This window comes from Tenrec ecaudatus, chromosome 10 (genome assembly GCF_050624435.1).
Source record: "Tenrec ecaudatus isolate mTenEca1 chromosome 10, mTenEca1.hap1, whole genome shotgun sequence".
NCBI classification, from domain to species: domain Eukaryota; kingdom Metazoa; phylum Chordata; class Mammalia; order Afrosoricida; family Tenrecidae; genus Tenrec; species Tenrec ecaudatus.
The window spans coordinates 3,396,695-3,528,161 of NC_134539.1; the positions used below are offsets into that span (position 1 = coordinate 3,396,695).

A 131,467-nucleotide genomic window follows, 5' to 3' on the forward strand; every position below is an offset into this window, starting at 1 on the left:
GGGTCCAGGTAGATCAGGATTGTGAAGCCCCTTGGTGGGGGGGGGGGGGTAGGAAAGTCGGAGAGGAAGGTTGACTGTAGAACAAGGCATTTTTGGTCCCTCAGAAAGTGCTGGGTGGAGGGTGGGGAGGCAGGGGTGGGATTCTCACCTTGCACACAGGGGTCCCGGCCCAGTTCCTGCTCAATGTGAATCATGTGCAGCACCCCCACCCCATCCCCTGTCCATGGAGTCAGACAGGTGGCTATGATGCTCAGCAGGCATTGGTGGTGCTGCCAGACAGAGGGGCCAGGAAGAAAGGCCTGGAGACCAACTTCTGATCACCAGCCTTGAAAGCCCTAGGGGGCTCAGGGGCCTACCCTGCTGTGCCCGGGGACCCTGGGAGCAGGGCCCGGAAGCGGTCCCCCACAGCTTGGGGAAGGGACAGCCCCTCGAGGCTGCGTTCGCTGTGATATGATGGGGACTCACACTTATCCTGGAAAATCCTCCATTGGGGCCCTTCGTGGGGCAAGCGGGTGTGTGGAAACAGGACAGTGAGGGGGCTGGCCGGGTGGGGGTGCATGAGCCAGAGCCAGTCTGTCCTTCCACAAATGCAGCTCAAAGACAGACGAACAAACTCACTGCCGACTCACAGGCGCCCCCCCCCCCAGGACAGGGTAGAACGGCCCCTGTGGGTTTCTGAGACTAACTATTCACGGGAGTAGAAAGCCTCGTCTCTCTCCCGCAGAGCGGCAGGTGCTTTCGAACCACTGACTCTTGGGATCGCAGCCCAGCATGTAACCCTACACCACTGGCTCTCCTGTACATGCAACTGCCACGTCCCAAACTGAGCCCGCTGCCTTTGGGTGGTTTTGACCTTAGGGTGGGCTCAGACGTGGGTTCCCAAGGCCGGTCATTTATACAGAAGCAGACAGCCACGTGTTTCTCCCGAGGAGCTGCCAGTGAGCTTGAACCAACAACCTTGTAGTTAGCAGGTGAGAGCCTGTCCACTGAGCCACCGGGCCCCCTAATAAAAGCATCACCAACAGTCTTCCCAGCTGACTAGCCCGGCGTTCATCCTGAACACCAAGATGGGTATTCCATCTTCTTCTCCTCGGCCAACTCAGGGGTCAGCGGCGACTGGAGGGTGGCATGGTGGTCAGAGGCCAGCTGGGGGCCTTCCAGACACAGGGGGGGGCACTTGGGTCTTCTCAGTGTGGCTGGGAGGCCCTGAGCACCTCTGCTTGGGCTCCAGCCTCTGCTTCAGCTTCACTTCGGGGAAGGCCTGGGCCCGCCTTCTTCCCTCTTGGTTCCAACATTGCGAGCAAAACAAACAAACTGACTAACCTTGTTTTTGTAAGTTCTTTAAAAAAAAAAACAATTACAGTTTAGCAGGCCCTTTTCCCTGCTGCGGCCTCACAACGCAGGCAGTTTGTCTGGTCAGCACTTTGTCCAGCACAGGCGGGCATCACGTCAGAGGGTCCCATGCTCCGAGGCAGGGGTCAACCACACTCTAATATTTAACTTTACGAGTTCAAAGCAACAGGAGAAACCCAGTTTTAATCTTCAACTTCAATGGGAGGCCAAGGCCAAGGGCGACGGTGGAGGCGCCCCGGTGACATGTTGAGGAATAGCGTGTGAAGTCAGGGGCCTGGAAATTAACGTTGTCCCTCCCCCCAGCCCCAGGTGAGCAGATTGAAACCACCAGCCAGCTCAAGGTGGGGGTGGGGGTGGGGGTGGGGGGAGAAAGGCAACCCACAGGGCCATCCTACCTTGTCTGACAGGCTCGCTGAGTCCGCAGAGACTCCATGGTAGTGTTTGGGTTTGTTTGTATTTTTCCCTGGGCCTTCTTGGTCGTCAGTAGAGGGGCAAAATCAGACACCTGGGAATCAGGTATCTTTCTGTCAGAGACTGGAGCGATGGCCGGGCCCACCATCCTCACTCCGCCTGTTACCCAGTCAGAATCCCAGAGCAGGGAAAGTGTGCCATCCTAGCTCAGGCAGTCGTAGGCTCTCTGTCTATTTACTGATTGATTTATCTTCTCTCTCTCTCTCTTTCTTTGACACAAGCAATACTTCCCCCACTGGGTGGGTAGTGGCCTGCCTCCCCCGTGCCATCACCGCCCCCCCTTTGTGTCGGATTAACACGCACCTCCTTGGGTTTGGTCCGAGTGCTGGACCTCAACCTGTTCAGCATGAGATAGGTGACTTTCCTCCCATCCCTGCCGTGCCCATGGGACCCACTCTTTCTGCGTCCTTTGGAAGGACTCTCATCCAGGTTTGGTGGAGGGGTGCACGATGGTCCTGGTTCCCCTCACACAGTCTCTTCAGGTGGTTGAGTGGTGTGGGTGAGGTCCGGGTGGGAGGTCCCTCCCTTCCTCCCCTCCCCACGCGGGGACATCCTCATGAACTCCAGTCTGCATGTCCTGTCTCTGGCCATCTAGCCGCCCACCCCTTGGCCTTCTGATCTGCATTGGGCAGTCCTCGTTGGGCCACCAGACGTCCTGTTAAGGACACAGACTCCCGGCGCTCCCCGCGGCTGATGAAAGAAGTAGTGGGAACACCATTACCTCTGTGTATTGACTCAAAAGCACAATGACTGTACCAGACCCCAGCTGGGGTGGGGGGGGGGGGGAGCTATGGTCTAGAAGCAAGGCGGCACGGTCTCTCCCTTCTAGTGGAGAACCCAGTCCCAGAACTCGTCATGAGAACTGTTGTAGGCCAACCCAGAAGAACCTGCCCCTCCTCAGGAGCCCAGGAAGACCTCTGAAGGAGGCAGCGGCCTTCTGAGACTCCAGGGGTGACTGAGAGGCGGCTAGCTCCCGGGAGGCAGGGGAAGAGGGTCGAGAGACAGCACAGAGTCGACAAAGACCCAGGTAGGAAGCTGGAAATCGGAACCCAGAGCACCAGCTCCGAGGGGAGGCTCTCCCTCTGTGTCTGCCATTTCCAGGAGGAAGGCTTCATCTCCTTTCAAATCCGTGTCCCTTCGAGGTCTCTGTGCGCCTGTCGTCATCCTTCTCCGGACTCTGGGAGGGTCTCAGCTCATGGACACCTGGTCCAGAGGGCACAGTCCTCGCCCAGCTCTTCTTGCTTGGTGGTAGGTGGTGGTAAGAAGTGATAGGTGGTAGTGGTGGTAGATGATAGGTGGCAGGAGGTGGTAGGGGGTGGTAGGAGGTGGTAGGTAGTGGTAGGTGGGAGGTGGTAGTCTCTGCTCACTGTTTAAATCCTTTCGGACATTAGAAGGGGTCGGCTCACAAGACCAGCTCCCTCTGTTGATCGCATCCTGCCTCCTTGACGTCATCGACACACTTGACCTCACAGCACACGGGAGAATGACATCAGAGCAAGAATGGAGGATAGTTACCGAAGCTGAGGACCTTAGAGGACATAACTGAGCCCACGACACCGCGTCAAGCAGAAGCCCGGCAGAGAGAACAGACCTGGCAAACGGGAGGGTCTGCCACCCATTGAGAGCAATAGAAAACTGACACAAACGCCCGCTCAAAGGCGGGAAACGTGTAAGTCGGAGAAAAGAAGGGTGTCCCATAGAGTTCCAACTCTCATGGGTTTCTCCGGAGCAGCAGCACCAGCCATACTTACGTGCGTATAAGAAAACAAAATCTCTCTCACAGGGCTGCAGAGCGGGCAAGCCCAGGCTGGCTCAAGTCCATGGGTCAGTGCTAAGCTGGAGCCCCTTCTGACTCATGTGACTGGGGGCCTGACACACCAGGAAGCAGGGGGACCACAGGCCGGCAGAGGCAGAGTCGCATGAATCCAAGGTCAACACAGCAACACAGCCAGCCACGGACAGCTCACAGGGCCAGCAGGCAGCATGGCAGGCTGGTGGCTCCAGTCCCAAGAAGCCAGATGCAGGATCCAGGCCAGCAGGAAGGAGGAGAGAGGGGTGTTCTCCATGGCCCACGCGTGTGCATGTACACGTGTGTACGAGTATATACAACAAAGACCGCTCCCCTGAGGGAGCATTGGAGGGCTGTGTCCTGAGTAATGAAGGCCTTGTACTCAGCCCTAATCCCAAACGGCTCAGCTCATCACAAGAGATCCCATGCTAGGCTGATTACATCATGTTTGCTCACGTCATGGGGGAAGTGCCAAGTGCCAAACTACCGAAATCCTTGGCTAAGCCAAGTTGACACAAAATCAATCGTAACACACACACACACACACACACACACACACACACACTCACACACACTCACATTACATAAATGGAATTTTCCCTCTAAAATCCAAGCTCACTGCCATCACATCAATTCTAATCCCTGGGTCCCAAGCACAGTAGACCTGCCCCTGTGGGTTTCCAAGACTGTGACTACAGGAGTAGAAAACCTTGTCTGTTTGCCCCTGAAGTGGCTGGTGGTTTTGAACCGCTGACCTTGTGCTCAGCAGCCCAACTTGTAACCACGATGGTACCGGGGATCCCCTCAATGTTCTCTTTAAAGGGAACATTGATCGGAGAAGAGAAACCCTCCACAGCACTAGAGCAGTGGTTCTCCGCCTTCCTGATGCCGTGGCCCTTTCGTACAGTTCCTCCTCATGTGGTGGGGACCCCCAGCCATAACATTATTTTTGTTGCAATTTCATCACTGTCATTTTGCTACTGTTACGAATCGGGCAGCCCCTGTGAAAGGGTTGTTAGACCCCCAAAGGGGTCGACACCCACAGGTTGAGAAGCACTGCCCTAGAAGGCTCTGAATGAGTGGACGTCGCCTCTCCATGCAGAGAGGGCCCTGGCTGTCCTGCGTGTGCCTGACGCTCTCCTCGGGGGCTGTGGAGTCGACTGTGACGCAACCATCCCTCCACACGACACAATGAAACACGCCTGGCCCGGCCCCACCCTCTCTGGCGCGTCCATGTTTGAGCCCTCGCTGCAGCCACTGTGCCCGTCCACCTGGGCGAGGGTCATCCTCTTTTCACCAACCCGCTCCTTGCCGTGCGTGGCGTCCTTCTCCGGGGACTGGCCCCTCCTGGCAACCTGTCCAAAATAAGCAAGGTGTGGCTGCCCGTGCCTCCTTGATTCCCAACGTCTCCACTCTGAGTTCACGGTTCTGGAAGAGAGGGGTCCTCTCAACACACGCCATGGTTGCCTTTCCTCCCTTGACAGTAGCCCCAGGTGCTCCTGGTCCACCCTCGAGCGGCATCCACCTTCCCAGCGAGTGTCTGCGTGTCCCTCTGTGCCTGTGATTAGGTTCAGGGCACCCGCTTCACCCGGGTGAGCAAACCGAGTCCCCTTCCCACGGTGTGGCACGGCATTGGGGAACGTGATTACATCGCATCACCTCCGCAGGCACTGGCCTCTACTCAGTCCCCGCACCCGGTTTCCTTGTGTGTCACAGAGCAGAGCCACCTCGCTGGGCTTTCAGAAGCAGGCCTCCCAGACTGTCTTTCCTCCTCTGGGTGGTTCAAACCGCCCCCCACCCCGAGCTTTCAGTTAGCAGGGAGCCCCTCCCAGGGACCCTTCCTTCGGGTCTAGGATGCAGCACCTGCCAGGGACTGCAGGAGCTCGCGGGGAAACGGGATGGAGAGTTCACCGGATTAAGTCAGCATGCTTTTTGATGCCCCTTGGAGTTTTAAGGAGGGGGCGGATCACGATTTAATTCATAATGAGTAAGATTTTAAAGCTGCTGGGGCTGAGCCAGCAGGGATTCCAGAGCAGAGACTGAGATGGGGCAGGAGGCGGCAGGAGAGAAGGAAGCGGCGGTGCTCAGTGAACCCTCACGTGTGAAAGGCTAAGCCTGAAATCCCTCGTGGTCACCACCATGACATCGCCCCGGAGCTGCCCCTGGGCACGCAGCGCTGGCCCTCCCCGCCCCCCACCGGCCCCACTTCCTCAGCCAAAGCGACCCTTGGAACCTGGCCACTTGGCCCGGCTCTTGGCCCCACGCCCTCCTACGCACCAGCAGCTCCTCGTTAGCCCCTTCCAAAGTCCCGTCCGGCTCATGGGGCCCCCTGCTCTTCCGGATGCTCTTCATCAACAACAGGGGTGTCCGCCGGGCTGGCAGCCGTTCTCGGGGCACGCGCCTGCTGACCGGGGCAGTTTGTGAGCGGCGTGAAGTTCCTTGGGCTCCGGTGTGACCGGAAGGCCCATCCGTGCCTGGAACGTCACTGGACTCGATGTTCAGAACAGCTTCGCCACGAGGTCTCGCTCCCGGGAGCAGAGGGTGGACAGAGTGATTGCGCAGGAAGACGGCTTGGCCGCCCACCAAACAACGTGTGAGACAGCCTGCTGCTTTTGCTGATGGGGGTGTTTTTAAGAATAAAGATTAAAAAGCGGCTTTGAAAGCCGAGTATTTACCAGAGCATTCCAGAAGGCATGGATGGTGCCCGGTCAGGATTATGGAATACTTTGATTAAGGACTCCTGAACTTGATGCTAAACAGAAGGAGGAAATGCCCGTGGAAACCAGACCCACTGGATTCAAGGAGGCAGGGAGGACTCCCCAGTCTAATGCCCAGAAACGACCTATCCCGTGAAGCCCCCACTAACCTAAATAACCATTTAGCTCAATTTTCAAATAGTATTTGCCCCCAGAAGTGCTCAACACTCCCTGCTGTCGAGTTGGATGCCACTTGCAGCCACCTGATAGGACCGGGTAGAATTGCCCATGCGGGTTCCTGAGACTGTGACTCTTTGCCAGAGTAGAAAGCCTCGTCTTTCTCCCGTGAAGCAGTTGGTGGTTTTGAACTGCGGACCTTGTGGTTAGCAGCCCAACTCTCAATCCGCTGTGCCGACAGGGCTCCAGCACTTACAACACAGAGATAGAAACCTAATAGAAACAAAAATTATTTCCACCAACACAAACCAGCCACAGTCAATTGAAAGCAGAGATGAAATGGGTGGGGGGGGCACAGGGCACTAACCCACCCAAGGGGAGGGTATCTCCACAGGGAAAGAGGGACCAGACTTCAACCCAGTGCTCCAAGATGTGAATGCAACATGCCGGTGTGGAGGAGGGAACCAGTAGAGAGATCTGGGGGGCTGGTCCCAATCCCAACTACTAAGTGGACAACTACCCCCTCCCCTCAGAATAATTTATTTCAACAGCACTGAATCTACAGCTCTGGGAGAGGGACATATCTGATCAGAGCACACAGGAGAAGATGAAGGGGGAGGAGGAGAGAATGGAGCGCAACCTGGCCCACCAGGCCGTGAGGACGATGTTCCTGCTCAGAAGAGCCAGTCCACAGAGAGGACCACATGGCCGGCCCCACTATGAGACATGACGTCCTTCACTGACCCATAGCCCTACAGGGGACAACACCAGAGACACAGTGTGGGAATTGCACCTGATCTGATCCACCACACTGAGGCAAAACACTAAGTACAAGTACTAAGTACTTGTACTAAGTACAAGAGAACAGCAAGGGAATGGAGCAGCGACGTCCCCAGGGAATGCTGAAGGGTGGACTTTGGGGCCAGGGCGTGGTGCCCCAACAGACTAAACTGGAAAACACTCCTAAAGGCCAACAAACAATCCTTGAACTGACTACAAGCTTTTCTTTCTTGCTGTGTTTTGTTTTTTGTTATTGATTTGTTGTTGTTTTGCTGTATATTGTTGCTTGGTTTTGCTCTGTCTTCTTTTTGTGCATGTTATTATCTCTGCAGGTCTGTCTAAATAAGACAGGCTGGATGAACAATCTTGAGGAGAAAACAATGGGAACGACAGTTCTGGGGGACATGGGAGAAGGGGAGGTGGGGGGAAAGGTAGTGGTGTTAACAAACCCAGGGACAAGGGAACAACAAGTGATCCAAATTGGTGATGAGGAGGGTGAGGGAGGCCTGGTAGGGCATGATCAAAGGTAATGTAATGATGAGGTATTGCTGAAACCCTGGTGGGGACTGAGCATGATAGTGGGACAGGAGGAAAGTAAAGGGAAATAGAGGAAAGAGCTGGGAGGCAAAGGGCATTTATAGAGATCTAGATAAAGACATGTATATATAAAATATATTTATACATGAGGATGGAGAAATAGATCTATGTACATATATTTATAGGTTTAGTATTAAGGTAGCAGAAGGACATTGGGCCTCCACTCAAGTACTCCCTCATTCCAAGAATACTTCCTTCTATTAAATTAGCATTCTATGATGCTCACCTTCCTGATATAATCGCTGAAGACAAAGCGGGTGCATAAGCAAATGTGGTAAAGAAAGCTGATGGTGCACCGCTATCAAAAGATATAGCGTCTGGAGTCTTAAAGGCTTGAAGGTAAACAAGTGGTCATTTAGCTCAGAAGCAACAAAGCCCACATGGAAGAAGCACATCAGCCGGTGTGATCACAAGGTGTCGAAGGGATCAGGTATCAGGCATCATCAGAACAAAAAATCTTACCATAGTGAATGAGGGGGTGAGTGCGGGTGGAGACCCAAAGCCCAATTGTAGGCCACTGGACACCCCCTTACAGAAGGGCCTCAGGGAGGAGATAAACCAGTCAGGGTTCGATGAAGCAACGATGAAATATAAAACTTTCCTCTAGTTCCTAAATGCCTCCTCCTGTCCCCCCGCCCCCTCCACACACACACTATCACGATCCCATTTCTACCTTGCAAGCCTGGCTAGACCAGAGGATGTACACTGGTACAGATAGGAACTGGAAACAGGAAATCCAGGGTGGATGATCCCTTCAGGACCAGTGGTGTGAGTGGCGATAATGGGAGGGTAGAGGGAGAGTGGGTTGGAAAGAGGGAACTGATTATAAGAATCTGCATGTGACCTCCTCCTTGGGAGACAGACAACAGAAAAGTGGGTGAAGGGAGACATCGGACAGGGCAAGATATGACAAAATAATAATTTATAAATTATCAAGGGTTCATGAGGGAGGAGAGAGTAGGGAGGGAGGGGAAAAATGAGGACGTGATGCCAGGGGCTTAGGTGGAGAGCAAATGTTTTGAGAATGATGAGGACAATGTACAAAGGTGCTTTAACAACTGATGTATGTATGGACTGTGATAAGAGTTGTATGAGCTCCTAATTAAATATATATATATGTGTGTGTATATTTTTAAAAAGCAGAGATGAGAACTTCTAGGGAGCTCACAGTGGACTGGTCAGTGTGGACAGTGTGAACACAGCAAGGAGGGTGAGGGGGGGACAGAGGGAAGAGTGACAGGGGCCCGATGGAACCGATGCCTTTGAACTGCTCCTGTAGAAACTGAAAACAGACGATGTCTGGTTGTATCTTTTGGCACCCCAATAGATCAGGTTCTAAAAGTAAGTTGTAAATAAAAGCCATTTCTTAGAGGACTCGCCCATGGTGGCTGGGAAGGAGGGCTTTGGCTTGGTGTTCACTGGCTCCCTGAGGGTTGGAGGGGGGCTCTGTGTCCTTCGTGGGCTCTAGGCTGCCTGTGGAAGTTCAGGTGGTCCTTGTGCTTCGAGGGGACCTTCAAGTGCAGTGGCAGATGTGAGCTAGACTTGGCACTCCCGGGAATCGCTCAGTAAGGTGGCCAAGAGAAGCAGCCCTGTCCTGGGAGGGCAGGCTGATGCAGAAGGCAAGACCAAGTCTAAGCAAGTCCAGCTACAGGCTCAGCCATGCCCTCACAGTGACTCTGGAAGCGTGCTTCTGGGTGTTTGGCTCTGTGGATGTAGCCTGCTTCCGGCGGGGTCAACAGCTTGCTTTGAATGTGGTCATCTCACGTCTCTGACTCTAGGTCCAGGTGGCTGCTGGTGTGATTCAGTCCCCTGAGGACTGACAGCTTGTCCCCCAGATCCTTGCCATACGGGCCTCTCTGACATGGTGGCTTCTTCTTCCAAGCGTGCAAGCCAGAAGGCAAGAGAGAGGGCCTACCAGCAAGACGGGTGACAACCTCGTCACAGAAGGGACATCCCATCATCTCTTCTGTGTCCCCTGGGTCGACCTCTGCCTCCCACCACACTGGGGAGGACGAGATTCCATCGGGCATCGCTGTCATGCCGGGGGTGAGATTAGGCTTGTTTTTGTGGGAGATGAATTTGATCGTCACTAAAGACTCCAAGCCCATTTCCACGTCACTTTCCTCCTCTTTATCTTCAGCCACCCCGACCACTAGTTAGGTTTGAGGCACACGCTCTCTTGCGGGTCACATTGCTCCCTTTGCTCTGCACTGCTGCGGGGCGCTCCATCGTGTGGATGGACCAGAGCTTGCTTATCCGTTCCCCCGTCATTGGGATGGGGAGCTGTTCCCATGCTTCTGCTAGTGTGCTAGTTGCTGTTGTGGAAGGTGTCATGTGTCTGTTCCTGTTGTAATCTTGATTTCTTCAGCTTATCTATCCATCCATCCATCCATCCATCCATCCATCCATCCATCCATCCATCCATCTATCCATCCATCTATCCATCCATCCATCCATCCAGTAGAGAGATGCCTGGATCCAATGGTACTTGTATTCTGTTTGTTTCAGGAAGTGCCACACTGATTTCCATGGACCAGACCATCTTGGGCGTCAGTTTAGAATCCACCTGTTGCAAGGCCCAGTGGAGAAACCCCAAACCCCAAGCCCATCCCCTTAAGTCAGTTCTGACTCGTGGTGAACTGGGTTTATGAGACTTTAGAGGCTTTTGGATGTCGACAGCCTCATCTTTCTCCCTTGGAGCTGCTGGTGGGTTTGAACCAGAGCCTTGGTGGCAGAGTAGGTCAGGCGGTGGGCTGCCCACCTTGGGGAAGGAGAGGGAACAGGCACTTTAATTCACAGCGACCCTGCAGGACAGAGCAGAACTGCTCCATAGGGTTTCTGAGCCTGTGATCTCAGGAAGCAGACAATCCAGCTTTCTCCCAAAGGGTAACTGGTGGATTAGAACCACCGACCTTTCTGTTAGCAGCCAGGTACCTAACCCTTGTGCCACCATAGCTCCTTCATTAATGGGGCGAGCGAGGTCCAAAAACTTCAGAGGGGATAATCCAAGACATGAGCATGGGACACTGCTTGTCCAATGTGACAGAAAGAACCACAGCTTGTCTCCAAGACAAATAATCCACACGAACCCCGGCCTTGTTGACCTTGAGACTAAAGAACTAGCTGGTGCCCGGCTGCCACTGGTGACCATTTCCATCAGGGCCAGACCAGGCAGCTCTGGGTAGGCAGGGAAGAAATATGTCGGACAGGAGTTGAATTCCTAAAAACAAAACAAACTCCAGACCCACCGGCGAGGGACGACTCCCCAAGATCACCGCCCGGATATAGTGACCGTCCAACTCACCCCAAGGTCACCTGGTAGCAACTGAACAAGAAAGGCAAGTAGCGACTGCCATACCTCCCCCTGTCCCCGCCCATCAGAGACCAGCAGGCCCAGCACTGTTACCCTGGACCACGGGTACGGAGGAGGGGGCAGGGCGTGAGCTGAATGGAAAGAAGCCATGAGCAGGTCCCTCCCGGCGAGGTATGTGACCAGTGTCCCCAACAGCTTGTGTGGAAACGCTGGGACTGGACCCTCAGCTGTTGAGACACCGTCGCCTGAAGCACAAAGAGATGAGGAAACAAGGAAGACTCGGGAAAGCGTCTCGGGAGGCCTGAGTGGTGGAGGGAGGAAGATGCGTCTGCCTCCTTCAGGCAGGTGCGTTGATTTCTCCTCGTCCCCACGGCACCGAGGCAGAGCTGAGGAGAAGCTGGGGGTGAGGCGCAGGGCGCACGCGTGTTTGTGTGCACGCACGTGTGTGTAACCAATGGTTTCTGGCTGGGAAGGCGGTGGGACAATGTGGCCTCAGGCAGTGCTTTCAGGGATAGAACCCAGGCACCGAAGACGAGCTCTCTGGGGAAGCGGAATCCAAGTGTGGCTGGGCAGGGCGGTCTGGGCAGGGACGTTTGGAAGGATCCCACCCACGCGGCAGGGAGTCCGGAACAAGCGCCAGCAGTGGAGGCTTTTCAAGATGGGGGAGGCCAAGAGGTGACCAGAAACAGAGGCTGGCTCAGGGGGCGGGGGGGAGGCTCTCTGGGAACGTGTTTCCTACAGGAACCCTTCCCGAGGCGTCTCTGTTAAAGTTCCTGGCTGCGGGCCACAGGGCTGGCGGTTCAACACCCCCAGTCACTCCGTGAGAGCAAGATGAGGCCGCCTGCTTCCGTCGGGATTGCAGCCTTGGAATCCCACAGGGGCGGGCGGCTTCATGCTGTCCTACTGTAGGAATGGAGCAGAGGGCAGGGGTCTGCTTGTTGAGTTCCTCGGTGCTGCGAGGGAGAAGTTGGGCAGTTACCCACAAGGCTGGCGGTTTAAACTCAGCAGCCCCTTGGAGGGAGAGAGGGGGCCCTCTGCTTCAGGACAGACAGACAGCCTAGCGAAGCAGACGGGCCAGCTCTGCTCACCCCACAGGGTCTCAGTCTGACGGGTCTGGCAGCAGTGGGTCTGGTGATGGTTAATCTTAACAGAAGGGGGTGGCCGAGTCTTTCCTTCTGCCTCGCTGCTTGAGGTAAGCAGTTGAGGAAGAGCCATTCACCCCACCCAAGAGCCTTTCCAAAACCAGAGTGGGGCAATTAAAACAGAGTGACTCGGGAAGCAAGCTGAAACCCCAAGACCTCTTAAGAGGTTCTCAGGGCAGAAAGAAGACCTGGTTTCCCTCCAGCTCAGAATTTGGGGCTCTTCAACCTGGGGATTAGGAGACATCTGTGTTCTCTCCACCAAAGGGCGAGGGGCCCACCCTCAAATCTCTGGGAGCAGCGGAGTCCCCCCCCCCCAGGAGGCGTCCTCAGAGCCACCCCTCCCTCGCCCAGCACTGGGCTGCGTTTCCAGCTCTCACCCTTCCTTCCGATGGTTAATCAACAGCTTCCGCTGCCCTGCTTCACTGGCGCGTCCAAAGGCCAGTGGGTGCGGGGGGGGGGGGCTGTATAAACCGACGGTCGGCGAGGGGAGATGGTTGTGGAGGGGCAGGGATGCAACCCAAGACCAGCTGCGTGCTCTGTGCCCTCACACTCCTCGCCGGCTTCCTGGCCGTCTGCCTGGGCGCCTTCTTCATCTCCTCTGGCCCCCGGGCGGGCTGCTGCTGGTGGAACCTGGTGGCGGCCTACCTGCTCCTGCCGCTGGGCTTCCTGGCCCTTCTGAGCGGGATCTGCTGGAGCACTTACAGCCAGCTGAGCAAGAGCAAGAGGATGGGTCGCCACCTGCTCCGCCAGGACCGGGCTCAGGGGGTCCTGGCCACGGTGGACAGGTACGTGCTGAGAAGCCATGGCAGGGTCAGCCGCTGGAAAGGCTGGGTGACTTCTGACCCCACCGTGGTGGGGCCCCTTGCACGTTGTTCAGTCCGTGCCGGCTCAGCCCGTCACAGCTCGGTGGGACATCATGGGGCTGCCCGCAATGGGGGAAGCAGGTTGCCTCATCCTGCTCCCAGAGAGCATCTGGTGGGCTTGAACCCCATCTTCCTGTTAGCATCCCGGGTGCTTAACCCAGTGTGCCACCGGATTGAACTGGCTGCCCCATGGCGCTTCCTTGGCTGTAATCTCTATGGGAGTGGATTGGCAGGTCTTTCTGCAGCTCGTCTGCCGGGTGCATTCATCTGCTGACCTGTCAGTTACCAACCCAGGGCGTCAACAGGGGCACCACCAGGGACCCCTCCCCTTGAGTCTAGAACTCAGGCTTCATCATCCAGCAGCTATTCAGGGGTGAGACGTTTGGGAGACGGGGCTCCCTCTCGGGAGAGCCAGGAACCAGGGGCGCCTGGGTGCTAATCCAAGGTCAGAGGTTCGTACCCTCCCAGAGGCCCTACTCAGGCACACAAGGACCCAGTACACCACCAGGGCTCCCTTACCCCACTCACAGTGACCCTACAGGGCAGGGTAGACCTGCCCCGTGGGTTCCCAGACTGTCACTCTTTACAGGAGCAGACAGCCTCAGCTTTCTCCCTCAGAGTGACTGGTGAGTTTGAACTGCACACCCTGTGGTTAGCAGCCAGGTGTCTGATCCACAATGCCACTGGGGATCCTATTCCAGTCCCTCAAAAATCAAGCTCACTGCCACCGGGTCCTGTAAGACAGGGGGAACTGTCCCTGTGGGTCTGAGACTGTCATTCTTGATGGGAGCAGGCGGCCTCACTCTTCTCCCTCAGAGGTACGGAGGGGCTCGAACCCCTGGCCTTATGGTTGGAAGCTCAGTGCAGAGCCCCCAGGGTGGAGTGAAAGATTGTGATGGGATATTAGGTTTTTCTACTCCTGTGAGAGTTCCAGTCTCCAAAACCCACAGGGGCAGGTCTCGCCTGGTCTATGGGGTCACTATGAGACATGGGGGCCAGTCTGTCTCGCACACTCCGGATGTGTTGTCAGGAGAGATCAACCCCTGGAGAAGGAAGGACATTGGGTTTGGTCAAGCAGAGGGGCAGCAAAGAAGAGGAAGGCCCGCGAGGAGCTGGATGGACACAGGGGCCTCCATAGTGTACTGAAACGTAAGGACAGTGCAGGACCGGGCGGCGCTCCCTTCCACAGTGCACTCGGGTCGCTGTGGACCAGATTCGGCTCTGCGGCTCCTGCCAACACCAGCAACCTGAGTCAGACCAGCTCGACGGCAGGGAGCGGGAGCGTTGTGCTCACCCAAAGTTAGCAGCTCACACCCACCCAGGGTGGTGAAGAAGAAAGGTCTGCCGGTCTGTGCCCATGAAAGAGGGGAGCCAAGACCATGCTGGGGCGCCCTGAGGCTGCTGCGAGGGGGCATTGATTGCCTCAATGGCCGCCAGCCTGGTTTGGTCTTATCCACATCAAAGTTGGTACCCCAGTGAAGCATCCAACAACCACATCTCTAGTGGTAGATTCAGGGCCCTGGAACGTGAACAGTGCTGGGAGGAGGAGGGACAGGGGGCACTGGGGGAGGGGAGACAGGCTCCGGGCGGACTACAGGCACCTGGGAGCCTCTGCCATCATACCCGTCTGCTCTCCCCTTTCTGGCGACCCACTGACCCGACGAGGCTGGGCTGTTCTCTGGGAGGCTGGCATTTTGGCCATACAATTGGTGGCCCCTCAGGCTGGCTGGCTTTGGGCCTGGTGACATTTGGAGCCGTGGCTACGGTGGCAGGCAGCCCCTGTTCTGTTGTGGTTACACGCCATAAACAGGCCCACCGTCACCAGCGAGTTCAACGCTCACGCCACAAGCCATTGGTCCCCAGCCCACCCTGCTCACCAGGGAGGGGCCAGGTACCCATGCTGAGGTGGCCTTGGGGACATGGCTCTGGCATATGAGTGGCTCTCCAACTGTTGGCCAGTTGCCAGAGAAGTCTCCCCAAAACCCCAGGTGACGTGGTTTGGGAGCAAGCTGCTGAGAGCCAACAGGCGGCGGAGAGGGCAAGGCAAGGCTAGCCTACAGCAGGCTCCAGCCCTGCTTGGGTTGGTAGGGGGCATAGGAGGGGGACACGTAGGGCTGAGCACATAAGTTAACAGGCTAGACAGAACCCTACGATCCAGGTCCTAATGACCCCTGGCCCGGAGAAGGTCCTTGCCCTGAATGCCCTGGTTCCGTGAGTGAGGAACCAGGAAGGTGTCATAGTCTCTGAATGCCGGGTCTGCGCTGATTCTGGGTGAGCCCACGCATCTCAGAACACAGACTGTCTCAAGGCTGGGCCATGCTGGGCCACCTGCACTTTCACGAACCTGCTCAAAGTCATGGGGGTGTCTCCAGCCTGGGGGCTCCCTCCCCGCACTCAGAGAACAACCCGTGGAGAGCCTCTGGCTGCCCTTGGCTGAGCTCCAGAAGTTCTCCTCCTTGACCTGGAAGCTCTGATGAAGCCGTGGGCGGCCCTGCTGGCATTTCAAAGCCTGGTGTGGCTGCGGCTCAGCTTCCAGGATCACAGGCCCAGGGGTGCCTGGCTGACAGCCAGGCAGCAGGTGACCAACCAGGGGTGCAACTGCTCTTGTCTTCTGGCACCGAGTCAGTCCCCAACCCCTGGCAGCTGTGGGCCCACAGCTTCTCACTGGCTGATCTTCCAATTGGCGACCACCAGGCCTTTCTTCCAGGAAACTAAACAAGGGCTAAAACACACAACGACAAAACCTAATCCACTGCTATTGACTCCTGGCCACCCTGTGGGACAGTGCAGAACTGCCCCTGCAAGTTTCTGAGACCGACACTCTTGATGGGAGCCGGAAGCCTCATCTTTCGCTCATGGAGTGGCTAGTAGTTTTAAACTGCTCACCTGGGGGCCAGCAGCCCAACACAGAACCACTACGGAGAGTTTTACAGTCTTGGAAGCCCACGGGGCAGTTCCACCCGGTCCTGTTGGGGCCTATGAGCTGGCATTGACTCGGTGGTCAGAAGGAAATTAGGGTGAGCCTGGAGGACATGACCGGACCCAGGTTTGCTGGGGAGGAAGGAGGAAGGGGACAGCGAGGCCAGGGGGAGGTGGGTCCTACCAGTTTCGCTGGGCACCCAGTGATGCTGTGCTTACCACCTGCTTCCTTTCCCAGGCCAGACGGCTGCCCTCCAGCCTACGAAGAGAGCCTGGCCATAGACCCACCGACCTGGTGGTCGGGCAGGGCAGCCCCTGAGGCACCCCCACCAGCGTACACAGAGACGGACCCGGGCCATGGCATTGACATTGAGGCCCCTCCCCCTACGAAGAGTCCCCAGCAGGTGCAGCAGCTGTCACTGCATCCGGAACACTGAAGGGCAGACTTGGGGGTGCTGAGGGCAGCAGGGTCCTGGCGCTGTGATCCACCCTGATTGAAGCAGCTGCTTGGCAGTGGACGCCGGGTCAGCGGTCTGGTCTGGTCTGGAGCAGCCATGGGGCCCCTGGGGCAGTGACTTTGCACCGACATGCTGGGACGTGGCTGGGCAGGCGGGACCCAGCGGGAGGGGGGCCATGTCCAGCACCAGAATGCCAAGATGGAGACTAAGCGCAACTCTGCCAGCCTTCAGGTCACAGAAGTGCTGGCTCTGCGTCCCCTCAAGTCCCCTCCGGTTGACTCTGCCCCACACCGGGAGGAGAGTGGCTGCTGGCCAAGAGGGACAGCCTGGAGCCCTCAGCTGCTGGCAACCATTACTGAAGAGGGGCATGGGCCCTGGAAATTCAGGGGCAGTGTTTTGTTGAATAGGTCTGGGGGTGTGTTTTTAACTGGTTTCACAGTCTGGCCTGTTGGCTGTTTTACCAGTGTCACCCAAGAGACCTGTCCAGGGTGGCCATGCACTCCCAATGGCAGGTTCTTCCCTTCTCGTGTGGCTCTCCTCCGTCCTTAAGAGACAGGAGCCGTGCAAGCTCCCAGTTTACAGCTGGCCACACTGAGGCTCCAAGCAGTGATGAGGCTTCTCCAGCACAACCCAGGGTTTCTCAGGAGGGAGAAGATGGGTGCAGGGTGCGATGTGTGGGGCCCACCCATCCAAACACCGTGCTGAGGCAGCCCCTTCAGTGGGGTGGAGGGTAGTCAGGGTGGACAGGACCCCTGGACCTCTGGGGCCTTCTCCAGGCCAGGCCAAGTGGCAGTACCGGCAGAGCACGTCCAGTCACACACAGGATGCTGCCAGACTGGAAGCTGTGGTCTGCTACTGTCCACCGTGGAACTGTCTCCAAGCGCCAGGTGGAGAGACCAGAGCGTCCACCAGCAGCTGCCTGGATAGCAAGGCTCAGAGGCCCACACAGGGAGTGGCTCACGGCCACAGAGTCCTGGCACAGTCACCGCTCCAATGAGCCCTGAAACGCCCTGAGCAGGGTCAGCCCCTGGACGAGGGACAGCTGCGGCTGAGCCCATTGCACACACGGTCAACCAGCTCTGCCGTGGCTCCGAGTCGGTTCCCGCTCATAGAGGCCTGCCATACAAGAAGGAACCATGGCCCTGTCCCGCGCCACCCTCACCACTGTCCTTCAGTTTGTGGCCATCGATGCAGCCACGGGGCTCCTCCATCTCGTCCAGGGCCATTCTCTTCTGCACTGCCCTTACCAAGCACGGTGTCTGCTAGTCTGGGTGCTTTAGAGAAACAAATCCATAGAAACGCATGTAGAACAGAGAGTTTTATATCAAGAGTGAGTGCACATCAAGAAAACATCCCAACCCAGTGCTGCCCAAGCCCACAAGTCCAACATTAACCCATATGTCTGACACCAATCCACAAAGTCCTTCTCCAGCTCACAAAGCACACGCAATGACGCCGACTGCAGGAGGAAAGCTGAGTCAGTGAATGTGTAAGCACATCTCAGTGCTGGCAGGGTCTCCACACGGCTGCTCCAGCACCCAGGGCTGCATCGGGGTAGGTCCATGTGGCTTCTCCTCATGGATGTCCTGCAGGAAGTGAGCCTTGCCAGCTGAAGCAGGGAACTGCTAAGGCAGCTGCACCCTGGTCCGACCACCAAAGAGCAAGAGACCCGAGAACTAGAAAGGCGAGGCTCACCAAACCATTTATCCCTCTGCCCTTCAATTAATCCCACCTGTGTTCACCGGCCAGGTTGGCACAATAAACTAACTACCTCAGCGTCCTTCTCCGGGTACCGGCTCCTCCTGACAACGTGTCCTAAGTGCATGAGACAAAGCCTCGCCTCTAAGGAGCCTTCTGGTGGTGCTTCTTCCAAGACAAAGTTGTCTTGCTCTCTGGGCAGTCGCTGGCACGTCCAGTGCTCTTCTCTAGAACCCTGGGTGACTCATGATGACCCGGTGGGCACCGAGGGGTGAGGGGAGTCTTGCTGTGGGAACCCTGAGTTTACACGACTAGCCCAGACTTAAACGCACTGCCATTCTAGTTCATGCCAGCTCACAGGAGGGACAGCCTGTTCCTGTGAGTCTCCGAGACTGTGACCCTTTCTCCACCCACGTCGTGGGCCTCGCCCTTCGCCACGGAGCAGACCCTGCAGCTGACCAGCAGCCCAGCAAGTAACCACTGGACCCCGGGGTGGTCTCAGAGGGGTCTCAGGACAAGGGGCCCGGAGGGCCGCACATCGTGACTTTTACGTTGTCACAGCCACTGCATGCACAGGGGGCTTGCTGAACTGCTGTGTGGTGCAGCATGCTGGTCTTCGACACAGTGTTTTAACAAGGGAGTAATCTCCACCCCCACCCCTCTAACAAAGGAACCCTGGTGCCTGCACCCCACCCCTCGGTAACTCAGGGCACCCTGGTGCCTGCACTCCCACCCCTCGGTAACTCAGGGCACCCTGGTGCCTGCACCCCCACCCCTCGGTAACTCAGGGCACCTTGGCCCCTGCACGAGCTAGAGTTCGTGGCTGCAGTGGCACAGGAGGATCGCCCCTGGCCTGCGGTGGGCAGTGTCATCGTCCCTTCCTGGAGATGGGCCTCCTGCCATGCTCCCTGGGGGTCAGCGCACGTGCCTCCACCAGGACAACCTCTATCACGGGTCTCGGATCCAGAGCTTGCGTTTGCAACAGGAGAGGGGGCGGGAAAGCCCACAATCTTTTCACTGGACCCTTGGAAGGCTCCTGGTAGCTCAAGATGGGCACCGACTGAGCGCCCACTAGGCTTCGCCTGCGCATTCATTCAGAGCCCTTCACAGCAACACGCTTGGCGCTGTGACTCGGTCGCCTTTAGCCTTTGGGCTGTTTTGTTTCATTTGTGATTGGGGGGGGGGGGGCGGATCGGGCTGGGGGTGGAGAACACCAGGAACGAGACATACGTCAGTGTTCTCCCGGAGGAAGGAACTCAGCGCCCCAATGGGTTATCTGACTGCAAATCCAGACGTCACTGAGGCCCAACGCAGAAAATCAGCTGGTGGTGGGTTTTTGTTTGTTTGCTTTTAGAAGAAATATTAATAGGCACGTGATGCTGTTTTTCCTTTTTTACACGTATTTTCTGAATTAAAACAAACAGCCTATGTGCTGCAGTGACCCAGCTCAGCCTGCAGGCACGGGGGCAGGGCGGCAGCCCTGTGGAGCAGGGTTCCACCCGGCAGGGTCCACGCGAGTCCACGCGGGGAGTTTGAGTCTTTCTGTGGGCAGCAGCGTGGGCTCCGTGCCGTCCAGGGGTGCCTTCCTCATAGTGCGTGGGTATTCTCCGCCCGCCCCTCCTGGTCGCCTGTTTCCCAGCGGGGCTCCCACAGCTGTTCTTCTGAACCTTGTCTCCAGGCCTGTCTTCCCAGTAGGCATCTCTGGGTGAACCTGAAGCTCCAACCTTGGTGTTGGCGTCCCCCGCCCCCCACTGAGCTGCTGGCAGGAAGCCTGCTGTTGTCTCTCCCCCACGGGCCCCACGCTGGCAGAGGAGAGCTGGGCTCCGCGGGGTGTCAAGGGTGTGCCTGTTCAGAAGTAGACGACAGTCCTTTCTGAAGAGTCGCCTCTGGGTGGGTGCAAGCACTCGGCATTAAGTCATGGAGCAATGAGCCAGTGCTTACCACCCATGCCCACCCCTCCAGCCCCCACCTCCCACCCTGGCTATGGAAGCTCCGTGGCGACCCGGCCCCAGCCGGCGGCCGGGCGCAGGAACGGCTGGTTCCCTGGGAGGACTCGGGTCCATTGGGCACGAGCAGGTGTCGGGCTGCTTTGCTAAGCTCTGCTGCCTCCGCTAATCGCGGGCTCTGCGTGGTTCTCAAAGGCTGAAACCCTGCGGTTACATCATCCCCGAAGGCACTGGGCCTGTTCTGGGGCACAGGGCGTAGCCCTGGGCAGGTGCGTGCGGGTTTCCGGGCAGCTGGGTGCAGAACGAGGCGTTGGAGACCGGGCATCCCGCCCCGCAGGCCGGAGGGGCTCTCCCTGCAGAGCAACAGGTGCCGCAGTCCCACCATGGTGGCCTGGCCACACAGCGCTGACGCACTTGACTGATTAACCAAAGGTCTGTGGCCCACACCGCCGGCAAAGCCCAAACCAAACCCCCTGCTATCGCGCCCATCCCGACGGACAGAAGTCCTGCAGGACAGGGGAGAACTGCCCCTTGGGGTTTCTGAGGCCAACTCTTTATAGGAGTGGAGTCTCGTCTTTCTCCCGAGGGGCAGTTAGCGGCTTCGAACAGCTGACACGGCTCTTGGCAGCGTCACCTTTACACCGCAGCACAGGGTGCAGAGGCTATGAGTTGGGCAGACCCCCGGCAGGGTGACGGTTGGTTTCCTTGTCTGTGGTGGGGGAGAGGGGCAGGCTGCTCCCGAAGACATCAGTAGAGGCAATGGCTGCCTGCAACAAGGTCAGCGGTTCAAACCCACCAGCTGCTCTGTAGGGGAAAGCTGAGGCATCTGCTTACATGGTGATGGACAGTCTCTGAGACCTCACAGAGCGGTTCAGCTCTGTCTGCAGGGTCGCCATGCGTCGGGATCAATGTGATGGCTGTGGGTTTGGTTTTGGGGTGGGGTGGGCACAGAGAATTAAGCTACTATCAGAAAGGTTGGCGGTTCGAACCGCCCACGAGTATCTTGGGGAAAGGCCGGGAGAGCTGCTTCCGTAAAGTCGCAGCCACGGACACTCAGTGTAGTCCAGTCCTGCATGCCGCACCAGGGCCACCTGGGGCCGGCGTCGACGTGACGGCAGCTGGCAGATAGGAATTCCAGAAGGTTCTAGGGGCTGGCCACGTCCTAGAGCCACTGCCAGATCTTCCCTGGACCAGCTGCTGGGAAGAGGGGTTGTGAACGCACAGTTGTGCAGCTGGTCCGTGCCTTCCCTCTCCTAACGTCTGGCCGCACCCCTGCCCGCTGCACTAACCTCTCACAGCAAACCCCTCGAGTGGACCCCACTGCCCCCTTACTGTCAGTGCCTGGGCCACGTCCCGCTGCATCCAGCCGGTGAAATATTGGGGAAGCCCCTCACCTGCCCAGGTGATCTTGGTCTCCTGCCATTTCTGGGTGTCTCTGTTCATTTCCAGGGCCCAATTCCTGTGCCTCACAGGAATCCCTCTGCCTTCCTGCTTATTTGTGTGGAGCCCTGGTGGCATAGTGGTTACATGCCTGGCTGCTACCATGAGACGAGCAGTTCAAAACCACCTGCAGCCCCACAGGGGAAAGACGAGGCTGTCTACGTCTGTATAGATCTACAGTCTGGGAACCCACAGAGGCAGCTCCATTCTGCCTTGTCGGGTTGCTGGGAGTCAGAATTGGCTCGTGGCAATGAGTTTGGTTGGTAGGGGGGGGGGGCTATGTGTGCCATAGTCTCCCCTCCCCAGATGATAAATGCAAGAATAAAGTCTTGTGCATTTATGTTTCCTCAAGAAATGCTGGATGGATGGATGGATGGATGGATGGATGGATGGATGGATGGATGGATGGATGGATGGATGGATGGATGGATGTGTAGATGGATGGGTGAATAGATGAGAGGATGGATGTGTGGATGGATGGATAGATGAATGGATGCATGATTGGATGGATGAACGGATGGATGAACGGATGGATGGATGGGTGATTGGATGAGAGAATGGATGTGTGTATGGATGGAGAGATGAATGGATGCATGATTGGATGGATGATTGGACGGATGAATGGATGGATGAATGAGTGGATGAACAGATGGATGGATGGATGGATGGATGGATGGATAGATGGATGAGTGGATGAATAGGTTGATGGAGGAGTGGATGGCTATATGAGGGTAGGTCAAAAGAATTGCTACAAAATCCTGGAAACCTTATTAAACAAATGTCTCACAATGAGAAGCGATTACTTCTCCACACCTCCTCCATCTCGGTCTCTGCACATCTGGAGAGGTGTCCACCTCTCTAGCCCTTCCCCAGAGAATTCTGTGCCCTTGGATTGACAGAAATAAAAACAGCAGGCTGGCATCCTTGGAGGACTCAGATCGTGTCCCGTTTAAATGTGCTCTGAATTTGGGGGACCAAAAGGAGTCTGAAGTTGCCAGACCAGGGGTGGAGGGGGTGAGCAGGTTTCCCAGTAACATTCGCCTAGGACAGCCCTTGCCACCCAGTCGGGATGGGAAACAACTTCCTCAGCTCCACGTTGCCGGCATTTTGCTCACCCATGTCATTGTCCATGTTCTTACAACTTCTTCCTCCCGGGCCCTGGCACTGTCCTGCATCCTTTGAGGAAATCTAGCAAGGTGGCCCCTTTGGAATCCCCCAGAGCAGCCTCCGTTCATCAGCTTCTGAGCCTAGCTCTCTGCCAGTTAAGGGGCCCTTGGCTGGCCTTTCTCTCTAAAGCACTCCAAGGAGACTCGATGGGTGAGTGACCGAGAGAACCAGCAGCCGTCCTCTGACGGCAGTCGCTGTGCAGTCTGCTTGCAGCGAGCCTGGGTGAGCACGGCCGGGCCCCGGCGCATCGCCTGCCTGAGCCTTGTGCACTGGGGCCGCCGGGTGAAGGGACCGTTTGTAAACAAGGAGAGGTTTGGATTTCAACTTCACAGGTGGTAACAAGCTCACTGATGTGAGAAGCACTGTTTTCTGACCTGGAGCAGATGGGTGGCCCCTGGTGGCCCCACAGGTTAGGTGCTGGGCTGTGAGCTGAAAGGTCAGCAGTTGGAAACGCCCAGCCGCTCCTGGGGGAAAGACGGGGCTTTCTGCTCCTACAAAGAGTGAGTCTCGCAAACCCACAGGGGCAGCTCTCCCCTGTCCTGCAGGGGCGCGGTGACTAGGAACTGACTGGAGGGCAGTGAGTTGGCCTTTTGCGTTTTGCTTTTTTGTATCACTGATGGACAGCTTCACAACCCTGGGCCTGCCCAGCCAGAGTGGAGGGGACTAGCGAATGGGTGTTGTTACGGGCCTTTCACAGCAGCGCCCCACCCCACAGGAAGCTCCTGGTATGTAGAAACAGGGGCAGCTGTGGTGAGAGGCACCGCCCACTCATGCTGCTGATACCACCCCTCCCCCCTGCCAGGGACTTCTGCATGAGCCCCCTCCCCTGTCCCATTTACTTACTTAAAAACGCCTCCGGTCATCATCGCAAGACCCAGCCCCTGCAGGGCCCTGGAAGGCAGGGGGGCTCAGAGGATGCCCACAGACCCACAGCCACCCCAGGAGAACGTGGAAACAAAGAGCTACATTTTTATTGGCTACGAAACGTCCTAGCAGGTTTCTGCGGGAGCCCAGAGCGCGCGCGGACAGTGAGATCTGGGATGGCGTCTTGGAGAGCTAACCTTGAGGCTAGCAATGGGCATCGCTAACAGAGTGCACCCAGCCCTCCCTGCACACCAGACGCACAGGAACCTGCTGCCCCCCAGACGCACATGGGTCCCCAAAGGTGGGTTGGCCCAGGGCAGATGGAGGTGCTGGGAATGCGGCAGGGCCCTGCTCCCCAGGCCCAGGCCCTCTGCCCATCCCTCCATCTCCTCCCACCCACAAGGCTGTTTCCCAGCGTCCACTCTCTCCAGACACCACCGTGACCAACATGACCAGGGCTGTGTCCAGGCACGTGCGTGGACAGCCCCTGCCGGCACATTGAGGCTGACGCGTCAGGGGTTATCAATGACTGACTCTGGTGGGAGTAGACGGCCCGGCAGCCCTGGGTGAGTCTGAACCGCCAATCTATCCATTGGGAGCCAGAGTTTCAGTACCCGCCCCCTGCCTGCTGCCCCCGGGGCCCCTCTAGTGCACTCAGTTCGTTCCTCTGCCTGGAAATTCAGAACACGTATGTGGTCTCTCTATCTTTCCCGGAGCAACACATTCAAACCCATGAGTGAGTCAGCCCAGGATGCCCCTGGGAGGTGTGTGCAGGCGCTGGGGGGCGGGAGAGGGGTTGTGGTGGTGGGAGCCAGGACAGAGACAGCTGGGAAGTCACTTGCTGGCCTGCAGGAGGCAAGACTGGATTTGAAGGGGGTCTGCCAGCTTCAGGGGGGATGAGCAGCACCCACAAACTCAGGACCCCATCTTGGATCAGCTTTGTGGCAAGTGCACCAGGAGTGATAGGAAGCACGTGAGGACAGGTGTCAGGGAGCGGAGGATGGGGGCTGGGGACCATCCAGAGGCAGGGGGCGGGGGGTGGGGGGAAAGGAGCAGACCACCAGGAGTTCTAGAACTTTCCCCACTTGTAGAATCTGACCCAGGATATAAAAATGAATCCCTTCTCTAAGCTGGGGAGTGTCATGGCGGGGGGTGGGGGGCTGCCCAGGGGCACCTGTAGCTTTGGGTGGGTTTAATTCAGGACTGTGCTTGGGTCTTTCCTCTCTGTTTCAGAACCTTCTCCCACAAGGGGCACTGAGGAGACAGCAGGAGGAAGAGTCCCCATCCACAGACCCCCTCAGCCAGGCAGATCCCCTCTGAGTGACCAAGCACAACCTCAGATCCCAGATGACCCAACTGCTTGTAGAAGAGCTGACTCGAGCCCAAACAAGGCAATTTCAGTGTCTGCCCCCCCACCCTTCCCACCCCCATGCCCCACCCCCCCAAGAGCAAAACCTCTGTTGAATTTCCCAAAGGCACAGACAGATAGGAGAAGGCACAGCGGGAGAGGCGCTCGGCCTGGCTGGCCCGGAGCAGCGGCCTCCCCACTCAGGTGATGACAGTGGGCCCCCGGCGGCCGGTCCTCTCGTGGATCTGGGAGATCTTCAGGGCAATCGCGATGAGGGGGCTCAGCACCACCTGCGGGGGAGGGAGGAGCCTGCTGAGCCAGCGGCACTAGGACCCGTCATGTAACATGCAAACCTCTCATGACACATGGGCACACTGGCTAGATTGAACCCGGATCTCCGGGTAGAAAGCGGGACTCTACTCCCGACTCTCCTTAGGGTCGAGCGAAGGCATCAGGGGCTCCCCGCCGCCATAGCTAGAGGCCGGCCAGCCCCCTTCTCCCTGGGGGTGAGGTGGGAGCCTGATCTGCACCCGAATGTCCTGGCAGAAGGCAGACTTACAGCCTCGTTGTCTCTCTTACAGCAGACGAGCGGACAGCGCCAGGACGTCTTGCCTGGATGCTCTGACTCACTGAGGTGGGTCTCTGTGCATGCTAGGGGCTCTCTGTGGGCACTGGGGTGGGTTTCTACAGGCTTGCCTCACCCAGGAACTCCAGGCAGTAACAACAGGCACCCTGCTCCCACTGGATCGGAATACCACCTTGCCTTTTCCACAGGGAGTAGGACAGGGTGTTAGAGTGGATCCTAAACCACCCACACCGCCCCAAATCCTCCTTGGCACAGCGTCCTTCAGAAGAAGACACACCCCCAGCCCCACAGGAGGGCATCTCGCGGTGGCAACACCCCTGGGGCTGGCTGTCCCGCTCACAGGGTCAGGAGGTTCTTGTCGGTGGACTCTGGAACTTGTCCTTCTGTGGTCTCTGCCATAAAGACTCAGCAGCCATGTCACCACCATGTGTTCTGAACCAATGACCTTTCCCAGGAGTGAGGTCATGCCAGACTGTCTACGGCACAAGTTTAGCAGAGGTTCCCGTGTCGGTGGGAGCAACGTTAGAACTTGTGTTTCAAACTTCACCCCTTGGGTGATTTCCCACTTCTCAGCTAGTGGAATGTGTGCAGCAGGTGCAGCCCAGGGCCAAGTGATGCTGGGGGTGCAGGGGTGCTGGTGGGGTTTCCATGGAGATGCCGAACAGCCTGGATCCTTTCCTCTGCCTCAAGTTTGCCCTTCCCAGTCCCAAGACATTTGCCTGGGTTATTTTCTGCACATTCCGGAATTTTCCCAGGAGGAGGAGAGACTAGCGAGGGACACGGGAATCTGACTCACAGCGACCCCATGGGGCCCAGTAGAACTGTCCTGTCGGGTTGTCATCTTGTAGTCAGAGCCCTGGCAGCCCGGTCTGATCAGTAATCTCAAGGCTGGTGGTTCAAACCCACCAGCTACTCCTTGGGAGAGAGATGAGGCTGCCTGCCCTGATGAAGATTCAGAGATCTTGAATATAGGGTGACAGCGGAATGCTCTCCGTATGTGTGGTCCTGCAGCCGGTGGGCTTGAACTGCCGCCCTGCAGGTTAGCACCTGAGTACAAACTGCTGTGACATTGGCCTCTGAAGCACAACGCCCACTGCCAGTGAGTCCACTCCGACTCCCAGCCCCCTGCAGCCCAGAGTGGAGCTGCCCCTGTGGGTTTCCAGGAGCAGGTCAGCGCTGAGGCCTCTGTTCCCCTGGACTCCTTTGTCACCCCTAGACGTGTGCGGGCTGATGGCTCGGCAGCAGACGCACTTATGTGACGGAGGGGACGCTAATCCTGTTAAGCCGGGAAGGAAAGCAGATCCCAGAGGTCATCCTGTGTGGCCGAGGGGAAAAGCAATCAGAAGACAGTCCTGTGACGTGACTAGTTGATGACATTCAACCTCGGTGTCCGTGTTGTTGTCAGGGGCTGTTCGGCTGTCCAGCACGGCAGCCTCCATGCCCCTCTTGAGCAGGGCTCCTCACCCACCGGGAAGGCTTTTCTGGGACACAGCTGCCTTCTTACTGCTGCCCCCCGGGGCTGCTTCCGGAGACGATGACAGCTGAGAAGCAGCAGCCCGGCCCGCCTGGCTCATGAAGCCAAAAGGATTTACTCTCTGGCTCTTCATCGGAAACGCTGACCGAGCCCTGGTCCCGGGGGCCTTGTGTGTTTAGTTCTTTGATGGTGGCAAGGCCCTGGGGGGGGGGAGCTGAGGAAATCAGCCCACACTTCATCTCCTCTTCACTCCAGTCTTGGAGGCGTTGATGGACAACAAAGGAGCGGGGAGTGAGCAACAAACCCCACCTGATCCTGGATAGAATGACACCCTGGAACACATCCCCTCGGGCTCCACGCCAGGAGGGCAGCGTGTCTACCCGTGGCCTCCGGGGGTGCAGGATGTGTCCCCCAAAGGCAGGAGGGACATGGAGAGGGAGGAGGGGGGCCTAGGGAGACAGGCAGAGTAGTTTTGCTTTGCTTTGTGCCCCAACACAGCGTGGCACATCTGAAGCGCCGGGTCGTGGCGGTCTGACTCTAGTTGGGTACAGCAAGTCCCTTCCAAAGCACAGCCACCGCAGCCTCCTCTGACGGCACCACGGAAGCACCCCAAGTGGGGGCTTGACAAACAGAAACGCAGTCACTTGATGGTAGTTCTGGGTTCTAGTCCTGGGGGAACACTTTCTCTGTCGCTCTGGAGGACGGCCTCTCTCTCTGTCACCGTCTGTGGGCCGCCCGGCATTCTTCGGAGAGATTGCCGTGTGTCTCAGCATCGATCCTCTCCTGGGTCTAGGAGGTTCTCAGCGCATGAGCCCTGAGTCCACGCCTCTTCTCTTTGAGCGGGTCTGAGGCTCCTCCTTCTCTGCTCACCTCTCTGTCCTACGATGCCTTGGGAGATAAAAGGTGGTGCAGGCCATGCCCCAGGGACACCGTCTTGTGACCCACCTGCTCAGTCCCCTGACAACTGATTGGCTGACCACTGGGATCACAGCCTGGGAGATGATCACACCACCACATAACTGCCAAACCACTGAGGCCCAAACAGCCAAGTGGACACCTCCTCTTGGGAGGGCGGAAGGACAACAACTGGTTCCATGACAGTAACTCTATGGGGCAGAGGAGGCCTGCCAGCGGGTTTCTAAGGCTGTAAACCGTTATGCATGCAGACTGCCACCTCCCTCCCAAAGAGCCCCTAGTGGGATCGCACCGTGGATCCCTTAACCCCGGCTCCACCAGGGCTCACAGGGCCATGGCAGTCCTATGTGAAGTCCTGGCACCGCCTGTCAAAGATGCCAATACTCTTGGGCAGCGCAGTGAGGCAGGGTCATTCCCGTGGAGAACAAGTTGCTAGTTCTCCTGAAAGCGTTTGGGCCTCCGGTGAGCAGGAAGCTGGCCAGCACTTACTAATAAAAATAACAGCAGGGCCGATCCCGTGAATCCAATGGCTGGCATTTCTCGAGTCCTTATGTTTGTGCCAGCGCTGCACAGGTCATTCCCCGTGGACGGTCTCCTTTCAGCACCGGAAAATATGACGTGTTTCCATCCACTCTGCATGCACCCCCACTGTCCTCAGGGCGGTAATGAAGGCGCTGCAGCACAGGAGCCCTGCTGGCACCGTGGGTTATGCTTCGGACTGCTAACCACAGGTCAGTAGTTCAAAACCACCAGGTGCTGCTCGGGAGGAAGCAGAGGCTTCCTTCTCCTGTAGGAAAGAGTCAGGGTCTCGGAAACCCACGGGGCAGTTCTACCCTGTCCTACGGGGTCGCTGGGAGGCAGCACGTACTGAACGGCCCGTGGGGTGGAGCTTCCAGAGCTGTGCGTTTCCATTCAAGTGGGTTCCCAATCCCGGCAGCCCCGTGTGCTCTCTGGGGGCGGGAGGTTCAGGGAGGTGACCTTCAGAAGGAGCATTACCAGGCCTTTCTTTTGAGGCTCCTGGCAAACCTTTTGGCGATGCTGCTGAAGACCAAAAAGCTAGTAACTGGCTGGCGCAGTGGTTACATGTTGGGCTGCTCACTGCAAGGTCGGGGGTTTGAAACCACCAGCCGCTCCTCCTGGAGGTGTTACAGCAGGATGGCAAGAGAGGCGATACAGGCGTTCAAACCGGTAAAGAAGAAGTGGAATGACCCCAGTGTTCAGAGTGGACCTCAGGGTCAGCAAGGAGACACTGGACTCAGCCAAGGCTCAGCCAGGTGTTGGGGACAAGATCAACATGCAAGAATCAATTGGATTCTTCCACACAATCAGATCCTATCTCACTGTGAAAAAGAAATCAGGAAAACAGGATCATTAATCATGGCTGCCCCAAAGATAGAAAATTATTTTTAAAACTACTTTAAGAAACCAAAGAGACCTGCATAAATGGACAAATATACCATGCTCATAGAGAGGAAGACATAACATTGTGGAAATAACAACACCTCCCCAAACCGTCTAAGATATCATACAATCCTAACCCAGATCCCATCAACATTCTTTAGATAGATGTAAAAAATAATAATAATCAGTAAGTTTACATGGGAAGGAAAAAGATCCCTCTCTTCCCAATAAGCCAAGCACAGCTACGGAAGAACAACAAAGTAGGGGCCTCAAAACCAAGTACAGAGGAGTCAAAACAATTCGGTACTGATACAGTGACAGATGTAGCACCCAAGGGAGCGGGTCTGAGCACCCAGAGGCAAGTCCACCCACCTACAGACAGCTGATCTTTGACCAGGAGTCGGACTCCGCCCACAGACAGCCACAGTCTCTTTAACAAATGGCACTGGCAAGACTGGGTATCCATTTGCAGGCAAGTGAAACAAGGTCCACACCTGACACAAAACCTATCCGAAAGTTAGACCAGGGACCTAAAAATGTAACGCAATAAAGACCATCAAAGGAAAATGGGGGGAAATGTGGGGGCTCTCCTGCATGGCCTCAGTGGTGTATCAGACACAGCTGGAAACGCACACGCCATAGACGATAAACTAAACTACTGGGATGACCTATGCGCTAAACCCTGAGGTCCATCTTTAGACTTCTCCTACCGACCCGGAAGACAGTGTTGGACAAAGGCATCTCTGCCCTAGCTCCTCGAAGTGAGCAGAAAAACAGGAGCTGTACACGTCTCTCCTTCCTGGTCCAGCTTTCATTCTGCTCCAAGGGACTCTGTCAAAAACCCCCAAACTAAGGCGACCAGATGTTCACATTGGGAAATCGGGACACCATTGATAAAACGCATATCCTGGCGAAATAGCCACATGGCAGCCGAAAACCGTGTACCCTAGCTTGTCGTGCATTCTTCCCAAACATCAGGACTTTTTTAAAATGCCACAGGACGTGGGAAAAATTGTTCAAAATCGGGACTGTCCCGCCAAAAGCAGGATGTCTGGTCACTAACTCGCTGTGATGGAGACAATTCGGACTCATCATGACCCTGTCAGACAGGGCAGAGCTGCCCCCGTGAGTTTCCCGGGCTGTCGCTTTCTACGGGAGCAGAAGGCCCCGTCTGTCTCCCTTGGAGCGGCAGATGGTTTCGAACTGCCCACTTTGCAGTTAGCAGTCCAGGGTCTAACACACCAAGCCACCGGGGACCTTCTGGCTACACTCAGCTGTGCCAAATCCTGCCTGCGCCACCAGGGGGCGGTCTAGCCCAGCAGACGGCAGAGAGGTGGCCTTGGCTCTCCAGTCTCTGACGCTTCCTTTCTTTCCCACCACCCTGCTCTCTCTCCTCCTTCTTCCCTCTTCAGTAGACCCACAGTCTTAAGACCAAACACTGCTTTGAGGTGTTACCTCGCCCCTCCCATTCTTCATTTGTTACAACAACAACAGCGAGAATGATTCTCACTCTGATCTCCTTGGGCACAGAGGCTCTGGAGGGAAAACCCAGCAATCCTAAGGGGCTGAGAAAAGGCCCAAGGGCCTGGCGGGATCAGCCCGAGTGCCCTTCCTCATACCCCATTCATTCCTTATGGGGGACGGCGGGCCACCTCGTTCTGCCTAGGAATAGACTTAATGGTCCTGAAGCCACCAGCTCAGGCCTCTCTGTCAACCGCCCCAGTCAGCCCCTGGAACTTGGAGCCCAACCCTGCAACCTGGAGTTTCCCTCGTCCCCTCGCTCCCCGCTTGTTCCAAACGGCAGCGTCTGTGGCCGGGAGGAAGCCCAAACTGGAGGAGAGAGGCCCCCTCGCAGCACTGCCTCCTTGGTGCTTTCCCTTGAGCTTCTGGCTGTTAACTTCCTGGATGCTGTTCCAAGCAGAGATGTCACTCCGAGGGCCAAGGGGCACCTCACTGCACCACAGTGCTTTCCATGGCCGCGTATGCCCGTGAGAGCTGGATGAAGAATCAGGGGATCCGAAGAAGCAGCGGTGCATTTAAATTATGGCAAAGCACACTGGAAGCACCAGGAACTGCCAGAAGGACAAACAGCCCTGTCGTGGCAGAGGTGCAGCCAGAGTGCTCCTTACAGACAAGCGAGGATGGACAGACTGTCTCAGCCACTCTGGATGTGTCGTCGGGAGCGACCAGTCCTGGGGGGCACTAGTGCAAGAGGGGCAGACAGCAGCTGGAGGGCTCAACTGTGGAGCCTTCGGTCAGCAGCTGAGTGCTTAACCACTGTGCCACCAGGGCCCCTTAACCCTTCCAAGACCACATTATTTACTGCTTTGGTTTTTTGTTGTTGTTCTTGAAAACATGTGCTTTCTGTAAAGGAAGCCACCTTGAGAGAAATGGGGGTGGGATCCCACATTAAAAAAAAAGGGATTCGGGATTTTTTTTTATCTAATTAGCAGTACTCCTGTGTCTGGCACTGGAGTGGTGGGACGAATGCAATTTCTCCAGGTTCATGCAGTTACCCAGGCCCCCACCAGATGGCAGTACACACTATAAGTGGGATACAGGTTTCCCACTAACACTCAGTGACGGACAATATAGGTGGGCCTTCTGCCAGGGGGCTTTGAAAGGCTTGTGGGAGAATTCCATTCTCTTCATCCTATCTCCCCAGGAATTTTGGAAGTCCCCTTACATGCTCCTCAGGTCAGGAAAGGGTACGGGCTCCAAGTTTAACTCGACGTCCTTTGTCCTGTCTGTGTCTCTGACACCGCCCAAACTAACACACTGCGGAGGGATGAGTGGGTGGACGGGGGGGCCGAACTGAGCTCATTGTCATTGTCTCAGAGGGGCTCGTTTAGGCTCCACACACCACAGCGTACTCACAGGTCTGCTTGGTGTCTCCCTAAGCTTGTCCTTCAGAAGGGGGGTAGCAAAATGCCTTTCCAGACTGCTTAGACATTCTGGTGCTGGGGAAGAATTCTGAAAGTACCATGGCCTGTCTGGAAGAAGTCCGGCCAGAGCGCTCCTTGGAGGCCATGATGGCGAGACGTGGTCCTACAGACTCCGGACCCGTGGTCAGGAGAGAGCAGTGCCTGGAGAAGGACAGCGTGCTTGGTCAAGTGGAGGGGTCGCTAGAGAGAGGAAGGCCCGCAAGGAGACGGATGGACGCACCGGCTGCGTCCACAGGCTCGGGTCTAGGGACAACTATGAGGCGGGCGCAGGACCAGGCAGCCTTTTGATCTGCTGTGCACTGGGTCGTTATGCGGTCAGAACCAACGCACTAGCGCCTAGCAACACCACCACCACAAAGCCTACAGCCAAACACCAGGCCAGGCCCACGGCACCAAACCAAGCCTGGTGACGCTGTAGGACCGAGTGGAACTGCCTGGGGGGGTCCCAGAAGCTGGAAATCATGGAAGCAGAGTTTTCTCCCAGGGAGCGGCTGACCGGGTGCAAACAACTGACCTTGCCGATAGCAGCCCCACGCATGACCCACCATGCTGCAGGGATGCATGTGAGGCTGAGAGGTGTCCCCTAAATGGCCCGAACCAGCGAGTACCTGTGGCTCCTTGTCATGGCCACTGGGGTCCCGTTCGTAGCTCTCTGCATACAGCCGGAGGGTGGCCCGCACGCCGCTGGACGAGCTGAGCCGGAAGATGAGGCGAGACGCGTCCGAGAAAATGATCCTCAGGCCCTGCGAACACCAAGGGCACACGGAGAGGATCGGTGAGCCCAGGGGCACATGCAGGTAACACCAGCCCCGGCGGGGACACCAAGGGCACACGGAGAGGATCGGTGAGCCCAGGGGCACACGCAGGTAACACCAGCCCCGGCGGGGACACCTGTTCGTGGTCACGCAGTGGCGCCCGCGTGTGGCTGAGATGCTGGAATCTACAAACCCACCCCTAACTGCAAACACCGTCACGGTCGCCCGTGGTGGGCGGGTCTTCCGTGGAGCATCCAGACTCAAAGACAGATGAGCAACAAAGGTGCAGAGGCTTCTAAGCACCAGAGATGAAGACCCGTGAGTCCCACCAGGCACTGGGGGAGGACACTGCGCTGGAAGGCACTAGACCACCCCCGAAACCCTGGGCTCAGTGAACACAGATGGGGAACAGGACATGCAGCCCTCGGGCCGCCACGCCCGCACCTGCCAGCAACAGCCACGCGGACATGGATACCTCTCTCCACACCCAATGGGTCAGGGCTGGCCTGAACCCTCGGCCTGCAGGGCGGCGTGGGGCAGAGAGGCGTTCCTTGGGGCCGCCCATCTGTCCCATCACTCTGTGGCGAAGGCTAGAGCAAGTGCGGTGAGACTGCACAAGAGTTGAGGGGCTCCCTTGGCCTGGTGTGGGGGGAGGAGGCCAGGAACGGGTGACTGATCTTTCATAAATGTCCGTAGGGCCGAGGCTCACCCTTCGGGTCTGCCGGACCCACGGGGCCAGGCAAGGCACTGAGCTCCAGGGAGGTTAGACGCTAGGGTCCTTTCTCTTCTCTGCTTCCCATAAGGAGCCCCAGAGGGTCACGCAGCAGGCTGCTCACCACAAGGCTGGCAGTTCAAATCCCTCAGCTGCTCCGCAGGAGAGAGACGAGGGTCCTGCCTTCAGAACTATTTCCAGCCTGGGAAACCAATGGGGGCAGTTCTACTCTGGGGACCCTGTGCGTCGGAGTGGACTCAATGGCCCGCAGTGTGGTTGGGTTTGTCTCTTACGCCATTCTCAGAGTCCACTGGTCAGAACCGGTCCTGCAAGGATGTGCTTGGAGCTGGGGCCTTGGTTGGTTTGGGGGATTCCTGAGTAAGTCTGCATTTTCTTGTCCTTCTTGTCCCTAGATCTGGCCACCAGGAGGGACGGGGACAGCACACGTGCCCAGCGTCAGTCATAAAGTCCTCTCCTCTGTTCTTGGGGCAGAATGTCCCCACTCTTCTCCTTCAGAGACAAACCAAAAAGCCGCAAACTCACGGTCATTGAGGCAATGCTGGCTCACGGCAACCCTCCAGGACAGGGCAGAACTGCCCCTGTGGGGTCTGAGACTGTCACTCTTTATGGGCATAGAAAGCCCAGTCTTTCTCCCAAGGAGCGGCTGGTGGTTTTGAACTGCTGGCCTGGCGGTGAGCGGTCCAGCGTGTGACCACTACGCCACCAGGGCATAGTGGTCCTTGTCCTGGTTAGAGACAAGGACGTTTCAAAAGTCCAGCCACAAACCCCTTTGAAGACAGTGTGCTCGCTCGCCTGAGAGCTGCTAAAGGAACTGTGTCTACCCGATGGGGTGGGGGGGGAAGGGGCACAGGGGGGCGTAACAAGAAGTTCATGGGAAATGAACGAAGAGACCATGGCGTTGTCCCATAAACGTTCCCACGAGCCTCCTCAAACCAGCATAAGGGCAGGGGACCCACCAAGGGAGGGGACCATACAGTCCTTCTGAGCCTTGGTTACCTCTGAAGAGATACAAGTCTCTGACAGCTCCGCTTCCCTGACCGTCGTCTGGGCTCAAGAAGAGAGCAGGGGGTGCCTGGTGTGTCCACCTGCTGGCTGTGTCGGGCCCGCCCCAGCGGGGGCTCTGCTCAGGGCTCTGTGGTTCGTTTCCAGGGCTTTCCTTCCATTTAAGTTTGTGGCAGATTTTGTTCCGAAAGCTCGAGTCCTTCTCAGAGGGGCAGGTCTGCCACCGCTACTCACAAAAGAGGCCACCTCCCTGAGGGACAGCCAGCCCGCTTTGTGTTGCAGGGAAACCCGTGTCGGCCGAATGCCACTGACTGCCCGGTGCCCGGTCTGCCCGGTCTCCGCCCTGGCAGGGGTGCTGGCGACTTTTCCTCCCTCTGAGTTCTCTCCCCTGGCAGGTTCCGCGGGCACAGGTTCGGGTCCCTCCGATTCTCCTGTGTCTTGTCTGCAGGTGCATACCTGGACATACGGTGGAGTGCCCGCCCACTGCCTGGAGCTGGCAGGATAGCCTTACAGGGGCACACGGCCTCACCTTTGTCCAACAGAGCAGCTGGGCAGTGGGACCACTGAGCTTGTGGCTATCAGCCAGATGCCTAAACCACAGGGCCCCGCGGGGTCCAGATACGTATATATGTATGCGTACATGCATACACATGTATACATATATACGTATTGGGATCTATTTTTATTCTATATACAATCCAGGCATATGCAGGGGTACATAAGGGGCTTTAAAAAGTTCATGGATAAAATGGGATTAAAAGATAAGGAAAACTTTCCATGAACTTTTTGAAGCCCCTCATAAATATAGGCATGATCGGTTATACATGCATGCATCTATATGATGTCTGTTCAGACTCCCGGCGACCAGACGCACAATAGGATGACACACTGCCCGGTCCTGCACCAGCCTCACAATTGTTCTGTCTGAGCCCAGCGATGAAGCCCCGGAGTCCAATCCCCTCCTGGGGGGCCTTCCTCCCTGTCACCGACCCTCCATCTACCAGCCACGGCGTCCTCAGCGAGGGACGGGTCTCTCCTGACAGCATGTCCAAGACATGGGAGATGGTGTTTTACACACACACTATACAAATGTACCAAGTGTATATTCATGTATGATAACATACACAACCAATGGTAAGTTTTTATACACAATAGCCGCAGGTAAAGTGGTATATAGTTATAAACGTAAATACATTTCCCTAACAATACGCATTTACTAGAAGCATATAAAATATCTAATAATATGTATCTGCTATGGGTCAGCAGATGGGGACCACCAGCTGCACCTCAGGAGTGAGACTGGGCTCTCTCCTCCCGTCAACAGTTACAGTCGCGGAACCTGCACGGGGTTCACTGCTGTGCGTACACAAACATGCCCACAGCTGTATAAGCAGGCTACGTATCACAATAGAGGATTATAGTCATTATAGGATCTAGTATTCCATTATCTTAAACACGTACTGCTGTAAAACCCAGACCAGACTCCCTGTCATCCCAGGGACGCCCCTGACTCCGGGCGCCCCTACAGGACAGAACGGAGCTGCTGACAGAGAGACTGGGTGGGGGGGGGCGCTGAGCATGTAGTGCCAGTCCCACCTGTGAGTGTCCCCCTATCTCTGTCTCGAGGGCTGTGCTCAGAAAGCCGGCATGCTGTGACATGCGTTCCAGGATCCGCTCCCAGCGGTCGAGGGGTCGCCGGGCAGGTACCGAGCTGTGGGCAGTGCAGACACAGCCATCGGCTCACCCACGGTACGCCTGCGAGGGGTGAGTGCTCGCACGACTTCAGACAGGACACACCTGCCCCCGCCACTGACCAGCTTTCTGGGAAGCGTGGAGTCACGCTCAGACGGACAGCGAAGGCCCAGGGACAGGACCTGCTGCCATCAGTTCTGGAATTCCCCGCGGCTGTTCTCAGTGTTTGAGTCTGCATCCCCCACCCCCTGCACAGAGTGAGGCATCAGGCCCGTGAGGCCCGGAGCCTGAGGTCAGGGCCTGGACCAGCTGTGGCAGATTACCAGGGACGTCCAGCCACCGCTTGGGACATCACCGCAGACCTCCCGGGCCATGGGCTCGGTCTTTTCAAGTGGCTGCCCTTCCACAGCTGGGACCTCAGACGAGCGGGACCTCGGACGAGCTCACGGTCTCGCTCACTGCCACGCGTGCATTTAGACTCCGACTAGTGACCGTCTGTTATGGGGGTGGAGCGGCCTCCGTGAGAAAGCCTTGCCTTTTTACTGGTGGTTGGGAGAAGCTGGTGGTTCTGAACTGCCAACCTTGCAGTTAGAAACCTGATACATACCACCATGCACGGTGCCTGTCTCCTTTCCCCAAACCCACAGCACGGCCACTGATCCCCCACCCTGCAGCAGGACACTGACTATCACCACCACCTGCCCAAGACTGCACGAGAAAGAGACTGGGCTCATGGCGGCCCCGGGAGGGTGCCCAGTCCCACCCCCAGGTTTCCCAGGCTCTAGATCCATCTGGACTCTCCTCGGGCCAGCTCTACCCACTTCCGTCCACTCACTCGGGCCAGGAATTAATTTTTCCCATTGCGTGTCAGTTTCCTGTCCCCTGGGAGGCTCCGTTTCATAAACCCCCCTGCTGCCGCCCCTCTGGGGGCATCGTGGGGGCTCCACGGAGACCGTTCCTCTGAGCTGTTCTTCCCTGGCCTTGTCTCTGGCCGAGGGGCCTGGGAGTGGGGGGAGCTGGAGGCCCCTCTTCCCCTTGGCTGTACAGCAGCCCTGTAGGTGCCTGGTGCCATGAGGCCGGGCTATGGGTGTCTCGGCTCCTGCCCTGGGCTCTCTAAGTCCTGCTCTCGCTGGCCTGGGCTTCTGTTTCTTATTGGTCACCTGACAACTCTGGCCGGCAGATGGATGGTCCCGCGGCTGCAACAATGGACTCAAGTATAAGAACAGAAGCATGCTTGTGAGGGCAGCGCAGGCCCGGGCAGGGGGTCTGTCTGTTGTCCGTGGGGTCCCTATGGGTCAGACGCGACTCGATGGCACACTGTTACTCCCACAGAGCCACTTGGAGAAGGAAGACCCCCGCCCAACGCCAGTTCACTGCACCCAGTCTCCCCTGATTCGCAGGGACCCTGCAGGGCAGGGCGGGGCCATCACCCCCCCTCCCTGTGGGTTTCCCACACTGCAGCTTCTATGGCAGCACCAAACCTCATCTTTCTCCCGCGCCCGCGGAGCGGCTGGTGGCTTTGAAGTGTGGACCTCGCGGTTAGCGGCCCAAAGTACAACCGTGCCCACCACCAGGCCTCCTAAACAAAACCCCGTGCACACGAACCCGGCAGGTCCCCTCCTCGGCCTTCACACTGCTGCCCCGTCCACCTCTGGGCCCTTTCTGAGCCTACGAGTCAGAATCGATTCGATGGCAGGGAGTTGCGGGTTTCATGTTTGTTGGAAACCAGGGCAGAGCGGCCAGACGCTGCACTGGAGCCCCTGGGGATGCCTTGCGGCCAGGAGGGGAGGGGTCTATCCATCTACCCACACCACCTGGGCTCCTCAAACACCGGCAGAGGCTGAAGTCTCGGGGGGGCATCTGGTGCCCGAATGTCCTGAAGTCAGTCCATCAGCCAGGCAGGCACTCAGCCCGGAGACGGGCCTGGCTCAGCAGAGAGAGACTGTGGAGTGGAATCCCATGTTCTCGCCCAGGGGGACCCCCAGGGGGCTGGCCTGGAAAGCCTCAGAGTGGAAACCTGACATGGGAGCAGGGGAACTGCGTTTTAAGGAGGAAAGCAGGGGCTACTGAGCCACAGGTCCCGAAACGCCAGACACCTGCTCTGGGGAAGCAAGGACCTAGAAGCGTACTGCTTTAGAGTGCTGGAAAGCAAGGAGGCCACCTGGGGACTGAGAGGGGTATCCTGGAAGATGCAGACTGCCAGGCCTGTCTTCCGAGGCACCTCTGGTGCCACCTGACTTCACCTGGACCCCGTGTGTAATGGGAGCACCCTCCCCTGCCCGCAGCGAAGGCTGAAGCTGAGGCTCGTCCAGGCTCCAGTGGTCTGGTTTGAGGCTCCCTGCACAGGAGGACCCCAGAGATGCTGCTGGCCCGATGCCAGCCACCCCAACCCCTCAACTACAGGGAGATCCCAGTCAGCTCGTCGGGTGGGGTTGTAGAGAAGAAGCAATGCCAATGCCACGCTGCAGCCTAGAACAGGGCTTCTCAGACTTCCCTCCCTCCCGCCCTGGTGGCACGGCAGTTACATGCTGGGCTGCTGACTGCCAGGTCAGCTGTTCAAGACCACCAGCCAGCCTGCAGGATAAAGACAGGGCTCTCTACCTCCGCAGAGAATGACAGTCTCAGAGACCCACAGGGCCAGTAGCCTCTCGTCCTAGCCGGTTGCTGGGAGGCAGCATCCTGGAAAGTTTGCGGGGCGGGCACGCCATGCCAGAAACACCTCGTTGTCACTGCGTGTGAAATCATGAGTGGTCGCTGGGCGGTCAGAAACCTTTCACTGCTGCCAACTTTCTCATGGCCCTCCCCTCTCAGCTCCATCTGGGGTCTGGACCCGCAGTTTCAGAGGCTTGGGGCTCCTGGTGTCCAGGCGCCCCAGGAAAAGGATGCAGGAGTGTGAGCGCAGCCCCCAAGGACACACGGGCACAGCGTGAGCATGCGCTGGTGGGTGGATTTGACGAGGAGGGCTGTCACAGCCTCCTGTGCGTGACCTGTGCAGCCACACGGAGCTCAGCAAGGCGGGGCTCAGTGACATGAGGACTGGACCTTGATTGACTGATTGATCACTGACTGGCTGATTGACAAATTGACTGACTGACTGATTGATTGACTGGCTGACTGACAGGCGGACTGACTGCTAAGAAACTGCAAGTGTCTGTTTGTACGGCCCAGCCCCAGCCCCAGCACACTGCACCCAGAAGGCTGTCCCCGGACACAGGGGTGGCCTCCTCCCTTGGTGCCTGAGAGCCATATCAGCGTTTCCTCTTAGGTCCGTGTGTCCCAGTGGCCCTCGGCCTCGTGACCACACAGCCACTTCGGCGCTGCAGCAGGAAGTGCGGTGGTGTCATTCCAGGCCAGAGAAGGCCCAGTCTCTCTACCTATGCTCCTCACCTGTGGGCTGTGAGCCCTATGAGGTCACATAATGGGACGTGGACGTGGACATCGCAAACAATTCAGCAACAGTAAAAGGGTTCTGGACAAGCAGGACCAAACACGAACTAAAGCCAACGCGCTATGAACCCAGGGGCTGCTGGCTGCACTCGCCCGCCTTGCAAATCCCTCAGGTGAAAGGGGTCGCAAGTGCAGCAGTTTAAGAAGGGCTTCATGCACCCCAAACTGACTTGGCCTAGCGCCCCTTTCAGAAGACATTGTGACTCGGCACCAGGCAATGAGAAGCTTTGGTGCTAGAATCCATCACCCAGGATGAAGGGCGGGTGTTTGCCCCGATGGGAAACAGCTGGGGAAGAAAGACCACAGTGAGCCCCCAGCAGAACACGGCGGGTGACCCGAGGCGACTCGGGCTCTAGAACACCCACACTGACACCTCTGGGCCGCTTGACTGAGAACAAGGAAGGAAGTGCCAGTCGAGGCAAGCTAGTCCTGCAGCCACGTGCCGGCCAGTGTAAACCAGTCCTGCCGCTATGTGCCGGCCAGTGTAAACTAGTCCTGCAGCCATGTGCCGGCCAGTGTAAACCAGTCCTGCCGCTATGTGCCGGCCAGTGTAAACTAGTCCTGCAGCCATGTGCCGGCCAGTGTAAACTAGTCCTGCAGCCACATGCCAGTGAGTGTAAACTAGTCCTGCCGCCACGTGCCAGCGAGTGTAAACCAGTCCTGCCATCACGTGCCGGCCAGTGTAAACTAGTCCTGCAGCCATGTGCCAGTTAGCGCGAACTCGTCCTGCCACCATGGTCTCCTGCATTCAGCCTGTGGACCATGGAGGCCAGAGCAGACTGTGCCCTGGTGGTGCCGTGGGAGAGGCGAAGTTGACAGTGACGGTCTCGGGCACCCACAGGGGCAGCGCTCCCCTGTCCTGGAGGGTCGCTGTGAGTGGGACTGGCTGGATGCCATGGGTTCCGGTTGGCCAGAAGAAAGGACATGAAGAAACACAAGCAGAACGCTGCTTAGACTCGAGGATGGTGACCCTGCAGCTGACTTCAGACACACGATCAGGAAGAGTCCCCCGTCCCCCACCCTCCTGCTCAAGAGGACATCGTGGTGGGAAAGCAGAGGGCCAGTGAGAACCAGGAGGATCTCCAGTGCTCCTTGACTTTGGCCTTGACCTTGGAGATGAGGATGGAGCAAGGGCAGCCCTGTGTCCTTAGGCATCTCTGAAGCTGCCATGAGCTGGCGCCAGCTCACCAACCACCACCAGCATCTGCACCAGAAGCCCAGGCTCCAAGGGCCTGCGATTCACAGCTGGCTTGATCACCTGTATCTGACCAAGCATTTAACTCAAGACAAGAATCTTGGCAGCGGGTGGGGGAGGGGTCTGGAACAGAACTTCTCTTGACATCACATGGGATGGCCTGATGGACAAATGTGCTTCGGTAGCCAAAGGCCATATCAGGGCTATCCAGTCAACCTCAGCCCATAGTGACCTTCTTCCAGAAGGGTCGGACTTGCTCAGTGCCTCCCACAGAACTAAGAACGAGAATGAGCTGACTGTCAACGTCTCGTACACGAACCACAAAGATGAGGCCATGGCGGACACTGTGGCTGATTTCGTCGTCACTTATCGATGACAATAGCTCTCAGCTGTACAGATGTGGGGGGTGATTTACAACTGTCTCGTCCCTACGAGAGTAACAAACCAAGACCCAGGTTCTTGGGGACCTTCAATGCGAACAGGTGAGGCACTTGCTCCTGGGGGTCCCTGAGGACAGCGGCTCTGCTCTGGTGACGGCTTCTGTGGCCACCTCCTCGCACAGCCTTCCGGGTGCAAACGCTTCAGACTGTAGGCGCCCAAGCTTAGCTGACCTCCTGCCCCCTTTCATGACGCTCACAAACAAAGAGTCCGCATCCCCGTGGGAACTAGAAACATTTGTACTCCAGCCCACGGTCCAGGATAAAGTGTAGGTGTCTGCTTTTGCACCCCACCCCGACCCCCAGGATCATTCCAGCACCCACCTTCAGGGAACCACAGCTTTAGAAGGAAGCATTGCGGCTGCCAGAGGTTGTGGCCTGCTGCTTTCCCACCAAATGGGAAGGATGCTGAAAGTGAGTCAGGCCCCATGTTCTAATCCCTGCTCTGCCACTGGACCGCATAATGGCCTTCCCCACGGCCTCCAACCTGTCTGTTTCACCTGTACAACCAGGGGCCCAACGAGACCACCTGTACAACCAAGCGGCCTTGCCCCACCTGGAAGTCCCACCCAGGAGGTACCTGCTTCTTGGTCACAGTGCCATCCACGGGGTCCATGTATTCAAAGCTGTCAGTCTTCGCCACACTGTAGACATGGGTCCCCACGGCAAACTGCTGGCCAATGAAGGACTTGTCCGTGACCAGGGCCTCCAGGTCCCTCATGATGTAATACGTGGTCTTAGGTTCCAGCCTTTCGTAGTCGAACCTAGGGCGGAAGGGAGAAGCAGGTGAACCAGGACCAACCCTAGAGCTGGGAACTGATTGCAGGGCTGGCCGATCCAGGTCATCTTACTTCTGCCATGTCTTCCTGGAAGGACCCCACAGAGCAAAGCTCCCTCAAGGAGCCTTCGACATCCAACCCAAAGCAAGGGACCTTGTGGGAATCACATCATGAACCACCTTTTGTGAAGTATCGTGTGATAGTTAGGTTCATCATCCCAACTAGGCCAATAGGAATGTGTGGGCGGGGTTTTATCAGGGTGCAGCCTGATTGGAGGGCAATAAGATAAATGGCTCTGTGAGGCCTGCCCCAGCTCTCTTACTCTCTGGTGATCAGACCAACATGTAGCTGCTTTAGCTAGTTTTATGCCTCGACCTGTGAGCTACACTACCTGTGGGACAACCAACCCATGGACTATGCTGCTAGAGCTTGAGGTCCTTCAAGACCTGCTTCACTGCGTTGCTGGTGTGCACGTTGCTTGAGCTTGAGGCCGGTGGATCCTGTTGCCTTGCCTTTCCTTGCTTGTGTTCAATAGCCCATCCAGGCCTGCTTCGTTAAGCTCCCAAGTTACTGACTGTTGATGACCGGCCCTGCTGTTTGCTGCCTGTGGGTGGACTCTGTCTGTGTTGCCTGAGGGAAGACTCTGCTGTCTGCTTCCTTGACCTTGGACCTGGCAGCCCACGTGAGTTGAAGGACCTTTCGTATGTTAACTGTTGCCTGAGAGTGAGTTGAACTGAGCCCTCGATACTGCTGTGTGGGTTAATTAGCTATTATATGCCTTCTTGCTGTATAAACTGCTATATATATATTAAATATTACATACGTCTATATAAAACTACAAGTGTCCTGGTTTTGTTTCTCTACAGAACTCTGACTAATCTGTGGCTGTCCATCACCTTGAGAACCAGACCTGACCACAGGCCACAGGCACAGCAGGGCCTGGCCTGGTACTTCTTTGACATGACCCAGCCCCAACCACCAGGCCACCCTCCTCAAAGACACTCAGCTCCCCCTGCCCCTCGGACCCCTCTGTTCCTGCTCTCGGCCTGCTTGGCTCCCCCTGAGCCTTTCTTCCAACGGGCTCCCTCCCTTTTTCAGAGAGGTGACCTTCTCTGACCCACGATGGAAGGGGCCACGACCCTGCCACCATCACTCTCCTGCTTCCTTGGGGCGGTGTGAGCATCTGCTTGCTTATTTACAGCCTCTCTGCCCTAGAGAGCGGGAGCAGAGCCTTCTCTGCTGGTTCCCTGTGAGTGTCATGTGAGTGTCATGTGAGTGGTGGGGAGAGAGGAGGGGGTGGGAGGAGGGAAAGGGAGGGAGGATGGACAGGAAGCACCCAGTGGAGGAAGAGAAGACTGAAGGACAGACGGCAGGGTGAGCAGGGGGAGAGAAAGGACGAGGGTGGAGAGGAGGAAGAGGGAGAGGACAAGAGGAGGTGGAGGAAGGGAGGAAGCAGGGGCATCACAGAGGGAAGGGGGAAGTTCAACACTCCCTTGAACTCTTTTAATCTTGGAAGAAATGTCACAGTTTTTTTCTTTCTATTTTTATTAAGTTTCCTGACCAAAAACATCCGCTGGATTAAGGGGACCGGAAGGATTATCAGGCAGGCAGGCAGGGTGGCGGGAGGACTGGGTCTTCCTGGGCTGAGCCTGAGTGATGAGGCTAGCTCCCGTTCTCCTTGCTGTGGCCAGTTGCTACAGAATCCTCCGGACCCCTGGGGCCACGAGCGTGACAGGCGTGGGGGAAACTGCTCCCCCCCACACACGGTTGCCCGAGGCTAGACCCTTCCAGAAGCAAAAGGCCAGGTCTAGCTTCAGAAGAGCCCTTGGGTGGATTTGAACCATCGATCTTTCGGTTAGGAGCAGGGTGAAGCACCACCTGGGATGTACCCAATGACTCCAGACTCTCATCAGAGGAAGGTGGGCTCCCGGACAAGCAGCAGCTCAAGGTCCAAGAAGGTTCACGATGGGTCAGCTTGGGCGCAGTACAGCACCGACGAAACATACAGTATCCCTCTGGTTCCTTGAGGTTTCTCCCCCGCCCCTCCCACCACCCCCAGCTGTATCTTACAAATCCTGCTGGACCAAACCATGTACACTGGTTCCGATAAGAGCTCCCAGCACGTGAATCCAGACAGATAAACCCCTCAGGAACAGAAATGGGAGTGACCATCCCAAGAGGGTAGGGGGAAGGTGGGGGGAGAAGGGGGAACCGATTGCAATGATAGATGTGTAGCACACACACACACACACACATACAGGGGACAAATAATAGAGATGTAGGTGAAGGGAGACAGCAGATGGTGTAAGATCTGAAAACAATAATCACTTATCAGGAGTCATGAGGGTGGGAGGGTAGGGGAAGAAGGGGAAATGAGGAGCTGATACCAAGGGCTCAAGTAGAAAGAAAATGTTTTGAGAATGATGATAGCAACCTATGTACAAGTGTGCTTGACACAATGGATGGATGGAATGTGGTAAGAGCTGTAAGAGCCCCCAGTAAAATGATTTCTAAAAAAAGAAAAGAGCATTCCGTGATGAGATGAGGTCATGGCCTGCCTGTAAGGAAGGTGGGACCTCCCTGTCCCAGTGGGCACCGTCATCCACACACTGTCCCAGCACCACCCTCCCACACATCCCCTCGAACCGCCACCCTCTCATGCTACCCAGGGAAGAGTCTTTCCAATGAAAACTCCCTCCTGGGGCCCAAGGCCAGTGTTTCCAAGCTCCCCCAAGGCTCAGAATCAGTAAGATGGGAACTCTGCTGACCCCCAGCCCCTCCCGTCAGCACTGTCAAAATTCACAGCACTTCCAGGCCCCGCCACCTCACCAGGGGCCCGGGGGGAGACCGAGCTTCGCTTCCACCGTGCTTTCACTTGGTGCCCTTTCTGGGTGGAAATTCCAGGGCTCACTGCATTGCCTGCGAGGACTTAATGCCCAACACACTGTATTCTCTAATACGGTCTGTGCTTTGGGACATCAGCCAAAAGGGCTTGTGGAAGCTCTTGGCCCAAGAGAGAGAAAGACAAAACAGAGTCTACCGTAAATGCAGTCATTGTGCCCCACGTCTCTACCACACTGGCAGAAAGCAGGTTACACGGAGCACGGGTGGCCCCCAAGCGAAGGGTCCCTGAGGAGCCAGACGCCGCACCCAGGACGGGTCTGGTCGGGTTGTAAGGCTTGTGGAAGAGCGGGCTGTGACAGGAGGACTCAGTGGACCCCACCCAGTACGATGAGGCCCCCACGTGCCCGTGAGCCTGTGCTTTGTGACACCATGGACAAAGGGAGGAGGTGGTAGGCTCAACCCATCCCCCCAGCGAGGTCTTCAAGGTTCCTGGATGTCCCTCTGAGCCGGCACCTATGAGCTGGAGCTCCTGCTGAGAAGGTGAATCTCCATGGGGCAGACTGAGCCAGAGTCAGCTCCACACTGCGGCAGCATCTCCAGGCGACTTTTACCCATACAAACCGTAGAAGCACCCAGAACGAACCTGCTCCAAGCTGCCCTCCCCTCCAGGCAAGAACCGCTCTGTGAAAGGGAAGGCTCCCTGCTTTGCTGCGCCTCCAGGGCTTGAAGCACTGTCCACGCCCCAGGAGGCCAGCCACCCATCAGCAAAGCAGACCGAGCCCTGCCATCAAACCACCCCCTCCCCAACCCCGTCCTACTGTCTATTCCCGCTCATGGCGACCCCACAGGGCCCAGCCTGGCCCCACAGGGTGTCCAAGGCTGTGACTCTTTACCGAAGTGGACGGCCTCGTCTTTCTCCCTGGCAGTGATTGGGGGGATCAGGGGTCAGCCTACTTCCTGGTTAGCAGCCGAGCACTTTAACCATTGTGCCACCAAAAGGACTCACTGCCGTCGAGTCAGTTAGGACTCACAGTGACCTTGTAGGACAGGTGGAATGGCCTCTGGGTTTCTGAGGCTGTAACTCTATGGGAGGAGAGAGCCCCGTCTTTCTCCTGCTGAGCAGCTGGTGGTTTCAAACTGTTGACCTTGCCGTTAGCAGCCCAACGCATAACCACTATACCATCATGGATCCCCCAATAAGCTCAAACCTCCCTTTGTAAAAAACTGATGAAGTGAGCCGGAGACCACCTAAGGATCACCCACATCATCATCATCACCATCATCACCACCTCCACCTCCACACTCTTCTGCTGGTGTAGTGGTTCTGAGTTGGACTGCAATCTGCATGGTTGGCACTTTGAAACCTCCAGCCGCTCTCAGGAGAAGGAGACTGGGCTTTGTGCTCCCGTAAACAGTGACAGTCTCAACAAGCCACAGGGGGGTCGCTATGAGTCGGCACTGACTCAATGGCAGTGAGTCTGGTTTGGTTTTAACATCTTTCCCGCCTTCTGTCTTCCGCCGTGCCAGGGCTGGGTGCTAGGTATCCACACCCAGCCCTCCCTGGCGCCCACACCTTCTCCAGAGACTGCACAGACAGAGGTGGCTGCGCATGAGGTGCCCTGGCTAGAAACCGAACCTGGGTCTCCCGCCTGGCAGGTGAGAGTTGCATCACCACGCCACCACTGCTCCCTCGTGTTCCTCGCCCGCCCCGAGTCTCACCCACCTGCCGCAGGACATAAGCACCTTCCCTGGGGCCACCGGCGAGCCTGACCCTCTCCTCACCTGCAGTAATAGTGGCGGCCGAACTTGGCCCAGTGGTCTCGGACGATCTGCTCCACACTCTGCTTGCGGGCGGCCATGATGGAAAGCCAGACCAGGACAGCCCAGAGGCCGTCCTTCTCGCGGAGGTGATCAGACCCTGGGGGGACAGAGAGACGAGCTGAAGGCTGGTTCCCGGGGGAAGCAAAAGGCACCCCGAGGAAGGAGACAGCTTGGCTATCAACCCGCTGGGGCACTGGGACCCCAGGGCTGTGCAAAGAGCACGCACCTCTAGCTCGTCTGCTGAGTCAGTCTGGGTAGACCAGAGAAACAAATGCACAGACACTCGGGGTACAAGAAAGAGCTCTATATACAAAGGCACTTGAACATTGAGAAAACATCCCAGCCCAGTCCCGATCACATCCATCAGTCCAATATTAGTCCATATGTCTGATGCCAGTCTATAGAGTCCTCTTCAGTCTCACAAAACACATGCAAGGACGCCGAATGCAGAATGATCACAGGTCAGTGGGTGCAGAGTCTTATGGATACAGTGGCGGTAGAAGCATCTCAGTGCTGGCAGGGGTCTCCACCTGGCTCCTCCAGCTCCCAAGGACACGGGGGTCTAGTAGTGTAGTGTCATGTGTCTTGTCAGAAACGGGTCTCCAGGGAGGGAGTCTTGAGTCGTGTCAGTAGAGAGTCTCCAAGGGAATGAGCAGAGAAAGAGTGTATCTCTCTCCTCCAAGGAGGAAAATACAGGAATTCCCAGAATTCTCAGGAGAAGGCCACGCCCACACAGAGGCCTCATTGGCTGTGACCCAAGTGACAGAGTAGACTCCACCCCTTCACTCTTAATCCCCTCAAGTCCCAAACTGGCCCCAGATGATGTCACCAGCACATCTGCCACCCCGCCCTCTCCCAAGGGGGCATTTGCATAAATGTGCCACCCTGAGTTTTCTGTACAGCAGCATGTACCTGGGAACAAAGGCCCAGCAGAGCTCATGGAAACACAAATGCACGTGGGAGGTGGGCGCTATCTGTTATCTGCAAAGGGAGGGCCTCCTGTGTCTTTCACCTGAAGCTCTGTACTGACGTGGTGGCAGACCCTCGCCCACTGTGTGAGACGGACGCCCTCGTGAAAGGTTTGCGTTCCCGGAGATGTAGAAAACTGGGAGCCAAAAAAGGAGCACAGAAAGATTTCCATCCTGAAACACGATGGGGTCAATGAGCCGAGTCGACATTGCGTTTGTCCAACGGTGTCATTCATTCCATCGTTCATCCCTTCCACCGATTATGCCATGGTTGTTCTTAGTGGCGCTGGCAGCCACCAAATTGGCCTGCAATTCATGCAGATCCCAAGTACGATGGAACAGAAGGCTGCCCGACTGCTCGCCGTCCCCGTGACCAGTGGCACACCAGCCTGTTGAGAGCCATAGGGTTTTCGCTGGCGATGCCAGGAAGACAGCCAGGCCTTTCTTCCCAGTCTGTCTCGGTCTGGAAGCTCCGCTGAAAACTGTGCAGGGGCATGGCCACGGGCCTCCACTGGCACTGGCTGCTCAAGAGGCGCCCGGCCAGGAGCGGAACCCATTCCGAGCCCTCGTGCCGTGCTGAGCACTCGCCTGGGTACCAGCGGCACACCAGTGCGCACATTCTTACTCAAACAGCTCGAATCTGAGCCGGGAGGGCTGGGAGCGGGCACACCCCCCGAGAAAGACATAAACATCCACCAGGATGTGCACTGGTGACGAAGACGAGATCGGGGAAGAGGTTCCCGAGCTGAGAACCAACAGATGCAAAGGCCCCGGGGCAGAAAGGAGCCCAAAAGTGGGATCTCAGAGCTGCTGACAGAGAAAGAGCCAACCCTTCAGTGTGACGTTTGCATAGCTCACGCCAGTCATCCGAGAGGGCAGCTTGGTGGGACAGAGGAAGGGAGGGGCTGGAAGCCATGATGAGTCTGTCCATTAGCTAATCAGGAGCCTTGGTGGCAAAGGGCAGCAGTTGTAATCCACCTTCAGATCGCAGGGAGAAAGACTTACCTATTTACTTACTCACACAAGGATGGCTGCTGTCGGTGCCAGGAGTCTGTTCCGACCCATCGCGAACCCCAAGCACTATGGAACAAACCCATAAGCACCCCAGAACTACCTTTAAAAGTGGTGAAACTATGGGAGTGAATGATATATGAGTTATAGATCGAGGGAACTAATTTTAAAAATGTAAAAGGATACCAAACGTGACCAATGGTTCCCATGGTGAAGGAGGAAGGGCTGCTGTTTGGGGGCACTGAGTTGATGTCCATGGTGGTGGAAGAGTGTGTTAAAGGCTGTCAGCAATGGCTGTACAACACACAGAGTCCAGCCAATGGCAATGAGTTACATACACGTCGGCCGTGTGGAGTTGGAGAAAGTTGTGTTGTGCATCTTTTGGCGACGAGTTCAATAATTACACAAATAACACCGAGTACAAGGGAAAGCTATGTTCTCACATTGGCTGTGGCGGGGATGGCACGGCGCTTCTCGATATGATTGGACCACGGGGTTCTAAGTTATGTGGATGAAGTGCCAATAAAACTGTTAAACAATAATTATTTTTTTTTAAAAGTCACAGTCCCAGAAGCCCACGGGCAGCTCTGCTCTGTCCTGCAGGGAGGGCCACTGTGAGTGAGAACCGGCTTGGCAGGGAGTTTGGGGTACCACTGAGGTCACTTCCACGTGTGGAGATGGACCCGTGCCTCCTCCGGAAAGTCTTGGCTCTAACAGGCAGCTTCACTGATCGGGACTCAACCCTGCATGATGCTGTTCTCCCGAGGTTGACCTCTGACTGATTCTTCAGTGCAGCGGTTCTCAACCTTCCTCATGCCGTGAGCCTTTAATACAATCCCTCATATTGTGGTGACCCCCAACCATCAAAGTATTTTCATTGCTATTCATAACTGTAATGTTGCTACTGTTATGAATCAGGCGACCCCCGTGAAAGGGTCGTTCGACCCCCAAAGGTTTTGGGACCTGCAGGTTGAGAACTGCTATTTCAGAGGGACGTGGGGCAGGAGGCCAGAGACATAGCAGAGGGTGCCCTTGAGTTGACAGTGACTCCCAGTGGGCCCCACGTGACACAGCAAAATCTCCCCAGGGGGGCATTTCCGGGCTGTCCTGTTCGGAAGCACATGGCCGACTCTTCCTCCCCAGAAGCCACGCTCCACCTTCTGATGGGCAGCTGAGTCTTGGCTGTAATCACTAAGCATTTGCAACCATGCAAGTAGCTGACTGTGTGAATGGAAGGCACCTTGGTCGAAGGGAGCCCGCTGTCACCCTTGCTCCATTCACGGTATCGAATGTCACCCGCTCTCCCCTTAATAGGCAAACCCGACCCCATGGGGCCCTGCAGGAACTTAAAGGGAACTGGGGTTCTGTTCTCAGCTCTCCCTCCATATAATGCTTGGATCTGGTGGGGCAGCCACCACTGGGTCCAGCCGCTCCCACCCCACCCCCCTGGGCTTCACACACAGTAGTGGCTGCAGGCTCGTCCAGCGAGCCCCAGCACTGCGCCGAAATGGGTGGACTCTGGAGAGGCCGTTGTCCCTCGTGGCCCAGAGCCAGCCCAAGTGGAGGAAACTCCACCCAGTGGGAGGGAGGGATTGGGGGTAGGGGGTCACTTTTATTTAATGGCTAGAACAAAAGATCCTCTTGCAGATTACGGACTTTCTGTGGGGTAGCGTCCTGCTGGGTGATGCGGCCAGGAGACAGAGCCCAGGCCCCTGACATCTGGGAGATAAGGACAGAGGACGACTCCAGACAGAAGGATGAAGTGTTCTTTCTGCTGGGTCCAAGGCAAGGACAGACACTGGCCAACTGCACGGTGAAGGGGGAGCTCCAAGAACCAAACGCACGCCGTCCAGTCAATGCCGACTCTCAGCGACCCTGTAGGACAGGGGAGAGCTGCCCCTGTGGCTTTCCCAGACTGGAACTCTTTATGGGAGGGAAAGCCCACCTTACAGGCCCACGTTTGCCAGGGCTCCTATTCCACCTACGAGCAGGTGAGGCTAGCGCTGCCTTTCACGGCTCCTTGAGACGGGGCCGAGCTGCAGTGACGAGGCGGGGCGCACGGGCTGAGCGCAGCGTAGAACTGCCCCTGCGGGCTTCCATGACGGCAGCTCTGACAGGAATAGGGAAGGAATCGTAGGCCGTTTTTCTCCCTCAGAGTGGCTGGTGGTTTCAAACCACTGACCTTGAGGTGAGCAGCCCAGCCCGTAACCACGACACCACCAGGCCCCCTTTCTTGCACTAAAGTCAGGCTGCGGAAGACTCCTTCCTTTGCCCTCATTCCATCTGAACTGTACATTCCTCAGGGCACACTTAGGAACATACGTGACCTACACGTAACAACCATAACTGACTTTAAAAGGAGCCCTGGTGGTGATTGTTGGGCTGCTAACGGAAAGGTCTGGAGTTCAAAACCACCAGTCGCTCCTCGGGAGAAAGACGAGGTTTTCTACACTGTAAGGAGTGACTGTCTTGGAAACCCCCAGGGGGAGCTCCACCCTGTCCTGCAGGGTTGCCACGAGTCAGAATCAACTCAATGGCAATGAATTTAGTTTTGTTTTTAAATCAACTTTATGAAGGAACACAGGTAGTGGGCTATGAGCTGGGCTGCTAACTGCAAGGTCAGCAGTTCGAATCCACTAAGTGTACCTTGGGAGAACAAGGAGGCTGTCTGCTACTTCATCACTGTAATTTTGCTACCATAATGAACCAGGAGACCCCTGTGAAAGGGTCGTTTGACCCCCACGACCCACAGATTGAGGGGCGGAAGAAAGGGCTGGGGATCCTTTGGAGGGATGGTCCTCTGACCCCTGGGGTCACCATGCATCAGAATGGATTCCTGAGCTGGGTTGGCCCAGGGCCTAGAAAGAACCTTCTAACTTTCAAGCATACCCCCCACCCCCTAGTGGGGACCTTTCCGGAGCCTGAGGGCACAGAGCCCTGCACCCACCAGGAATGCAGAGCTCAGTGCCAGGGCGGCAGGAAAACACAGCTCTCCGGCTCAAGAGTGCTGAGCCTCAGCCCAGGGCCAAGAGGAGGAGGAAGGGCCGCCCGGAAATTCCCCGTGGTGCTGCTGCCAGTGTCCTGAGCACCCGGCTGGGCAGGGGCTGGGGAGGGCTGCCATGTGTGCCCTCTCTCCTCCGCAGAGTCCAGTCAGACAGCAGAACTCAGCCTTGTAGACAGACGGCCGTCCAGAGGGAAGGAGAGCACACTGCGATGTCTGCCAGCATCTAAACAGCTGTCTGGAGACTTCTCTCCCGTCCCTCGCTTGAAGGAATCTGGGTTTGCTTCCGTGGGAAGAGGAGGAGCGATAAAACCTGGCTGTGGAGGTGCCCTCCTGGGCTGCGGGGGGCCCTCGGTATCCAGAGAAGGGCAGCCCTTGGGGAGGAGCATGTGCAGACCGCGGCCCAGAGATGGTCCCCACAGAGGTGGGACTGCGCTCCCTGCGGATCTGCTCTGACGCACAGTGGCCCCAGCTGAAGTGCAGCCCCAGAGGGAAGCGCAGGTCTCTGGGCGGTCTTCCCATGAGACGGATTGCTGGGGTGGGGGTGGGGCGGGGGGGTTCTCCTGTGTGGCCACTGGAATGTTCGCACTGCTGGCCACATGCTATACAGCTGAGCTCCTTACCAGCCCGGGCTGGCTGTGGGCAGAGGGGAGGAAGTATTTCCGGGTGCCCATTCCCAGCCCACGAGTGTGTGTCACTGTGAGTGGGTGTCCCTGGACCTGACGTCTCCACGCTGGGCCCTTCCCATGAGGAGCATGGCTTGTGGTGAAGGCCTCCTTCCTCCCTCCCTCCTCTCTGGCCAAAGGGACCCACTGAGAGCGGTGGGCAGGCAGAGACTGACCCAGGGGGGGCTCAGCCCCCGACTGGTATTGCCCCTGGGCGGGGCAGGGGTGGGGAAACTAAAGCCAAACCCTCTGCCCTGGGTGGAACGGGCGGGACAGTGACATTGACTGGACTTTAGATGGGAGCCTGCGGGTCCTGGTTACTGGTTGGGCTGCTAACTGCAGGGTCAACAGCTTGAATTCAACCAGCTGCTCCTTGGGAGACAGAAGAAGCTGCCTGCTCCTGTGAGGATCTGCAGCCTCAGAAGCCCACAGGGGCAGTTCCAGCCTGTCCTGTGGGGTCGCTGCGAGTCAGAGTGGGGGCTTAGCCACGCCTTGTCCTGCGTTGGACGGAAAACTAGGACACGAGCCACAAGCCAAGCCGAAGCCATCCATCGTTGAGGGGACGCGGTCGGTGGAGTCGGAGTTGATGGCTGACACGGGTTGATGGGCCCGTGCGGACTCAATACAATATTCTCTCTAGTGATGCCACGCTGAACCTTCCCAGAGGGAAGAAAAGAGCAGATAGAAGGGAGGGAAGAAGCGAAGGAAGGAAGGAAAGAAAGCATAAAAGACAAAGTAATGGGCAAAAGAGGTCCGCACATCACAGCGAATTTCCGGTAGGTTTCTCCGGCTTTGAGCCTCTGACTGTCCCCTTAGCCTATGATTCACAGAAGGTCCACAGATCTGCCACCTGTGCTGACAGGGCCCCAGTGGACTGGTCCCACCAGCCTTCCTTCCAATACCCCCTCCCAGGAAGCCTACCGGTGCCGAAGCTCTCTTCTCCACACAGAGAGCAGCGTCCAGAGTCCATCAGATTTGAGAAGAACCTCCACCCAGCCGGGGTCTCGTACACAGGGACCTTCAGTGACTTGGCCACCCTGCAAAAGAGAAGGCGAGGCAACGGTCAGCGCACCCCCTCCTCCTCTCTCCTTCCTCCTCGCAGATGGAGCTGTGGGGGCACTGTGCAGTCCGCCATCAGAGCTCAGGGCTTGCTGGGCAGTGCCCACAGTTCTCCGGACATCAAGAATCCTACACAGTGCACCCCACCGGCGTATGGTGTTCCCTTTGCCCACAGCGTAGACAACCTGAGGTTGACGCTCACAAATTCATCTGTCCATCCCCCACCCGGCATTCCGCTGTACGGTGTGGGATGAAGTCCCACTTGTAGAGGGTGAAGTCACGTCTGGCACACCCCCTCCGGCATGCTGTGTGGCAACAATCATTCAACGTGTCTTCGCAGGGCACCTCTGCCCAGGAGTCCCTACAGGTCCGACCTCCCTTCTCCCCTCCCACTGGCATTGATCTGGAAGGCTACTTTGGTCTGGGCAGCAGGAAGGGGTCCCCCTCTAAGCAGACTTCACTCGGAAGTACTTCCCGGAGGAGACAGCCTGCGATCCCACTCCAGTGTTCACGACAGCCAGGCCCACCCCAATGTCCACTGAAGCAGAACAGACGAAGAACATGCGACGGAGAGTCTGGAAACACAGCCAACCAAAAGCAAAGACGTGCTGCTATCAAGTCCATTCTGACTCACGGTGACCCGATAGGACAGGGGGGACTTAACTGGCCCTGGGGTTTGCAGGACTCAATCTTTACGGGAGTAGAAAGCCTCATCTCCCAGACAACAGCTTCCGATGTGCCAGTCACTGTCGAGAAACACCTGCCTGCATCTCCCAAGCACACGGCAGCCAGGAAAACGCCAGCACAGGAAGCACACAGGCTGCTGCCTTCTGTTGTTAGATGGCATTCAGGAAATGGCACCGACGAGCCCATGCCGTCAAGCATCAGACTCCCAGAGGTCAAGGACTCTGCTTTGGGGTCCTCGGGGGTCACTTCCCCTCTGCTCCTGCTCCCACCCAGGACGCCATGCTCTCTCCCTGCGCGCTGTGCTGCTTGGGGAGACGGGGAGGTAGCAAAGCGTGCTGGCGGACGGACAAGCTGGGCCCAGACACGGGCCTGAAGAGTTCCGTCTGCATTCTTTCATCCCTACATGTCACACCCCCACGAGGAAAACTGATGGTCCCAACCTCGGGGGGCTATGAGTACAGCAACGGACCTGGACCCGGTTCCATGAGGGCAGCCTGGTGACGGGAATGTGAGGGAAAGTCACGTGAGACAAGGACATTTCCTTTAGGTTTGCTCTGGTCCAGCCACCTCACGGAATGGATTCCGGCTGATAGCCAGGTGCACTGCCCATGGCTCCCGAGGCCTCACATCGTCACTGGAGTGGAAAACCTCCTCTTTCTCCTGAAGACTGGCTGGTGGGTTCAAACCGCTGGCCTTGCAGTTAACAGCCTGGTAAGCCACCCACTCCGCCACCAGGGCTCCTTGCTCATGCCCAGCGGAGGCGAGTCTCTCAAACTCTCCCCACAGGAAGAGCGAGCACCTGCCTTCCCTTGCAGCCCCCTGTCATCAAAGTGCTCGGAGTTTTCCAAGCGGTTTTCTAAGTCACTTTCCACCAGGGCCTCCAGCCAGTCCTCAACCTACAGTTGAGGAAGGTCCCCCAGGTGATCTCTGCAGATGCCTTCCAAACTCACAGACACAAGCACCCACTGGAGGCTCCTAACACACCCATTCTAAGTACCAGGCTCCCGCCGGAAAGGCAGATTCTCAGTAGGAGGTCTGGCTGGAAGGAACCAACAAACCTGGTTTCAGATTTCAGGATCTTACTTCAAAAGTCCCCTTCTCTCTCTCTCCATGGTCTAAGAAAGAGCCACCTCCCTAGAAACCATGAAGACAGCCCAACCCCAACATAGCAAACCAAACCCACAGCTATTGAGTCGATGCCGACTCACAGCGACCCTGGAGGACAGGGTAGAGCTGCCCCTGTTGGTTTCAGAGACGGTCACTCTCAGCTGGAGTAGAGAGTCCCGTTTGTCTCCTGTGGAGCAGGCGGTGCTTCCCAACCGCAGCCCAGCCCATCACCACGCGGCCACTGGGAGCCCAGGGCCATTCCCAGAGCCATTTGTTTCCAGTGAGAAGCTCTCGGCAGGAGGACCTGATCACCCACAAGCCTCCCCAGGGCTGCCCACCATAAATCCAGGGTCCACATCGATTTGGCACGTGTGGATGCGTCGAGGGACCAGACAACATGTACAGCGCGAGGAAGGGCGTCCAAGAGAGGGTGTGGGCATGTGTATGTTCTGGCCAGAATCGTCCTGCAGGCTCAGAGCCAACTTGGCAGGTTCTAAGGGAGGGGAGAGGATTCTCAGCTCCCCACCCTTCCTTCTTAATCTGTGCCAGGAGCCCAGCAAGCTGAGGGCCGGGGCTGGCCAAGAAGGGACCGGAGAGTTTTACAGCCATGAGCCGCAGCTGCAGCTCTGAGAGCTAAGATAACAGCGGGGGCTTGCTGAGTGTGTGTGTGTGTGGGGGGGGAAGGCCCAGGGTCACAAAGGAATTCTCTCCCTCCCGCTGCCCTCTCCAGGGCTTGGGATGCGGAGGCATCCAGCAGAGACCATACGGGCCCTTGGCAGGAGTCCCTGGTGTAAAAGCGCCAACTGAGGCTGTGTCTCTGAGGGCCTGCGCCCCCCCACCCCCCACTCCTGCTGCCTGGGAGCCAGCGTGGCCAGGAAAGGCCGGAGTTTGGAGAAAAGAAAGGACACCAGGCTTGGCTTCAAGTGTCCTGCAGCTGTGAGGGGGTGCCGGGCATGAGCTTCTCCAGAGAGAAGGCTTCAGGCTGGAAACAGCCTGCCTCAGCTCCCCCGAAGTTCTCCCCAGGTGCCTCTCTCAGCCCGCTGTACCCTGACAAACTGGAACGCAGTGCTCTCCTACTGCTTATCTGGTTTCTCAGCACCACCGCGGCCAAAATACCTTATGTAGGTGACTTTAAACAGCAAATTTTTTTTTTCCTCAAAGGACAAGGCCTAGAAGTCTCCATTCAGGGCAGCGGTTCCAGGGGCAGACGTGCTCTTTCTGGGCTCCGGGGGGAGGCCCTGCTTCAGATTGGCTCTGAACTTGAGGTTTGGGACATGCCCTAAGAGGAAGCACTTTAAAGAGTGGAAAAGCAAGGGCACTACTTTGTGGCCTGAGGTGGGAATGACACGCCGTGGCTTTGTCTGTCGCCTCCTGTGCCCCTGAGAGCTGGACACGGAATCAGGAAGACTGAGGAAGAATCGGTGGGACTGGAGGGGAATATTCAAAGTACCAAGAGCGGCCCAAAGAGCCAGCAAATAGGTTTGGGAGAAGCCCGTCCAGAATGCTCCTTGGAGGCAAGGATTGCGACACTCGGTCCCACCTGCTTTGACCATGCTGTCAGGAGAGACCTGTCCATGGAGAAGGACCGTGTGCCTGGTACTGTGGGGAGCAGGGAAGAAGAGGAAGGCCCTGAAGGAGATGGATGGACAGTGGCTGCAGCCCCGGGCTCAGGGACCCTTGTGAGGATGGCCCGGGGCCAGGCAGGGTTTCCTGTTGTGCAGATGGTCACTATGGGTTGGAATGACTCAGTGGCACCTAGCAACCACACAATGGCTCAGGGTCAGGCAGGCTTCCGTTCTGCTGTACATGGACATCGGGTCACGATGAGTCAATGGCATCTAAGGACAACAAGGCAACAGGGTCGCGTTGACATTGCAGACATCCTGCCTCCTTTAGAGCAACCAGATCTCCCCAGACCCAGTGCCCACAGGTCTATTCCCACTCACCGTGACCCTTCAGAACTGCCCCGGGGGGTTCCGGGGTTGTCGATCTTAATGGAAGAAGAATACGTGCTGATGAAGGCTATTGGAAGGGCAGGGACTGGCAGAAGTACAAACAAATCGTCTTGGAAGAAGCACAGCCAGAGTGCTCCTTAGAGGCAGGACGCAAGACTTGTTATCAGGAGAGAGAGGCGCGGCCCTGAAGAAGGCCGGTGTGCCCGGTGCAGTAGAGGGTGCTGCACGATGGACGGACACCGGGCTGCAACCACGAGCCCCAACAGAAGGAAGTGGTGGGGATGGCTCAGGACCGGGCAGCACTTCCTGCTGTGGTGCACGGGCTGCTAGGAGCCGGAACAGACTCGGGCCTCTCAAAAAGAGCATCTTGACCATGAGCAGACAACGCATCTTTCTCCCGAGGAGCTGCCGAACGCTCACTTTGTGGTTAGCTGCCAACTCATCATCCCCTGCCCACCGGGGCTCCTTCCACGGGTGGACCCAAACCCAGGACCAACCGCACTGCCATTGCCAACCACACCGGCACGGTCCTACTCCAACCCACAGGTGGCCACCACTCGGAGAGACTCGCCAGCACCTGGCCGCTGGCTGCCGGCTAAACTTGTTAGAGAATTGCTGTCACACTCTTCCCCAGCCCTGGTGGAGCCCTGGTGGTGCGGCCGGTTAGGCAATGGGCTGATTACCACAAGCTCAGCAGTTCAAATCCCGCAGCTGCCCCGAGAGAGAAAGCTATAGCGTCTGCTCCCATAACGAGTTTGAGTTTCTAAAGCCCCCAGGAGTGGCTTTACCCTGTCCTACAGGTCGACTTGAGTCGGCATTGGCTTGACAGCCGTGGGTGCACTGTGTTTCCACCCCTCTTTTGGAGAAGGGGAACAAAGATGCAGATGAGCTAGCAAGAGCTCCTCCAAAGGCCCAGGGAGACCCCACTGTCCAGACGACCCTTCCCTCAGACAAGATGAAGCTGAGCCCTTGAAAAGCCAGGGCCCCTCCTCATGGGCTGGTGGTAGGCAGACAAGTTGTGCAGGGCCCTCAGGTCCACAGCCTGTGCCAGGTGAGGGACACAGTGGCTGCATGGATGGCCTCACACAAGTGTGAGGATGGCAGTGGGCTGGGCAGAGTTTCCTTCTGGGGACACAGAGCCGCTAGGGGTCAACACCAGCTGATAGCACCTGGGAGCCCTGGTGGCCTAGTGGATTGGGCTGGAAACCCAAGGTCAGCAGTTGGAAACCACAAGCTTCTCCTGGGGAAAAAGAGGAGGCTTTCTACTCCCATAAGCAGTTACAGGGACTTGCTGGCAGGGAGTGGGGGGGTCCATCTTTGTTTTAGTTTTGAGATGCTGCAGAGAGTGCCCAGCCACCAGCCCAGTCCTCTGGGGACTCTCCCTGGGATCCTTGCCCCGACACCCACCACTCCCCAAGCGAGCAGCTCCAACTCCCAGCAGCAGGGGGAACGGATGGGCTGCCAGCCACCCTTCCCCGCCGACACCAAGTTCCCTTAAAAGGCCTTGAGCACCCATACAGCACTGATGGGGCCAAAGCACAGTCCCTGCAGGGCCTCTCTCGCCCCTTATATGGTCAAGTGTCAAGATGGCACGTCCCTGCTGATTTATGAAGCCGAGGAGGGGAGGGATCCTGGGGGAGAGACGGGGGGCGGGGGGGTATCCTTCACCAGAGAAGACAGTCAAAAGCTCATCTTGCTGGCGAGGGGCTTGGAAGGCAGGAGGAACAGAGCACGTGCTGGCGGTGCACACCGGGGTTTGGGCTTTTTATCACCCGAAGAATAAACACTTATTTCCCCCTTGAGGAGCCAGGGGCAGCAGCTGGAGTTCTTGGTTGCTGGGCAGACCGGTGGATCTGCAGGGAAAGGCCGTGACGGCCTCCTCAGCAGAGATGCTGCCCTGGAAACCCTGTGGGGGCACTTGGTTTGGGGTCTGGTTCCCCGAAGAACATGCCGAGTGTCCCTTCTCTCAAAGAAACCAACTCCCTGCCATCAAGCCAGCGTGACTCACAGCGACCCTACAGGACAGGGTAGAACTGCCCGGTGGGTTTCTGAGACTGTGACTCTTTGTGGGGACAGACAGCCTCATCCGGGGATTCATGCCACTGACCTGTTTCTGGGCCAAGTGCACAACCAGGGGTCCTTTCCCTCACCCTCACCCAGTCCCAGCTTGTTTCAGAAGCCCACTCACCCTCACACAGAGCCCACCCCACAGGGAGAGCGATGCTCTCACCACCAAGTTCCATACCTTCGGTGACTCAACCACAAGCTCACTGCCAGTGAGCCTGTGCCAACTCAGAGCGAGCAGCCCGGCAGCACAGGGCAGAGCTGCCCGTGTGGGTTTCCGAGACTGCAACTCTCAGTGGGAGTTGAAAGCCCCCATGGCAGCCCGGCTGGACCCCACCCCGAGGTGGGGAGCCCCTCTCTTCCTCCCCACCCCGCAGCTCACAGGGCCATGGGGCTCAGCTGCGTGTGTTCAGTTTAAATGGCAACTTCAAGGTGTGCTGGTGAGCATGAATGGAAGTGTACGTGTGTGCGTGAGCACAGGCGTGATATATGCATGTGAGTGCGTGCATGGGTGAGATTGTGTGTGTAGGCACATTAGTAGGCATGAGCATGTGTGATCATGGGGGGGGTGAGTGGGTGTGCATGTATGATGTTTGTGCCTGGGTGGAAGTGTGTATAAGCGTGTGCATGTGTATGCATTGGAGTGTGCATGTGTGAGTGTGTGCATATGGTATGCACAGAGTGAAGGCATCCAAGGGTGCATGTGAGTGTGCCCATGTGTGTGAGCATGTGACTGCATGTGTGTGCACCTGACTATCCATGTATGGGTGAGCATCAGTGAAGGTGGGTGTGAGGGAGTGCATGGCAGGGTGTGTGTGTACACACGTGTGTGTGAGCGTGTGACGGAGCATGTGTGGGGTGGGTCTGGGTGTGCATGCAAGTGTGCGCACGTATAGGTGAATGCTGTATGTGGGTGCATGTGGAGCATGTGTGGAAGTGTGCGTGTGGTATGCATGCGTATGTACATGAGTGTGAAGGTGCAGATGTGTGCGACTTCTACAGTGAACCACTGTCCATCTGTCCGGGGAAAGGGAAGTTTTGAGACAGGCATCTCTGGAAGCCCTCTGCAGGAGAAGAGCGGGGCAGGCTCCCCACAGTGGGCATCAGGCATTCTCAGGTGGACTAACTAGGGGAGATCTCAGTCCTGTGGGCTCTTCATCAGCCACCTACACCCCCCCTCCGGACTTCTCCCCACCCGACAGAGCTTTACTGCCCCCGCACTCGCTGGCAGCCAGCTCCATTAGCTACTCCGAGGGGAAAGTAATTCAGGAAGTTCATGGCCCGCCCTATTCCTGAGATGACACAGACGGGCCCCCTGAGCGTTCTAACCGTCACTCATCTGCAGCACGTCGCACTGGGGGCGGGGGGGGGGGGTGTGAGTCTGGCGGAGGGAGATGCTGGAAGCCACCCACCAGTACTTGGTCACCCAACACGGTGGACAGGTTTCAGCGGAGCTTCCAGACTAAGACTAGGAAGAAAGGACTGGCTGTCTACTTCTGAAGAGCAGCAGGGAGGACCCTATGGGGCACAGCACAACCCATTGGCAGCAGTGGAAGATGGTCCTTTTAGGCTGGAAGACCCTCACCATACACGGAGGCCACAGGGGTGGGGGCGGGGAGCAGAGCAGGGATGGTGACGGTGGGCCAGGAACTGGCAGTGTTGTTTTTGGTGGGCCAGGGGTCATCCTCATGGCTTACAGCTGACTCGGCTGAAGAGTTAGCAGAACAGGACAGCACTTTATCCTGTGGCCGGGGGTCCCGTGAGTGGGAGGTCACCAGAGGACCACTCGCAGCAATAGCTGTTCAGATCCCAGAGGACAGCCAGGGAGGCCCTAGCCGAGCGTCCCTGCACTCACTCGGTGGCCATGGGCTGGAGGACTGCAGGGAGCCTGACTCAGGAACGAGGAACGAAGCAGGCGCATGACACACCCCTCTTAGTAAATGCTGTGTGACAAGGGGCACATCTGTCATCATGTGAGTATCCTCAGCCATCGCCCCTCGGAAGCCCTGGAGCCTTTTGCTCCCCAATAAAAGCCCTAGCCTTTGCTCATTCAGAGTCTCCCCTCTGATGACCCCACAAAGCGACTTCATCCGGCCAGCAGGGTTCCTAGACTTCTGGAGGACAGGCAGAGACTGGTCCAGAAACTCCGAGTCTTGGATGTCAAAGGAAAGGGGGTGTGGGGGGGCTTGTGGAGTATGCACAAGGGGCCCTGGTGGCTCTGTGTGTCAAGCATCAGGCTGCCAACTGCAAGGTCAGAGGTTCCGACCCCCCAGCCCCTCTGAGGGGAAAAGATGAGGCTGTCTGCTCCCCGTGAGACTTGGAGGCTCAGAAACACGGGGTTTCTATCAAGTCCTTGATGAAGTCACCATGAGTCGCAATCAACTCACTGCAATGGGTTTGGGTGTCCAGCTAACACGCCTGGCGTGACTCACTGAAGGGTGGAGGTTCATGTCCCCCCGCAGGCACCTCAGGAGAAAGGTCTGGCAATCTGCCTAGAAAAATCATCCCCTGAGAGCCCTGGGGAGCCCAGTTCTACACACACAGGGTGAAAGTCAAGTCCATGTTGGCTGGCCTCAGTGCCAGGGCATAGAGGGAAGGCGTGAGGAGAGGCGGGGGGCTGAGGCGTCTTGGGGGGCTGTAGCATTGAGTCAACGGGAGAGGCGGATCCTGAGATTTTTAGGGAAGACCTGTGTGCTGGATTCTCTCATGTGCCCTGAGAACACTAAGAACAATGTAGGGTCACGTCCAATGGGCTCACGGGACCCCCTCGTGGCATCATGATTATGCACTGGGCTGCCAACTGCAAGGTCAGTAGCCGGAAACCCCAGCGGCCAACAAGAGAAAGAGATGTTCTACTCCCGCCAAGAGTTACAGTCTCAGAAACGTCAGGGGAAGTTCGACCCTGTCCCACAGGGTCACACAATGAGTTGGAATCAACCCAATGGCATTGAGCTTGGGTTTGGGTTTGGGTTTCATTGGGCTTCTCACCTTAAGCTCAGCAGTTCAAAGCCACCAGCGTCTCTGAGGGATGAAGAGGAGGCTTTCTGCTCCCATCAAGAGTTACCATCTAGGAAACCCACAGGGGCAGCTCCACCCTGCCCTCCAGGGTCTCTGTCCACGGAGCCGCCTCAGCGACAGGGAGCCTGGTTTTGCTTGTTTGGTGGGGTCTCCCCCACTGAGGACTGCTTCTTGGGCCCACATTGCTTTGAGACTGGGTCATGTAGGAGGTTAGGATGCATTCCTCAGGGGAAAGGCAGTCATGCCACGCCCACACAAGTGCCCTCCCAGTGGGGCGTGTCAGCCTGGCTGCTCAGAGCCAGTTACTTGGAAAACGCAGCGTCATGGCTAACGGTGTCTGAGTCCTCTCACTCCCAGGGCCAGAGAACCCACGGAAAGCAAGGACAGGGACACCATCTTCTCCACAGGAATGAACCGGCTGGGGCAGGGTGTGTGTGTGTGTGTGTGTGTGTGTGTGTGTGTGTGTGTGTGTGTGTGTGTGTAGCACCGTGTCTGCATTTGGGTCTGACCTCCATGATGATGATAAGCTAAGGGACACAGACTTGCAGGCGTCTGAGAAAAGACAGCGGGAGCTGGGGGGTGGGGCATTCCAGCTGGGCATATACAACCCTTTTTAGGAGAGGCTTAACTACACAAGTGTGTGATATGAGACTATTGTATCAAAAAAACCACTAAAAGGCTTGACGGAGGGTCACCATGGGTGAAGGAGGAAGAGTCTTTGCTGAGGGGCATTGAGCTCACCCTAACGGTGGGGGAACAATTTGGAGAGGGACATCAACAACGCTTGTACCACACGCAGCGTATACTCTGTGGCACTGAATTGTACACGTAGAACTTGTTGAATTGGTAAGTGTTCTGTCGTGTGTACACGCTTGCCAAAATTGGGGGGGGATTACACAAATAACAGCGTTCTGTAATGGACTGCGGTGAAGGCTGTACAGCTCCTCCTGAGGTGGTTGAACTACTGGGGTTAACACCACGTGGGTGCAGTGCCATCAAAACGGTTTAAAATACAAAGGAAAGAAAGAGAGGTGGAGACAGTCAGAGGCAGGTTCCCACCCAGAAAAGAGAAGGGCAGCAACACACACACACACACACACACACACACACACACACACAGGACCTCCTGGGAAATGGATTCCCGGAAAGCTGATGGAAGTACTCGGTGCCTTAAGGATTACATCAGGAAAACGAGCCTAAGAGTTTGAAGATCAATATGGGAAGTCCAAATAGTTCTATAAATCCTCCTCATTCTGTCCCCGGTGATTTATCTCCTAGCTTGGGGCTCTTGGGGCGTGCACTGCAAACAATGGCAGCTAGCTCAGCAGAGTTTACTTTAGCCGGATAAACATGCTGGGGAGAAAGCATGAAGTCTTCCATTCGGGTGTCTGTGAGACACTGAGCCGGACAGGGCCCAGGATTACAACTCAAGTTCATCCACGGCCTCAGAGGGAGCGCTGTAACCCGTGATTTTACTTAACATGGTTGGAAAAGTGCCCTTACACAATGCAGTCAGGCTACGGCCCCAACCGGTGGGGGCCTCTGTGGAGTCAGTGCTCAGAAGCCGACGGGCTGGGTGCGGTGCCACCTGAAAGGACTGGGAAACGCTGAGCGACTTCTCCATCTGCCTGACCAATGATGAAGAGCCCGGCCCAGCCATCCAGGTCGTCAACCAAGGCATCCTGAGACCGGCTGGAGACCTAATGAGCCTCGAAGCTCGCTGTGCTGTTGGCTGGCTGCTGGTCAGCAGCTGTTTCCATGGCCACCCTGAAGCCTGAGCTCACACCAAGCAGCTCTGCGGGACTCCTGAGTGGACAATACAAAGGTCTCAACTCGGTGTGTGCAGATCTCACACGGGACACCAGAAAGACAGTCTGTCTGCACCTGTGGGCCCCTCCACTGCTGGGCAGCTACTTCGGCAATCACGTTGTCCTGCTGCCGGGGCTGGGCCGGAGAGGTGGGGTGTGGGCCTAAACCTTTCTCCCGTGGAGCGGCTGCGGGTTAAACTAGCCCACCTGGCGAACAGCAGCTCCACACCTAACCCGGTTTGTCACCAGGGCTCTGCGGGGGTTCCTCGGGAGACCATCGACTGCTCAAGCTTCTCACAAATCTCTCCCAAGAGCACCAGATGGGGCTTCCCATGCAGGGCAGGCTGTGTCTGGTGAGCACACTGTCCCAGGGGAGTGCTGTGGTGGGAACACCAGGCATGTTCAGGCCCCAGACGGCAGACGAGGCCTTGCAGTCAGATGTCCACAGGCAGACCCACCAGAGCGGTTACGTCTGGTGTCAGGTTAGTCAGGCCTGATGCCCCTTACAAGTGAGGGCAGGGAGGCCGCACCTCACATGGCAGACAGGTTCACAAGAGCGAGCAGTCCTGGAGCAGGGCACCCTGCCGGGTAGGGTCCAGGTTCATGAACGAGGGGAAGCCCAGCCCTCGAGGAGATGGGTTGGCCCAAGGGGGGCAACAGTGGGCTCGTGCATGGCAGAGCTTGTGAGGGCGGCACGGACCGGGTGGCGGCCCATCCTGCTGTGCATCATGTCGCTAGGAGTCAGACCGATTCGTCGGCCCCTCACAACCCTAATGCGCAGTGCAGCATTCTGCGTCGAGGAAAAGCATGCACGCAACACGTCCAGACGCAGTAAAACATACTAGTACAACAATAATAGTCATGTGCTTCCTTGAGACGGAAAGCAGCACCCCTTTGTTGTTGGGAGCCACTTCAGGAACCTCACAGCTTAATAAAATGGGCGTGGCAGTGGTTAGGACCACGGGTGCACCTGGGATTGCATGTGGCCCCAGCAGGTGTCCCACGCTGCATGGCCACACTGCCCATGTGAAATGACAGCCAATGCCCAGGAAAGGAAATGGAGCTGGTCCCACCTGCTGGCTAAGATTTAAACCCCGAAAAGCCGGAACACCCACCTAAACACAGATGAATACCTTGGTCCCACAGCTGATCAGTAAGGAGCCCCAATTGCACTGTGGGTTAAGCATTGGGCTGCTAACCGCCGGGTCCACAGTTCCAGGCCACCAGCTGCTCCGCAGGAGAAAAGTGAGGTTGTTTGTATCTACGTGGTCGCTATGATCCGCTAAAAGTCAGACCTGACTTGGTGCTGTAAACCCAAACCCAAACCCACTGCCATCCAGGCGGTTCTGACTCACAGCGACCCTACAGGACAGGGAAGAGCAGCCTCTGTGGGTTTTTGGCACTGTAACTCTCTAAGGGAGTAGAAAGCCTCCTCTTTCTCCCATGAAGCCACTGGTGGTTTCAAACTTCTGACCTGGAGGTTAGCAGCCCAACCCATAACGCCTATGGCACCAGGGTGTGTGCTACGCAAGTTCATTATTGTTCAGTGGCAATGTCAGACAGGACACAGCCAGCAGGTCAAATTAAGCAAATCGTGCATAAACTCATACAAGCTGACTTTCAGGAGCCCTGGTGGCATCATGGGTCACGAGATGGGCTGCTAACTGCAAGGTGATTGGTTTGAAACCACCAGCCACCCTCGGGAGAAAGAGAGACGATTTACAGCCTCGGAAACCCACAGAGACGGTGCTGCTTTGTCCCATCGGTCCCTGTGAGTCAGAAGCCGTTTGATGGCAGTGAGTGTTGAGTTTGGGTTTCATCGGTTTGTAAATATAATTCTTTCACTGATCAGGACAGATGACCATTACCACGATGCATATAAACAAGACGCAAACTGACCAGACAGTGTTTGCGCCAAATGTGGGAAAATCGGAGCGAGAATGCTGTATAAGGAACGTTGGCACATCCCGGCTCATAAAGAGAGCGGGCGGCTTTGCTCATCAGTGAGGCGGCCGCCAGAGAAAAGCCTGGGGCTAGAGCGTGACTCACAGTTCTCCGGAGAATCAACAGTCCACAGAAGGATGTCCTTTGATGGCCTCTGTCCTCAGCGTCTGAGCTGAGCCTAGCCCAGACAGAAAAGCAACAGAGTGGCATCCGTCTACACCCTGGTCAGAACTGTCCACACACCTTCTGCTCCTTCCTCACCGCCCCATTCCAACACCCTGCCAACTTGGGCCACTCCCATACCAATCCAGAGCTCAGGACTCAGAACATTTCAGAACTGACCAGAGACACCCCACCCCCAGCATCTGTGTCCCCAGCAGGTGGCTGGAGCAGGGACTACTTTGGGCTCTGGAGGGATTCCGAACACACCCTCCCATGGCAGTTACATAATCTGTCAACTTGAGCGAAGGGGTGGAGTCTAGCCACACACAGGTGCCTCTGTGTGGGCGTGGCCTTCTCCAGAGGAATCTGGGAACTCCTGTCTTCCTCGCCAAAGGCTGGACGCACACTCTTTCTGTGGGACGTTCCTGTTGACAAGCCACATGGACCCACGCTGATGGAGCCAGAACTCTGGAGCTGAAGGAGCCACATGGAGACCCACATCAGCCCTGAGATGCTTCCACCACCACTGGACCCACAAGACTTTCCACCCACTGACCTGTCATCTTCCTGCACTCGGCAGGAATGTGCTGTGTGAGTCTGAAGAGGAATTTATAGACTAGTACTGGACATATGTATTAATAATTGGACTTATAGACTTGATCTGGACTGGGCTGGGATGTTCTCTCAACATACAATTGCTCTTTGATATCAAACTTTCCTGGAATGTTGAGGAATGCTTTGATGAAAGAATGAAGGAGCCTGATTGTATCGACCAGTAGTCACCATGTAACCATGACTCCTTAAACGAGCCCTCGCAGCACAGGGGTTACACATTGGGGTTACACATGCTACCGACTACAAGGTCAGCAGTTCGAAATCACCAGCCAGCTCCATGATAGAAAAGCCAGGCTTTCTACTCCCGTGAAGAGCTACCGCCTGAGAGCCTCACAAGGGCAGCTCTCCTCTGTCCTACAGGTGACAAGACCGCTCCGTGACAGGGCAGACCCTGTCGCGATGCAGAGGTGAGCAGGAGTGGTGGCCCTGCCCTGAGGAGCATGAAGGGCAGGAGGAGAGAGGAGGCCTCGAGGGCACCCAGCCCTCACCCGTCTAAGAGTGTGGGTGCTGGCACACTGCTGTGATGCTGGAATTTCAAGGCCCAGCACAGGGTCCCTCGGGGGTGGGGGGGTTGGGAGACAGATCTCAGCAAAGCTTCCAGAATCATTGGTGATCTATTTCCCAAACACCGGGCAGTGAAAACCTGGCGACTAGCAGTGGACCGTGGTCTGATACTGAGCCAGAAGGGGAGCCCTCAGGTTGGGAGGAGGCTCTCAAAATAGGATGAGGGAAGAAGTGCCTTCACAGAGAATCAGAAGTTCAAGGCCGTGGCGATGCAGCAGATGCAAGGCCAGTGACTCATTCAGTGTGAGCGCTCTTTGGCAAAAGTATCCATGCTTTCCAGATGCGGATTGCCTCATGAGATGGGACACCTGGGCGTTAAAAAGGAGTATGTTTGTGGGGAAAGACGGTGGAGAAGCTCAGGCTCGCCAGTCAGCAGGAGCCCAGGGACCGACTGAGGAAAAGACCATCAATTGCTCACATGCAAGTTCAACCTAAATCCTTCAAACAAGTCCACAAGAGCCCAAGTATGACCTTGAGCATATCCCACCTGCAGTGAGAGGCCATCTCAAGGACAGGTGTGAGACAAACACCAACGATCGAAGAACCCACAAGTTGTGGGGTGGCATCCAAAACACAGAGAAAGCTAGAGATCCTTGCAAAGGACGCGAAGAGAGAAAAGACCAACCTGGATGTCGGGAGAGGCTCTGAAACTTGCTGCGGAATGTAGAGTAGCCGAAGCAAAACTGAAGAAACACCGAAGTAAAAGAGACAAACAGAAGATTTTTAAAGGGCAGCTCCAAAGGACAGAGTAAAGAATCGCAATGAAATGTGCAATGAGAGAACCAAAGGATGATAATTCACGGCTCGAGTTGCAATATTGATGGATTTTATGAGCAAAATATTGAATGAGCAGGACGCATCAAAAGAAGATGGGAGGAATACACGGAGTCACGGAACCCAAAAGAACTGGTCAGGCTCAGTCATTTCAGGACACAGCAAGTGATCAGGAGACTGGGGCGTTGAAGGAAGAAGCCCAGGCTTCACTGAAACATTGACGAAAAAACAAAGCTCCGGGGATTGATGGAAGGCCTGCTGAGAAGTTTCAACAGGCAAGTGCTTCAGCAGCACTGAGAGCATTCCCTGGTCTATGCCAAGATGTTGGGAGGACAGCGGTCTGTCCGACCAACAAGGACACTCGTATTCCTTACAAAGGCGACCCAACAAAGTGCAGGAATCATCAAGCAACATCGCTGATAGCACATGCAAGTAAAGGTTTGCCGAAAGTAAAAACAGCTGCAGCGGAACCCCTAGAAGGAACTGCCTGAAATCCCAGCTGGATTTAGATAAGAACATGGAATGGGAGGTAGCATTGTTGATGTCACACGGCTGTTGGTCAGAAACACAGAATTCCAGAAAGGTTTACCTGGATTACATCAGCTGCGCAAGGGCCTTCAACAGTGTGGATCGCGACGAATCAGGTTAACATTGTGAAGAACGGGAAATCCAGACCGCTTCGCGGTGCTCTCTGCGGAACCTGTGCACAGCCCAGAGGTCGTCGTTCAAACAGAGCGAGAGAGCTGCGTGGCTTGGGATCAGGAAAGGTGGGCACCGGGGTCTTTTCCAATCTGTGTGTGGAGCAAATGAATAATCGCAGGCACGGGCCTGGATGAAGGCGCAAGCGGTGTCAGGACTGGGGGAAGACACGGGCATGACTTTCAACATGCAGATGACCCCACCTGGCTTTTGCTGAAAGAGGACTTGACGCACCTTACAGAGGACGATGGATAGATCACACCTCAACGCGGAGAACACAAAAACCCTCCCGGCTGGGCCAGTCAGCCCCGGCACGATCAACAGGAAAAAGATGGACGTTGTCAAGACAGTCATGGCTCCGAGACTCCCAGTCAATCCTCGTGGAGGCAGAAGCCACGAAGCATTGTGTGGGGTGAACCTGCCGCCCAAGACCTCTTTACGGGCTACAGAGTAGGAGCGCCCCTTTGACGTGTGGCCAAGGTGCGCCTGGCCCAAGCCATGGCATGTTCAGTCACGTCGTAGGCCCGTGCGCACTGGGTGATGAAGAAGGAAGACCGAGCAAGGGTGGGCGCACTGGGATTGCGGTGCTGGAGAACACTGAACGCACACCGTGGATTTCTGGAAGGGACAGGTCTCACCTGGAAGAAGTCTGCATGGAACTACACTCCTTAGAAGCAGGGAGGGAAGGGCGTCACGTCATGCACTTTGGACACGTCAACAGGAGGGACAAGTCCAGAAGAATGGACTAGACTACATGTGGTCAACTAGAAGGCCAACACAACAGAAGTCTGCCCAGAGGGGTTGGACGGGCACGGTGGCCACAGCCATAGGCTCAGGCCTGACCAGAATGGTGAGGGCAGCGCAGGACCGGACAGTGGTGCCTCCTGTTGTGTGTGGGGTCGCTGTGGACAGAACCACGGCACCTGACAACACCAACAAAGGTGGGAACTGGTGGTTCTGTGAGAGCAATCTTGCCTTCCCTGCCAGAGACGTGGGTTCAATGCCCAGCAAAAGCTCCCCATGCATAGCCCCCACCTATCTGCCCGCGGGGGCTCATGTGTTGCCATGTTGCAGAACAGGGGTGGGGGTGGGGGCTTCCAGACTAGGAAGAAAGGCCTGGTGATCTACATCTTAATAAACTATTGGGGGCGCCCTATGGAGCGCAACAGTCTGATGTAGCCCCAATCATGGGGGGCAGTGCAGAACAGGGGAGCATTCTTGTCCTTTGTCCTAGAGGCCAACACCAAGGCAGCGACTACTCAGAGGTTGGACCCAGGCCTTGGACATGTGGACCCCGACTCGCTGACCGACTTCAAGCGGCATCTGAACACTCAGCGACCTTCAAGGGGGGTGGGAGGACTTGGATGAAGGGAGATCCTTAAAAGGACCTACGTTCATTCACTCCAGCAATCCAATCTCTCCCCTGGGACCTGTCCTGGGCACACTGGCCCCTCGTCCCCAAGAAAGGAGAAGGCCCAGGTATGCAAAGGTGCTTGTGGCCGTGATCGGAGGAGAGGGCAACCACAAGCCACTGAACGCACTGGCCGGCGTCAGCACCTACGGGCTGGGCAGCAGGGTGCCCGTGTGGACAGGGCATGGGGACCAGTCCCACGGGGCCGTGGATTCGTGAGCCGTCATCAGAGGAGGGGCGTTAAAGGAAGCTCTGCCGGGGTGTTTTGGTCCTGGGGGCCCCAGGAGCCCTGGTGGCACGGTGGTGAAAGCAGCCACTGCTCAGGAGAAGGTGAGCGGCCTGAGACCACCGCCCCAAAGGAGGCAGTCTGCTTCCCCCGCGCTAAAGACCTACAGCTGAGGGCACCCGGCAGGGCAGCCCGCCTCTGTTAGGTGGGGCGGCGATGAGTCAAAGTCACCAGGACAGCAACAGCTTGGGTTTCTTGTCACTGTCGGTCCACCCTGTGAAGTCTCCTCCGTGCTTTTGCTGACCCTCCACTTGGTGCCCACCATTCCTGTCTGCCCATGTGGCTCACGTGCTGGCGTGTGTGCGGCTGTGGTGGCTGCGCTACCCGTGTTGCAAACACCAGCAGGGTCATCCACGGTGGACAGGTTTCGGTGGGGCTTTCAGACCAAGAGTAGGAAGAAAGGTCTGGCGGCCTACTTCCCAAACTTAGCCAATGTCAACTGAAGGGGTCACAAAAGAACAGCATCCAATCTGGGGCCGGAAGATGAGCCTCCCCGGCCAGAAGTCAATCCCAAGCAGCTGCAACCATGACCGTGAAGATGAGGTGGGGCCAGGGGACATGGCCATCCACACTGCGCAAGGACCTTTGAGACCAACCTGACCACTAACCACAACTACAGTGGCCGAGGAGGGTGGCCCTTTCACATGCTCTCTGACGACATCACTAGGTTACACCGTGGTACGGGAAGTCGTCCAGGATGCTGTCTTGCTCGGATCCACAATCAATGCACAGTCGAGAGATCAAAGACCGCCTGGCATTGGGCGACTCTGGCGCACAAGACTTCTCTGAAGGGGTGAAGAGCAAGGATGGCAGTTCGAGGACCACGGTGCGCCTCACCTGCGTCACGGTACTTTCAGTGGTTCCACGGGCGTGTGAAAGTTGGACTCTGAATGAGGAAGAGCGGAGACGAGCCAGTGCCTGTGCACGATGGTTCTGGGGAAGATACTGAAAGGACCGTGGCCACCCAAAGAGCCAACCGATCTGTCTTGGCAAGAGAACGGCCAGAGTGATCCTCGGAGGCCAGGATGGTGAGACTTCATCTCGCGTCCTTTGGACATGTTGTCAGGAGAGACCAGTCCCTGGGAAAGGGCATCGTGCTGGATCAAGTGGGGAGAGGGGCAGTGAAACAGAGGAGATGAAGTGACACGGTGTGCCGTTTGCTCCCTGTGAAAGAGGAGGCCGTCCACTTCTATGGAGACTTATGGACAGCCTCGAAACCCTGTGCCCTGAAGGGTCACTGTGAGTCCGAGTGGACAGCAGAGATTCGGGGTTTCGGTGTGGATGACTGAACCTGACAAACGGGCGAAGGCGTACCCTGGGCGTCCTCGCTCAGAAACAAGGCGGGAAGAAGGGATGCTTTGTGTCCACTTGGCCGGGTGGGGAGTGTCCGCGAGGGTCTCACACAGCGTGGTCAACTCCACGACGGGAGCAGCCAGCAGCTGTGGGGACAGCGTTGCTGGTGGGTGTCATGGAGCCCGTTCCAACCCACAGCGACTACGCACCACGGAACGGAACCCCGGCCAGTGCCGGGCCAGTGGTTCCCGGGTCCATCCATCTCCTGGAGGGCCTTCCTCCGTGTCGCTGCCCCTCCACTTTATCCAGCACTGTGCAGGGCAAGCCTGCGGCACAAGACCTCTCTAGTTCAAGAGCAGGGGTGTGACTGAGGACTCAGGTGTGTCCGACCCACGCCACCATGTTTCAATCGCCTCCTGTGTGTGAAAGCGGGACCCTGAATAAGGAGGGCCAAAGAAGACTCGGCTGGTTGCACTGTGCTGCGGGTAGACCACGGGAAGTCCTGACCAAAGAACAACCCCATCTGTCTCGCAGGAAGCGCAGCCGGAGGACTCCTTAGCGGCAGGGATGGCGAGACTCGGGCACACGTACTTTGGGCGTGTTGCCAGGAGTGGACAGTCCCTGGGGAAGGGCGTCATGCGCAGTCGAGCCGAGGGGCAGTGTGAGCAAGAAAGGCCCTTGATGAGATGGACGGACACGGTGGCTGCAGCCATGACTCAGCCAAAAGGACAACTGTGAGGCGGGTGCAGGGACAGGCGGTGCCGCCTCCCGCCGTGAGTGGGAACCAACGTGCCGGCCTCAAGTCTCAAGTTCAAGTCCACTTCCTCCAGAATGCACATACCTCACCGAGCACCTCCCCAGCATCCCTGAAGATCCCAGCGGGGCACAAACCATTAGCAACCAACTACTAACCTAAAGGTTGGGGGCTCAAGCCCCACTAGAGGCAACACAGAGGAGAAGCCTGGCAACCTCTTTCTGTCAATGTCACGGTCAAGAAAACCCGATGGGGCAGTTTGGGCTGCCCTGAGCCGGGTTCCACACCACTGGGCTTGGTTTTTGGGCCTCACCGCTGTGGTTGTTAGGACCCCATCCATGTCCATCAGAGCCAAACGCTGCCTGGTCCTGCACCATCTCACCATCGTCGATCCGATTGCGAGCCCCGTGGTCGCTGCGGCGGTCTGACTACATCCACCCAAGTTGTCTTTTTCACTCACCCTCGGCCTCACCAAACACGATGACCTGCTCCGGGACGGCGCCTTCTGATGGCAGGCCCCAAACACACGACACCACAGCTCACCAGTCTCCTTTCCAAGGGCCCCTGGCTGTGCTCCTTCCCAGATGGATGGGCCTCTTCCTTGGGAAGTCCGCAGCATAGCCAATATTCTTCCACAACACCATCGCGAGGAAGCTCCGCTCTGCTTGGGGCCGCCTTAGTCATTGTCCGGCCTTTACGTGCATAAACCCACAACCCACTCACTGCCTTCGGGTCGGAGTGGACGCATAGTGGCCCCCATGTGTTTCCCAGACTGTAACTGTCTCTGGGAGTAGAAAGCCCAGTCTGTCTTCCACAGAACTGCTGGTGGTTTGAACTGTCGACCATGTGGATCGAAGCCCAACCTGTGACCACTACACCACCCGGGCTCTGTCCATGGTCAGAAGAGGTGACTTGAAATACAAAATTCAAAATTGCAGAGAAGATCAGGGTCTCTGCTCAGTGAGGGATGGGTGGGACCTTGGAGATGCTGACCCTCAGCCTCTCTTCAGGTCTGGAGTTGACTCAGCCCCACGGCTCAACTTGAAATCGAACACAAAGGACAGGCCTAAAAGGGGATAGGTAACCCCGGGGAGGCACGCACACCCTAGAACAGTCAGACATCCGAGCTCAAAGGGGCAGCATGGACCCCAGGACTCGGTTCAGAAGGGTCAGAGATGGAGTCATGGAAACGGAAGCACCGGGAGGAAGTAGGAAGTGCCGCCAGGCTGCTGGGGTTGCAGTGAAGGAAAGGCCACCCCGTGCCGGTGACCTATTGAAAGGATGGCTGATGACCTGCTGTCAGCCTGCTCCCAGGTCACCACAAAAAGCAGTCAGCACTCTAGAAGGCACGTGAGCAGACGCCAAGCCGCAGGGGGACCTCCGAGGAACCAGGACCCAGAAGGTGTGAGAAGAGGGCCAGCCCCACCCCAGGGCCAACCAAGAGAGAAAGCGTCCCCTTGGGCTGTCACTCGGGATCTAGGCTTCTGGTCTCTGAAACTGTGAGCATGTGCATTTCAATTCAGGACAAACCAGAGTCCCATCTGGGCATGGGAGCTCAGGTTTGCCGTGACAGCTCCTCTAGGGAGCAGTGTTCTCAGCATGGACCTCTCATTCTGTCCTGGACACCGTGGCAGAGACCTCTCTGTATACACTGACCTCTGCGTGTACGCTGACCTCTGCTTGCACACTGACGTGTGTGTACACTGACCTCTGCATGAACACTAACATGTGTGTACACTGACCTGTGTGTACAGACCTCTGTGTACTGTACACTGACCTCTGCGTGTACATGGACCTCTGCCTGAACACTGATCTCTGTGTGTACAGTGACTTCTGCATGCACAATGATGTGTGTACTGACCTCTGCATTCACACTGACATGTATGTACACTGACCTATGTGTACAAACCTCTGCGTACTGTACACTTACCTTTGTGTGTACACCGTCCTCTGTGTGTACACTGACCTCTGCATGTACACTGACATCTGCATATTGTACACTGACCTCTATGTGTACACTGACCTTTGTGTGTACACTGACCTCTGCATGTACACTGACCTCTGTGTGTACGCTGACATCTGCATACTGTACACTGACCCCTGCATGCACACTGACCTTTGTGTGTACACTGACCTCTGCGTGCACACTGACCTCTGCGTGCACACTGACCCCTGCATGCACACTGACCCCTGCATGCACACTGACCCCTGCATGCACACTGACCTCTGTGTACACACTATGCATGTTGGGGAACGAATGAGATTTTACTCTCTGGTAGGTGATTCCTTGTGATTGCCCCGTGCACCCTGCCTGCCAAAGTGGGATTTTCCTCACTGTGGGTTGGTTGAGCTCAGAGCTAAGTCCGCATGTCTATGGCATGTCTAGTCACCCCGGGGTAGAGCAGGGCTTCCTGGTCCCTGTGACCAGTATCCCTGTAATGCGGTCTCTCAAAAGTTCTGAGAGTTTCAGTAGGGCTCTCACTTGTATAGATTCTAAAACACGTTTATTACACACTGAAGCCTATAATACAATGAGATGTGTCATTTTTAAATGTGGCTATATATTGGATGTTGCTCTTTGATCAATCAGAGAGCCCTGGAGGCATGGTCAGTTCAGAGTTGGGCTGCTAATCACAAGGTTGGCTGTTCAAATCCACCAGTTGTTCTACAGGGAAAAGATGAGGCTGTCTGCTCCCCCAAAAAATGCAAGTCTTGGAAATGCTGGGGGTAGTTCTGTCCTGTCCTGTAGGGTCGCCGTGAGTCGGAAACAGCTTGACGGCAGGGGCTGATCAATATTTGTGGTAATTCTAAATACTAATAAAAATATCTTCCTTGTCTCTGGTAAGATTTCTTTAGCTTCATTATCTATTTATTTTTTCTTTTATATTATCTGTTGTTCGTTGATTTAAGGAGCCCAGATGGCACAGTGGTTGTGCTTCAGTTGCTAAGTGCATGGTCTGCAGTTGGAAACCACCAGCGTGCCATGGGAGAAAGACCGGGCTGTCGCGGACACTCCCAGGGGCAGTGCTTCCCTGACCCACGGCTGGCTATGAGGCAGCGCCGACTCATGGCAGCACGTTTGCCGATTTTATGATATTTACCTAGTTGATTTTAGAGGCCTTTTTCTTTCTTGCTCACAACTTCAGGTGTCTTCCCTAACTTCTTATTTTTATCCCTTTTTAAGCTGCTTTGTTTGTGGCGCGTGCCTTCCAAGCAGCACACCGTGAAGACCTTCTAAACGCAAGTCTGCGCGCCTTCCCCGTTGGCTGGGACATTCTCACCTGCTCAGGTCCTGCAGGTGCTCACTCGGCACTCTGTGTCGTTCTGTGGAGGCTGCCGGGTGCCACCAAGTCGATGCCACTCATGTGATAGAGCAGAGCTGCCTCACCCCAGGGTCCCCGGCTGTCATTTCTCTGAAAGCAGGTCACCAGGGCTCTTGTCCCAGAGTCGTTTGTAGGTTCAAAGCGCCCATCTTCCCATTCGCGGCTGAGCTTCATCCCTGCACCATGCTGTCTCCTGCTTCTTGCCTCCTGCTGTCACGCTTGGTCTGATTGCCGTGTTTTTTTCTCCGGTGACTTAGAAGCAGTGGTGGGATCCAGCCGGGAACCAGTTCGGCAGAACTGAAACCTAATGTTTTGTTGAGTTCGGCGAACCAGTTGCTAGAGGGGCACGTGTCACCGGGGCTCGCTCTCAGGTGGGTGGCAGGGCAGCCGCCCCACGTGGAAATCACACATTTTTCATTCCTTCATCTTTCCTGACATGCATCTGCACAGCAGTGCATGCTACGTAGAATACAAAGCAACGCTCATTCTGTCCACAGGTGTCAAAGATGAGAGGGAGCTATGCTTGTAATTCTCACTTAGGCCTTTCATAAACGTGCCATGCTTCTGAAGAAACAGTACAACTTTACTGCCCTGCGTGGTTTCCAGCCAACGGGGACGGCGCACAGACTTGCGTTGACAAGGTCTTCACGGTGTGCTGCTTGGAAGGCACGCGCCGCAAACAAAGCAGCTTAAAAAGGGCTAAACAACATAAGGGAAAGTGCCCGGCCACCGGAGGGTGGCATGCTGTCCTTCGTCTCAACCTTGGGTGACCGTCCGGGTGAGTGAACTAAGCAATCCCGAGAGCGTCCAAGGGGCTAAAACTGTTGTCAGAACAATGACTGTAAGTTCAGCAGAAGCAGAAGGGGCTTCAGAGATGAACGAGGTGCGCTCAGAGAAGCGAAGTCGCCAGTCTCTAACAGGTGGTCTGACTGGCCCTAGGTCTAAGGAGTGGGACCTGCTCCTTCGGTGAGGAGACCGTGCGGGATAACCCACGGCCGGTGCCGCCCGGATCACAGCGCAGGACACTGCAAGAGGGGTGCTCATCAAAGGGGATTGGGGAGTAAAAGATGAAGGGGGCACGATCAGGCTGTGATAGCACAATTCACGTGAGGGCCATGTACCCCGAGGGGGGGTGCTCCAAGATGATGTGAGTCCTTGAGGGGACTGGATTATTGGGTTATTGCGCCGTACGATATGTAAATGATCTGCCAATAAAACTGTTGGGGGGATAAAAGAACCTTCATCTCAGGGGGTCTGCAACTGTGCAGTATCAATAAACCAAACCCATTCAACTTAGCAAGCCCACTGCTGTTCAACCAGACAGAAGCAGCAACAGCAATATGGAACTATCGCAAATAACAGTTACAATATCTGCCAGGTATTAGTTAATATTTTTATTCCTATTTCAAAACTCATAACAAATCTGGTTTTGTGCGTTTTTTTTTACTGTTCTTATTTAATTGTTAGTGGTAGGAAATCATAAGCTACCTTTCGGTATGTGATTTCTTTATACGTAAGTAGGATGGTCATGAAGGCACCGTTGGTGCCCGGATTCTCGGATCCAGGGTCTCTCCCTGCTCCTCTCTATCCGCCATTCGGAGAGTGTCAATCATATGACCCGCCATCCCTTGACTCCGGTGTTTGTTGAGATCCTCAATACAGATGTGCCCCCGTCTTCCCACACATGCTACCAAGACAACTGGCTCTGAGGGACACGTGGGGGCCGTGCCCTCTCCAGCTCCTTGACTAATCCCGAAAAGCCAAGGAATTCTTAGCATGTGGTTCCAAACCCATCCGTCACAGGGCACAGCACAGACCAGCGAAATCCCCTTAGTCTTGGGAAGGCAGCCTGTCCTTCGTGAGTGGAGACACAACAAGGTTCAGCGTGATGGCACCTGATGGAGTCTGTGTCGACATGCAGGTCCCTGGGGAGGGGCTTAGGGGAAGGGTCTCTATATAGGCAAGCTTGGCTTCCTACTTTGTTTCTGTCCCACCCTCCTGATCATGCCCTCCCCCGGCTCTACAGAGCCAAGTGAAGACCTGACAAACACAGGGCCATCAAGCCCTACATTGGAAATAAAGATTTTTAGGGAGAAAGCATGTGGCGAGTCCCAAGTTCTAAAATTGTGATCCAGGACAGGGTATCTCAAGCTGCCGAACCCCTGGTTTGCATGATCCCTTCCAGCAGATTCGGGCCACACTCAAAACACAGACAGCCCATTGGGAAACAATAAACCCCCCAAATCAAACGTACTGCCATCCAGGCAATGCCAACTCAGGGCAACCCTGCAGGACAGGTGGAGCCGCCCTGTGGGCTTCTGAGGCTGTCCCTCTTGTAGACAGGTGTACACAGCCTCTCCTTTCTCCAGGGGAGCAGCGGGCCGTCCCCTAGCCTGGTCGTGCGCAGCCCGAGAGTAACCCGCTAGGCCGCCAGGGCACAGACAAATACGTTTGCCAAAATGTCACCAGGTGGTGCACTGGACCCACCTAATGGCTGCCCGTTGAAGTCTACCTGGCGGCACCATGGAAGCAGGAGGAGGCGATCAGCTACCGTAAAGCTCACAGTCAGAACCCTGGGGAGACGTGCCGGTCTATCGTGCAGGGGCTCTGAGCCAGATCGACAACAGGAAGGTGGTTGGCAGTGACACTTTTTGTTTGTTTGTTTGCTAAATGTCCATTGAAAATCCCCTGCTGTCTCTCCTGTAGGTCAGTGGTTCTCAGCCTTCCTACTGCACCCACTCTCTAATACAGCTCCTCAGGTGGTGGTGACCCCCAACCATAAAATTATTTCCATTGCTACTTCAGCACTGTCATTTTGCTACTGTTATAGAGTCAACATGCAAATATCTGCTATGCAGGGTGTATTTTCATGGTGACAAATTAAACATCATTAAAGCAGAGTGATAAATGGCAAAAACAATATGCAATTATATATTGTGAAATATTCATTTCTAATGATAAATAAATGAAATTGTGTCTTGAAGCATGGTGCAGCATGGGTAACAGTCTTCGTGCTGGGTACTCATAGGTGGGCGTATCTGTGTGTGGGCGCACCCGCCTGGAGACGATAGAGGAGCGATGTCCCAGTTCCTGAGAGCATCAGAATGTGTGCTTTCCGATGATCTTAGGCGGCCCCTGTGAAAGGGTCGTTCAACCTCCCCAAAGGGGTCGTGACCCACAGGTTGAGAACCGCTGCTCTAGCTCTTACTCTAGCATTCATCTTTGAAATGAACATGGGGCACAAGAGAAAAGCAGGGACCCGGGCCGGGGCCACTCAGACATCGGTCATTGGGACTCCCATGGGTACAGCACATGGGTCACCCCAAAGTGGCCCATCGTGCCCGGGGCCGCCGTGAGTCAGGGACCGCTCACAGCGGTTAACAAGCATGTCTCGTTTAATCAAAGGCCAGTGGGTATGCACTGGGCTGCCCATCTGCAAGGTCGGTGGTTCAAGACAAGCAGCAGCTCCGCTGGAGGAAGAAGGGGCTTTCTACTCCCATAACCCGTGACGACAGCCTCAGAGCCTGCAGGGGCCGTCCAGCCCGTCCTACAGGGTCACTGTGAGTCGGCGCTGACTCGGTGGCAGTGAGGAACCGACAGACCCGTCTGAAAGAAGTCGTGTCAGAGCGCTCCTTAGAGACAAAGAGGGTGAGACTCCGTCTCACGGACTGTGGACGTGTCGTCAGGAGAGACCAGTCCCTGGGGAAGGACGTCCTGCTTGGTAAAGGCGAGGGCAGCGACAGAGAGGCAGGCCCTGGACGAGAGGAAAGGAAAGAGTGGCTGCGGCGGCGGGCTCCGACACTGGGATGGCACTGGGATGGCGTGGGGAGCGGCAGGGCGGGCGGTGTCTGCGTCTATGGCACGTGGGCGGGCTATGGTCCAACCGACTCCCTGGCCCTCCCAGAAACATCTCCTCAGAATTCCTTGGCTAATGATTATGTGCCTTGGAGACAAATTCCAAAGCAGAGCACTGTTTCCACATCTGCCTGGGGGCGACACCTGGCACAGGACCAAGCCCAAATCTCACCCATCCTAAAACAGGCCACCTGCTCCCCTGGCCACCTTCTCACTGCAGTCGTCCCTGAAGCTCCCGCAGGCGGTCCTGCTGCGATAACCGAGCCCTCTGAAGACACCTGGCCCTGGGCTGTGGGGGAGCGGTATGGGCTGGGGTAGGTGGCTGGCCTACGGGCTCTGGGCAGCCAGGAGGAGGGAAAGCCCAGGGAGGTGGTGGCCCCTCTCCCTCTGCACCCTCCTCCAGACAGGGGTGAGCGGGTCCCAAGCCCTGAGAAGCGAGGGCTGCTCTTTGGCGTGAGAAGCAGTGCCAGGGTGCCAGGCTCTCCGTCGGCAGGCCTGCGAAGCCCTGAGCACACACAATGTGTCTTTCTCTCACGCCTTTTCAGCGGAGGACAAGGGACCGCGATGACAGGGTCTGATTTCCAAAGCGCCTCATCTCACACACCCTTTTCTCGAGGGCAGGATGTTGGCGAAAAGGTCTTTGAGCTAAAAATAATACCACTTGTCTCCCCTGGGTGAGCACAGGGGAAAGAGCCAGGCCAGAACACAGGGCAGCTTTGTGGGAGGGGTGCACTGGGGGTCCAGGCCCCTAGGGGACACGGGGCCAGAAGAAAGGACCTGCCCACTCACTTGCCCTGGCAGGCAGCTCCACAGTGACCCTGGGGGTACGAGGGCGTGAGATGCTTGGGTTGAGTCCAGTAAACAAAGCGAGGGGTCGTGCCAACAAGGGAGGCTCCTCAGTCCCCTGCGGAGGTGAGACAGGGAGAGGACAGAGAGGAGGGAAAGATCAAGGTGACTGGGAGGATACATCTGGTTCTTCCTGGGACAAGGACAGGGCATCACAGAGACCGGTCAAAGGCAGAAGAGCGAGGTGTGTGTTCCCTGAGGGCACCAGCGAGGGTGTGGGGCACCTGCATCTCAAGTGACCACACGTCAAGCGGGAGACAGGGGTTCTGACATGGAAGGTTCTGGAAGCACAGGAGTCCAAGAAGCCAGCAGCCCAAGAAAGGCATGGTTAGTCTGCAGTCGAGCTCAGAGGCCTTGCTGGCCCATTCAGGGGCTGGCATGCACCATCCTGTCCCAGGAATGAGGAGGAGGAGGCAGGGGAAAGGCTTCCATAGAAGGAGAGACTTTCCTGAGAGGCTGGAGAAGGGGTGGGGAGGGGGAGGGTGCGGCTCGAGCAGTCACGGCACACAGGCTAGAACTCACCAGCATTTATACGCTGCACTGCAACCTCGGTGGTTCGAACCCACCATCTGCTCCAAGGGAGAAAGAGGAGGTTCTCTGCTCCGATAAAGACTGACAGCCTCAGGCACCCTGTGGGGCAGGTCTATTCTATCCCACGGGGTGTGAGGAGTCTACGAGGGAGTGGACGGGCCCTGACCACACGGCAGACACAGCTACAGAAAGGCGATAACTAGACAGCCTGGAATTTCCTTCCAGAATAGGGACTGTCTCCGGGGGCCTAGAAACTCTGCAGAGATTGTAAAGGGTCAGGCAAGCTGGGAGGAGGCCTGGTGGTATTGGACTGACCCATAAGGTCAGCGGATGGAAACCGACTGCTGCTCCATGGGAGAAAGATGAGGCTTTCTACTCCTGCGAAGAGCGGCAGTCTGGGAGCCTCCAGGGCGGTCTACCGGTCCTATAGGGCCGCTGTGGGTCAGGATCCACTCGATGGCCGAGAGTGAGGGGCCAGTTGAGATGCAGGGGGGGTGAGTACTGAAGGACGGCCAGACCCCCAGGAGGGGACCTGAAGCATTAGCCGTGCTTGGAGGAGAAGGACAAGCAATAGGAGGCGTCCCTCCTATTGGGCCAAAGCTGTGCCTTGGCGGTCAGGGGCCAGCCGAGGTCGCCTGCCAACACCAGGAAGAAGGGGAAGCCAGAGGAAACTCCAATATGGGCATCGGGTCAGCGGGCACCACACCTAGAGCTCTCTTCACATCAGGCAACCGCAAAGCAAGCCTGCTATCCATCAGCAGATCCACGGCTCACCGGCCGTCAAAAGAAGCGTCGTCCTGGCCACAGGCTCTGCCACACGTGACCCCCGCGAATGTGATGCTAAGTGACACACACTCCTGCCATCGGTGGGGACTCACAGCCACCTCATAGGACAGCGGAGAGCCGCCTGGTGGGTTTGCACGACTGCAGCCCCTCATGGGAGCAGACAGCGCTGGCTTTCCCCCACGGAGTGGCTGGTGGCTTCGACGTGGCTCTCATGTAGATCTCAGCCCAAGGAGTAACCACTGGGCCGCCAGGAGCCTTTGCTAAGGAGGTGAGTCTGTGCCAAAGGGACGCACCTTGCTTGAACCCGGGCACGTGAGCACCACGGCCCAGAGGAGAATCGCTGGCTGTGAGTGACAGTGTCGGCGGTGCGGGTGGACGACACCCACCACCAGCAGCAGCGGCGGGCAAAGGAGAGGGGCCGGCCGGGCGTGTTCGTGGTCACCAGGGCAGCGGAGAGGCGGTTGTGTAAAGGAGCACCAAGTCTGTTTGTGGAGACTGGAGAGGCCCACGCGGCGTGGCTGACGGCGTGGTGCCGGCCTGGCAGAGGTAGCAGGAGCGGCGATTTTAAAGCCTTTGGAAGAAGGAAGGGGAGCGGAGGGCGGCTCCGTCGGGATTCCCGAGCTGTGGAATTTTCCCGGACGCCTGCACAGCGAGTTCTAACCCTCTGTCTTGCAGTGATGGCAGAGGGGGTGAGGGGCGGGTGGGGGGGGTCTAGAAGCCTCCAGAGGCCAGCCCCCACGTGTCCTCCTCTCCCCGGCTGCCCAGGCCCCACATGCCTGTGAGCACCGCTCCTCGCCCCTGGGGAGAATCCCGAGACCCACACTCACAGAGCGCCCCAGGGCTCCCCCCACCTCCAGTCTCAGAAACTCCCAGGGCCTGAGCGGGCTTTCTGCCCTTCCATGTGCTGCACCAAACTTCCTATCACCTGTGTTCTCTGAAGCCCCGCCCCCACCAGCACCAACACATGCATGCCGGCCTGCCCTTGAATGCTCACTTCTGCACTCAAAACTAAAAACTCACAGGCCTTGCCGCGTCACCCACTCACAGCGACCCTACAGGACAGGACAGAACTGTCCCCGTGGGCCTCCCAGACCGTAAATCTTTATGGAGACAGAAAGCACCTCTGGGGTGGGGACTCAAACCACCAACCTTCTGGTCAGCAGCGGGGCATGCTCACCTCTGGCCCCACCAGTGAAGGCGCCCTGAGTGCGTCTGGCACCGTGTCATTTCGGGCCAGGAGGCCCTCTTTGTCTCCCAGGGCCTGCCGCCTGCCTCATGTAAAAGCCTGCATGCTTGGCTGCAGCCAGTGTCAGGTTCGCAGGCTCGTTCCAAGCCTGTCCTCCGGCTCATCTTATCTGAGTGAGGAACTGGCCCGGTCCTCACACCTCCCCCTGGCATTGGATCGCCGCCGGCGCCCCGCTGAGCTGCCAAATCCAACAGGGGAAAAACAACCGGCCACAATCTGTCAGCGTTCTGAGCTGAGGAGGAAATCGCATGTTTGAGATAAAATTCTCTGGTGGACGACGTGGATGTTATCAGCTTTATGGAGGCGTTTCCTTCCAACGCGAGAATAACGGTGCCTCCCATCACCCCTGAAACATGAGTGCGTCTCCCCGAGACGCAGGCCAGGGCTGCTTCTCCCCCGGGGTGGCCGGGGTGGCTGCATGGCTTCTCTGCTGTGGTGGCCGCACACCTCTCTGGCCGTCCCAGCCCGTAGCGACCCTGGAGGACCAGTCCCAAGGTTATAGGCTTCACTGAAGCCGACACACACATCTTTCTCCCTGTCGGGGCGGCTGGTACATTCGAACTGCCGAACTTCTGATGAGCAGCCTAACCCCACAGCGCTCCCGGGACTCCGTGGTTGGAAGCCAGGCTTAGTACATTTCAATCTTGAGATGGGGCAGGTGGGGGCTCAGAGACAATCTATGCCAGTCCATGGAAACCCTGGTGGAACATTGGGTTACGCGCTGACCTGCTAACCACATGGTCTTCGGTTCAAACCCGCCAGCCGCTCTGTGGGAGAAAGAAGGGGCTTTACACTCCCACAAAGATCGCAGGCTCAGAAGCCCACAGAGAGCCCTGCTCTACCCTACTGTGCCTCTATGAGTGGCATGGGCACCATGACAGTGCGTGTGGGCGAGGGTAGGTGGAGGGGGCGGGACATGTTGAGATTCGCCAGTGACTGAGCCTCTGCGTTCGCCCCTTCTTCTCTTCACAAAGGAATCCTAGTGGCACTAGGAGTCACGCATTGGATGACTGGCCCCAAGATTGGCAGTTCGAACCCACTGGCTGCTCTGTGTGAGAAAGATGAGGCTAAAGACTGACGGTCTTTCATGGGAGCTGGTATCAGGGGCTCAAGTGGGCAGAGACTGCTTTGAACACGATGATGTCAGAAATGCGCTTGACACACCGGAGGAATGTATGGATTGTGATAAGAGATGTATTTAAAAATAATAATAATTTTAAAAACAACCTAACAGTCTTGGGAGCCTGGAGTCAGAACCAACTTGATGGAGGTGCGTTTGGTGTTCCCTGTAGAAGCTTCACTGTGCCTCACTCATGCTGAGCCTTTTTCTTGCTGCTGTCCAAGGCCATGGAGTCAGCTCCGACCCACAGCCACCTCACGCACCACAGACCGAGACACTGCCTGGCCCCAGGCCATCCTCACGGCGGTTCTTGTGCCTGAGCCCATTGTTGCCGCCACTGCCCGTCCATCTCATGGAGGGCCCTCCACTTCACCAAGCACGCTGTCCTTCTCTGAGAACTGCTCTCTGCTGACCGGCCACTTGTCCAAAGTGTGTAAGATGAAGTCTCGCCATCCTCACAAGTCCTTCCAAAATCGAGTCCTGTGGGGGAGAACCGAGCGGGCCCCCTGTGCGTATAAACTAACTGTTCAGAATAAACCTTATGGTCAAAGTCCGTCGAGTCCGGATCGTTTTCACGGCTAGCCTGCTCTGAGCCGTCTCATCTGTCTTGTGGGGAACACTGAGGTCTGTGTGGGCACAGTTGAACTGATGGAATGAGCGCTGGCTTCTTCTCCGTGCTCCGAGGAGCTCCGCGCGCCCTCTGAGCTCTAAGGCAGAGCCAGCCGAGAGAGGAGCTCCATCTGGGTCAAACATCCCAGGAGCTGCCAATCAAGGTTCGCTGGCAGCCACCAGCGGGTTAAGTGAGGCCCAAGGCCCACCGCTCCTTTTCACATATTGGCATCCTCTCAGAAGCCGGCCCACCCCAGCTCCCTCCTCAGTCCTGGGGGACCCAACTTCCTTCTAGGCTGCTGCTCACTCACCAGCCAGCAAGGTCAGCCCCTGGGTCACAGGCACCAGCCAGCAAGGTCAGCCCCTGGGTCACAGGCACGCACAGATGCCAGGAAGCTGCCAGAGGGAGAGAGGCCGTGGATGGGCGGCCGGGCCTGGCTCCCTCCCTCCTGTGCAGGCAGACAAGGCGACCTTTCTCTTTCCAAAGCCTTATGCTCCCCAGGCCGCTGGAACTCCACGGCTCCTTCTTGCCCATCCTCAGCGTGGTCTCCCTCCGAGGATGAACTCGCTCTGAGCAGGAGTGTGGTCTGATGGCTCCACTTTACACAGAATCCAAGACCGACCCAGGGAATGGTCTGACCCCTGCCCCAAGAGTCCCAGAGGCCAAGGTGTCAAAGTCAAACCTCACCTCCCCCACCCCAGTCCCTATTCCCAGGAAGTCTTCATGAAAGCCAGATTCTCTCTGGGACCAGGAGGTATTCCAACCACCACCACGATATCCCAGGGGGAAACTCGGGGGGCTAGGATGGATTATGTTTATCTGACCCCTCCCACAGCCTTTGGGCCACAGCAGCTTTCTCGGGGTGCAAATCCACCAGTCACTCCTTGAGAGAAGATCCCAGCCTCGGGACCCTATGGACAGGGCTACCCCATCCTGTGGGGCACTGTGAGTCGGGGTCAACTCAGTGGCAGTGGGTAGGGGGCACCCTAGGCACATTCACTGTGGGCATAACCAGCAACGGTCCCCGGCTCTCACCAAAGAGGAATGGGAATAGGGGACTTTTCGAAACAAGCCCGTTGCTGCCAAGGCACTCTGATTCACTTGACCCTGCTGTCCGGTGGGTTTCTGAGGCTGCCAGTCTCGATGGGAACAGACAACCTCTCCCAGCTCTCCCCCCAGGAGCCGCTGCTGGGTTTGAAGCACCCACCTGTGACCTCAGTATTGTTTGTTTCTTGTCCCGGTGGTCCCTGACTTATGACAAGGCTCTGATGAGTGCCAACTGTCTAATTTCTGCTCTGTTCTGTTTTTCTTCCTCTTGCCTTTAAGCTGCCCCAGTGGCGTAATGGTTATTTGTTGGGCTGCTAACTTCAAGGTTGGCTGTTTGAAACCACCAGCCGCTCCATGGGAGAAAGATGAGGCTTTCTACTCCTATCAAGAGTGACTGTCTCAGAGGCCACAGGGGGTGGTCCACCCTGACCTACAGGGTCACTGTGAGTCGGGGCCGAATCGATGGATGTAAGTGAGTGGCTCTTGCTTTTGATTATCAAGCTCTTTATAAACCTATTTTTGATTTGCCTGTGGGGTGGGAAGCATTACATACCTGTGCGTGAACACCTGAGAATACGTCCACAAACCACCTGCTGTAATCGTGCTGCAGCTCAGATGATGAACCATCCAATATACTAAAAATCCACTGAGGGTGGTCGGTGTGGCTCATCTGAACTCCGAAAACAACCCAAACCCACTGCCACTGAGTCAATTCTGACTCGGGGCGACCGAGCAGGGCAGGGTAGAACTGCCCCTGCAGGTTCTGAGTCTGCGACTCTCTGGGAGTAGACAGCTTCATCTCTCTCCCTTGAAGCGGCTGGTGGTTTTGAACTGCTGAGCTTGCAGTTAGCAGCCCAGTGCACGACCACCACGCCACCAGGGCTCCTTGTCCTACCTCCAGCAGGTCCCAAGTAGTCCTAAACCTAGACCACGACCCTCCTTTTATTTATTTTTCCTATAAGCGTTTTCCCTGTACATCCGTGGGAGGTGAGGCAATTTCCCCAGAGCCGCTCAGCAAGAGAGCAGCAGTTAAGACCAAGCTCAGACTCCAAATCTCCTTACGGTCACCGGTGGTACAGTAGGTTAAGCGCTGACCCACTAACCGAAAGGTCGGGGATTTGAACCCACTAACTGCTCTGCGGGAGAAAGACTGGGCAAGCTGCTTCCATCAGAAACCCTCCGGGGCAGTTCGACTCTGTCTGACGGGGTCCCTGTGTGTGGGAATGGGCTTGTGGGCAGCAGGGCTGGTGCCTAATGACGGACCAGGGGCTCACAGAGGCCTGGCTGCACCCTCTGGTCTCCTGGATGAAGCACATGCACCCTGACAGCCGGGAAGACAAACAAATCAGTCCTGGGAGAAGTACAGCCAGAATGATCCTTTGACGCGAGCACGGTGAGACCCCAGGTTACCAGGAGGGACCACCCTTGGTGGTCAGTGAGTTTGGGGATTGGGTGGGCATCATTCAATACCATGCCCTTTCTCTGCCTGGCCATCTGCCCTCAGAGGCTGGCCACACACACACACACATACACACACACACACACACACACACACACAGTATCAACCTGGCTCATTGATCTGGCCAGCCAGGAGGCTGGCACTAGGGAGAAGAGAGAGGCTGGGGTGCTATGGCTCCCCGATAAGTTTAGCTCTTGTCTGACAGCCATCGGCAAACCCCAGTCCTCCCGTGTGACCCTGCCTCCACCCTTGGCGCTGTGGTCCTAGAATATGCACTGAGTCTGCTCCTGCCACACCCTGGCCACCCGTCCTAATCCCTCTGGATGGCCTTGTTTTCCTGGCTTCTTTAATTATTGTGATTAAATCCTCATTAGTTAAGTTCCTTGGGAGCAGGCCCAGTTTCCTGCCCTGACCCGGAGGCACCACCGGCCAGCAGGGGGTCGGAGCACCTGACCCACAATGGGAGGAAGCCCAGCCAGCTCCGGCCTTCCCTTCCCAACAATAACCAACATGATAAAAACTTTCATTAAGATAAGAGGCACTTGAACGTGTTCATCTACTGAGGGGGAGGGGGGGGAGGCGGGGGGGGGGCGGCTCTCCCCTCACTGCCCTCCCTCCTGACAGAAGAGCAGAGATGGAGGACCCCGGGCAGGACCAGGCCACCACGGGCCAGGAGACGGGCACGAACTTGCAGGGTGAAGGCCTCCTGGATTCCAGAGGCCAGCCGAAGGCGTCCCAGGTAATGCTACAGAGGACATGTCCGACGGGGGATGGCAGCAGAGGGCCAGAGACTGAATTCTGAGCTGTGTTTTCACATGTCTGAGTGACACTCCGAACCCCGGCATTCTTACCAAGCCCAGCCTTTGCGTTTCTGGCCTTTGGTCCATACCCGTAATGGCCTCAGAGATGTCCCCCCTGGCGTCCCAGCACAATGCCTCATCCTCGCTCACTGCCAGCACATCGATTCCAGGGAGCTTCAAGGGCAGAGTGGAACTCGCCCCTGAGGGTTTCTGAGATGGCCCATCTGGATGGGAGCAGCCAGCCTCCCCTTTCTCCCAAGGGGCAACTGGGTGTTTTGAACTGCTGACCTTGCATTTGACAGCCCGATGCGTCACTTATCCCCCCCCTCCTCCTCCCCAATTGTCCTCCATTCCTACACCAGTCCACCACCGCCCCAGATGCCCCCTACCCTCCCCACACAGGTGTTTCCATGGGGCATCAGCTCTGTCCACGAGGGGAGGGGTCGTCTCAGAGACATCTCAGGTACTAATGTTGGCGATGGCCAAGTCAGCCCCGGTCACCTGAGAATTAAATGCACCCCCACCCCTGCCCTGTGCTGTCACTCTGGTGATCAGTCTCAGATCAAAAACCTCTGTGACCTGTCTGGTTTGGTTTCTCTGAGTTTGGGAAGTAGACCTGCAGGCCTCTCTTCCTCACCTGTCTTCACCTGATAGCTCTGCTGAAACTTGTTCCGCAGCGCATACACCTGCCCTGGCCGGTGGGGGGTGGGGGTGGGGGGGGGGGTGGGGAGGTAACTAAGCGCGAGGGCCATTGGCCTGGAAGGTTGGACTCGAGGCCAGGAAGGCCTGCCCCACGTGGAAGGTGAGAACCCAGCCCTGAACCTCCTGCGCTTGCACCTACAGGACACGGGACGTCCACACTCATGGCCACCGAGTCGACTCCGACTCCCAGGGGTCCTACAGGGCAAGGAGCACTGCCCCCTAGATGTCCAGACTGTGAGTCCCTGCAAGCACAGGAAGGCTTGTCTTTCTCTGGAGGAGCGGCTGGTGGTTTCGAACGGCCAACCTTGCGGCTACCAGTAAGACCAGCCCAACGTGTAACCCCTTCGCCAACAGGGCTCAGGACACCAAGGTGACTCCTTCCCCAGGGAGTAAGTGGTGAGCGGGGCGGCCTCGGGCTCTCTCCACCACAGTGCTCATGGGTGGGGGACCTTCTAACTCACTGCCCATTCGACTCCGGGTGACCTGCAGGAGGGAGTGGAACTGCTCTGAAGGGCCCCCAAAGCTGAAACTCTCTACCGAAGCAGACGGCCACGCCTGTCTTCCTCAGCACAGCTGGTGGCTTCCAACAGCTGGCCTTCCGGTCAGCCGCCCACGTGGGATCACGGTGCCCTGGGCCTCGTGCCGGCATCCTTAGATGCACACGTGCCTTTCCGGTCGGCCTCCCTGAGTGAGACTGGACATGCCTGTGGTGACGAGGGCTCACGCCTGCCTTGTATCGCGTGGCACTGGACCCTTGCCCGAGCATGATGGGAGCTTCGCGGGTGTCACTGAATGACCGTGACTCTGAGGATGACGGGCTTCCTCCTCCGACGTGGGGAGCCCAGTCCTCCTCCGTCGTCGGTTCTGCGTCTGGAAGCTCCTCCACTGAAACCCGCTCACGTTGGGCGACCATGCTGGCATTGAAATGCCAGTGGCATTCCCCCAGCATCGCACAAGCCACCACCCAGCAGGACACACTTGGACACTGAGTAAGGAAGTCGCTGCACGCGAGTGGTGGGGAAGCGTGAGGAGCGTACAGTGCGCCGCCGAAGGGGCAGGCCGATCTCTGTTGGGAGAAGCGCGGCCAGAGCCCCCCAGAGAGGCAAGGCTGAGAAGACTCCGTCTCATGTACTTTGGACATGTTGTCAGGAGAGACCAGTCCCTGGAGAAGGACATCATGTTTGGTCAAGTGGAGGGGCAGGGAAAGAGGACTGCCCACAAGGAGGTAGACGGACACCGTGGCTGCAGCCACGGCACAGGGTACAGGGACGATTGTGAGGCTGGCGCAGGACCGGGTGGTGTTTTGTTCTGTTGTCTTGGGGTGGAGTCAGGCCCCAGGCCCCCCAACGACGCTGAGATTCTGCCTCCCTTTTAAAATCACTGGAAACCAACACGGGCCCGACTGCAGATGCGGCCACCACGGAGCCGACGCTTTCAGAATGGCAAAGCCCCGGAGAGGGTCTGCCCAAAGGCTGGCGCCACATCTGATGCCCCGGTGAACAGAGCCCTTGTCTGGACGATACTGTGCCTTCAGAAACGAATGTCGCTGTGAGTCTCCCCTGGGGGACGGTCCCTGAACAATGCCGCTTGTCTGAATAGCCCATCCCCTTGCCCAGGTGTGGGTGGCCTTGTTCAGAATCCCAGGAGTTTAGGAAGCATGTGTCCTTTCATGTTGCTTATCGGTTCAGCTGTTACCGTGTGATTTTACTCTGCAAAATAAAAAGGTTGCCGACTCGAGGGGCGGGGACCACCGTCTGCCTCCAAAGTGGACGCTGCCTTTGTTGGGGAGGAAAGACCTTCTTACCCGGGGGGCCATTAGGAGAGCCCCCCAGAAGGCACAGGCACAGAGCAAACCCAGCACCCCAAACCAGCCAGCGAGCGGAGCCCCACAGCACCCCAAGTCTGCGATCCTTCCAACCACCACTCAGACCTCAGCACAGGCCCCTCGTGAATCTCACAGCCAGGTCTCCGGTCTCGGGTCTCACGGAGCTCAGGCTGACTGGGGGAGCGGGGAGAGAGTGAAATCCAGGGCTTCTTGGGGAATTCCCCCGGGGAAAGAAAACAGGGGTTTTCTGGTGTCTGAATGGTGCTGGCCCCTTTCCCAGCCAGGGACTTTAAAACTTGGTACCAGTCTCAACTAGAAGAGACCCCTATTTGTACCTATTCCTAAGACAGACTCCCCAATGGAATGCTCCAACTGCAGAACAATGTCACTCACACCACATACAGTAATGCCCAGACCCGCAGGTAGCCCAGTGAATAGAGAACAGGTTGAAGTTGTCAAAAATGTTGTCTTCCTTGGCTCCGCCCTCAGTGCTCACAGAAGCATCAGTTAAGAGGTCAAAAGGCATGTCGCATCAGGGGCATCTGCTGCACAAGAGCTTTCGAGGGTGGAGGCGCAAGGAAGCTACTCAGAGCACTCAGGTGCCCCTGACCCAAACCATGGCGAGTTCAATGGTCTCAGGTGCCTGTGAACGTGGGACGCCGAATAAGGACCAAGGAAGATGGAGTGTTTGAATCGTGGTGCTGGAGAGAATGCAGAAAGCACTGCAGGCTGCCAGAAGCACAAACCAAGCGGTCTTGGGAGAAGTATGGACAGGGCGCTCCTTAGAGGCCAGGATGGCCAGACTTCATCTCATGTCCTTTGACATGTGGTCAGGAGGGCGCGGTCCCTGGAGAAGGGCGTCACGCTCGGTAAGGGGGAGGGACAGCGATCAAGAGGAGGCCCTCCGCGAGAGGGACGCACGGGGCTGCAGCAAAGGGAACAGCTCTGAGGGGGGTGCAGGGCGGGCAGCGGTTCGCTGTGTCGCACAGCAGGTCGCTGTGAACGGAACCTAGCCCACAGCCCCTAACAACAGAGACGGCATTGAAACGCAACGCCAACACAGCGGCCGGCATGCAGCACCTCCCGACTGAAATCTCAGCAGGCTGATGGAGGAAACCGACCAGCTGTTTCTCAAGTCTACATGGAAATGCAGGATGGAGCCATGCACTGTAAGAAAAAACTCGACAAAGAAGAAACATTATTTCTTTCTTGGTCGAGTTTTTTCTTACAATGTTTCAAGACGGACCGTAGATGTTCAGTTATCAAGAGAGCAAGGTGTTGACCTAAACCGTGAAAAGCAAATCAAGAAGCTCCTACAGAGCTGATGCCAACTCACAGGGACGCGTAGGCTGCACATCTTCCCGACAGCAGACGGTCTCCTCTTTCTCCTAAGGAGCAACTGCTGGGTCGGACCCTCTGACCTCGTGGTTAGCAGTCTCCTGCTTACCCAACACACAGAACGACTGATGAAGCAGAACACAGTCCTGACATACGCCCACGTGTCTGGTCCCGCTGACTCTGAACACAGCCCCTTTCAGGTAAGGAGACTCCTTCTTCAAAAGGAGGGTGTGCGCAATTGGACTGAGAGGGAAACATGGACCTCCCCACGCCCGTCACACCACACACAAACTGCGGCAGTTAGACCTCATGCCAACTGGATGGTACCTTGTGTGGAGGTGGCGATGGAGTCCAACCTGCCCACGGGGTTTGGACACTCACTGCCATTGCGTTGACTCAATTCACAGCAGCCGAGAAGACAGGGAAGAAGAGCCCCTATGCGTTTCCTGGACTGTAATTCGTTGTGGGAGTAGAAAGCCTTGTCTTGACTCCACCGAGCAGCTGGTGGTTTTGAACTGCTGACTCGTGGTTCACAGCCCAACACATAACCGCTAGGCCACAGGGGCTGCTCCTCCTTGCTGGGTTCTGGTCTATCTCCGGGACAGTGCCCTGTGGGGCCCCCAAACCTGTGGGGCCACCCGGGGGGCCTGCCTTGTTCCTGAGGACCTTGGATCCACATGACTCTGCACACCCACCGGCCGTGACCTCCCTGCTTTCCACTTGCCCGTCTGTGCAGCTACGTGGTTCTGTGCAGGGCCCGGCTAGCCTCGGATGGTGGGCTCGAGTTGGACCGGGCTGGAACACTCTCCTGATGTAAAATTACTTCTTGATATACAGTGCTTTCTGATACGGATGTGAATGTCACGAGGTTTGTGTCTCTAGACAAGCTGGCCTAACGCACAAACCTGAATTCAAGACCAATCGTGGAGTTCAGTGTAAAAGAGAAGGCAGAAAAGCGCAGGAGGTGACTCGGAGTCTGTGAAGATTCTGCACAAAGCATCGTGTCCCTGTGTCCTAGCTGTCCTGGTTCAGATGGCACAATGTCACAAACAAGAGCGAGAGGTGCAGAGTTCACGGCGTCCAGCTAACCAGCACCAGCACCGCCGGCCCAGCACACCGGGTCCTCCCAGTTACACAACACCCTGTCTCTCTCTCCCCAAGTGTCCACAAGGCCCCGGGGGGATGAGGGGGACGTGGATGTCAGAGCCACCGGCGAGGTCCCTCTCAGGAGACAACTGGCTTACCTGTCGAGGGCCGTGCTGGTCGGCATGCTTCTCCCAAACCCGCGGGCGCCCATCTGGCGGAAGTACGGGATGCAGGCCAGATTGGCAGCAATGATGGCCAGAGAGTCCGAGGGGCTCACAAAGAAGCCGTTTTGGCCTAGGATCATGTAGCGGTCCTGGGTGGAGGGGGGGGTAGGCGCAAGGGGGAACAATCAGACAGGGGCAGCCCCCATGGCGTCCGATTCCACACCCCGCCCCAGTCCCCACGTGAAGATGACACGACGGATATTGCTCTAAGGTCCTGGACCGTGCCAAGCCTGGGGGGTAACTGGGGCAGGACTAGAAATGGGGGCCAGAACCTAGATCCCAGCTGCCAACCCCCCCATAGGCTCCAGAAGAATGAGCCAGCCAGACGCCTTAGAAGGGGGCATGGCATGACCTGAGCTGGCTCACGCTGCACAGGTCACCTAGAAAGACGCGCGGCCAAGAAAGGACATCACGACGTCATGGTTGGTAAAGCGGCTGCCGGCTCACCACTGTCAAGTCAGGCCTGCCCCTGAGGGTTTCTGAGACCGTGGCTCTTTCCAGGAGGAGAAAGCCCGTCTTCTTCCCACAGAGCTGTTGGTAGTTTAGAACTGCTGCCCTTTCAGACCTCTGTCCAGTGTGTAACCACGCCGCCACCAGGGCTCCTTGGTAAAGGCGAGGGACAGCAGGCCTGAGGGAGGTGCTCCGGAAGACGGTGTGAGCAGCGAGGTGTGGAGACAAAGCGGGACCGGGCCTCTGTCCTGAGCCAGGATCCTTGAGCCAAAGCTGACAACCTGAGCCTGCAGTCCCGCCTACATCATTCATTCTTTCTTGGCCCAAAAAGGGGGAGCCGTGGAGGCCCGGTGGTCACATGCTGGGCCACTGACCTGACCGCAAGGCCATTGGCCAGAAACCACCAGCCACCCTGCGGGAGGAAGACAAGGCTTTCTCCCACGCCGGTAAAGACTTATGGTCTCAGAAATCCACCGTGGTGACTGACCCAATGGCAGGACATGAGTTTGGTTTTTTTTTGTTTCCCCCAAAGCAATGGTGAGCCAGGGCTGCTGTTCAGGCAGCTAGCTACTTCATGCGAGGGTTTCAACCCAGCCAGCAGTAACTGAATTTCCAGTCTGTAAATGATTAAAAAGAAATCACCTCTTTATAGCAGAATGCTAACTGGGATGAACTGAGAGTACCTGCTATGGAAGAACTGAGCCAGCAGGCAGCAGGGGCAGCTGCAGGGCCCGCCCTGGGGGGTGCTCGTGAATGCCCTGCTCCCAGACGCCCGGTCCATCAAAGGTGCGCAGAAAGAAGGGCTGGCACTCACCCCGTCGGCATCGAACGCAGCCCCGAATCCATACTCCCCTCCCTTCATGGCTTCCAGGAGGGTGGTCGCGTAGGTCAGGTTTGGGTCAGGGGGCTGGCCTCCGAAGTCCTCCAGGGGGACACAGTTGACGGCGGAATTGGCGGGGGCCCCCAGCTCATCACACAGCACCTTCCTGACGTAGGGACCCATGACTGAAAGAAGGACACAGGGCACGTGAGACCTCAGTCAAACACCCCCACTCCCACCCCAGGGGGTGTCCGGTCGGAATCTGAGAGGTCATCTAACAGTACGCCCACCACGGGCCCTCCACCTGCTAGATCTTGAGTGCCTCCCGGCAGCAAGGTACCTAAAAAACACATCCGGCAAGGCACAAGGCCTCAGCCGAGGCCTCCACAGGCCGAGAGCAGAAGCACTAGGTGGTACCTGGCCAGCCCCGCTCTGAAAGGGAGCCTGTTGAAGGTCAGGGGCAGCGTGAGAGAAAAGAGTGGGGTAAAACTCGAAATCGTAACAGAGACCAGGCTTGCTGGTTCGAGAGAGACAGGGGGAGCCCCGGGGGGCAGTGGGTGGCCCTGGGTCACCCCTTCTATGGGTCCATTTTCAGCCAAGCAACTGGCAGCTCTGTAAGCAGAGCAATCGCACTGGGGAGAGCTGCACAGTCTGAATCCTCAACTGTGTGAGACCCCAAGGAGAAAACTCTGCAGGTCGGTGAGGAATAGGAATCAGGGAGGAGGCAGGGGCGCACTGCCCCACACAGGGACTGCCTTGGCCGACCCGACAGCAGCAGGTCCTGGGTCGGCCTACGGCCTACAGAGGGGAGGCTGATGGTCAGTGATTGACAGTAATGAGTTCACAATGCACCAACAATTCACAACAGGAAGTCAAGCGTGATCTGCCCTCTATAGACCCGCAGTACTCACAGTCATTGGTTCACACCCCGCCTGCTTCCCCACAAAAAGTTTAAAAAGAAATAACAAGGTGGCTTTGGAAATTCAGGACCCCATGCGATTCTGACACAGGGACCATGACCTGTCCTCCACCACTGTTTTTCTAAAACCCTGAGGGGAAAGTGGGGCCACAGTTGAAGCACTTGCTGGGCTGCTACAAGGTTGGATGCTCAAACCCAGACCCTGACTCCACAGGAGAAAGATCTGCTGACCTGATCCCATGACACCTTGGGGAAGTTCTGCTCCATCCTCCTTCCCCGGGCGTAGAGGTGGGGTGTCCCTGTGAGCTGAAATTGACTGAACGACAATATCAATAATCCCCTTCCAATGAGCTCTTTCTCCCCCAAACTCCTTCAAAAGAGGCCCGAAGGAAACCATCCCCTTAGGCATGAAGGATTCCCTGCCTGGCGTGCATTGGTCTGCCTGGCCTTTTCATGGGTGAAAAGCTTTCTCAGACTCAAAGCAGAAAAGCACTGAGAGGCTGAACAGGGGGCTGGGTCTCCCCAGCGGTCTCCTGAGGCTGCTGGGAGCCAGCTGGACGTCTGAGAGTAAGCTCAGTCCCCAGGAGGAAGGCTGAATCGGTCCCCCATATCCGCAGTCTCAAAGGGCCTCTCGGGACGCTTCTCTGTGCAGGCTTCGGGACCATCTGGAGTCCCTCGCCTGACAGGGACCCTCAGAGTCTGGCAGCCAGCCGAGTCCCACCCACGGTGAGTGGCTGCCGAGGTTAAGACACAAAGGAAGGTACCACTCAATCCAGGAACCACGTGGGCATACAAGCAGTGCACGTGTCCAGCATCTGCCCAGAAGGCTGGCGGTTCCAGTCCACCCAGGGGTGCCTAGGGAGAAAACCCTGGCAACCCACTCCCCACAAAAACAACAATCAGCCGTGGCAAATGGAAGGGGCACCACCCCATCCAACCCCCACGGGACTGGGGCCGGCTGCATAGCAATTTCTCCGCGATAACTCTTATGACTACGGATCATGAGGAGCCCTGGTTATGCTCTGTGCTGCTGGCTACAAGGTCCGCAGTTCAAAACCACCAGCCACTCGCAGGGAGACACACAAGACCAGTAGAGAGTGGCAGCCTCGGAAACCCACAGGGGCAGTTCTACCCTGTCCTAGAGGGTCGCTGTGGGTCAGCACCGCCTCCATATCAGTGAGTTGTTTGTAAATAGCTCTCCTACAACTAGAAACAGCTCTGGACTTCCAGCCACAGGTGAGTAGGGTACATCCGGCCACCCAAGAACAATCAGCGATAAAAGGAACAAGCCACTGAGACACACGGCACCAGGACCATCGATGGAGCACAGAAAAAAAGCCTGAAGCCTCTGAAGCCGTGGGCAGTGTGGTTCTTCCAGAAGACGCCAAGCGATGGGGGATGTTGGGAAAGAGAATTAAGGATGGGTGTTTTGTTGTTGCTCATACAGATGTTGAGGTATTTCACGTTTAAATGGCAGACTGCTGAAACTATTGTGTTTTGGGAAAAACACAGTGACCCCAATTTGCTTCACCCTCCTCCACAGTCAGCACAGCCTGGGACTCCTCGGTGCAGTCTCATGAACTGCTGTTATGGAGGAGGGGCCAGGGGAGAGGGGCAGCATGGGGGGCGGGGATGTTCGTGTTAGATGATGAAAATGTGGGGATCTGGGGGGGGGGCGACAGATGGCGCACAGGCAGAGTGCAGTCGCACCCACTCCCGGGGTGGGCATGTTGCGCTGACAGCTGTGCGTGAAGTCCGGCTGTGGGTGCTCATTGCTAGTGGATCAGCCATGACTCACGGGGGACTCCTCTCTTACATGGGAAAGAACTGCTCCCCGGGGCTCCTCAGGCGCCGTCTTTACAGAAGCAGGCAGCCAGGCCTTTCTCCTGAGGTGCCACAGAAGGGTTCAAACCAGCAGCCTTTGGGTTAGCAGCCGATGGCAGACCAGTGCAGCCCCTGGGCTCCATTACTATATTTAGCACGAAGAATAGACATACACGTGTATACCCAGGGGCCCTGGTGGCACAGCGGCTTATGCATCAGGCTTCTAACTACAAAGTCAGCAGTTCAAAATCACTTGCCGCCCCACAGGAGAAAGATGAGGCTTATCACTCCTATAAGTCACCGTCTCAGAAACCCACAGGGGCAGTTGTGCCCTGCCTATAGGCTCGCTATGAGTCAGCGTCCACTCAGTGGCAGTGTTTTATCTAGAGAGCGAGAGGACTTAGAGCCCCGAGGCTTTCCAAAACATTCCAACTATCTGGACAAACACAGCAGGCCGTGTGAATGTCCAGGAGCCTGGCCCCCTCGGGACCCCCAAGCCTGTGCAGAGCTCCGCCCAGATGGGGGGCAGCAGAACCATGGCCCACCTCCATGCATGGCGTCAACGCGGATCTTCAGCTGCCCGGGGCCCGTCAACAAACTCCTGATGGCGCTGAAGTCGAAGATGGTGCGGAGCAGGCCCAGGTAGATGTCCACCGGGTCCACGATCTCCACTGCGGTCAAGACAAAGGCAGAGGCAGCTGACGTCAGTGACTGCTCAGGGACCGTCCCCTGGAGGACACTCACAGACCAGGAGGAAGAACCCACCTCCACCCCATGGCTTTCCAAGACTGTAACTCTTTGCTTTTGCTTTTTTGTAAAAAGTTACTGGCCTCTCATTGACACGTGGTAAGAGTCAATGGTCCAGTCCTCTGTAGGCAAGCAGTGCCACCATCCCCACAGTGGATTCTAGAACATTTGCTTCATTCTTAGACCCACTGTTATTAGCTCCCTGTGTTCCCCCCCCCCCACACACACACACACCTTCCCCTGCCCTGGCCCCCGGGAGCTCCTGGGTTACCGAGACGCTAACTCGTTTTCTTTTAATCAGTCATTTTATTGGGGGGCCCTTACAGCTCTTATCACAATCCACACACCCATCGTGTCAAGCACATTTGTACATATGTTGCCATCATCCCTTTCAAAACAGGTTCTTTCTCCTTGAGCCCTTGGTTTCGGCTCCGGGATGTTTAAGGTGTTGGCTCTCCTTTGGGTGGGGAAGGTGGTAAGGACAGGGAGCGTCAACTCGAAGGCAGAGGAAGACTGTTCAGGAAGGCTGCCCAAACCGCGGCCTGTGGAAGCCAGTCAATAACTAAAAACAAACCCTCCTTGCCATCAAGTCAATTCTGACTCACAGACCCTGCAGGACAGAGCAGAACTGCCCCTGTGGGTTTCCAGACTGTCACTCTTTACAGGACTAGAAATCTCTGCCCTTTTCCCTTGGAGTGGCCGGTGGTTTTGAACTGCCGACCTTGCAGCTCACACCCCAGCACGTAACCCACTGTGCCACCGGGGCACCTTATGCTTGAGCTTGAACTTCACAATGGTCCAAGGGTTAACCGAGACTCAGAGGGCAACATGGCAGGTAGAAGCCAGCCGACGCTGAGACTACTGACCCAGCAGTTGCTGCACCTGACACGTGGCAGTGAACTGCTTCTCCTGACTCAAGCCCCCGCCCCTGGGGTACCTCACGGACACGGCCCACAGACTAGCCAAGTCATGGTTCCAGATGCATCTCTGAAGCCAGGGTCCCCTCCGCCCACCTCCTAGAACAGGCAGCACTGTAGACGGCTTTTCCACAGTGATGGAGCTGCCAGCTAGACCTCGCCAGAGATGGCGGTCCCCAGGTGGCTCAGTGGTTACACATTGGGCTGGTAACGATTTCTACTCCCCCTAAGAGTGGCAGCCTTGGCAATCCACAGGGCAGTTGTGGCCCATCCTGTCGGGTCATGGGGAGCCTGCATGGCCTGGGTGGCAGTGGGTTTGGGTTTGGGTCTGCTGCTCTCTTTGTCCGGATCTCCCACCCTGGAGCTTGGGAAACCACCTCCGTGCGCACCCTCGCTTATCTGTCTCCTGAGCCCAAGGCTCCGCCGTTACCTCTGAAGGGTTTGAATTTGTTCTCCAGGTCGAACTCCTGCCGGCCGAGGCGGGAGAGGTCGACGTGCAGGTCGGGGCAGATGGCGTACTCCTCGATGGTTTTGCTGATCTGGTAGATTTTGTCCGAGACCACGTCGGGCGCAGGGCCTGCGAATGGAAACAGTGCACCACTCAGCATCAGTTTGGGTCCTTCCTTTGTAGTTGGGGATCTTTTTTGGGGGGGCGGGGGTTGATTCTCAGGTTGGAGAAAGCCTGCTTTGTCCCCCACAATGGGCAAGCGTCGCAGCTCTGCCAGGCTCAACCTTCCTCCCCTGCCGAGGAGAGGGGGCCATGCCCCGCGTGTTTGGTGGGCTGGTGGTACTTTCCACCCACGTTGCACACACGCACACACACACACACACACCTCGAACACACTTGAGTCACCACCAGGCTTTCCACTGAGGCTGGCGTCACCTCTGATGGCCTCACACAATGCACAGTGGGCAGCAATGTCGTCCTTGGCGTCCAAGACGGAGCCCTGGGGGCGTGGTGGCCACGCACTCAGCTGCTAACTGAAGGCCGGCCCGTTGGCACACATCAACCACCAAAGAAAGGCCCGGGGACCCACTTTCAGCGAGGTGCCTGCCGGGAACTGCCCCTTCCCCACCCCGGGGCCCTCTGCCCTGTCACACACCGGTCAGCCCGTCGCTATGAGCTGGAAAACCCCGCAGCGACCGACTTTCCACACACGGAACGGGGAGACCAATTGATGTCGCTGCTCAGGTGCTCGGTTTTGTTTTTATAATTTGTGTGTAAACCACCCCCAACCCCTGACCCCTGACCCCAGACCTGCGAGTCTATTGCAGCTCATCACCTTTCAATTCCAGCTCACTGCCGTCTATAAGACCCTGTAGGACAGGGCAGCCCTGCCCCTGTGGGCTCCCCAGACTGTGGCCCTTGACAGGAGTGGAAAGGCCCATCCTTCTCCCTGGGAGCAGCTAGTGGTTTTGAACTGCCGACCTTGAGGTTAGCAGCCACACTGCCAGGGCTCCTCCTGGGCTCAGTTCAAGACATATCTGTCTGTGAGGCGATAGACCACGATCTGTTTCTAACCAAAAGCTAACCTCACTGCCCACGAGTCGATTCTGCCTCACAGCGACCCTGTGGGCTTCCGAGACTGGAGCTCTGTGTGGGAGCAGAAAGCCCGTCTTTCTTCGAGGAGCGACTGCTGCTTGTGGACTGCCGTTGTCTCGCTTGGAAATGCAGTTGACACTCGTGGGAACAGCAGTCAAGAGATCAGCAGGCGGGCTGATGGGCCCATCTGCCACACAGACCTCTTCGTGGAAAAGCAAGCTTGTCCTCTGAGGGCTGACCTAACAGAGACCTGACCACACCACGGGACTTTCCACTGTGTCCCACACATGTGGCAGTCGAACCTTGCACAAGGAGGACCCAAGAAGAACCGCTGTGTCTGAGTGGCCGTGCTGGAGAAGACTACTGAAAGTCCCATGGACGGCTCAAAGGACAAACCAGTCTGTCCGGGAAGAAGTCCGGCCAGAGCGCTCCTTAGGGCGAGGAGGCAAGACTTCTTCTCACGCACTTTGGGCGTGTTGTCAGGAGAGACCAGTCCCTGGAGAAGGACGTCATGCTTGGTCAAGCAGAGGGGCAGCGACAAAGAGAAAGGCCCTTGGCGAGATGGATGGACACCGTGGCTGCACCCAGGGGCTCAGGTGAGGACAGGGCAAGACCGGCAGCATGTCCTTCTGTTGGGCATCGGATGGAGAGGGGTAGAATCAACTCGATGGTTCCTCCAGCAGTGACCACCACCTTGTGGTTCGCAGTCCAACATGGGACCACTACAACACGAGGGGCCCTTTGCAGTGCTTATCCACCGACCCTCTATAGGGCTGAATCAGAAAACCCCGTCTCTCTCCCACAGACGGGTGGCGGCTTCAAACCAGCGGCCTCGTGGCTGTCAGCCCAACGCTTCTCCGGCTGCGCCACCAGGCTCTTGGCAAGCCACCCGCCTTAGGTGCTTGTGGCAAGGGTGGGAAGCAGTCCCCTGCAGTGAAAGGCCTGACATCAACAGCCCATACAGCTTTGTGTCCGAGCGTAGTGGCACAAAGGTTAATGTACTCAGCTCATGATGTCATGGCCATGCTCTGGGCTGCTCGCCGCAAGGTCAGCAGATCAAAACCACCAGACGAGGCTTTCTACTCTCGTGAAGACTCAGTCTCAGAAACCCACGGGGGCGGTCCTAGCCTGTCCTGTGGGTCACTGTGCATCAGAAGTGGCTGCTTTTTCTGGTCGCTCACTCTCTTGCTGGGGATGGATCAGCCCTGGAGCTCAGCTCCCTGGAGGGCTCTCGGCAGAGAGAAAGGATCCCAGGCTCTGCCCTAGCCAGTGGGAGAAGACAGCGGGGTCGGGTTTGACCCAACGCTTCCTGCCTTTGAGGAGGAAGACCTGAGGACGAAGCACCGCCTTCGCCCCCGCTGAAAAGGGACGTCCCTTGGCATCATTTTAAAGATGCTGCCCGTGTGTCCTCCTGGCCCGTAAACACTCGTAGAGAAGCTCTCCGACTGGCGGAAGCCCTCCGGTCCCAGAAAAGGAAGCCGCCTCCAAAAGGCAAGGGCTCTTTCTCGGGTGGTAGCTGCTGGGTATTAGGACTCATCATGAGCTCGCTTGTTCTCTCTCTCTCTCTCTCTCTCTCTCTCTCTCTCTCTCTCTCTCTCTCTCTCTGTCTCTCTCTGTCTCTCTCTCTCTCATACACACACTCTCTCTGTCCCTCTACTGCCATCAAGTCACTGCTGACTCAGTCACACCTTTGTGGGTTTCTGAGACTGTAACTGTTTATGGGAATAGAAAGCCCAGTCTTTCCTCCAGAGGAGCGGCTGGTGGTTTCAAACTGCTGACCATGTGGATCGCAGCCCAATGCATAACCACTACTCCACCAGGGCTCCTCTCCAATTATTGTCCTTTTAGATTTTCTAATCCTAGAGTTCACATACAGAAAAAAAGGATACAAAACAAAAATCAAGAAAAATACAAACAAAAACCAATGTGGCAGTTACATAATCTGTCAACTCACGAAGGGCTGGAGTCTAGACTGTCAACCGGGTCACAGCCAGAGAGGCCTCCGTGTGGGCGTGGCCTCCTCCAATGCAATGGCTTGTTTGATCGCTTCACTGCTGCTTTGATTAAGCATTGGTTGTGGATCCAAGTAAAACAAAATCCTTTTATTTTTTGTCATGATGTTACCTACGGGTCCAGTTGTGAGGATTTTGTCTTTCACTGAGTGTGTAATCCAACGGAAGGCTACGATCTGTGAGCTTCATCGGCAAGTGCTTCAAGTCCTCCTCACTTTCAGCAAGCAAGGTTGTGTCATCTGCACATCTCAGGTTAATAAGATTTCTTGATGTCAATCCTGATGCCAGATTCTTCTTCATATAATCACTCTTCCACTTAAGCTCTTAACATGCTCTCTCTCATTCTCGATTTCTCTCTCTTGCTCTCCCCGCCTCTGTTCCTCTCGCTCTCGCACACACACTCACAAGCACACACAGGCCAGGTGCCCCAGATGGGAAGACTCAAGCAAAGGCGGCCCAGCCCTGTGAAGGATCCTGGAGGGGTCAGAGGTGCTGGGACAAGGCGACTGTGTGGACTCGGACTCTGGGTGACATTATGGATGGAGAGCTATTTCTGCTCCGGGGGACAGTGGAGTCAGCCGGAAATCCCCGTCTTTCTGAGAGCGGCAGATAGATAGAGTTTCGGGGTCCTGGGTGCTCACCTCTTGGTCAACAGTTGGAAACCACCAGCTGGCTCCCCTGAGAAACCCTGGGGAGCTGCTTCCATGAAGATGCACAGCCTGGGGGGTGGACTCTCTCCTACAGAATCACACTGAGTTGGAATGGGCTCAAGACCAATGAACTGACCCACCCCAAACCCACTGCCATCCAATGGGACAGGGTAGACCTGGGGATCCCGAGACCATCTCTATTTACAGGATTAGGAGCCTCTTCTTTGTCCGGCAGAGCAGGTGGTGGTTTTGAACTGCTCGTCTCGACAGCCCGACACATAACCACTACACCACGCAAAATAGCGATGAAAAACTCCCACTCATTGCTAGCGAGGTCAATTGCAGCTCTGGGCAGGATGGAGCCGCCCGTCTGTTTCCGAGGCCGTCGCTCCTGACAGGAGTAGAAAGCCCCATCGCTCTCCCGAGGAGCAGCCGGAAGTTTCAAATGTCCACCCTATGCCTAACTCTCAGACCACGAGAGGCGGACACTGGGTAAGGGGAACGACATGAAGTGACTGGATTTCGGTAAAGCAAGGCTGCAGCATTGTAGGAAAGGGTGATCCGGGGACCAGGCTCCACAGCATTGACTAGCCATGTGGCCGTGAGCAGGTAACTCGGCCACTAGGGTCTTGGCTTGGCCACCTGTGACAGAAGGAGAGTGGCCTCAGTGACCTGGGGGTGCATAGACCTGGGGATGCTCTCCTTCAAGATGCAGGGTCCTTCCAGGGAAGCCAGGTGTCTGCTCTCCCGTGCAGGCTTCCGAGTCCCACTCTGCCACTGCCTTGTCCTGTCCCTTTGGGCAGGAGTTTTTACTCAGTCCCCACTCCCTCTCCAGGAGAAAGGTGGGCTTTCTGCTCCTGTAAAGAGTCACTGTCTCAGGAACCCACAGGGGCAGTTCTACCCTGTCCTACAGGGCACTGGCAGTGGCCCAGATTCGATGGTGAAGAGTGATCTTTTGTTTTTTGTCCCCTCTCCACCTGGCTCATCTGCCGTCAGAGGGCTACCAGGGCTGTTGCCGACGGGTGGATTCCAACTCCCTGTGTGCGACAGAGAACAGAGCACAGCCACTCCGGGTGGGGTTCTCAGTCGATGATGTTTGTGGAGGCTAATCACCAGGCCCTTCCTCCGCACCGCCTCACTGCTAGACTTCAGGTTCGAGTCACTACCAGACTTCAAGTTTGGGTGCCAACAACTTATGCCCCCCTCCGCCCCAGGGACCCTGAGGGTTGCTGGGGGATTGCTATCAGGAAGGAAATCCATGTGGGCCCACGTACCTCCGTTGGCAACGTTAAACTTGACTCCGAACTCCCCTGCAGGTCCTCCCGGGCAGTGGCTGGCTGTGAGGATGATCCCGCCCGCTGCCTTGATCTTCCGGATGATGCAGGAGACGGCGGGAGTGGACAAGATGCCGTTCTGCCCAATGATCAGGCGCCCGATCTGGACCAAACAGCAAAACAAGGTCAATCCCCGGGCAGGAGCTGGCCACCCGGGCCCCGCCCAAACGGGGTGAGACACTTGGCCTAGGAACTGGGGGACGGGGGACGGAGTTGGTCATCAGTGGCTGGTGAGCCTACAGGTTGATGGTTTGAAGGCCTCAGCGCGGAAGGAAGTCCGGGCAGCCTGCTTCTGTGAAAAGGCAAGCCCGGCACAGGTCTCCCAGCTGCACACTCGTGTATGGGCGCTTGCGTGTGGGTCTGTCGCAGCTTTAACCCGTTTAGGTCAAGTCCATCCCGGCTCACAGCGACCCGTGGCTGCCAGAGCAGAACTGGGCTCCGCGGGCTTCCGGAGCAGGTCACCAGGCCTTTCTTCCCAGCCGTCTCTGGGGGCTCTTTAAGGAGCGGCTGCGGGTATTAGCTATTTCCCCTCCCAGGGACTCCAGGGGGTTATGGGAACTTGGGGGGGGGTCTTTGTTCTTGGGGTCTAGGGTGACTTGTCTGAAGCTGTTTCTCCTGCCCAGTGTATTCAAGGTTATTTTTGAGAGCCCCATTCAACCCCAAATCAACCCACTGCCCAGAGCCTGCTGTGACTCACTGAGACCTAGGGGGCAGAACCAATGAACTGTGGGGGGTCTTTGTGGAACTAGATAGCCTCATCTTCTCCCCTGGAGTAGCTGGTGGGTTTGAACTGCAGATTTTGCAGTGAACAGCCCAGTGCCTAACCCATGGGGCCACCAGGCTCTTTCCTGTACCTCAGGGGTGGGGACATCCGGCCCTTGGGTTGCAGAAGACCCGCGACCTCATCAATACCATCAAACAGCACAGCCTCACCAAAGAGAAGTGGTTCCAGCCTCACATGACCCAGCCCCAGACCAAACTCACTGCTATGGGCCCGTGCCGACTCATAGCAACCCTGTACTTCAAAACAAAGTAAGCAAAATCCAAGCTCACTGCCCCTGAGTCAACTCTGACTCACAGCGACCCGATCGGGCAGGGCAGACAGACCCTGGGCTCCTCCTCCTCTGTACCAGAGTGGAAAGCCGCCTCTTGCTCCGGCAGAGCGGCTAGGTGGTTTTGAACTGCGGACCTTGCAGTTAGCAGCCTGACTTGCAATCACTACACCACCGGGACTCCTACACATTAGGGGTGAGTTCACTAATTATACGACCAACTCTAGCAGGCTAATGTTTTAGGGGCTCATACATTCTTATCACTCTCCATACATCCATTGTGTCAAGCGCATATGTACACTTGTTGCCATCATCATTCTCAAAATATTTGCTTTCTGCTTGAGTCCTTGGTATCAGCTGCTCGTTTTCCCCCTCCCTCCACACTCCCTACCAAGCTAATGTTTAAGTTGATCATTTTGTGTGGCCTGTGAACGATGTCCTAAACACCCCAGGGGCCCTCGGCAGAGAGTTGGCTCCCCCACCCTGCTCTATGCCCAGCCGTTGGTTGGTGACCTGTTACCTGGACCTGCCTGGTTGACTTCCAGAAGTTGGAAATGTCAGCTTTGGATGACCAAGGGGTTAGACTCAGCCACACAAGAGGCTCTCTGCCTGGTACTGGCCCAAAGTGAGGCAGGGGAACCTGCTAGAAATGATGGGGAAAGGCTCATGGAGAGAGTCTCTGCTTCTTATACCGCCCCCCTGTCCACCCCCAGGACTCGGTGCCTCCACAGGGACATTGAGTCAGTGCTCTGGTACTGCCACCAGCCATCGGCAGACAGGCCAGGCTGTGTCTATTGTAATGGACATGAGAAGCTGGCTCTCTTAAAAGCACCCAGGCATCCTCCCTGCTGCCACTGGGTGGTCTGTGCCAGGGACACTGGAGAGGGGCCCAGTTCTGCGCCCCACCCCCACCCTGTGCAGGGACCTGGGGGTCAGCCCTGGCTGAGGTCACTCTCCATCCCGCTACGAGACTGGCGCTCTTTACAAAGATGGCAGTTCCTGGGAGCCTTTCTGCATGCGTTTTCTTTGCAGTTCGAGCCTGATGCCCTTGGGTCCACACGTTTTCAACCGCTGCCACGGATCAGAATCCACTCCGGAAGCTGGGAAACACCTGGGGCTCCACGTCCCAGGAGCATTGCACTGGGATGCCAGGGGGTGGAGTGGGGGGGTGCCGTTTGCCTGGCGCATTGCCCAGATGATGGCAACGCTCACTGCCACCGAGTGCACACTGACTCTTAATAGCATACCTGGTCTCAAACAGTTGCTCAGCCCCTTAGTTAGAGACGCAGAATGGACTTCACCCAGCAGCTTAGGGCGCGCACCCTCCAGGCCCGCCCAAGACCAAGTCGGGAGATTCCATGTCCTGCTCCACAGGGGCTAGGAGGGGCCATGATACTGGAGTTGGGGGGTTGGTGTTCAGCCACCTGGAATGGGAGCCAGTCTCACACACGGCAACAAATAGCAAATGCATCGGCCGAGGGGCAGGAAGGAGACAAGGGTCACTCCGGTTGCTACCTCCACTGCTTGACGGATGGCAATGCCGCGAGGGCAGACGCTGGAAAACCACCGCACCCCATGATTACGAAACAAACCCCTCGCGCTCGGGCGATGCCGAGCCACAGCCGTCCCACAGGGCAGGCTGGAACTGCCTGTGCCCATGTCCACTGTGTGTCCCTCTCCTTGAGAGTCTGCCTCCCTTTTTTTCTCCGACTCTCCACTTGACCAAGTATGGTCTCCTTTTCCACAGCCTGGTCCCTCCTGATCCCATGTCCAAGTGCATGAGATGAAGTGCCATCTCCTCCCTGCTTAGCTCAGCTTTTTCTACCACAAACTTCTTCATTCTTCCGGGAGGTCACGGTGTAGTGAAGATGCTTCACCAGCCTCATAACTCAAAGGCTTCCGTTCTTCGGCCATTTTCCCTAGCCCCTAGGCAGCCTCCCCATGCACGTGAGGCGATGGGAAAAAGACAACGGCTTGGGGGTGTGGTCAGGTTACACTTCACAGTGACCCTCGGTGCGAAAGAGCACAGCCCTGCCCCGTCCTGCATCGTGTCACAGGTGTTGCTCTATTTGAGCCTTTATTTCTATCCCACCCAAGACCTCCCTCTCTTTCTCGGACCCTCTCCTTTACCAAGCCCACAACCCTTTCCAGGGACTGGCCCTCCTGATAACATGTCCGGAGCACGTCCTCCGGTCTAACGAGCGCCCTGGCTGGACTTCTTCCGGGAAAGAGGTGTGGGGTCCCTCTGGCAGTCAGCGGTACTTTCCAAGCCCATAACTCCAGTGCCTTGATTCCTCTTCGGTCTCCCTGGGTTAGGGTCCAGCTTCCACACGCACGTGATACGGAGAGCGACATCACTGTGGCTTGGGCAGGGGCACCTTAGTCCTTGGCCTTCCACACTCTGAAGAGGTCCTGCACAGCAGACTGACCTCGTGTCCTGCATCCTTTTGAGCTCCTGGCTGCTCTTCCAGGATCCAAGCAGGACGAGACCCTTGACAACCGCTGAGCACAGACAGACTGACACATGATGAAGCCATGGGGCACGATGGGTCAGGTGCTGGACTGCCAACAGCAGACCTGGCAGTTCAAGTCCCAGAAGCGCAGCCTGGGAGAAAGACGAGGCAGCCTGTTCCTGTAAAGATCGATGGCCTCAGAAGCCCCGTCTCAAGGACGGCTCTGAGCCAATCCAATGGCAGTGGGTTGGGTTGGGTCGGGTTATCCTACTGTGGGTTCCTGGGGGCACAGCAATGAAGCATTGGCTGCTTGCTGAGGCTGCTCACCGCCATTGTTGCTGCTGACGCCCCAGGGGCTGTGGGCCACTCAGCTCACTGCAAGCCCGCGGGACGGAGCAAAACCACTCCACTGGGCATTCCCGGCCTTCGGCTTTCCAGGGGCAGGTCACCAGGCCTTTCTGCCTCGGACGGGGCAGCTGAGAACGTTGGAACTGCCAGTATTTTCACTCGCAGATGAGACAACTCAGGTACTCTGGTGTCGTGTCAAAAGGAGCCATGGTGGCACTGAGGCTAAAGCGCGCGGCTGCTAATGGAAGGTCAGACCCACCAGCCACTCCGAGGAAAGCCTGTCACGCGGTTCCACTGCCCTTCAGGGTCACCAGGATCTGGGTAGACGACGGGTTTCAGTTACGGGCCAGCATCACTGTCTTGTTACGCCACACTAAACTCCACGAGTCTGACATCACATGTGCACATCTCAAAGCCCACTGCCATCATGTTGGTTCCGACTCTGAGACCCTAGAGCAGCGGTTCTCAACCTCTGGGTCGAGTCACAGGGGTCGCCTAATACCATATTTCCAGTGATCTTGGGAACCAAGACACCGCTCCTCTATCGTCTCCGGGTGAGTCTGCCCACAAGCAGATACGCTGATCTGGTGAGAAAGAAGCTATCTCGACCTTCACACTGACGTCGGCTTTTTACGCAGACTGTCGCAAGATGCTGCAACGTAGGTTACTGTTGTTACATTAAGACTGTTACCCAGGCTGCACCATGCTTCACGACAAAATGTCATTTATTTGTCATTAGAAATAAACATTTCACAATATATAATTATATATTGCTTTTTGATGAATCACTATGCTTTAATTATACTCAATGTGTAATACTAAAAATACATCCTGCATATCAGATATTTACATGATGATTCATAACAGTAGCAAAATGACAGTGATGAAGTAGCGACAAAAATGTTATGGTTGGGGTCACTACCACATGAGGAGCTGTGTGAAAGGGTGGTGGCATGGGGCAGGTTGAGAACCACTGTCCTAGAGGCAAAGGGAATGGCCCCTTGGGCTTCCAGGGCTGTCAATTGTGACAGAAGTAGAAAGCCTCGCTGTTCTCCCCTGGAGGGGCTGGTGGACCTGAACTGCCGACCCAGCAGTTGCATGTAGGCAACTATGCCATTGCACAGGGATTGTTACTTCTGACGGCCAGGCGGGGTCTCTGAACGGCTTCCACATTTGCATCTGTCACTTCACATTTGAGAGGCCCTGCCCACAGAGAGTTCCCACCTTCGGGCCGCCTCGGGCAGGACTGCGGGCAGGTGCCCGACCAACCACAGCATCTGAGAGGCAGCAGCTGGGCCCTGGCAGTCGGGCAGCTGATGCCCTTGGAGCTCCCAGGCCATCCCGAGTCAGAGTGTGCTTCCCCTGTGTGCAGTGAGTGTGTATGCACACATGCGTGGGTGTATGTATGTGGGAGCATGTGTGAATATGTGCATGTGTGGTGTGTGCAGTCTGTGTGTGCATGTAAGTGTACAGGAGTGTATGTGCATGTAAGTATATATACTTAGGTGCATGCGTGTGGTTGAGCAGTGCGTGTGAGTGTTCATGAGTGTGTGGCAGGGGAGTGTATAGATGAATGTGCATTGTGGCATGAAGTGTGCATGAGTGTGTACATAAGTGTGTGCATGTGCAGTCTGATCATGAGTGTATATACATGAGGGTATGCATGTGTGAGATCTGTACATATGTGTTCAGTGTGTGCATGTGCATGTGTGTGTGCGTGCACAAGTATATATATGAGTATGTGCTTGTGGGCAGTGTGTGCATGCATGTTGGTGGATGTGCATGTGTGTGGTTGTGTGTGATATGCATGTGTGCTTGGCTGCTTGGACATGTGCTGTATGTGCAAGAGTGTGGTGTGCGCATGAGCGTGTGCTTCTGTGCGTGCGTGATTGTGTGGTTCGAGTGTGTTTGTGTGTGTGGTGATGTGTGTACATGAATGTGCTGGGAGCCAGAGGCGGGGCGCCTCCTCGGACGCCCAGGCAGCGTGGGGTGATGCCAGAACTGGAGAGCCAGGCTCCGGTGAGCAGCTGTGGCCACATGGGCAGCTGCCCTGAGACAAGCGCTCCCTCCCTGGAGCCAACCCCAGGCGCACATGTGCCTCTCCTGCACTTTAACCAGGCGTCTGGCAATGGCGGTGTCATATGAGAAGATGAAATAATGAGTAGCTATCCACGGCTGTGCCCAATCCTCTCCGCGGCCTTGGGAGGATGGCGGGGGGTGGGGCGGGGACAGACACGATGGCAGGACCAATCCCAATCTCGGGGCAGGAGACAAGGAATGCCAGGAGGCAGAGCCTGCCCGAGGTCCCGCGGTAATCACAACAGAGATGCTCACACATGAATCGGGGTTTTTAACCAAAAGAAGTAGCTGAGTCCTGGTGGTGACACGGCGGTTACAAGTCAGTCTGCTAAGCATAAGAGGTCAATGACTTCGCTCTCCCCACCCCCACCCTGCACTCCCACAGCCCAGACATATCCACTGAGGTGTGTTTTATATATTATCTATTCTATCCCGATTTCCTATACATATATATGTCATGTATACATATGTATACATATGTATACATGACATATACACATGTGTGTATATATGACACACATATATGACATATATATATGATTGGGCTAGTCATGATGCCATACAAATTGTTCTTTCCCCACTCACTAAGCTGTGGTTCTGGTCTTACAGGCCCTACCTATATCCCACTGGGTCACCTGCGCACAAGACCTCTTGAGAGAGTTGAAGAGCAAGAGTGGGACTTTGAGGTCTATGGTGCACCAGACCCAAACCCTGGTCCTGTGGAAGGTGGACACTAAGGAAGGCCGAAGAGGACTCGGTGCACTTGAACTGTGGGGCCTGAGAAGAATCTCGAAAGTGCCAACAGCTCTGCCCCGGAGGGCGTTCACACAGAATGCCCCTGAGAGGCAAGGAGACAAGACTTGGTCTCACGGACATTGGACGTGTTGTCAGGAGAGACCAGTGCCGGGAGCTGACCTTGTGCTTGGTAAAGTGGAGGGGCAGCGACAAAGAGGAAGGCGCTGGACCAGATGGACGGACACCGTGGCTGTGGCAACGGGAACAATGGTGGGGATGGGCGGGACCGGCGGTGTGTTTTTCCGTTGTCAAGCAGGTCACTATGGGCCCCAGCCAACTGGACAGCAAGTAAGAAACTGGGGACCCGTAGCTTAAACACATAGAAAGAAGGAAGGGAGAGAAGGTGGGGGGGGCGGCAGGCAACAGGGTGGCAGTTAGGGCCATATTATAAATTATAATTTACTCAAATGCCTATGTGTAGAGACGCTGATGAGAGATGAAAGGTCAAAAGTCTGACTTCCAGTGGTTCAATGGCTGCTAAAAAGTGTTCTCTACAGATAAACCCAGGCCCCACTACAAGTGGGAGAGGCAGGAAGTGTGGAAAGACGCAGCAAAGGTGGGTTTTCACAGATGCTGCGTGGCGGGTGCGGTGTCTGCTGACGGGCTCACGATGATAACCCTCCAACACCAAACTCACTGCCACTGTGTCCTCGCCAACTCAGTGACCCTGCGGGACAGTGCAGAAGTGGCCCTGGGAGCTGCCAGGCAGCCTTCCCGGGAGCAGAACACCCATCTGTCGCCTGCAGGGTGGCTGGTAGATTTGAACTGCTGACCGTGACATTAGCAGCAGAGGGGTCACTCACTGCCCCTCCAAAGCTCCTGAGCCGAGACCAAGGCGACCTGCGTGCCCACCTTCCAGGAGAGTTGCACGTTAGCCCTTTCACACTGATCTCTTTCCACCTCCTGGAGAAGAGGAAGCACTCAAGAAGATGGACGGACATGGTGCCTGCAGCCTTGGACTCAAGCTAAGCCTGACTGTGCGGAAGGCCGGTGTTTCTGCCAGCTGTCTGTGGGTGTCTGTAGGTCCCCGTGGGTCGGCTCCAAGGTGTCTAATGACGATTCCCCCAGGCTGAGGCCAGCTGTCTCCCAGCGTGCGTCAGAGTGGCCCTGTGGGCGCAGTGTTTGCCAGGCCTGTTCCAGGGTACAAGTTGCCGGCTCTTTCTTCCAAACTGCCACTAGCGGCTCAGCCCTTCAGCCTTTCCACCACGCAGGGAGGCCTGTTCCCAAAGCCCCCTGTTCAGGTTCTCCAGCAGAGGGGTTCCCGGCGCCCTGGTCTCACTGACGAAGAGGAGAAGCCCAGTCCCCTCGCTTGCACCCGTCAGGGCTGGCGTCTCACTCCTGCTCTGCAAATCCATGCAGCCTCCACGCAGGGCCCCAAAGACCAGATGTCCCCTGGGAACTTCTTCAGAGGAGTTTCGCACATAAGGAGGAAGGTGAGGGCTGCCCTTCCCAGAAAACATCTGTCGCCGGGTCCCAGAGCCCGGCTTAGGGACACATGCCGACTGGGCCTCTGCGCACTTTAAACAAAGCTTAAAATAACCCCTCCCGGCAACTGGGAGAGCCCGGCTGTCCCCAAACCTGTCTTGTTCACTCCCTCCGCCCGCTGCCTGGAGCCTGCCTGGAGGACTGGGCACTGCCCGCCACTGTCTTGACGGGAGCAGCTAGTGGGCTGGAACCCTTAACATTCCGTTCCATCGCGCACTGGAACCATGGCTTCCCCTGGGCTCTGCTTCACGCCCCCTCCAAACTCTTCCTGCCAGCCGGCCACTGCCGACCCCTATGCACCCGCTGCAGGACAGGGCAGAACTGCCCCTGGGGGTTTCCGAGGCGGCCACTGTATGGGAGCAGAGAGCCCGTCTCTCTCACGTCAGCCTCCCCACTGGACGGACGGTGCCGCAGAACGCGGACAGTGCCACGGACGGCCAGAGGGACAAGCACCTCCCTCCTGGAAGAAGTGCGGCCAGAACGGCCCTCAGAGGCCAGGTGGAGGGCTCTGTCTCACGAACACTGGACCTGTTGTCAGGAGAGACCGGTCCCTGGAGAAGGGCAGCCTGCTTGGGAGGCGGGGGGCAGCGAGAAAGAGGAAGTCCCTGATGAGATGGACGGACACCGTGGCTCTACAGGGGGCTCGGACACGAGGACAATGGTGAGAATGGCGCAGGGCCGGGCAGTTTTGTTCTGCAGCGCACAGGGTCGTTGTGATTCAAAACCGACCTGACAACTTCTAACAGGAAGACCTTTGGGTGTCGGTCTTGGCTTTGAGAGCTGGATGGAGCACCGAGCCCGCTGCCAGCCGCTGGGAGGCCCTCTGGTTTCCCAGGTCATCCATTGCAGGACCTAAGCCCTGACCCTCGAAGCACCTTGAAAAGGCATGTCTCCTGGTTTCCATATCTGGTCTGACCGTATCTCGGTGTTCTCTGGGACTCGACCAGGAGCCCTCTAGGACCCACAGACGGAGAAATGGGAGGGCTGCCCCACCCAGCCTGGTGACCCCGAGTGCGTCTGAGACTGTCCGTCTCTGGGCTGCTCGAGAAAAGCCCACTGAGGGAAATGCACGACTGCGCGGTTTACTGCTGGAGATCCTGACTCCTCATGTCCCCTAGGACAGAAGGGAGTCATCCACGGAGTGCCCTGGGCAGGCCCGGTCACCAGCCTGGTGCTCAGCCACTGTGCACCCCCCAGGAAGGCTGGGCGTAGGAGTGCAGGCTGCCAGCTCTGGAGGAAGGCTCTCTCCATCTGCCTGGTTTGGAGTCTCCAGGTTCTTCCTGCCCCCTGGCCAGCTCCTCTTCTGCCCTTTAACTATCTCTAAAGTACAGTTGGTTTCAGGCACACCCCACAGAGGGTGGCCTCATTAACATAATAACAAAGATCCCACCCACAAAATGGGATTACAGGCACGGGTATGGGGTCCCATGCCCATTCTATTGGGTTTCAACTGGGCACAAAGTCCAGTCACTGAGACTCATGGACAGAGTAGAACTGCCCCAGAGGGTTTCCAAGGCAGAGGTCTTTAGGGAAGCAGGCTGCCCTGTCCTCCCCCAGTGAAGTGGCCCTCAGGTTCCAGCCACAGACCCATGGGTCGCAGCCAATCACTTAAACCACTGGGACACTACAGCTGTATCCACAAGTATAAACCCCAATGACACTTCTCTGATGCCTAGACCCCCTCACGGTGACCCTACAGGACAGAGTCAAGCTGCCCTCGTGGGTTTTCAAGACTTTAAAAGAACAGGCAGCCTCCTCGTTCTCCTGAGGAACAGCGGGGGTGGGGGGGTGGGGAGGGTTTGAACCAGCAGCCAGCCTTGTGGCTAACAACAGAGCTTCTTAACCACCGTCCCCTAGGCCAGGGCTCCTTGTTGATAGAGGAAAGCAGATGGGTTATGATTTATGGATATAGTCCATTCTGACTCACAATGACCCTATAGAACAGGGAGGGGCTTTGTGTGTGGGAGGGGTAGTTCTGAGGCTGTGACTCTTTACGGGAGTAGGAAGTCTCGTCTTTCTCCCTCAAGGCAGCTGGTGATTTTGAACTGCTGACCTTGGGTTTAGCTGCCCGATGTGTTACCTATTATGACATCAATACAAAACACTGCCATCTAGTCAACTCTGACTCACAGGGCCCCCACAGGACACAGGAAAACTGGCCTTGTGTGTTTAGGACATCGTACGTCTGTCTCTACCAGAGCAGACAGCCTCAACTTTCTCCAGAGGCGCGGCTAGTGGGTTTGAATTGTCCACCTTACAGCTCACAGCCCAATGCTTAACCCACTGTGCCACAGGTCAGGGTTTACCACGCATTTGGGGGAGACATGGTTCAGTCCCTAACACCAGTCATCACACAGGGACCACGCAGGCTGAGTAACACAGGTCCGGGAAGGGGTCCCTGGCAGAGAGCGCGCATATTCGTTGCAAGGTTTAGTCAAGAGGAAGTCCATTTGTCGACTCAGCAGAGGCTTGGCTGGCCAGATGCTGGCCAGCGGTGTCGATAACCAACCCAGACTGGGCAGTCTGCTGAGTTCCTGAGCGGCCTGCTGCCTTGTGGACTGTTTGAGAGGCGGGCGATGGTGGGCAGTGGTGTGAGGAGCTCTGGGAGCCCTTCCCCCGCACCCTGGGTGGACACAACTTGGTCCCAAGGGACCAGGAGGGACGGGTGACAGTGAAGATAACACGCCTGGCTGGTCTGCCCTTGGGAGTCATACCTTGGGGAGAGATCTCCAGGCCGGGGCAAGGAAGAAAGATTTGGAAAGGAAACAGAGTGAGGTGTGGTAGGAAGTGGAGCAGGGAGGAAGAGGAGGAGGGGGAGGAGGAGGAGGAGGACACAGCCTCAGTGCCTGGCACTCCTGTCCAGGGCAAGATATGGAATTGGAGTGAAGGGCTTTCCTTCTGGTCTCTAGGACAGAAGACTGGCTGAGAGGCTTTTCAAAGGGACCACATTAGAAGATCCTGGGTTAAGTGAAGAACATCAGGCTGCTGGTCAGATAGAGAGTGGAGAAACACCTGAGAGGATGGCCCTTAGTCACCATTCAGGTCTGAGACTGAACCCCCAGCAGCAGCGCCTTCCCCCCACCAGGGCTCAACTCTCAGTCAAACAAGAAGCCCAAACCACACTCTGCCACAGTGAGCCGGCAAGACAGGAGGGTAGTACTGTCCCCGTGGGTTTCTGAGACTGTAACCCTGTACGGGAATAGAGAGCCTCCTCTTTCCCCCTCTGAGCAGCTGGTGGTATCAAACTGCTGCCCTTGAGGTTGACAGCCCAACGCATAACCACCTAGGTGGCGCAGCCGAACCACAGACGAGTCTATAAGGGGGGCGATTATAGCAGGGGGTAGGGACACGCAATCACCAACCATCTGGAACCAAGGGGGCAGCAGCGACCTGAGGACAAAGTTCAGTGGGCCCGGGAGGAGGGAGCAGTGGAAACAGAAGACACAGGGAGGTGGTGGGAGGGGGCGGCCGTCAGCGAGATGAAATACATGCACCTGAGCTGCTGAAGGAAGATGCACCTGGTCCACACACCTTCACCCAACTCACAATAAAACTTTACAGAACAAAATTAAAACACGGTTAAAAAGAAAGAAAGAAAGAAAGATTAGGGTGAATAAAGGAAATAATTAAGAGATGCTCAGAGCCAAGGGTGCATCCACGTGGATGAATCTGACCAGGAGGGACCTGCTCTGAGAGAGGGCGGCGTTCCGGTGTGGTCTGCTGCATTCCCTTTGTGGGCTCTTTAAGAGAGGAGCGATGCACAGGCAGAACCTCTGGGCCGCTGAAAGCGAGATGATGACGGAAGTGCAGGCAGAGCAATACTTAAATAACTAAACTCTGTGGTTACTCGTGGCCATCAGGTGGATTCTGACTCACAGTGACCTTAGAGATTGGGTTCTCTGAGGCTGTACATGTTTTGGGGAGCAAATAGGCTCATCTCTCTCCCAAGGAGGAGTTGGTGGGTTTGAACCACCAACCTTGTGGTTAACTATCCAGTGCCTACTGGACAGTGCCACCGAGTGCCACCAGGGCTCCTGAACTACATACTCACAAGTTATGTTGTCCTCTCCCCCTCCCCCACCATAACACAGTGTCATGTGCGTCTCGGAGAGACACGAAAACCACTTCTTAGGGACTTCCTATTTAGATAAACTGACATAACCGTATTTAAAGCTACCAAACCAGGCCAAAAGCATCTTCACACTCACTCACCAACTCACGCACCTGCACATCTAGGGTGAAATGAGAACCTTCTTGGGTAAATATCTAAGGTAAAATCTAGGTGTGAACGCCGGAATCCACGTAAGGCAGACACCTGTCAAAGAAAGAAACACAAACACTCACCACTGACACGAGCGATGGAAAGTGCTCAGAATTCACCCTACCCACGGAGGGAAACGTCCCCGGCTTGGAAAAACCAGGCAGCCCCCTGGCATTCCCACTCTGCTAGGTTTCCCTGGAATAACGCCAGGGTCCACAGTAATGTTCTAAAGAAGGACAGCAAATCCAACCAGATGGGAGTCTTACACTGAAAATCGGTCATTTAAAAAGGGCACTACACTGAGGAAGCCTATTTCAGGGTGACTAGCTAGTCCGAAGGAGCCCTGGTGGCACAGTAGTCATGCACTGGGCTGTGATTTCAAGGTCTGAAGTTCAAGGGCACCCGCCACTCTGCAGGAGAGAGACAGGGCTTGTTCCTCCCATAAAGAGAGACAGCCTCTGAATCCACCGGGACAGTTGTTCCCTGTCCTATAGGGTCACCGTGAGTTTAAATTGAATCCATCAGTGTCCGTGAGTTCAGAGTTAGTCAGCTGGCCCCAGCTGGAAAAGTTCTTGAAGAAAAATGCATGTGAATCTGAGGATTTGAAAACCGCCCATCAAACTGCTCCCACAAAGCCAGCAGCCCAGGAAGCCCTGGGCGGGTCCTGTGTTTGTCCTACAGAGTTCCTATGCATCCACATGGACTCAACCGCAGGGCGCGCACCCCCTAAAGCAAACACAACTCCACTCCGAAAGGGAATCAAAAGCGTCTATCAGAGGGGGCCCGAGGAAGGAAGACTCTCATGCATTCTGACGAAAAACCAAGACAAATCAGAGGATGACCCACTGCCGTCACGTCAACGCCAACCTATAGAGCCCCACGTAGGGGTCCTGAGCCATAAATCTCTAGGGACACACAGCCTCCTCTTTCTCCCAAGGAGCTGCTGGGGGTGGGGAGGGGAAGGGGGGAGGTAATAGAAATGAGAAGGAAATCTGAAAGGAGACAAGGCATGACATGTTGTCTGATGCCAAGACCTGCGGTCAGCAGTCCTGAGGCCTAGGCAGCACCCCCACAAAGCCCAAGCAGGACTTGGCCCACCAGCGCAGCGAGGGAGCCCTGAAAGCTATGGCCGAGGAAGGGGCTGGAAGCAGCCCTAACTCTCCCAAGACTTGGTCTTCTCCACCCTCCCTGGCAAGAACTTGGTCAGACAGGACTCCAAGATCACGTGTCCACCCACCTCTGCCACCTCCCAGGTGCAAACCACCTATGAAGCACCCCTAAGAAAGAGCCGCCATGAAAGGCAAGCCCTGGAGCCCAGAGCCAAGCCCCGGGCAGCCCTCAGCTACTGGCAGCTTTGGCTCTTATTTTGTCATGATTATTGGTTTTCATCTCCTCCTCCCCTGCAGACACCAGTGAGGCCTGTCCTGAGAAAGACTAGGACAAAAGGAGGGCTGGGAAGGACAGGAAACAGCCAAGTGACAGAAATGGTCTGCTTTTTGCTTTGGAAGACGTTCCCACGCCTGCAGACACCTGCAAAAGCCATCTCACTTTGGATGCTGTTGGTGGGAGCCATCCCGTGGATCCCGACTCCTGGTGACTCTACAGGGAAGAGTAGGGATGGAAGGATGCAGACTGGCCTCCCTGCCTCCCGAGAAGCTACTGGTGGGCTTGAACTGCCCACTTCCCAGTGAGCAGGCAAGGGCTTACCCTCTGTGCCATGGGGACTCCCAGCTACACTAAGGAGGCTGAAGTCACTGAGAGGGGGTCCCTCTGGGTCAGAAGTAACCCCAGGACCCTCTGGAGGTAGGGACCCTGTGAGAAAGCTCCTGGAGGGGTGGTTGGCAGCTGACCAGGCATCGGGCTGCCCCCAACAGGCCTTCTAGGTGTAGGGTGGGGGAAGGAAGGGAAGTCTCCGGCTGGCTGAGGCTGCAAGAGGAGCCCCATGGGAGAAGGGAGCGGAAATGAGGGGGGATTTAAAAGGGGACGCGGCCTGACATGCCCCCATGCCAAGAGGCTTGGGGAGGGCTGCCCCCAGCAAAGCATGCTGCACATCTCCCTTCAAGCGTGCACAGGGCAGCCTCTCCTCTTGGGAGCCAGGGGAGCCCCACCCCTCCCGGACCCCACCCACCGCCGGCTGTGAGCTAGCAGCAAGCTGGCCCCACCCCTCCCCACCCCAATCAAGTGAATCACTAAATAAGTCCACGAGGCTAAGGACCAACGGCATTCAACAAACACTAGGGGTTCATTCTGGCCAAATATGTCAGCGACCAACAAGTATGCTGTTGTATCTGTGTGTGTGTGTCTGTGTGTCTATGTCTGTACAGGTATGTCTCTGTACATGTGTGTGCCCCTGTGTATGTACATCCCTGTGTGTGCTTATATGTGTGTATATATATCTGTGTGTATGTATCTGTACTTGTCTGTGTGTGTGTCCCTGTGTGTATGCCCCTGAGCTTGTGTGTGTGCCTCTGTGTGTCTGTGTGCGTGTGTGCGTGTATGTGTGTGTGTGTGTGTGTGTGTGCCAGTGCTGAGGCAATCCTGTTCACCTTGGCGAGAGCCCAGCTCTAGGAGGAGGGAAGCTGGCTGCAGAAAAGCGGGCCCCCAGCAGGAGCGCCCCCGGACAGGAGGGCAGGGAGAAAAAGTGATCAGATGGAACATTCAGGAACATCTAAAACCCAGGGCCCTCTGGACTGGAGAGGGTGGGGAGAAAACTTTCCAGACCAGCAGATGGATGGGTGTGGAGCCTTGGGGAAGAGGTGTGGGGGCCAAGAGCATGGGGACCCCAGGGAATCCTGGGAGGGGGGTCTCGGAGTGCCCAGCCCGGAGAGCGGCTGGGGGGAGGGAGCGAGTCACTCACCCCATTGGCGGCGGCCATCTGCACCACAGTCTCGGTGGCCGATCGGCTGAAGTACCTGCCATCGCTGCCCACCACCATGGTACAGCCCTGGCGGTCGCGCAGGTCGATGGAAGACAGCACGCTCTGGATGAAGTTGGGCAGGTAGTTGCGCTGGCCCTCAAAGAGCGCGGTGGGCCGCCGCAGACCCCCACCGCCCGCCGGCCGCTGGTCCTCGTAGGGCGCCGTGGGCACCGTCAGCACCGGGATGGGGCTCCCCTCCATGGCGCCTCCGCCGCCCGCCCGGCCTTCCGAGCGACTGTGCCGCCGGCGCCGCCGGGCCCGAGGGCTGGCCCCGCGCCCGACTCCGCCCCGCCGCGCCCGCGCCCTGCGCCCTCCCGGGGACGGCGGCGACCCTCCTCTGGGCGCGCTGGCTCCGCCCCGCGGGGCCTCGGAGCGCCGGAGCCCTGGCCTGAGCGCCCAGCCTGCGCCTTGCGCCCCGAGCGCCGGGCCCTGCGCCCTCCCGCGGCGGCAGCCGCCCCTCCGCCAATCCCCTCCCTCTCGAGCGGTCCAGACGCCCTCAGCGCCACCCCCCACCAGCTGCGCTCACTTACCGGGCGCCCCCAAAGTGGGGTCCCAGTGCTAACTCCCTTCTCCTGAGCCTGGACCCAACCTTCCTCGGCGCCCTCTTCCTCCCGACGCTCACCCTCCACTAAAGGGTGAGAGTTTGAGCAGGGTGCAGGGTCCCTGTAGCACCCCTGACCCCTGTCTCCTGCCCCCCCTCACCCAGGGCCCTGGGACTAAGCACTTAGCAAGCTGGCTTGCTTCGCTCCTTGGGGCCAGCCAGGGAGGGGATGGGAGGGGAGGGGTGTCACCCTCAGAGAACAGCCCTAGCCAAAAATAACCCTGGAAAGGGGAGCTGGGGATTGTTCTCCTGCGCCAGGCTGAAATCGGAGGCCCGGGCTGCATGTGTCTGAGCGCACAGCCTGCCTGTGTCGCTGGACAGCTCTGCCCTCAGGGCCTTGGGTCCAGCGGCACTCCCTGTCCTAGGCCCTCTGCTGTCTGCCTCCAGGATGGCGCTGGACTGCCAACATGGACAACACTCTGCTTCCTTGTGCTTGCTTGTTTGCTTGTTGTGAGGGCTGCAAGCAAGCCACACGCACGCACATGCACACACACCCCCGCACACGCGCAGACATCTTCTCACCCTCCCTGGCCCAGCAGTTGTGTGGATCTGCCCCACGTTGTTGCCCACAGCACGAGGCCACCGGACTTGTTGAGGACCCTTGGTGGTGAAATGTGTGAGCTCCCGCTGCTAAGCCCAACCAGGTCGGAAACTGCCTCGAGAGTGGAGGGAGAAAGGACCTGCGATCCTGGTGTCCACTTCCAGAGAGCTGGCGGCCTAAGGGTCACAGGGAGGCAGTTCTACTCTGTCACACGGGGTCCTGCTGACTAGGAATGGGCTCCGGGCACCCCACAACAACCACCTCCTTTTTCATACACCCCCACTCCCCACCCCTGACCGGGGAGAAACAGACAAGCCCAGAGTCAACCAGGACTGGACCCAGGTGGGGGCAAGCGTGTCTGCCCACACACGTGCTCTCCTTCTGCCGGGGCTACAGATCTTCTGCACCTGTCCTGAGCCAAAGGTGCCCTGGTGGCACGTGGGTTGCAAGTTGGGCTGCTCACAGCAGTTCAAAACCAGCAGCAGCTCCGTGGGAGAAACATGAGGTTGTCTGCTCCCCTAGTGAGTTAGAATAAAGTATGAGTCACAATTGACTCGATGGTAGTGAGCTCATTCAGAGTCCTGGTGAAGCCACCAAGTGAGGGCTGTGCTGTTAACCACAAGATCATCGGTTCAAGCCCACCAGCTGCTCCGCTGGAGAAAGAGAAGGCTTTCTACTCCAGTGAGGAGTTAGAACCTCAGAAGCCTCCGGCGTCAGCTCTGCCCTGTCCTGCAGGGTCACCGTGGGTCGGCATGACTCGGTGAAGTGACAGTGACATCATTCCCAGAGGAAGGCTGGGTGGCGTCCTGTCCTCTGTGTCTCCGTTCCCCAGTCCTGCCACATCAAAGAGGACCAGCAGGTGTCAAAGCCACCAGTCTATAAAGACGTGGAATTCATTGCTCAACGTTTGGGAGGCTGGGCTCACGGAATCCAGGCATCAGAATCCAAGAGCATGGTCTTGGTTGTCAGCTTCCATGGCCCGCGGCGTTTCTTGATTATTAACAGTCCCCCTCGCTCTGTGTGCCCTGCTGTGTCTCTGTGGCCACTCTGCTCTCGTGGGCTGATGGAAGGACGGACAAATCTGGGAGGAAATAGAGCCAGGATGCTCCTTAGAGGTGAGGACGGCGAGACTTTGGCTGACATACTTTGGACAGGTTGTCAGGAGAGCCCAGACCCGGAGAAGGGCATCCTGCTTGGGAAAGTCGAGGGGCAGTGGAAACGAAGAGGAAGACCCCTGACAAGATGGACACACTGCCGCGGCATCGATGGGCTCAAAGGACCGGACGGTGTCTTGTCTCTTCTGTCGGGGTTGCTACGGGTTGGAACAGACCCAACAGCACCTGACAGTAATGACGACCTAGACACAGCTACATGAGGGGCCAGCCCACGCCGGAGGCCTATGTTACCATGGTATTACCGGTGGAATTCTGTTCCCCGAAGCCAACATTGGAATTCTAACCTGGATAGCTGCAGCTGGGACCCCACCAGGGAACTGGGTTGTCCTTGATGTGCTAAGGAGCTCTGGGCTGTTAACGGCAAGGTCAGCAGTTCAAAACACTCCAGCTTCTCGGGAGGAAGACGGGGCTCTCTACTCCGGTAAAGAGTGGCAGTCTCCGAAACCCACAGGGGCGGCTCTACCCTGTCCATCGACTCGAGGACAGTGCTTTTGGTTTATATAATGAAGGACTTTCTACTCCCATAAAGAGTGACAGTCTCGGAAACCCAGAGGGGCAGCTCTATGCCGTCGGCATTGACTCGATGGCAGGGTGTCGTGCCGCATTAACAAGGCCACAGCTTCGGAGCGTGTCCCCGCCCTGACCCTTTCTGACACACAGAAAGGGCAGACCGGACACGGAAAAAAACATGAAAATGAAGTGTAGATGCCACCTGGAGAGGCCCATGGCACACCTGGACCAAGACCTTTGTCCCCACAGCCAGCTCCCTGAATTAAGACTTTGAGCCTCCTAGTTGATGAAATAATAACAATTCTGTTCCTTGAAATCACCCCTTGTATTTCGATCAGAGCAGCACAGGGGCACAGAGCCCCAAGAAAAACCCTTCCCACGGGGGTCACAGTCTCACCTACAGGGACGAGGATTCTAACCGGTGTTTGGAGAGGACCCAATTCTATCAATAAAGCCACTGCCATAGAATTGACCTCAGCTCACTAGGAGTGCCCCTCTAGGACAGCACAGAACCGCCCCAGGGGGTTCCCATGGTCTTCAGGGAGCCGGCTGCCACGCGTTTCTCCCAAGGAGCCTCGGGTGGGCTGGAACTGCTGACCTTTCTTGCACCAGCTCAGTGCTTATCCACCGGGACTCGGGGCTCCTTCATCTCTCTGTGGCTCCAGGGAAAGAAGAAAGGACAAGCCTGGGTGGTGGCCAGGATACTATCTGGGCTGTGTCCCCACTTCTAGTCCCTATGACCAGGCGCCCTGGTGGCGTCTAACTGCAAGGTCAGCAGTTCCAACCCATTAGCCGCTCCGAAGGAGAACGATGAGGCTTTCTAGTTCTGTAAAGCAGCGGTTCTCAACCTGTGGGTCAAGACCCCTTTGGGGTTGAACGATCCTTTCACAGGTGTCGTCCGATTCATCACAGTAGCAAAATGGCAGTGATGAAATAGCAATGAGAATAATGTTATGGTTGGGGGGAGGGTCACCGCAACCTGAGGAACTGTGTGAAAGGGTCGCAACATCAGGAAGGCTGAGAACCGCTGCTAAGAGTGAGCGTCTCGGGAACCCACGGGGCAGCTCCACCCGTCCTAGTAGGTTGCGATGAGTCGGAACTGACTCGCAGCAGTGGGTTGGGGTCTGAGAGCCTGCCTTTTTCCTTCCAGCACCGTCCTCCTCCCCTTCCACGGGGCGCAGGCTAGATGTGACCATTTTAACACTGAGAGGGAGAGCAGCCCTCAGTCCCCTTCCCTAGGCCCCAAACACTGGGTGTCCCTCCCCCCCCAAGTCCATGAGCCTCCACCTCTCTGAGGGTGATGGAGAGAGAGCTCCCTGCACACCAGGAGGGGCTCTCCCTCAAGAGAGGCGCCTGGAGGGGCAAGGCCTTAAGCACCCAGTTGCTCAGTGGAGGATGGCGGTCCCCACCCACCAGCCACTCGGCAGGAGAAAGACGAAGTTGTCTGCTTCCGGAACGATGGACAAGCTTGGACGCGCTGCGGGGCAGTTCCACTATGTCCTACAGTCACTACCAGTCAGACTGGCTGGACTCCAGCAGCACGGGGACAGCCGGCCACCACTGCACAGGGACAGACTCAGGCCGCAGGCCCGCTGTTTAAAACCAAAGCCGAGCCAGTAGTGGCCCTTGGCCCATGGAGACACCGGGGTGGGGTGGGGGTGGTCAGGGGGCGGGGAGATGCTGGTCAGATGTGGTCTGCAGTGGCGATGTTTTCACAAGGAAACTGTTTTCCTTGACAGAAAATCCACATGCCCTACGACTCAGTAGTTCAACCCTAGTCCAAACAGCTGTGTCAGGTTTGGAAGCAGATCCCAGGCCTCTCTTCCGAGGCCCCTGAGTGGGCTCAATCTCTAACCACTTGTTTCTCGGCTGAACACTTGGCTCTGTGCAGCGCCCTGGGAACCAGAGCAGGACTGCCTGGTAACTGCACCTGGGGCCCCTTCCTCTCCGCCTCTTGCCACTCCTCTGTGTGGACCCCACAGTGCGGGCGGCGTCTGATGGCCTGCCAAAGATCCCCAGGGCCCCTCGGGAGGGTCTGGGCAGCGAGTTCTTGGCAGGAGTCTGAGGCCACGGTGACATCCTTCCTTCCCGAGGGACGTCCTGCTCTAGAAAAGGTGTCAGCTCACTGTTTGTGTTCAGAACAGGCCGCTGGCTCTGGGAGGAGGGCACGTCCCCCAGGGGCAGTCTGCAGTAAAACAAGTGCTGAGACCTTTTATCGCACCTCCTCCCGCCGGGTCACCTAGCCCAGAGCACAGCCCAGACTCCGCCAGGTCCCCCAGGAGAGCAGCCCCCCCACCCCCCGCAGGCAGCTCTGTTTAATCAACGGTTTCTGGTTTTATCCCACCCAGGGGCCTTTTCCAGAACACGGATGAGCAGACTTCAGGTGTACGTGTGCTTGAAACACTTACGTGCCAGAGGGGTCCCGGCCCCCCGCTTTTGAACCCGAGGTCTGTTGTGGGTACAGAGCAGGACGGAACCCCACAGGGTCCCCGAGGCTGTGAGTCACCAGGTCTTTCTTCCTACGAACCGCTGGGTGGGCTTGGACCACGAGCCTTCCAGCTCATAGCCAAGCCCTGGGTCATTATGTTCCTCAGGGACTCCCTCTGTTGACCCCGGTGCTGTCAGGGGCTGTCAGTCCGGCCAGCCCCGCGCCTCGTCTCTGTCTGAGCCCACTGTCGCAGCCTCTCTGTCGGTCCATCCCATTGAGGACCTTCCTTTCCCATGTTTCGCAGACCCGCTCATGAGGTCTCTCTTGTGCTTGGTACAGCAGGTCAGCAAAAAGGTGGGTTCCCCTGGGAACATGCCCAAAGTCTGTGGGGGGCAAAGGGTCTCACCATGCTGGCTTCTCACCAAGACAGACACGCGCCTGCTGCAGGCAGTGCGAGGGGGGCCTCGTCAGCACCATCATGCCCACGTTTCCCGCACTGGCCTCCCGGCTTCCCCAGGCATGGGAGGACAGGGAGAACACCATGGCTGGGGTCAGACGCACCTTAGTCTACAGAGGGACCACCTTTGGGCTACCTTTTAGAAAGGAAGTGAGCGGTAGGGGAGCTGTCGGCTAGCGAGTAGGAGTAGACAGGTGTTCGGCTGGGTGAAGAGAAGATAACAAACATCCTACAGGACTGAGATGGAGGGGCGGGAGGGGGGGGGGAGCCAGGGCAAGCCGCTGGGGAGTGGGATGTGTCGGTTGCATTGGTGAGTGCAAACCGATGATCCCATCTGTAAACTCCACCCACAAATGCACAGCCCGGTGAGCTGATATGTCCGCTCCACCCACAGGTGCACAATATGAAGTCAAGGGTGCTGCCAGGCTGGGTCTCCAGAGAAGCACATGTGGTGACCCTGATTCATGTGTCGGTGAGAGCTTTGTAGCAGAAGGCAGCCCCACCCAACCCAGTTCCAGTCCCTGGGGCCCATGCCAGCCGGGCCCTCTTCAGACACAGAAAGGGGCAGCGGGGAGCGGGGGGTCACCACAGGCCAGCGAGTACAGAGTCAAGTGCGAAGCTCTCAGAGCCGGAGTGGCCCACATGGGGCCATCCTGGAGGTGGGCACAGAGTCCCAGCAAGCAGGAAGGTGGAGGGGCAGAGAGGAGGGGAGACGCGCCCAGGGTCCCTCGTATTAAAGGGCCACACCTCTCAGGATGCATCATCGGGCTGCGCCCCGGTCAGGCCGTTGGAGTCCACTTCTCTGCAGGTGCCAGCTGACATGAAATCCACCGGCCACAGAGGAAGCGGTGCCCCGAGAGAGGGCTTTGCCGGTCCGCCCTGGCAATGCAGTATGTGTTTGGATTTCCTCCCTGCAGCTTCCATGGCGATGATGACGGGTCCAGGTGGGACGCAGTCTTGGCCAGCGTGCATCTTCCCGTGCTCCATGGGCCGCTGACCGGTCCAGTTGAGGGCTTTGGCTCTCTGCTGACGTGGAGCCCATGAGGCTGGGATCGTTCTCACCGAGGGGGCAGTTCCTCTCGGGCCTCCAGCGAGGAGCTCATCCGGCTGTGCAAAAGCAGCCGTTCGTTACACACCAGCCAGCTTCTAAAAGCCCAATGAGGAGCCCTGGTGACACCATGGTTACGTTCTGGGGCTGCTCACCTCAAGGTCGGCAGTTTGAAACCACCAGCCACTCCTCAGGAGAAAAAGAGGCTTCCTACTCCTGTAAAGAGTCCCAGTCTCTGACACCCACGGGGCAGTTCCACCCTGTCCTGTGGGGTCGCTTTACAGGAAACGGACAATCGCACCTTCATTCTGTGGAGCAGCTGGTCGGTTTGGACCACTCCCCTTGTGGTGATCCACCCAATGCCTCCCCCAGGACACCACCACTTTACTGACATCATCATCATCGATTAGAAACCTGCACCCACAGCCAAGGGGTGGACCCCGACTCACAGCGACCCTGCAGGACAGGGCAGGACGGAACCGGCCCTGTGGGTTTCCAAGACAGTCACTCTTTACGGGAGAAGAGAGCCCCGCCTTTCTCCACGGGAGCTTCTGGTGGTTTCGAACAGCTGGCCTTTAGGTTAGCCGTGCAACACGTTGCCCACCCTGCCGCCAGGTCATGACCAGTGAAGCAACGGTCTTTGTCTTCCGCGTCAGACAGCTGCGGACGCAGGCACGAGTCGGGATAGACCGGTGGCAGTGGCGGCCGGGCTGTGCTAGGTGGGAGCCAGCCCTGGGCCCTTGGAGCATGTGTAGCTGACCAAGAGGAGGAAGCCGGTGGAGAAGGGACATGGTGGCCAGGCTCCAGGCTGTGCTGGTGGCTGGCCCTGCAGACAGACGGGATGGCATAGGTGTCAGATTTGCTCCAGAGGCTCTGGCAATCCCACACAAAACCGGGAAACCCCCTCTGGTGGTGGAGCTTGGATCCGCAAGACCCATAGATTGAAGGGGCCAGCCTCTTGGAAGGAGAAAACCATGGCTTTCTACTCCTGGAAAGAGTTATGCTCTCGGGACCCCTCGGGGCAGTTCTGCCCTGTGCCGTTGGGTCTTTTGGTCTCTCTGTGAGTCAGCGTGGACTCGGTGGCAGTGAGTCTGGTTTGGGTTTGCTTCTGGGACACGTGGTGTTGTGTGCAGCTTGGAACTGGGCTCTCCGCCGCCGTTTCCAAGTCCGTAACAGCAACCTCTCTTACTCCTTCGGTTCTGTATCGCCCAGCAGGTTGCAAAGCCTTCCTGCTGACACCGACCTTCCTGCTGATGCCGGCACTGCAAGGCCAAGTCCAGAAACAGGATCGGCGTGGATCTCACAGGCTCTTCGCTGCTTTCACTTAGCTTGAAAGAGCCCACGCCCAGCTCCTAATGACAACCAGCTGAGCCTCTGGGGCTTCTTTCCCGAGCAGGAAGGACCCTGTGCGCGCCGCCTGCTCCCCCATCCTCCCCGCGCCCCACAGATGGTTCTTGGTCTTGGAGAAAGGGAGTGAGACTCCTCCAGGCTCCCATGAGCAAGCCCTTTCCCCAGGCTGCCCCTCCCCCACCAGCCAGCTGGAAACCCTCCACTCCCTTAGGGGAGAGCTCACTCCCTGGCTGCCTTGCTGAGTTCCGACTCTGACCCTTGCAGGGAGGACCCCACAGGGAACAGAGCCCCCATGGCTCACCCTGACTTCACGGCCCCAGGTCACAGCTGCCGCAGGTTCATGCCAGGGTGCACTGGTGCCCCTGAAACTGCCCTGGTACCAGTGGCGGGGGGGGGGGGAGGAACCTGGTTGAACAATGACACCAGACCCAACCCACCCCCCTGCATGCAGACACAATCAGAACACCCTGAAAATTGCTTAAATGAGAAAAGTTGATGCCGACTCGTGGCACCCATGTGTGACAATGTGAACGAGTCCCGGGGGCTTATGGGCTGCGCAGTGCCAGGACTTTCTTCCTCGGCATGGTTGGACGGGCTCAAAGCACCAAACGTCTGGTTCTCGGTGGGTCGGAAACCACCCGTGCCTACTGCCCACTGCCATTGGATCACCTGTCCTTATGGGATGGGGCAGAACGGCCCCTGTGGGCTTCTGAGGTTTTTATATCTGTATGGGAGCAGACAGCATCATCTGTCCACTAAGGAGCAGCTGGTGGACTCGAACAGCCGACTTTGTGGTTGGAAGCTCCGTGCTTCACGACTACGCCACCGGGAGCTCTTCATCCACCAAGGAGATGCAGCTGAAAATGCAGCTGGAGATGCAGCCTGGTTTCTCTTAGCAGCAGTGCTGTATGTTTGCTTGTGTCACTGGCCCAGAGCCCTGGGCAGAGAGGTGCAGATGTCCTAGCTGCTCTGGGGTGGGGGGGTGCCAGGGGATAATGGCTCTGAGAAGGGGACCATGACGGACAAGGAGGTGCTCCTAAAATGACACACGCATCTGTCCAGCACCCATGTGTGGGTTTGCCGAGCTGCACGGATGCCAGAGCTATGTTATCAGCATGGCAAACACCTACAGTGGGCAGTTCCCGGTGTCGCTCCCAGACCGACAGACCAGAGAGAAAGGCTGGGTGACCCGCTTCCTAGAATCGGCCTAGGACAGCCCCTCGAGCACCCCACCGAGGGCCTCCGGGAGGTAGGACTGCAAACCCCAAGGTCAGCAGTTCAGAACCACCAGCTGCTCCCTGGGAGGAAAGATGAGATTTCCTGCTCCTGTAGAGTTACCGCCTCGGAAACCCACAGAGGCAGTTCGACCCCCCACCCCTTATAGGACAGCTCTGAGTTGGAGTCACCTCGGTGGTGGTGAGTTTGGGTGTTTGGTTTGCCACCGTGGACGGGCCGTGATAGTGAACATGGCGCCGGGCCGGGCCACGCCTCTGTTCAGCCCTCTGAGCCAGTCAATTCGAAGACAGCAACATGGACCACCTTTCTAAAACCTTTCACACATGCCCTCAGTCCACCACGGCCGCTCCTGGGGTGAGGGGTGAGAACCTTCCTGTGAGTTTTCTAGAAGTTTCCCCCTGTGACGTGCAGGCCCCCCACCCCTCGCCTCCTCTCAGCCTCAGTCCCGCCAGCACCCACGTCCCCTGCAGCTGCCCTCCTGCGCGCTTCCCCAACGTCCCTGGGAAGGAAGTGCTCAGGCAGCATCAGCCCTTTGGCTTGAACAGCGACTCCCAAGGAATGCGGATCTGGGCTTACACGGAGAAAGTGGTTGAGGGCCGTCACCTACCGGGAGAAGCTGGAACTGCAGTGGGACCACAGGCAAAGGAAGTGCTGGGGTTAACTGCGGCTTACTGCATCAGCCGCAGCCCCGTCTCCCCTCCCTCTCCCCAGCGCCCATGCCGCACACAGGCTGTGAGGGGACCTCAAGACTGTGCAAGGGGAGCAAACGCCAGGTGGGACATGGCCCTACGGCACCCTGATGGAGGCAAGTGCCTGGAACAGGGGTTCTCAACCTTCCTCACGCGGCGACCCTTTCATACAGTTCCTCATGTGGTAATGACCCCCCCCATAAATTTATTTTCGTTGCTACTTCATCACTGTCATTTTGCTACTGTGATGAATCGGGCGACCCCTGTGAAAGGGTCGCTTGACCCCCAAAGGGCCTGGACCCCCAGGTTGAGAACCGCTGGCCTAAAAAGGGGGCTTGGTTACACACTTGGAGATGCGGGAGAAAGCCCTGGAGACCTGCTCCTAGAAAAGAAGTGGCCCTGAGAAGTCTATGGATCATCGTGGGACACCATCAGAGGCCATGCTGGGAGGGAAGGTCCTCAAGGTGACCCCAAGTACAGGCTCGGGACCCACAGGGCTGCGTCTGGCCATAAGAGGGCCACTGTGAGTCACAGCGACCGGGTGATGATGACAATTGTAAGACAGACATTTCTCCTGAGGTCAAGGAATCCCCCAGACTGCTCAACCAGATCCCGACTCTTGGAGCTCGTTTGCAACGGGGTCATGGGGTCCGAGGGAGGTCCAGAAGAATGGCACTCCTCTCCCAGAGATCACCACACGGGACCTCCCTGGCCTGTCTCTCCCTGCACACAGGGGGCTGATGGGGCTGGCTGCCCCAGAGTCCATCCCAACTCACAGTGCCCCGAGTGCTGGTCCACACCGCCCACCTCCACACGCAGCCTGCCCTGCCCAGGCAGAGAGCATCCGGCCGTCGGCCCCATCGGACCGTCCAAGGCACCGACACCAGCTGACATCCCCGCCTCGCCAAAGCAAGCCGTGTGGCCATGGCATTCGGAGAGACTGAGGCCCGTGTTTGAGCAGACCCAGCGAGGCTCGCGTTGAAGGTCTTGTCTTTGTGTGACTCCAGCGCAGCAAGGACTGAGTGGGGTGGCGGCCCCAGGGCGAGGGTCGCCTGGAGAACCCCTCCGAACAAGACCTTCCGGTCTCTGCTGTGGAATCACCATCGACTATTTGGTGCCGGTGTTCACACAGGTGA

The 131,467-nt window shown here is 56.9% G+C and overlaps 2 protein-coding genes across 2 annotated transcripts; one reads left to right on the plus strand and one right to left on the minus strand.

The window, feature by feature from the left end:
* Nucleotides 1–12,828: 12,828 nt before the first annotated feature.
* Nucleotides 12,829–16,537, plus strand: TMEM252 (transmembrane protein 252). The gene is made up of 2 exons (XM_075558855.1): nucleotides 12,829–13,103; nucleotides 16,339–16,537. Exons 1-2 carry the CDS (start codon nucleotides 12,829–12,831, stop codon nucleotides 16,535–16,537), a joined length of 474 nt encoding a protein of 157 aa, XP_075414970.1.
* A 7,217-nt stretch (nucleotides 16,538–23,754) lies between these two features.
* On the minus strand, nucleotides 23,755–120,575 carry PGM5 (phosphoglucomutase 5). The gene is made up of 11 exons (XM_075559857.1): nucleotides 120,237–120,575; nucleotides 104,847–105,009; nucleotides 99,798–99,944; nucleotides 98,249–98,374; nucleotides 94,955–95,145; nucleotides 93,625–93,779; nucleotides 53,614–53,729; nucleotides 47,009–47,144; nucleotides 42,184–42,367; nucleotides 32,951–33,085; nucleotides 23,755–25,311 (listed from the first exon to the last, which is right to left on the minus strand). The coding sequence occupies exons 1-11, from the start codon at nucleotides 120,495–120,497 to the stop codon at nucleotides 25,222–25,224; spliced, it is 1,704 nt and encodes a 567-aa protein (XP_075415972.1). The 5' UTR covers nucleotides 120,498–120,575; the 3' UTR covers nucleotides 23,755–25,221.
* Nucleotides 120,576–131,467: the final 10,892 nt, after the last annotated feature.

Bases quoted from the DNA above. Each gene is read 5' to 3' on its own strand.
- TMEM252 (XM_075558855.1), top strand. From the start codon at position 12,829: ATGCAACCCAAGACCAGCTGCGTGCTCTGTGCCCTCACACTCCTCGCC. The intron at 13,104-16,338 runs GTACGTGCTGAG...TTCCTTTCCCAG, and splicing joins GTCCTGGCCACGGTGGACAG to GCCAGACGGCTGCCCTCCAG.
- PGM5 (XM_075559857.1), bottom strand. From the start codon at position 120,497: ATGGAGGGGAGCCCCATCCCGGTGCTGACGGTGCCCACGGCGCCCTAC. The intron at 98,375-99,797 runs GTAACGGCGGAG...TCTTGACCGCAG, and splicing joins CAAATTCAAACCCTTCAGAG to TGGAGATCGTGGACCCGGTG. The intron at 47,145-53,613 runs GTAGGCTTCCTG...CTGTCCCCCCAG, and splicing joins AGAAGAGAGCTTCGGCACCG to GGTCTGATCACCTCCGCGAG.